The 141,265-nt window shown below is 42.2% G+C and overlaps 3 protein-coding genes across 3 annotated transcripts; 1 reads left to right on the top strand and 2 right to left on the bottom strand.

The window, feature by feature from the left end:
- Positions 1-39,261: 39,261 nt before the first annotated feature.
- On the bottom strand, positions 39,262-41,690 carry LOC110521721 (uncharacterized). The gene is made up of 2 exons (XM_021599524.3): positions 41,206-41,690; positions 39,262-40,729 (listed from the first exon to the last, which is right to left on the bottom strand). Exons 1-2 carry the CDS (start codon positions 41,390-41,392, stop codon positions 40,512-40,514), a joined length of 405 nt encoding a protein of 134 aa, XP_021455199.1. The 5' UTR covers positions 41,393-41,690; the 3' UTR covers positions 39,262-40,511.
- A 26,307-nt stretch (positions 41,691-67,997) lies between these two features.
- LOC110521720 (divergent protein kinase domain 1A) lies at positions 67,998-98,903 on the top strand. The gene is made up of 7 exons (XM_021599523.3): positions 67,998-68,156; positions 68,291-68,374; positions 93,342-93,476; positions 93,687-93,794; positions 96,899-97,075; positions 97,394-97,609; positions 97,843-98,903. The coding sequence occupies exons 1-7, from the start codon at positions 68,142-68,144 to the stop codon at positions 98,437-98,439; spliced, it is 1,332 nt and encodes a 443-aa protein (XP_021455198.1). The 5' UTR covers positions 67,998-68,141; the 3' UTR covers positions 98,440-98,903.
- A 9,019-nt stretch (positions 98,904-107,922) lies between these two features.
- On the bottom strand, positions 107,923-113,383 carry LOC110521719 (large ribosomal subunit protein uL18). Its single transcript, XM_021599522.3, has 8 exons — positions 113,302-113,383; positions 112,603-112,672; positions 112,334-112,449; positions 111,815-111,949; positions 110,955-111,157; positions 109,928-110,105; positions 108,442-108,530; positions 107,923-108,086 (listed from the first exon to the last, which is right to left on the bottom strand). The coding sequence occupies exons 1-8, from the start codon at positions 113,302-113,304 to the stop codon at positions 107,984-107,986; spliced, it is 897 nt and encodes a 298-aa protein (XP_021455197.1). The 5' UTR covers positions 113,305-113,383; the 3' UTR covers positions 107,923-107,983.
- Between the last annotated feature and the right edge of the window lie 27,882 nt (positions 113,384-141,265).

The following is a 141,265-nucleotide window of genomic DNA, read 5'->3' as shown; positions in this document are numbered from 1 at the left end:
CAAATTAATAAAAATGTAATAACTAAAATATAGTTGTTGCATAAGTATTCACTCCCTTTGTTTAGGCAAGCTGAAATGAGTTCAGAAGTCAAATTTGGCTCAAAAAATCACATAAGTTACATGGACTGATGACTCTGTGTGAAATAATAGGGGTTGACATGATTTTTGAATCTACCTCTTCCTCTGTCCCCCATACATACAACATCTGTAAGGTCCCTGAGTCAAGTAATGAATTTCACAGATTCAACTACAACGACCAGGGAGATTTTCAAAAGCCTCATAAAGAAGGGCAGTGATTGGTAGATGGGTAACAATAACACATCAGACATTGAATACATCTTTAAGCATGGTCAAGTACTGAATTATGCTGTGGATTATGCTAAACCACCCAGACACATCAAATATGCAGTTTTCCTTCTGAACACACTCCCCCCCAAACCCACTCCTCTCTTCATCATACTGAGCAGCACCGAAACCAAACCCTTACCTTACCCCTTACCCTAAACTGGGTTTGTATCCTAACCCCAATCCCTCCTTTAACCCAAACTGGTTTCATATCCAAATCCCAATCCCGCATTTTACCCTAAACTGGGATTGTATCCAAATCCCTCCCCTCCCTGTATACTGACACACCCCACTCTTTCCCTTCTTTGAGCCCACCCCTCTCTTTATTCATGTTTTGTTAAGTCTGATGTTTTGTTTTGACTCCTGTTTTGCTGTTTTTCCTTTTCATTCCTATAATTGTAAAGCGACTTTGGGTCCTTATTAGATTACTTGTAGTTTTTCATGTTGTCTGTCTGTAATTTTTTTGTAATGACTTGGTGCTGCCTATCTTGGCCAGGGCGCTCTTGAAAAAGAGATTGTAATCTCAATGGGCCCTTCCTGGTTAAATAAAGGTTAAATAAAATAAAAATTATTATTAAAGTAATACAGGAAAAAAAAGTGGGGGCCTAAATTCAAAGCCTTATGTTTGGGGCAAATCCAACACAACACTGAATAACTGCTTCCTTATTTTCAAGCATAGTGGTTGTGCATTTTCTATTTTTTATTTTATTTAACCTTTATTTAACTAGGCAAGTCATGGTATGGGTATATGACATTAGCAAAGACTGGTGAGTTTTTCAGGATAAAAGAAACGGGATGGAGCTGAGCACAGGCAAAATCCCAGAGGAAAACATGAGTCAGTCTGCTTTAAACCATACACTGGGAGAGGATTTCACCTTTCAGCAGGTCTATAACCTACAAAACAAAGCAAAATCTACACTGGAGTTGCTCACCAAGAAGACAGTGAATGTTTCTAAGTGGACAGTTTTCACTTAAATCTGCTTGAAAATCTATGGCAAGACTTGGAAATTGCTGTCTAGCCATGATCCCCAACACCTTGAACCTGAACCTGAATATTTTTTAAAAAGAATAATGGGCAAATATTGCACAATACAGGTGTGCAAAGCTCTTGTGAGATTTACCCAAGAAGACTCACAGCTGTAATCGCTGCCGAAGGTGTTTCTAACATATATTGACTCAGGGGGGTGAATACTTATCCAATCAAGGTACTGTATATTAGTGTTTCACTTTTCATTCATCTTAAAATACATTTCAGAATTTGTCTTCCATTTTGACATCAGAGTACCTTGCGTAAATTGTTAACAAGAAATGACAAATAAATCAATTTAATACCCCTTTCTAAGACGATTTGAAGAAATTCAACGGGGGTGTAACCTTTCTGTAGGCACTGTAGGTACAGTGCCTTGCGAAAGTATTCGGCCCCCTTGAACTTTGCGACCTTTTGCCAGATTTCAGGCTTCAAACATAAAGATATAAAACTGTATTTTTTTGTGAAGAATCAACAACAGGTGGGACACAATCATGAAGTGGAACGACATTTATTGGATATTTCAAACTTTTTTAACAAATCAAAAACTGAAAAATTGGGCGTGCAAAATTATTCAGCCCCCTTAAGTTAATACTTTGTAGCGCCACCTTTTGCTGCGATTACAGCTGTAAGTCGCTTGGGGTATGTCTCTATCAGTTTTGCACATCGAAAGACTGAAATTTTTTCCCATTCCTCCTTGCAAAACAGCTCGAGCTCAGTGAGGTTGGATGGAGAGCATTTGTGAACAGCAGTTTTCAGTTCTTTCCACAGATTCTCGATTGGATTCAGGTCTGGACTTTGACTTGGCCATTCTAACACCTGGATATGTTTATTTTTGAACCATTCCATTGTAGATTTTGCTTTATGTTTTGGATCATTGTCTTGTTGGAAGACAAATCTCCGTCCCAGTCTCAGGTCTTTTGCAGACTCCATCAGGTTTTCTTCCAGAATGGTCCTGTATTTGGCTCAAACCAAAAGCAGGCCCAAACCATGATGCTGCCACCACCATGTTTGACAGTGGGGATGGTGTGTTCAGCTGTGTTGCTTTTACGCCAAACATAACGTTTTGCATTGTTGCCAAAAAGTTCAATTTTGGTTTCATCTGACCAGAGCACCTTCTTCCACATGTTTGGTGTGTCTCCCAGGTGGCTTGTGGCAAACTTTAAACAACACTTTTTATGGATATCTTTAAGAAATGGCTTTCTTCTTGCCACTCTTCCATAAAGGCCAGATTTGTGCAATATCCCACTGATTGTTGTCCTATGGACAGAGTCTCCCACCTCAGCTGTAGATCTCTGCAGTTCATCCAGAGTGATCATGGGCCTCTTGGCTGCATCTCTGATCAGTCTTCTCCTTGTATGAGCTGAAAGTTTAGAGGGACGGCCAGGTCTTGGTAGATTTGCAGTGGTCTGATACTCCTTCCATTTCAATATTATCGCTTGCACAGTGCTCCTTGGGATGTTTAAAGCTTGGGAAATCTTTTTGTATCCAAATCCGGCTTTAAACTTCTTCACAACAGTATCTCGGACCTGCCTGGTGTGTTCCTTGTTCTTCATGATGCTCTCTGAGCTTTTAACGGACCTCTGAGACTATCACAGTGCAGGTGCATTTATACGGAGACTTGATTACACACAGGTGGATTGTATTTATCATCATTAGTCATTTAGGTCAACATTGGATCATTCAGAGATCCTTACTGAACTTCTGGAGAGAGTTTGCTGCACTGAAAGTAAAGGGGCTGAATAATTTAGCACGCCCAATTTTTCAGTTTTTGATTTGTTAAAAAAGTTTGAAATATCCAATAAATGTTGTTCCACTTCATGATTGTGTCTCACTTGTTGTTGATTCTTCACAAAAAAAAGGCAGTTTTATATATTTATGTTTGAAGCCTGAAATGTGGCAAAAGGTCCCAAAGTTCAAGGGGGCCGAATACTTTCGCAAGGCACTGTACATACCAGTCATACAGGTACACAGAACATTTATGTTACATGAAGTTCAAAAAAGTGTTTTTATCCTTATTTATGTAACTTTACAACTACTGTCACTGTATGATAAATTGCATTCATTCCATAATTCATTCTCACACCAATGGAGCACACGTCAAGATTATGACATTGCTATGTTATAAACATGTATTTATGTGTAATAAATTATGTTCTGAGTTGTCATTTTTATTATGGTGGTGTAGGTGGATGATGGCATGTTTTTTGCAAACAAAGTGGCATTTCAAACAATGTCAACAACTGCATAAATAACATAGATGTTGAACAAAATGGGTCTTGAGAGAATATCTCTCTAGAGAATAACTAAATTTCTGCTGCCATGAGATTGGTGCCTTTCTCTTCTCATTGTCACTGATATCAGGCATCATGCTGTACTCAAAGACGTTAAACCTATTGTGAGTGAAACTGCATTTTGTGGCACATTCATGTGAATCACTCATGAGTGAAATGTGATTTCCAAGTGTTTAAAAACATTGTCCTACCAAGAAGAGGTTTTAACTAGGTGGAACTTCCTTCCCAAGCCTTTACATATCAATTGTATTATTAATAAATCCTATGTGATCAATATGATCATTTCTCTGTATGTATTTTTCTATAAAACATTGGGCGCCTACTGGTACATGTGGTATAAACTGTGTAAATTGTAGTGATAGGGAAACTAAGCTTCCTGAAGCACTGAGGCATTCTATCCCATTGTGTCGAAAATAGGTTAATTATTTGAGGCTTTGATTAACAAAGTGTACACTAGTGGCACCTACCGGTCAAATGAATTTAGAGCAGCCAAATGATCATAGATGATGTCCCACACACAGTAGCACATGCGCAGAGTAGCTTTTTGTCTTCAACCGAAACCAATACCAAACCAATCAGGTGGTTGTTCGACAAAACTAAGCTTTGGACAACCTTGATTATGTGCTTCTGATAAAGTGATACAGGCATAAGCACAGTGCTTTGAAGTAAACTACTTAGTCATTTTGATGCATGCCTCGGAGCTTCGGTATCAAAGTTAACATCAATAGTTAATTGACGTCAATATTGCACCTATAACTCCCCCAGACAACAAAAAATGACAAAAAGTACAACTCGTCAAAATAGAAATCTTAAAAACCACCAGTAATTTTCATATTTTGAACTGTTTTAATCAAAATATCATCAAACATCATGAAAATATGGAATTCTTTACTGTCCAGGCCATTTAAGACTTGCTGCCACTTTAATTTGTCCTATAGGCATCTTCAACTGATTGGTGTACAATAACCACACATGAGTTTAATTGATACAGCATTCTCACTCATGGGTACAAATACAGTATAACCTCTTGCAAGGCAGGCCTCAAAATATGTTAATATGCCAGAAACAACAATACGAAGCCCCCACTAGTTAAACGTTTTTTTACACTCCAAAAATACAGTAAGGCACTATTATTCTGTGGGATGGAATTACAGTACCACTCAAAATACAGCAATACAACATTTTCCCACAACATTTTCACACAATGCACCATAATTTACAGTTTGCTGCAGTCAAATGTTTCAGGGTATTTTACTGTTCATAATACAAACAATTACTGTATAATTTACAGTTTTCCTTTACAGTGAAGAAAGTTAATTCCTTGTGTTTTTCCCTTATAGCCATGTAAACAGGATATATTTACATGTACCTTCCCCTGCATATGTTCATGTAGCCCTATGTACAAAAGTACAATCTTAATTCAATTATCAATTTCTCACAGCAGGGAAATAATCCTGCAGCAACATGAAATGTGAATTATTGTGTGGATTATAATTCATGGACGTTTTTGTAAGGGTTGATACCAGTTGAGGCTCCTCAGAGGAGGAAGGGGAGGACCATCCTAATCAGAGAATTTCATAAAAATAAAAATAGTGGAACATTGAAAAAGTTATTATACTTAAACTTTTTTAGATAAAACTATACTAAATATATTTACATGTCATCAAATAACTGATTAAAACACACTGTTTTACAATGGTCTACAGTAGCATCAACAACACCTTCTAGGCTAGCAACATTTTGTTGCTAGAGCACAGCTATTTTCCTAAGAGGCTCATGGTTCTCACGCCGTTCCATAATGTTACAGTAATTATGATTACTTCTGGAGGACATCCTCCAACCTATCAGAGCTCTTGCAGTATGAACTAACATCTTGTCCACCCAATCAAAGGATCAGAAAATGAATCTTGTACTAAAAGCAACCATTAAAGCTACAGTGGGGCAAAAAAGTATTTAGTCAGCCACCAATAAGTTCTCCCTCTTAAAAAGATGAGAGAGGCCTATAATGTTCATCATAGGTACACTTCAACTATGACAGACAAAATTAGAAAAAATAATCCAGATAATCACATTGTAGCATTTTTATTTAATTTATTTGCAAAATATGGTGGAAAATAAGTATTTGGTCAATAACAAAAGTTTATCTCAATACTTGTTATATACCCTTTGTTGGCAATGACAGAGGTCAAATGTTTTCTGTAAGTCTTCACAAGGTTTTCACACACTGTTGCTGGTATTTTGGACCATTCCTCCATGCAGATCTCCTCTAGAGCAATTATGTTTTTAGGCTGTTGCTGGGCAACACAGACTTTCAACTCGCTCCAAACATTTTCTATGGGTTTGCGATCTGGAGACTGGCTAGGCCACTCCAGGACCTTGACATGCTTCTCACTCCTTCGTTGCCGGGGCGGTATGTTTGGGATCATTGTCATGCTGAAAGACCCAGCCACGTTTCATCTTCAATGCCCTTGCTGATGGAAGGAGATTTTCACTCAAAATCTCACGAGACATGGCCCCATTCATTCTTTCCTTTACACGGATCAGTCGTCCTGGTCCCTTTGCAGAAAAACAGCCCCAAAGCATGATGTTTCCACCCCCATGCTTCACAGTAGGTATGGTGTTCACAGCATTCTTTGTCCTCCAAACACGACGAGTTGAGTTTTTACCAAAAAGTTATATTTTGGTTTCATCTGACCATATGACATTCTCCCAATTTCTTCTGGATCATCGAAATGCTCTCTAGCAAACTTCAGAAGGGCCTGGACATGCACTGGCTTAAGCAGGCGGACACGTTTGGCACTGCAGGATTTGAGTCCCTGGCGGCGTAGTGTGTTACTAATGGTAGGCTTTGTTACTTTGGTCCCAGCTCTCTGCAGGTCATTCACTAGGTCCCCCCCGTGTGGTTCTGGGATTTTCTTGTGATCATTTTGACCCCAAGGGGTGAGATCTTGTGTGGAGCCCCAGATCGAGGGAGATTATCAGTGGTCTTGTATGTCTTCCATTTCCTAATAATTACTCCCACAGTTGATTTCTTCAAACCAAGCTGCTTACCTATTGCAGATTCAGTCTTCCCAGCCTGGTGCAGGTCTACAATTTTGTTTCTGGTGTCCTTTGACAGCTCTTTGGTCTTGGCCATAGTGGAGTTTGGAGTGTGACTGTTTGAGGTTGTGGACAGGTGTCTTTTATACTGATAACAAGTTCAAACAGGTGCCATTAATACAGGTAACGAGTGGAGGACAGAGGAACCTCTTAAAGAAGAAGTTACAGGTCTGTGAGAGCCAGAAATCTTGCTTGTTTGTTATTGACCAAATACTTATTTTCCACCATAATTTGCAAATAAATTCATAAAAAATCCTACAATGTGATTATCTGGATTTTTTTTCTCATTTTGTCTGTCATAGTTGAAGTGTACCTATGATGAAAATTACAGGCCTCTCATCTTTTTAAGTGGGAGAACTTGCACAATTGGTGGCTGACTAAATACTTTTTTGCCCCACTGTAGCTAGCACTGCAGTGCATAAAGTGTGGTGAGTAGTTGACTCAAAGAGAGAGAAAGACAATAGTTGAAGAGTTTTGATCTGATGCCTTTCTTCAAAAATTAAGGAGAAGCAGCAGAGAGAGTGAGAGCTAGCGATATTTCATTGTATTTTTTTTATTCTTGGTTGTCTTTCCACTTACAGTGCCTTCAGAAAGTATTCATTCCCCTTGACTTATTCCACATTTTGTTGTGTTACAGCCTGAATTCAAAATGTATTAAATATGAGTTCTCACCCATCCACACACAATACCCCAAAATGACAAAGTGAAAACATATTTTTTGAAATGTTATCAAATCTATTGAAAATGAAATACTGAAATAACTCATTGACATAAGTATTCATACCCCTGAATCAAACATGTCACCTTTGGCACCGGTTACAGCTGTGAGTATTTCTGGGTAAGTCTCTAAGACCTTTGCACACCTGGAGTGTGGAATATTTGCACATTATTGTTTTTTAAATTCTTCAAACTCTGTCACGTTGATAGTTGATCATTGCTAGATAGCCATTTTCAAGCCTTGCCATCGATTTTCAAGCTGATTTAATGAATCAAAACTGTAACTAGGCTACTCAGGAATGTTCAATGTAATCTTGGTAAGCAACTCCAGTGTTTATTCTGCCTTGAATTTTAGTTTATTGTCCTGCTAAAAGGTGAATTTGTCTCCCAGTGTCTGTTGAAAGGCACACTGAACCATGATTTCCTCTAGAATTTTGCCTGTGCTCTATTCTGTTTCTTTTTATCAACTAAAAAAACTCCCTAGTCCTTGCTGATGACAAGTTGACACATAACATGATGCAGCCACCACCATTCCTGGAAACATGAAGAGTGTGTCGGATTTTCCCCAAACATAATGCTTTGTATACAGGAAACAAACAGTTATTTGCCACATTCTTTGCAGCTTTACTTTTGAATTATTGGAAACAGGATGTATATATTAGAATATTTTTATTCTGCACAGGCTTCCTTCTTTTACTCTGTCTTTTAGGTTAGTATTGTGGAGTAACAACAATGCTTTTGATCCATCCTCAGTTTTCTCCTATCACAGCCATTCAATTCTGTAACTGTTTTAAAGTCACCATTGGTGACCACGGTGAAATCCCTGAGCGGTTTCCTTCCTCTCTGGCAACTGAGTTAGGAAGTATGCCTTTATTTTTTTTAGTGAAGAGGTGTATTGATACATCCAAAGTAATTAATAACTTTACCATGCTCAAAGGGAAATTCAATGTCTATTTTTTTTACCCGTCTACTGTACCAATACGTTCCCTTCTTTATGAGGCATTGGAAAACCTCTCTAGTCTTTGTGGTTAAATCTGTGTTTGAAATTCACTGCTGGACTGGGGGACCTTACAGATAATTGTATGTGTGTGGTACAGAAATAAGGTAGTCATTCAAAATTATGTTACACACTATTATTGCAACTTATGTGACTTGTTGAGCAAATCTTTACACTCCAGAACTTATTTAGACTTGCCATAACAAAGGGGTTGAATACTTATTGACTCAAGACATTTTAGCCTTTCATTTTATATTAATTTGTAAGCATTTCTGCAAACATAATTCCACTTCGACACAGTCAGTGACACAAAATCTCAATTTAAAACATTTTATATTCAGGCTGTAACACAACAACATGTGGAAAAAGTCACAAGGTGTGAATACTTTCTGAATGCACAGTATTAGCTAATGCAGCTAATTTAGCCTACTCAACAACTTGACGATAACAGAGTGAAATGCTACTTATGCTAGCTAACTGGCTAAGGCTAGCCAACACTGCAACTCTTCCATGTCAAGTGAAGCTTTAGGTTTTATTAATTTATTGCCACCAGCCGGAGCCAACCTCTACGGGATCGGTGTCCCACCCATGGGACGGTTGAGCTAATGTCGGCTAATGCAATTAGCATGAGGTTGTAAGTAACAAGAACATTTCCCAGGACATAGACATGTCTTATATTAGCAGAAAGCTTAAATTCTTGTTAATTTAACTGCACTGTCCAATTTACAGTAGCTATTACAGTGAAATAATACCATGCTATTTTTTGAGGAGAGTGCACAATTTTGAACATGATAAGTTATTAATAAACAAATTAGGCACATTTGCGCCATCTTGATACAGAATTTTGAACAGAAATGCAATGGTTCATTGGATCAGTCTAAAACTTTGCACATACACTGCTGCCATCTAGTGGCCAACATCTAAATTGCACCTGGGCTGGAATAATACATTATGGCTTTTCTCTTGCATTTCAAAGATGGTACAAAAAAAATACAAAATAATTGTTTTTTTTCTTCTTTGTATTATCTGTTACCAGAGTTATTGTGTTATATTCTTCTACATTCCTTTTACATTTTCACAAACTTCTTAGTGTTCCTTTTCAAGTGGTACCAAGAACATGCATATCCTTGCTTCAGAGCCTGAGCTATAGGCAGTCAGATTTGGGTATGTCTTTTTATGCAAAAATTGAAAAAAGGCTCCGATCCTTAAGAGGTACGGAAGCAAAAGGGACGAAACAAGGAGGGACCTACCTGAATTTGTCTTATAGAAACTCTTGTTTTAGTTTGGACTAATGATTACACCCTAGATCAGTTAGATGCAGGCAAGAGTTTGCAAGGCGGTATTGAATGTGTAACTGTCAGTCACTTTGATTACTCCAAGTTGTTTCTCAACCTGTGCACCTATATTATAAACGTTCATTTGCAGGTTGAAGCAACCTCATGATGGGCATAGAGCAAATTCGAGCAAAGGGCAAATCAAATCTCCTGCAACAACAGGGTGATCAAATTAACATCCCACACTCAAAAGAATGCTGGGTTAAAAACAACCCAATTTGGGTAAGTATTGGATAGAACACACGTTAGGTCATTTTGACCCAGCCAGTTGGATCACATACTTACTTACTTACTGACTTTATTGTCCCCATGGGGACATTTTGTTGCAGTGTCATGTACATGTTTAAAGTGGCATTTAAATACCAAACAAAATTGACAATAAAACTTTCATAACAGTTACATACCAATATAAATATATTTTTTAATTGCCTGTTGGCCTTACTGAGTCGATAGGAACATTAGCCAGAGCTATTTAAGAGGGATATCACACCTGGCACAAATTATTCTCTAGTTCTGTTTTTCCTGCTGAGGGGTGCCCTATACCTGCACCCAGAGGGGAGCAGTTCAAACTCTGGGTACAGGTGGTGGCTTGGGTCTAAAATGATTTTGTGAGCCTTTTCCTGACCTCATCCAGGCCTGTCTGTTTGACTCCAAGTACCTTGCTTGCTGTGGTGATACTCCTTCTCAGCATATTTCTCTGGCTGACAGTGGCATTGCCAAACAAACAATACAAAAAGTTAAAATACTCTCAATGAAAGATTTGTAAAACAGAGTCACTATAGTAGAGTCTACATTAAAAGATCCCAGCTTTTTGAGAAAGCATTGTCTCTGTTGCCTCTTTTTGTAGATCAGGTCTGTACATTTACTCCACTGAAGCTTATTGTCCAAGAGGACACCCAGGTATTTGTATTGTTCTACAATCTCTATATTCTGACCTCTGATAGATATTGCAGATATTGCAGATATTGTAGGTGTTGTACGCTTCCTGAAGTCTATGCACATCTCTTTGGTCTTGTTGGTATTGAGGACCAAGTGTGATTCCTCACACCACTCTACAAAGCCATCTAGGACCGGGCCATGATGATCCTCGTCATCATGCAACAGGTTGATCAAGGCATTGTCATCAGCGAACTAAACAAGGTGTCTGTCAAGATGGGAACTAGTACAACTATTAGTGTACAAGATGTACAGGAATGGGGACAAAACACATCCCTGAGGAGAGCCTGTGAATGTATTGCGTATGTCCGACACGTGGGGACCTATTTTGACTCGCTGTGAGCGTTGGCTTAGGAAGTTCAACAGCCACAAAACCAGCCCCCCATCTAAGTCCCGAATGAGTCCCTGTGCCAGAATGTAGGGCTGGATTGTGTTGAAGGCAGAAGAAAAGTCAACAAACAGAACCCTAACATGGGATTTGGCATCCTCTAGATGTCTATAGACCATGTTAAGGAGGGTAAGAATGGCATCATCAAATCCTCTGCTAGGCTGATAGGCAAAAGGAAATGGGTTGAGAAGCCTCTGAGTGACGCTGAGAATATGACTTTTCACAAGATTCTCAAGGCATTCCATTACTAAGGCGACAACACAGTATGCCTTGTTCACACTGCGGGTGCTTTGGTGTGTTGCAGCAGCTACGAAGCTCCAATATAGCTTCTCACAGCAGCTACGAAGGCAGCAGCTATAAAGAGTAGGTCTGTGACAGGTAGCATGTCCAGTGAACAGGTCAGGTTTCCATAGCCGCAGGCAGAACAGTTGAAACTGGAACAGCAGCATGGCCAGGTGGAATGGGGACAGCAAGGAGTCATCATGCCAGGTAGTCCTGAGGCATGGTCCTAGGGCTCAGGTCCTCCGAGAGAGAGAAAGAAAGAAAAAGAGAAAGAGAGAATTAGAGAGAGCATACTTAAATTCACACAGGACACCGGATAAGACTGGAGAAATACTCCAGATATAACAGACTAACCCTAGCCCCCCCCCCCCCCCCCCCCCCCCCCCCCGACACATAAACTACTGCAGCATAAATACTGGAGGCTGAGACAGGAGGGGTCAGGAGACACTTTGGCCCCATCCGATGATACCCCGGACAGGGCCAAACAGGCAGGATATAACCCCACCCACTTTGCCAAAGCACAGCCCCCACACCACTAGAGGGATATCGTCAACCATCAACTTACCATCCTGAGACAAGGCTGAGTAAAGCCCACAAAGATCTCCGCCACGGCACAACCCAAGGGGGGGGCGCCAACCCAGACAGGAAGAGTGGGTTGAGTGGGTTGAGTCAGTGACCCCCCCTAGGGACTGCATGGAAGAGCACCAGTAGGCCAGTGACTCAGCCCCTGTAATAGGGTTAGAGGCAGAGAATCCCAGTGGAGAGAGGGGAACCGGCCAGGCAGAGACAGCAAGGGCTGTTCGTTGCTCCAGTGCCTTTCCGTTCACCTTCACACTCCTGGGCCAGACTACACTCAATCATAGGACCTACTGAAGAGATGAGTCTTCAATAAAGACTTAAAGGTTGAGACCGAGTCTGCGTCTCGCACATGGGTAGGCAGACCATTCCATAAAAATTGAGCTCTATAGGAGAAAGCCCTGCCTCCAGCTGTTTGCTTAGAAATTCAAAGGACAATTAGGAGGCCTGCGTCTCGTGACCGTAGCGTACGTGTAGGTATGTACGGCAGGACCAAATCGGAACAGATAGGTAGGAGCAAGCCCATGTAATTCTTGGTAGGTTAGCAGTAAAACCTTGAAAATCAACCAAGTCAGGTTTTTTTTTTCTTTTTTTTTACATTATTGTGAATGATAACAGTTCCACTCTCAATGCAAAAAAAATCTTTCTCTGGTTGAATATGATCTTTTACATGGGAAATATTGTCATTTGGATTTAAGGTTACAAATCCTTAAGAGTCGACTGACGCACCACACCCATGCATCAATCTGAGTAACGTAATACAAAAATCCTCATCAAAACCTGTTTAAGCTAGAGATATCCAGCAGAATATTTTTCAGGCATCATGCTGTGCTCAACTTCAATCCATCTTGGGAGAGGACGTGTGGTGTGCAGTCTCAATGTTCTTTCGCCACTCACCCGTCTATCTCTGTGATGCAGCTGCAGACACCAAGCAATAGGCCTATCATTTGGGGGATGATAACAATAGGGAAAGTACCTGCTCAAACTACTCAAAGACTTTAAACCTATTGTGAATGAAACTGAATGTTGAGGCACATTCATCTGAACTAACTCGTGAGACAAATGTGATTTCCAAGTGTTTCAAAAAAAAACATTGTCCTACCAAGCATACACTGAAGTTGTAACTAGGTGGAACTCATTCCTTTCTTTTACAATTAAACGGCAGCTTCTCAAGCCAAACACAATCAAACAAGCCCAAAGTCAACACGTAAAAGACATACAGGTAAGACAAGATTCCTTGTGTCTTGTGGGCCCAGTCCACACCCAACAATTATGAATAGCTGAAACTGAGAGCAATGTGTTTCCCAGACAAAGTGCATGAGTACACAGTTAGCGTTTTTTGTAATTTCATCAGTAACTTACAGTATTAATCAACCGAACTAGAGTGTATAAACTGAATACCGTAGATTACCAGTAGAATGCACAGTAAAATACCATACATTTGTTTTACAGCTCACTATAAGACCTTTCTGTAATTTCAACAGTAAAACACTATAGAATGCACAGTCAAATACTGTAAATGTGTTTTACAGTATTAATTATGGTTCATCGTGGGAAACATTGGCTCATTAACATATTTGAATGCGTGGTTTGGTCAAAGGCTATATTTGTTGCACCCATGAGTGAGAATGCTGTACCCCCACAAATACACTAATAGACTGTATTTTATCAGTTATGTTAACTCTGTCCTGAAGTGCTACATTAACTTATTTGTAAATTGCTGGCAGTAATTTACTGTAATTCCGAATATAGTACCAATACTGCAATTTTGGAGCACCAAAATATGTTTCTCTCTCATGAACATATTTTGAGGTGTGTCTTGTAAGAGGCTATATTTGTTGTCCCTGTTAAAATAAGTCCTGTACCTATTTATGTAATATGTAGTGGTAGGTCTCCAACAATTACATGTAAATAGGGGACAGATCAGAATGGAGGCAAGTTATCTTTATTACGCACAACACTGCGTGGTGGAGATTTCTGGGGTTGTGTACCTCTCTCTACTCTCTCTCTCTCTCTATCCTCTTCTTTGGATGGACCAGGAGGCAGCAACAGCAACAATGGCTTGACAGTGGCTGGCACTGTCTGGCTGGTCCAGCGGACAAGGCTGGGATCGCTGGAAAGTTAACAGTGGCTTGACTGTGGCCTGACCTGACTCCCCAGTCTACGGACCCCCCCAGCATCCAGAACCTGTCTGTGGTGGGGAGTAGAGTGTTGCCGAGGCGAGCCTTACTCCCTCTACCCTTAGCCTGCAGCCCTCCTCCGCTACCTTTATTTTTCAGGCCACCACCGACCAGACCAGGACCAGTTTACCTCAACCACCCAGAGGAAACCAACAGAAGGACAGACCAGACACCATCACCAGCCAAACCAGAGGCGCAGAGGAAGGACCACAGACACCAACCTACAACTGGAGCGAGGAGACCACAGGGGAGTGCCTCCATTGACCTCCAGGTCACAGGCTTCCAGGTATGTCTGCACGCTCTGAGGTTTGTCCTTCCTCCCCTGCAGGACCGGAGCAGACTAACAACCAGACCCAAAATCCACCAACCCCCACCTGAACGGTATGAACCCAGGAGTGATGCGCATCTACAACGCGGTGAGACTGACTCTGATCCCCAATGAGCAGGCTGCCGAGGACGGAGCCACCAGGGAGCAGCAGCTACAGCAGGAGAAGCAACATAATGAAACTCGATAACGGCACCGGAGGAGATGGCTGTCATTCTCCTAACCTTTTGTGTGTGTTTTTTCACGTTATTTGTCAATTATTTTGTACATAATGTTTCTGCCACTGTCTCTTATGACCAAAAAGAGTTTCAGGATATCAGAACAGCGATTACTCACCTCGTACTCGACGAAGATTTTTTCTTTAACGAGTCGGACGCGAAGGATTTACTTCAGACACCGGACAAGGCCCAAATCCATGTCATTCGCATGAAGAAGAGACGGAGATATAAAGGATGTAGGTCGGGCTGACTTGTAAGTAGCCGATGGAAAGATGGTAATCCGCCTCTATCATCCATCCTACTAGCCAATGTGCAATCATTGTATAATAAACTGGATGAGCTCTGATCAAGACTATACTACCAACGGGACATTAAAAACTGTAATATCTTATGTTTCATCGAGTCATGGCTGAACAACGTAATGGATAGCATACAGCTGGCTGGGTTTCCTGTGCATCGGCAAGATGGAACAGCTGCCTCCGGTAAGACAATGGTTGGTGGTCTGTGTCTATTTGTCAATAACAGCTGGTGCACGAAATCTGATATTAAGGAAGTCTCAAGGTTTTGCTCGCCTGAGGTAGAGTAGCTCATGATAAGCTGAAGACCACACTATTTACCAAGAGTTTTTATATTTTTCGTAGCTGTCTATTTACCACCACAAACCGATGCTGGCACTAAGACTGCACTGTATAAGGCCATAAGCAAACAAGAAATTGATCATCCAGAGGCGATGCTCCTAGTGGCTGGGGGCTTTAATGCAGGGAAACTTAAATACATTTTACCTCATTTCTACCAGCATGTTACATGTGCAACCAGAGGGAAAAAAAACACAGAGGTGCGTACAAAGCTCTCGCTAACCCTCCATTTGGCAAATCTGACCATAATTCTATCCTCCTGATTCCTGCTTACAAGCAAAAACTAACGCAGGAAGTACCAGTGACTCACTCAATATGGAATTGGTCAGATGCTAAGCTACAGGACTGTTCTGCTAGCACAGACTGGAATTTGTTCCGTGATTCTTCCGATGGCACTGAGGAGGCTTAACTACCCTATTTCCGCACTGAGTTAAAGGGTAGAGCTGCCGCTTTCAAGGAGCACAACTCTAACCCGGACCCTTAAAAGGAATCCTGCTATGCCCTAAGACGAACCATTGAACAAGCAAAGCGTCAATACAGGACTGAAATTTGAATCCTACGACACCGGCTCTGACACTCAGATGTGGCAGGGCTTGCAAACTATTATGGACTACAAAGGGAAGCACAGCCACGAGCTTCCCAGTGACACCAGCCTACCAGACAAGCTAAATGACTTCTATGCGCGCTTTGAGGCAAGCAACATTGAAACCGTGCTTCTACACCTGCATTGCTTGCTGTTTGGGGTTTTAGGCTGGGTTTCTGTACAGCACTTTGAGATATCAGCTGATGTACGAAGGGCTATATAAATAAATTTGATTTGATTTTGATTTGAAGCATGCATGAGAGCACCAGCTCTTCTAGACGACTCTCTGATTACGCTCTCCGTAGCTAATGTGAGTAAGACCTGGACTTCCTGATGGGCCGCCCCCAGGTGTTACGGGTCGGTAACATCATATCTGTCACTCTGATCTTCAACACGGGGGCCCCTCAGAGGTGCGTGCTCAGTCCCCTCCTGTACTCCCTGTTAACCTATGACTGCACGGCCAAGCACAACTCCAACACCATTATTAAGTTTGCCGATGACCATGTGTGTGAGGTGTATACTTTGTTTCAAGTAGATTTGTTAAGACTACCAAGAAACACTCAGTGTGACCCTGATGTAGCCCACTGCAGTAAAATGTTAGGCCTAAAGTGCAAGTGATATAAAACATCAAATATCAGTTGGTATGCTGTAATATATACTGATCAAAAATACTAATGCAATATGCAACAATTTCAAAGTTTTCTGAGCTACAGTTCATACGGAAATCAGTCAATTTCAATAAATCCATAAGGCCCTAATCTATGGATTTCACATGACTGGGAATACAGTTATGCATTTGTTGGTCACAGATACCTTTAAAAATAGTAGACGCGTGGATCAGAAAACCAGTTGGTTTCTGGTGTGACCACCATTTGCCTCATGCAGCGCAACACATCTGCTTCGCATAGAGTTGACCAGGCTGTTGATTGTGGCTTGTGGAATGTGGTCCCACTCCTCTTCAATGGCTATGCAAATCTGCTGGATATTGACGGGAACTGGAACACGCTGTCAATCCAGAGCATCCTAAACATGCTCAATGGGTGACATGTCTGGTGAGTATGCAGGCCATGGAAGAACTGGGACATTTTCAGCTTCCAGGAATTGTGTACAGATCATTGCGATGTGTGGCAGTGCATTATCATGCTGAAACATGAGGTAATGGTGGCGAATGAATGGCATGACAATAGGAACTCGACACGGTATCCCTGTGTATTCAATAGTGAATTGCATTAAAAATAAATTAGGCAATTGCTAATAGTGAATATTTAAATACATATATAGTTCCCTAACAATGAAATGTATATATGGAAGGGGGGGTATAGGTTTTGTCGTGCCCTCTTCACGACTGTCTTGGTGTGCTTGGACTATGTTAGTTTGTCGGTGATGTGGACACCAAGGAACTTGAGCTCTCAACCTGCTCCACTACAGCCCAGTCGATGAGAATGGGGGTGTGCTCTGTCCTATTTTTCCTGTAGTCCACAATCATCTCCTTTGTCTTCATCACACTGAGGAAGAGGTTGTTGTCGGCCAGGTCTCTGACCCTATAGGTTGTCTCATCATTGTCGGTGATCAGGCCTACCACTGCTGTGTCATTGGCAATCTTAATGATGGTGTTTGAGTCATGCCTGGCTGTGCAGTCATGAGGGAACAGGGAGTACAGGAGGGGACTGAGTACGCACCCCTGAGGGTCCCCCATGTTGAGGATCAGCGTAGTGGATGTGTTGTTACCCATCCTTACCACCTGGGGGATCCAGTTGCAGAGGGAGGTGATTATGCCCAGGGTCCTTAGCTTATTGATGAGCTTTGAGGGCACTATAGTGTTGAATGCTGCGCTGTAGTCAATGAATAGCATTCTCACATAGGTGTTCCTTTTGTCCAGGTGGGAAAGGGCAGTGTGGAATGCAATAGAGATAGCATCATCTGTGGATCTGTTGGGGCAGTATGCAAATTGGAGTAGGTCTAGGGTTTCTTGGAGAATGGTGTTGATGTGAGCCATGACCAGCCTTTCAAAGCACTTCATGGCTACAGATGTGAGTGCTAAGGGTCGGTGGTCATTTAGGCAGGTTACCTTAGGGTTCTTGGGCACAGGCACTATGGTGGTCTTCTTAAAACATGTTGGTATTACAGACTCAGACAGGGAGAGGTTAAAAATGTCAGTGAAGACACTTGCTAGTTGGTCAGCGCATGCTCGCAGTGCACATCCTGGTAATCCGTCTGGCCCTGTGGCCTTGTGGATGTTGACCTGTTTAAAGGTCTTACTCACATCGGCTGCGGAGAGCGTGATCACACATTCTTCCGGGAACAGCTGGTGCTCTCATGCATATTTCAGTGTTATTTGCCTCGAAGCGAGCATAGAAGTAGTTTAGCTCATCTGGTAGGCTCATGTCACTTGGCACTCTCGGCTGTGCTTCCCTTTGTAGTCTGTAATGGTTTGCAAGCCCTGCCACATCTGACGAGCGTCAGAGTCGTCTAGGTGAGCGTTTTCTTGTTTGCTTATGGAATACAGCTCATTCGATGCTTTCTTAGTGCCAGCCTCAGTCTGTGGTAGTATGTAAACTGCTACAAAAAATACAGATAGATAGTTCGATTGTGTGGTCTACAGCTTATCATGAGATTACCTCAGGCGAGCAATAGCTCGAGACTTCATTAGATATCGTGAACCAGCTGTTATTTACAAAAATACATAGTCCACCGCCCCTAGGTGAGTGTTTTCTTATGGCGGAATACAGCTCATTCAATGCTTTCTTAGTGCCAGCCTCAGTCTGTGGTGATATGTAAACAGCTACGAAAAATACAGATAGATAGTTAGATTGTGTAGTCTACAGCTTATCATGAGATACTCTACCTCAGAAGAACAATAGCTCGAGACTTCATTAGATATCGTGAACCAGCTGTTATTTACAAAAATACATAGTCCGCCACCCCTTGTCTTACCAGACGTCGTTGTTCTATCCTGTCGGTACAGTGTATAACCAGCCAGATGTATGTTGATAGTGTCGTAACTACGTGAAGCATAAGATATTACAGTTTTGAATATCCCGTTGGTAGTTTAACCTTCCATGTAGGTCATCAATTTTATTCTCCACTACTCCACTAGTAGTGATGTTATGTTTGATACCGGAGCTCCAAGACGTGTCAAAATCGCTAAGCAGCTCATTTCGAAGCAGTGTTTCGATGTGCATATTACTTTATCAGAAGTATGTCAACTGGACACCGTACTTACAAATATAGTTTGAATTTTGACCGTGTAGTTTTACCTGACCGGTAGCTTAGCAGGTAGAGTAGGGGACTATGGAAAATTCAGGGATGTGAATGAATGAAGTTGAATCCTGTTGAAGGCATAATATTTAGAAAATAATTTTATGTGAAACCACACTTTCTGCACTGTTGTTCAAATAATTTGCTTCGAAGCAGTGTACCGATGACTATATCACTTTATCAGAAGCACGTGATCAATGACATCCAAAGCTTCATTTTGGCGGAAAACCACCTGATTGGTTTGGTAGAAGACAAAAAGGCTACACTGCGCCCGCGCTATGGGGTGTGGGACGTCATCTATAATAATTTAGGTGCTGTAAATTATTTTGACCAGCAGGTGCCACTAGTGTACATTGCATTCATCAAAGCCTTGAGTAATGGGCTCCCGAGTTAATAAAGAAATACAAATACAGTGGGGCAAAAAAGTATTTAGTCAGCCACCAATTGTGCAAGTTCTCCCACTTAAAAAGATGAGAGAGGCCTGTAATTTTCATCATAGGTACACTTAAACTATGACAGACAAAATGAGAAAAGAAATCCAAAAAAGAGGGTTTTGCTAGTACAAGTCATGCGCATGGTCAGAATACTGTACCGGAGACAGTTCTATACTAACAATAATTAGTAGCCATAATCTATAGTTTAGTTTCATTCTTAGAGATGTACTGTATATGTTTCTACCACACTACTCTTCAACCTCTGAGGGCTCTAGGTAACTCGAGGAGGTGCCAAGATGGCGGCTTGAACAGACGTTTTTTTACTGAGCTCCGTACCAAACTTCAGAAAGATTGTGAAAAATAGTCATTACTATTTTTATTTGTTCAAGATATAAGACCTTTCCTGTGACTGGAATAATAATTGAATCATTTATTTCAGCATGTCCAAGCAAAGTCGTGACAAAAAAAGAAAGGAAGAAGTTAGCCGTTCTATTGCTAATCAACAAGAGAGAAACGTGCTTGTAATTTCATGCTTTCGAATGCTGTTGAAAATGACGAATTCCCCTCTTTACCGGTTACTCCATGCAAACGTCCACCCTCCAAAAAACCCAGCATGAACTCTGACATCGTGGCTACCCTCTCCTTACTCATCAACTCCAGGTGTGACGCCATTGAGAAAATGGTTGGTGCGAACACCATGGTTATTGAAGGCTTGAAAAAGACTGTGGAGTTTGCATGTGGTGAAATCAAGGATGTGAGAGTCGCAAAAGTTTTTTAAAAAAGGGTGGAAAGGGTGGAAAAGAATAACAATGTCTACCATAGACGTCTCACTGATCTGGAACAATACACAATCAAATGGAAACTGCGACTCTACGGCTTGCCAGAGGTGGAGAATGAAGATGCGCGAGGAGAGGCTATCCGCATCTGCCAAGAAGTTTTGCCTGCAGAGAAGAACAAAGTTGGTGATACCATCGAAGTTGTGCATCGCCTCGGCAAGAAGCAAGAGCAAAACAATTCAAGACCAAGGGGTATCATCATCCTCTTCACTGCCAGATTCTACAGGGATGCTGTCTGGAAAGCTGCTAGGAAGAACGCCTTCAATTTCTTAGTTTGTTCTTGTATGACCAGAAGACCTATTTTGTTTACAAACTTACGAAGAAGATTGAAAGCTGTATTTAATTTTTAGGTATATAGTAACTAAGATACTGTTTTAAAGGGCAAACAGGTCTGCTCTGACTTTACATGGTTATTGCTCTATTTAGTAATTAATACTTATTTCCAAAAAAGGTCTTAGGAACATTTATATGTAAAACATTTTTTATTCAATTATTTTATGATCAGTTTTCATATGCACTTTAAATAGTAGGTACCCTTTTATTTAAATTATTATTTGTTATTTTATTTCTCAGAATAGTTCCTGATTACACTAAAGAGGGTTTTTAGTCTCTCTTACTACAATAACCCTTGGTTTGGTCTTGAACATAATTTTCAGTTGAGTTGAATTTCAAAGCCGGATAACGTCTAGCTCAAAGGTTATGGAATAAGCTATTTTGACTTTAAATTGACTTAAATGGTGCCGATCTTGGTTCCTTATGGTTTACGTTCACTGCTCCCACGTCTTTGACTCATCCTACTACAGTTTATACTTTTATATAATCTTTGTTGTTTTGTCTTTGTCTATAGTTTCTCTTAATGCTAGGGGGTTACGAAACAATGTGAAGCGCAAGGCCTTATTTTCATTTGCTAAACAATTTCAAACAGATTTTTGCTTCTTTCAAGAGTCTCACTCAATTTCGGCTGATGCCAACTTCTGGAGGTCACAGTGGGGCAACAATATTTGGCTTTCCCATGGATCTGAACGCTCCGCTGGTGTCACTACAATGAAAAATACCTTTGCCGGTAATATTCTACACTTGGAATGTGATCCCTTTGGTCACTTTATTTGTCTTGTGATCAGTTACAATGACATTACGCTCATTACTGTAAACTTCTACAACACCAAACAAGAGAATGATGAGTTGCTTGAATCTATAGAGAAACATATACTTCATTGGTTATCTAAATTTCCCAATTCGTTATTATTGATTGGAGGGGACTTTAACATTACTAGAGATACTTCAACTGATAGATCGCCCCTAGGTAGACCAACCAATCAGAATTTGGGTTTAATACTTTTTATGAAAAAGTTTGACAGATCATTCACTTGGAGTAACAAAACAGGTTCCAGACAATCCAGAATAGATTTTTGGCTTATATCCAAATGTATTGATAGTGAGTGTGTTACTACAAATATTTGTACTACTCCCCTCACAGACCATAGGGCTATTTACATTGATATCAAAATATTTACCCCTGATACTAACCTTGGTAGAGCATCCTACTGGAAGCTAAGTAGCTCATTATTAAATAATGATATAGTTAAATTTGAGGTCAAAGATCTGCTCTCACACTTTTGGGAAAGGGCTTGTGAAGAAAAGTCTTATTGCAAGAACTGGGAGCTCTTGTATTTGAGGTGTCCAAATACCTTAGAAAATATGGTAGTAATCTTGCTAAAACCAGAAGAGCTGAGGAGGAAAAGGTGATCATTAAGATAACTTCCCTTTCTCAGAGGTCCCCAGCCGACCTCTCGGGGGAGGAGAAGATGGAACTAATTGAGTTACAAAATTAACTGGATAATATATATAGATTAAAAGCAGAAGGAGCCTTTATTAGATCTAGGAAAAATGGATTGAGAAGGGAGAACAGAATTCATCCTACTTCTTTAGACTTGAGAAATTTCACTCTAAAAATAACTGTCCATAAGTTAAACATTGATGGTGTTATTACAGATGACCAAAAATTAATCTCTAAATACTGTAGCAATTTTTACAGAAAATTGTATAGCTCTACGTACTGTCAGGAATCCACAGATGTGTTTTTTAACTCACTGAATAATGTTCACTTTATCAGTGATATAGAATCTAAACAGTGTGATGAACCCATCAAAGTTGAAGAGATTATAGAGTCTATCAAATATCGAAAGAACAATAAATCACCAGGTGTTGATGGAATTATATCAGAAGTTTACAAATTATTTTCTGAACAAGTAGCTCCCTTTCTATTTGAAGTCTTTTTAGAGAGTATTAAAAACAATGTTCTCCCTCCTGCAATGAGTCAGGGGTTAATAACACTGATACCTAAGCCTAAAATACAAGTGCTGCTCATCGATAACTGGCGTCCAATTTGTCTTCTTAATAATGACTATAAGATATTATCCTTACTACTTGCAAAAATAATTAAAGAAGTCCTGGATGCAATCATTGATGAAACACAGTCTGGCTTCATGAGAAACAGACATATTTCTAACAATGCCAGACTAGTATTAGACCTACTTGACTACTCAGACCTAATAACTGAGGATAGCTTCATATTATTTTTAGATTTTTATAAAGCATTTGACACAGTAGAGCATCAGTTTCTCTTCCACTCCCTTGAGAGACTTGGCTTTGGGGAGTTTTTCTGTAAGGCTAATAAGCCTCTCGATGCAAATGGTAACAGCTCTATCAAATTGACATATGGCACCTCACCTAGATTTGAGTTAAAGAGAGGAATTAGGCAAGGTTGTCCTATCTCTCCGTGCCTGTTTTTATTAATCACCCAACTTCTTGCAAATTCTTTAAATAATAGTCCTGTACAAGGTATTTCCATAGCTGGTAAAGAAATTATTATAAGCCAGCTGGTTGATGATACTACACTTTTTCTGAAAGACGCTAACCAAATCCCCATATCGATCAATGTGATACAATCCTTTTCCAAAGCGTCTGGTCTATATCTTAACATTAATAAATGTGAACTCATAGCTGTCAAAGATTGTGTGACACCTTCATATTTTGGTATTCCAGTAAAAGAAGAACTTACATATTTAGGCATAACCATTACAAAGGATCAGAAGTCTAGAGGCTTACTAAATTTTAACCCTCTTATTAAAAAACCCCAGAAAAAGCTAAATCAATGGCTACAGAGGGACTTATCTTTAAAAGGTAGTCCTAATAAACAAGGCCAAAGGTGTCTCTAGACTAACATATGGTGCTCTATCTTTATATCTTGACAGTAAAATAAGATAGACCAGATGCTTTTCAACTTTCTTTGGAGAAACTGTACCCATTACATTAGGAAAACAGTTGTAATGAACACTTATGAGAATGGTGGACTGAATATTCTGGACTTTACTACTTTAAATAATAATTTTAAGATCAATTGGATAAAACAATTCCTAAGAAGACCCACTTCTATCTGGAATGTTATTCCTCATCATGTCTTCTCTACTTTTGGTGGCCTTAACTTCATGTTGTTTTGCAATTGTAATATTGACAAAGTTCCAGTGAAACTTTCTGCTTTTCATCAGCAGGTTGTCTTGCCATGGTCCTTCATTTATAAACACAATTTTTCTCCAGACAGATATTATATATGGAATAATCGGGATATATTGTATAAAAATAATTCTTTGTTTTTAGAATATTGGTTCCGAAATAATATCCTATTGGTGAGCCAACTGGTAAATGCAGAGGGTCTTTTACTCAGTTATAAGGAATTCTTATATTCTTAAGGTTTTGCAATTGTTTTAGATGCCATTCCCTCAGGTGTTGCTATGTTATTCAGGAACGTGTCAAGACCTGACCCTCAGAGCCTACCTTCTGTTGACCCTGTTGACTCATCAGTAGGAAAGATTTGTTTCTCTTTTGGTCCATTCAACAACAGAGCGATACGAACCTCGTTTCAGCAGGATGTTGTATCTATACCTTATGTCATGCCTTATTCGAATGGATTTATTGATAATATCTGTTGGAAAAAAGTTTGGATGTTGCCACACACATACAGTACCTACTTGTTTAACAAAATTAATGAAGTTTACTTTAAAATATTCATAAATATTATCCTGCCAACCACTATATGAAGAAGTTTAAGGAAAACATCAACTCAAATTGCTCCTTTTTTAATGACCACCCAGAAACAGTGTTGCATCTTTTTTGGCATTGTATGCATGTAAGAAAACTGTGGCAAGACATTAGTAGGTTTATAATTGAACACATTTATGAAGATTTTACACTATTGTGGAAAGATGAACTGTTTGGATTCTTTACATAGAATAGAAATAAGACGAAACATTTTTATGTAATTAATTTAATTATTATTTTGGCCAAATTTCATATACACATTTTCTTACCCTACAAAAAGAAATTGAACTGTAATTTAAGACGGTTAAATGCTCTACTAACAAAAAAGCTGTTAGAAATGTAAGTATATGTATGTCCCTTAAGGTCCTTGTGTAATTGTAATGTGATATTGTACCCACTAGCTCGATTGTCCATTGTTTGTAATCTATGTATGCTTGTGTTCCCTCATGTGCTTTATGTATTGATTTGTTGTTAATAAAAATAAAAAATAAAAATAAATAAGGCTCTGGGTACCTCATTCTGATGCAGCCGTCTGAGTGTGTTCAACTCCAATCTGAGTGAGACCACTGTATCCTAGAGCCTGGCCTCTGTCTAGGAAGCCTGCTCATCCATCCTCCCTGCTCCTCCTCTACGCGCCTGGCATGGCTCTCATATCACAGACCATACAACAGAAACAGGTACAGTACCATTATGCACCGCATTCAGGACCATTTACAGGAAGTACTACAATATACAAGTATCACTGACTTTAGCGTGCTCAAAAACGGAATTATATCACATAGCATTCACTGTAAATGTAGCACAGCACACAAGCACTGTTTGAATTATATCATGCTACTGATGTGCTCTTAGGTGAGAGACCGTAAGAGTGTGTTGTGAATAGGCCATCAGATTGGGTCAAACCATTTCACGGCATAACTGAACACTTTCCTCCAGCTGTATTGCCAGGCTCTCACAGTGGCTACGCATCTCCTGGAGCTTCTCTCTACACATCAAGAGCTGCTGGACCTGGACTAGATTCCTGATGGCCAAACACACACACCCAAACATACACACATGGACAAATAGCTACAGTACACACCGAAAGATAATAAAATGAGATGCCCATTTTGACAAAAGCTATGTGGATGCTATGTCAGCACTCAGAATTAGACACGGATGTCGACTGCCGAGGCAACATCTTTAGACCAACCTGTCAAAACTTAAACCCTTGGTAAACATGTTTTTGTTGAGTGATTACAGTACTGTAAAGACAAGCTAGACACATGATTTATGGAATACCCATCATCCATTGTTTAATTGAAACTTTTTTTGGGCTGTTCAATAATCATAATTGCAGCATAACTCTAAAAACTGACTTAGCAACAGCATTTATCATACTAATGAAAAGCATTATGTTCCTTTACCCAACCATACCACATAGTAGCACAAATACTCCATTGTACATACGCCTGTAACAAAGGAACATTCCATGCCACAGTTGAGGTTAAGGATTTTTGGCCACTCTTATAAAAGAGTTATAAAAGTCAGCTGAGGTGACTATTATGTAAGACATGAGGAAGATGTATGAGATGATAGCTGGGCCCAGAGTAGCAGACAGACCAATGAATTAGTGGTGAACGTTCCAGTGTGTTGTGTGTGAAAGCAGAGTACTAGAGTGTGTGTGTGTGTGTGCGTGTGTTTTTGAGTGTGTGTGTGTGTAAATGTGGTCAGGTTGTGTGTTTGTGATACTGCTTTAATGTGCAGTGTTAGATAATAAGCCTATCATTATGTTAAACTGAGCAAAGTATTCTCCCACTCCCATCTCTCTGAGAACCACAAGGACAAACCTCCTTCTGTACACTCCTGATGTGGGCGTTGACAAAGATGTTACATGGGAACGCTGAGTTTGATGGTGCGATAAATGTGTTGAAACTAATTACTCCCCCCAGGGAATCCGGTTAGAACACCCATGAGACTACAGAGATTGTACTGTTTTTCCCTCTCAGAGATTCTATGCACATTCTATGCACATCTCTATGTGAGTTTAATTAAGTAAAACGTTTTTTTTTGTACAATTTAAGTCTCTTTTTTTTACTGTGCATTTTATAAAAGTGCAGACTCAGAGCTTCAAAATTGTATATCATACATTGTAGTTGGAGTTTACATTGGAAAGTTACGCTGTTTTGGACATTGATAAACTTGTAAAACCAGTAGAATAAAAGCCCTTGACAGATTTTGCTGAAATGGGGTTTACGCCTATAGTTCACACCCTTTTAAGCCTTAAAGAATTTACATGTAAATGCATGTGAGTCAGCATGGCATTGTCCTCCAGAATTTAGTCCCTATACAAAGCAAAATTGTGATCAGAATTATAACACCCACAGTGTTAAATTGAACACTTTCTTAATAATTATGTGACCCACCGAAATCAAAGTGTTGAGAAACTAACACAGCAAGAGTATTGAGTCCTTAATACTATGGGTGTTGCAAATTCCAACTTAAATTAACACAGTATTAGAGCTGATGCTGTTACAGTTTCTCAGTGTTAGGTGATTAACACCTTTGGTGTTAAAGTAACTCGTTTTGGGGTGTTTTAAAACTGTAGGGTGTAAAGCCTTATTTGCATATTTATTTCCTTTCCTTATTTCCAGTACCACCCATGCCTGTGTTTGCTAGTGACCGAGTTGTCCCATTCAATGGCTTTCAACACTGTAGTCTTCTCAGAGTGAGTGCCTAAGTGAATATTTAAATAAATGAATGTCTTTCTGACAGTTCATTACTTTGTTTGACAATGCCACACTTCAACAGCCTAGTTTAACCATAACACTAAGGTCTGAAAATGCTGGTTTGCTGGCCACAACAGCAAGTCATATTATGATGGCATGCAAAGTATTATTTAAATCCTATTGGAATCCAGACAGAGTTAGGAAGCCCGAACAACTGGAACTTTTATTCACCCACAATCTGTAGTTAGAATGACTGCCAAGGTAGGAAGGAATGATATAGGAGGGTCAACAACCTGAACTTTTAATCACCCATAATCTGCAGTTAGACTGACTGCCAAGATAGGAGAGACTGATAAATGAGACTACCTAACCCACATAAACTGGCATAACCATCTCAATAACGAGTGAAATATGTCCAACCACCTATAGATTGTATTTGTTTAGCCAAATGTATGCTACAGTGAGGGGGAAAAGTATTTGATCCCCTGCTGATTTTGTACGTTTGCCCACTGACAAAGAAATTATCAGTCTATAATTTTAATGGTAGGTTTATTTGAACAGTGAGAGACAGAATAACAACAACAAAATCCAGAAAAACGCATGTCAAAAATGTTATAAATTGATTTGCATTTTAATGAGGGAGATAAGTATATGACCCCCTCTCAATCAGAAAGATTTCTGGCTCACAGGTGTATTTTATACAGGTAACAAGCTGATATTGGGAGCACACTCTTAAAGGGAGTGCTCCTAATCTAATTTTGTTACCTGTATAAAAGACACCTGTCCACAGAAGCAATCAATCAATCAGATTCCAAACTCTCCACCATGGCCAAGACCAAAGAGCTCTCCAAGGATGTCAGGGACAAGATTCTAGACCTACACAAGTCTGGAATGGGCTACAAGACCATCGCCAAGCAGCTTGGTGAGAAGGTGACAACAGTTGGTGCGATTATTCGCAAATGGAAGAAACACAAAAGAACTGTCAATCTCCCTCGGCTTGGGGCTCCATGCAAGATCTCACCTCGTGGAGTTGCAATGATCATGAGATTGGTGAGGAATCAGCCCAGAACTACACGGGAGGATCTTGTCAATGATCTCAAGGCAGCTGGGACCATAGTCACCAAGAAAACAATTGGTAACACACTACGCCGTGGAGGACTGAAATCCTGCAGCGCCCGCAAGGTCCCCCTGCTCAAGAAAACACATATACATGCCCGTCTGAAGTTTGCCAAAGAACATCTGAATGATTCAGAGGACAACTGGGTGAAATTGTTGTGGTCAGATGAGACCAAAATGGAGCTCTTTGGCATCAACTCAACTCGACGTGTTTAGAGGAGGAGGAATGCTGCCTATGACCCCAAGAACACCATCCCCACCGTCAAACATGGAGGTGGAAACATTATCCTTTGGGGGTGTTTTTCTGCTAAGGGGACAGGACAACTTCACCGTATCAAAGGGACGATGGACGGGGCCATGTACCGTCAAATCTTGGGTGAGAACCTCCTTCCCTCAGCCAGGGCATTTAAAATGGGTCGTAGATGGGTATTCCAGCATGACAATGGCCCAAAACACACGGCCTAGGCAACAAATGAGTGGCTCAAGAAGAATTACATTAAGGTCCTGGAGTGGCCTAGCCAGTCTCCCGTCCTTAATCCCGTAGAAAATCTGTGGAGGGAGCTGAAGGTTCGAGTTGCCAAACGTCAGCCTCCAAGTCTGCAAAGAGGAGTGGGACGAAATCCCTCCTGAGATATGTGCAAACCTTGTGGCCAACTACAAGAAACGTCTGACCTCTGTGATTGCCAACAAGGGTTTTGCCACCAAGTACTAAGTCATGTTTTGCAGATTGGTCAAAGACATATTTCCCTCATTAAAATACAAAAATCAATTTATAACATTTTTGACATGTGTTTTTCTGGATTTTGTTGTTGTTATTCTGTCTCTCACTGTTCAAATAAACCTACCATTAAAATTATAGACTGATCATTTCTTTGTCAGTGGGCAAACGTACAAAATCAGCAGGGGATCAAATACTTTTCCCCCTCTCTGTATTTATCTTTGTGTAATATAAGATCAGTTAAATCAATCAATGCAGAAACATAAATGTAAAAAAAACTATTCTAAAAAGCAACTTGCAACAAAGTATGCTTGGAAATATGGTAATGCAGCTCCTCCCATGTCTTTTTCACTCGGAGTTAAACGGAAATTAACTCAACACAGTCAAGTAACAACAGCACCGCTTGGTTAACACTGTAGTTATTCACCACAGGTGGTCTCAATTTCAATTCCCTGGTGTTAATCACACTCAGATATAACACTCACATCCTACTCAGTGAATTTCATCAAATAAAAATGGTGAAACATTTTTTAGTTTTTTCATTTTTAGATAAAACCATACAAAATATATTCACGTCACCATGAACTGACATGTTATCCACCATATCCATACAAGCTTGCCACTGAAAGTCCAACAACCTTCTTAAGGAGGGCTGGTTCTGACAGAGATAAATGGCGAACGGCACTCACACGTATACATGCATGATTTCTTACTTCAAATGGGTGGCGGTCGTGTGCAAAGTATATGATAAATGTGAGAATAGTTCTAAAATGTATCAATGATAAGTGTCCCTTTTTTGTGTCAGTCCGCTAGGGACCTTTGTCTCATGTATTAAGTGTGAATGTTTATTCTGTGTTATTATTTAGTTAGCTAGTAAATAAATATTTAAACCAATTTGTGTAGCACTGAAACATGAGTAAGGCTGGGGTTTTTGCAAATCCAAGAAGGGTACGACTGTTCAGAATGATGATATGATACGAGGTAATGATTAATAAGATGACTGTTTAGTGATGTAATAGATATGTATCTTATAGAGTTTAATAGGGGAGATGGTAACTTTTTAAACAACCTCTTCCGTGGTGCCCCAAATCCTAATGAGTTAATTGTTACATGATTCATTTAAGCGGGTAACATTTAAACATAGTTGATTTGTCAGGCATATGTGTATAGGTGGCAGGGAAGTCAGGCGCAGGAGAGTCAAACGGAGTGTAAAATGGAGTCTTTTAATAATGTCATAAAAACATGCTCCATAATACTAAACAGGAAAAGAACATAAACAAATATGGGTACGAAGACCCGTCGCGCACCTATACAACAAAAACACTACACTGACAATAAACAATCTCTGACAAAGACATGAGGGGAAACAGAGGGTTAAATACACAACAGGTAATGAATGGGATTGAAAACAGGTGTGTGGGAAGACAAGACAAAACCAATGGAAAATGAAAAATGGATCGATTATGGCTAGAAGACCGGTGACGTCGAACGCCGAGCACCGCCCGAACAAGGAGAGGCAACGACTTCGGCAGAAGTCGTGACATGATTAAATAACGAACCGTAGTCAGATTAATGAAAGTAAAGTCATGACAGTTGGTAGGGCAATTTTTTCACAAAGTGTAATGAATTCACACTTCAGAAAAGAAGGCTGATACACAGCCAATACAGTATGCGGCATGCTCCTCTAACATTTGTCTGTGGATCGCCATATTGAAGAAAAAGAAGCCTGTGACGTGCCAGACCAATCAGGACTCATCTCTCGGCATGTCCAGCCCCGCCATTATCTCAGCCAATCATTGCAAGCCAGGAAGGATCCTGTCTTTCTCCCTACATAGCTTAATGTGTTGTGATATCTGTTATGAATGTTTTGTAAATGTTTGTTTTTTAAAATTGTATAACTGCCTTAATTTTGCTGGACCCCAGCAAGAGTAGCTGCTGCCTCGGCAGGAGCTAATGGGGATCTATAATAAATACAAATACAAATAGCTCAATGCTTTCTCCTCGGCTAAACTAGGCTTGTCATTTAACATTTTTATTCATATTTACAGATCACATCTGAGTTTGTAATTAATACACATCAAAGTTCACCAGTGGTGGAAAAAGTACCCAATTTTCATACTGGAGTAAAAGTAAAGATTCCTTAATAGAAAATGACTCAAGTAAAAGTGAAAGTCACCCAGTAAAATCCTACTTGAGTAAAAGTCTAAAGGTATTTGGTTTCAAATATAATTAAGTATCAAAATTAAATATAATTGCTCAAATATATTTAAATATCAAAAGTAAAAGTATAAATCATTTCAAATTCCTTATATTAAGCAAAACAGACCATTTTCATCACCATTTTCTTGTTTTTTCTATCTATTTACGGATAGCCAACACTAATATACAAACGAAGCATGTGTGTTTAGGGAGTCCGCCAGATCAGAGGCAATAGGGATGACCAAGGATGTTCTCTTGATAAGTGCGTGAATTTGGACATTTTCCTGTCCTGCTTGGCATTCAAAATGTAGCGAGCAAAAAGTACATTATTTCCTTTAAGAACATTGTGAAGTAAAAGTTGTGGAAAATATAAATAGTAAAGTACAGATACCCCCAAAAAACAAATTACGTAGTACTTTAAAGTATTTTTTACTTATTTTCTTTACACCACTGAAGTTCACATGTTCAAGAATGCTATTCTACAGAGCCCCTTAGGGATCATGGTGAGGAGAGAAAAAAAAAGTTGTATGTTTTTCTTTTATTCTTACCGTCTGATTATTTTTATTAATTCCCTCAGTTTTTTTTAAACTACACCAGACTCCTTGTGGATTTGTGTAGCCTCTAGGTCTAAAAAACACATTCTCCTTAAGAAGGTTAACATGACGGTCCCACTTGGCGATAACATATTGCAGCCTCAATGGAAGTCTATTTAGTTAATTACATGCTTCAAATAGCGATGATCACTGACCATTCAATAGCTTATTTCCAGTTTCAGGATTTTCATATGCCTCCAAATCATAAGGTCAAATAATAGGTAACGGGCATGCAAAATCCCTCAATTAAGCGAAGTCATTTCAATAGCCTGAAATGCCAAGCGGCTCCCCAACAGTCATAAGTGAATGATGCATGTTTACAATGCAACCAAATAAGCTCAAACTCAGATTCGTTCCATTGTTTTTTTAAAATGTTAAAGATATGGCTGACTACTGCCCCCTTTGGAGCAATTGCGTGCCCATAGTAAACTGAATTTTTTTTTTGTCAAAAATTGCTAATATATGCATATAATAATTATTATTGGATAGAAAACACTCTAAAGCTTCTAAACCCATTGGAATTATGTCTGTAAGTATAGCATAACTCACAGGGCAGGCATTCTTCCAAACTAGTTTTGTGGTCATGAAAGTTGGAGCAACTTTGACGTCATCGCCCCCACCCTTCCCAACCACTTATGGATCTGGGGACACTTTCTATGTCTTCCACTAGATGTCCTCATTCTGTAGAGCGTTTAATCGTTCAAATCCCGCGAGAATTGGCCCTATGGGAGTGATTTGAGTAAGTGCCGCGAGAAAAAACCTGTGCGTTAGGGTGCGAATTGGTCCCAGCCATTCCTTTGTTCCAGTACTCAGAAGAAGGACAAACAATGACCGGTTGAATTGAAAATTGTTTTGTATGTCTATAACATCCTAAAGCTTGGTTTTGCACTTAGTTTGACCTGTTTAGTCGACATATAATATGTAATTTTGAAGTTTTGATGCGCAACTTTTCCGGACCAGAGGACATTTTGGGTGCATTTCAGCTGATGTTATTAGCAGTAGCTAATACAAAGACGCAAGACTTGAAACCAAACGATGTATTGGTTAAGTATGAACCTTTCCAGAACATTCTGAACGAAGACCATCGAAGGTAAGGGAATATTTATGCTGAAATCTGTGTTTCTGTTGACTCCAACATTACGGAGAAATGTAGCTTATATCTGAGCGCCGTCTCAGAATATTGAATAGTGTGCGATTTCTGTAACGTTAAAAATAAATGTAACAAAGCGATTGCATAAAGAAGCAGTGTATCTTTCTAACTATATGTAGAACATGTATATTTAGTCAAAGTTTATGATGTCTATTTACGTTATCTTGCGGTGCTACCTACATTTTCTGCGGACATTTTTGAGTATTTTCTGAACATGAATTCAATGTAAATTGACATTTATGGATATAAATGGCATATTATTGAAAAAAAAAAATTACTGTGTAACATGTCCTATTACTGTCATCTGATGAAGATTTTCAAAAGGTTAGTGAATTATTTATTTTTTAATCCTGCTTTTGTAATTTTATATTTTCTGGGACAAAATGGCTGCCTCTTGTCTTGGTTTCGGTGGTGGTCTAATATAAATATGTGGTGTGTTTTCGCCGTAAAACATTTTTAAAAATCTGACATGCTGGGTAGATGAACAAGGTGTTTATCTTTCATTTGAGCTATTGGACTTGTTAATGTGTGGAGGTTAAATATTTCTAAGAATATATTTGCGTTCCATGCGGCACGGTTAGAGCTGAACGGGGGGGGGGGGGGGGGGTGGCGTCAAGAACACGGTTCAGTTATTTATGCTGGGTACTGGGTTATTGAGATATCGCATCTGCAGAGTCTCCATCAACCGGATGTTAAAACCTGTTGCGACTCTAGGGGCAGTATTTTTATTTGGGGGAAAAAAACATTCCAGTTATAAACAGGATATTTTGTCAGGACAAGATGCTAGAATATGCATATAATTGACAGCTTAGGATAGAAAACACTCTAACGTTTCCAAAACTGTAAAGATATTGTCTGTGAGTATAACAGAACTGATGTTGCAGGCGAAAGCCTGAGAAAAATCCAATTCGGAAGTGCCCCATATTTTGAAAGCGCTGCGTTCCAATGAATCCCTATTGAGCTGTGAATGTGCTATCAACCAGCTTACGCGTTCTACGTATTCCCCAAGGTGTCTACAGCATTGTGACGTAGTTTTACGCATTTATGTTGAAGTAAGTGGTCACCTGATGGCTCCCAGGGTGACTCTCGCATAAAATACAGAGGTAGCCATTACTCCAATCGGTCCTACTGAAAAACGAATTGTCCCGACGGATATATTATGGATTGATTATAAACAACATTTGCCATGTTTCTGTCGATATTATGGAGCTAATTCTGAATATTTTTCGCCGTTTCGTGACTGCAATTTCCGGGCGATTTCTCAGCCAAGCGTGAAGAACAAACAGAGCTATTTCGCCTACAAAAATAATATTTTTGGAAAAAATGAACATTGGCTATCTAACTGGGAGTCTCGTGAGTGAAAACATCCGAAGCTCATCAAAGGTAAACGATTTAATTTGATTGCTTTTCTGATTTCCGTGACCAAGTTACCTGCTGCTAGCTGGACAAAATGCTATGCTAGGCTATCGATAAACTTACACAAATGCTTGTCTAGCTTTGGCTGTAAAGCATATTTTGAAAATCTGAGATGACAGGGTGATTAACAAAAGGCTAAGCTGTGTCTCAATATATTTCATGTGTGATTTTTATGAATAGGAATATTTTCTAGGGATATTTATGTCCGTTGCGTTATGCTAATTAGTGTCAGGCTGTGATTACGCTCCCGCATGCGGGATGGGGAGTCAGTAAGGTTTTCAAGTTAAATGGAAAGAGAGCCTTTGACGCGACTTCCAATATTGGAAGTTAACAAGGCCACACGCTTTTTTGTGACTCACTTTTTTAGGGGGGGTTTACAGGTAAAAAAAAAAAAGTTTAAAAAAGGAATGCATACAAAGATAACCTCAACCATTCCCCACACAATTACACCACCACCACCAGCCTGTACCGTTGACACCAGGCAGGATGGGGCCATGGACCAACAAGTTTTGCTTTCCCGAGATGCCATTCTGCTCCATTATTTGCCTGTTTGGTTCTTGCCATTCTCCTTCGACCTCTCAATCAATGAGTTGTTTCCAGTGCCCTATGATGAAATTCCATTGGGTCTTTGAGACAAATAAGCCTTCCAACAGAGCCATGCAGTCACTAGTGGAGGATGATGTGATTTCCCACTTACTATGTAAAGAGCATTGAACGACTGGAAAAGCATGATTGTCACGTTCTGACCTTTATTTCCTTTGTTTTGTATTTATTTAGTATGGTCAGGGTGTGAGTTGGGTGGGCAGTCTATGTTTGTTTTTCTAGGTTTTGGGTATTTCTATGTTTCGGCCTAGTATGGTTCTCAATCAGAGGCAGGTGTCAGTAGTTGTCTCTGATTGAGAATCATACTTAGGTAGCCTGGGTTTCACTGGGTGTTTGTGGGTGATTGTTCCTGTCTCTGTGTTTGCACCAGATAGGACTGTTTAGGTTTTTGCACATTTATTGTTTTGTTAGTTATTTCATGTCTAGTTTCTTTATTAAAGAACATGAATAACCACCACGCTGCATTTTGGTCCGCTTCTCCTTCACCACAGGAAAACCCTTACAGAATCACCCACCACAACAGGACCAAGGGGCGTGGTAACGGGCAACAGCAACAGCGGCGCAAAGAGGAATGGACTTGGGACTATGTATTGGACGGCAAGGGTTGCTACACATGGGAGGAGATCCTGGCGGGAAAGGATCGCCTTCCATGAGAACAGGTGGAGGCAGCTAGGAGAACAGAGGCAGCCGGAGAGAGGAGCCGGCGATATGAGGGAACACGGCTGGCAAGGAAGCCCGAGAGGCAGCCCCAAACATTTCTTGGGGGGGGGCACACAGGAAGTGTGGCGAAGCCAGGTAGGAGACCTGCGCCAACTTCCTGTGCTTACCGGGGGGCGAGAGAGACGGGGCAGGCACCGTGTTATGCTGTGGAGCGCACGGTGTCCCCAGTGCGGGTGCATAGCCCGGTGCGGTACATACCAGCAGTATTGGCCGGGCTAGAGTGAGCATTGAGCCAAGTGCCATGAAGCCGGCTCTACGCATCTGGTCCCCAGTGCGTCTCCTTGGGCCGGCTTACATGGCACCAGCCTTGCACACGGTGTCCCCGGTTCGCCTGCATAGCCCAGTGCGGGCTATTCCACCTCGCCGCTCTGGCAGGGCGACCGGGAGCATTCAACCGGGTAAGGTTGGGCAGGCTCGGTGCTCAAGAGCTCCAGTGCGCCTGCATGGTCCGGTCTATCCGGTACCACCTCCACGCACCAGCCCTCCGGTGGCAGCCCCCCGCACCAGGCTGTCTCTCCGTCTCATCCCTACAGGTGCTCCCGCCTGTCCAGCGCTGCCGGAGCCTTCCTCCTCTCCAGCGCAGCCGGAGTCTCCCGCCTGTTCGGCGCTACCAGAGCTCCCGCCCCTCAGTCCAGAGGCGCCAGAGCCCCTCATTCCAGAGGCACCAGAGCTCCTTAGTCCAGCGCTGCCAGAGCCTTCCTCTCCAGCGTTGCCGGAGCTTCCCGTCTGCCCAGCGCCGCCTGAGGCACCCGTCTGCCCAGCGCCGCCTGAGGCACCCGTCTGCCCAGCGCCGCCTGAGGCACCCGTCTGCCCAGCGCCGCCTGAGGCACCCGTCTGCCCAGCGCCGCCTGAGGCACCCGTCTGCCCAGCGCCGCCTGAGGCACCCGTCTGCCCAGCGCCGCCTGAGGCACCCGTCTGCCCAGCGCCGCCTGAGGCACCCGTCTGCCCAGCGCCGCCTGAGGCACCCGTCTGCCCAGCGCCGCCTGAGGCACCCGTCTGCCCAGCGCCGCCTGAGGCACCCGTCTGCCCAGCGCCGCCTGAGGCACCCGTCTGCCCAGCGCCGCCTGAGGCACCCGTCTGCCCAGCGCCGCCTGAGGCACCCGTCTGCCCAGCGCCGCCTGAGGCACCCGTCTGCCCAGCGCCGCCTGAGGCACCCGTCTGCCCAGCGCCGCCTGAGGCACCCGTCTGCCCAGCGGCGCCAGAGCCCCTCGTCAGCCCAGAGGCGCCAGAGCCCCTCGTCAGCCCAGAGGCGCCAGAGCAGCCGCCCCTCTGTCCCGAGCAGCCGCCCCTCTGTCCCGAGCAGCCGCCCCTCTGTCCCGAGCAGCCGCCCCTCTGTCCCGAGCAGCCACACCTCTGTCCCGAGCTGCCCCTCTGTCCAGTGGGGTCATTGAGAGGGGTTGCCATGGTTAGAGAGCCACGGAGGCGGACAATGAGGCGGACTAAGACAATAGTGAAGTGGGGTCCGCGTCCCGCGCCATTCTCTGATTGAGAATCATACTTAGGTAGCCTGGGTTTCACTGTGTGTTTGTGGGTGATTGTTCCTGTCTCTGTGTTTGCACCAGATAGGACTGTTTAGGTTTTCGCACATTTATTGTTTTGTTAGTTATTTCATGTCTAGTTCCTTTATTAAAGAACATGAATAACCACCACGCTGCATTTTGGTCCGCTTCTCCTTCACCACAGGAAAACCCTTACAATGATATACTGTACATAAAGCTAACATAACCCTAACTTTAAAGTAGTGTTGCACGTACACCGAAACTTCGGTACTCTTTCAATACTAAAACATCAAACGGTTCAGTACTAAAATTGAGGTTAAAAAAAACAAAAAAAAACCATTTAATGATATTGAAGTAAAAAAATGCCTAGTGATTGAACAGAGCAGTAGCTGAGTTTATCTGTCTGGATCAAGTGCCATTCTGTGACTGGATAATATGCCTTCTTTTTGATATCAAGTATCGTGATGGTATCCAGTATCGTGATACTAAACCTGGTATCGGTGTCAAATTCAATATTCTGGTATCGTGACAACACTACTTTGTGTGATATACTTAAGCAATAAGGCCCGAGGGATTGCGTTATATGGCCAATATACTACGGCTGGGGCTGTTCTTAGGCGCAACGCAGAGTACCTGGACACAGCCCATAGACATGGTATATTGGCCATACATCATCACAAACCCCCGAGGTGACTTATTGCTATTATAAACTGGTTACCAACGTATTAAGAGCAGTAAAAATAAATGTTTTATCAGACAATCAGCATTCAGGGCTCGAACCACTGTTTATAAATAACCCTAACCAATTATTTTTAGCCATACATTCACTGTCCTCCAGCATGGAGACACACTAACTGCACCTTCTGCGGGTCTTCTTTTCCCAGCAGTTTGTTTCTGTATCAACTCCAGCCTCTCACTCGGAAACGCCACCTGACAGACACATGCAAACTCTTCGAACCCACTAGACTACACTAGATCCACTAACCACACAACTTGCACAGGTCATGAACAAGGATTGGTTTGTCACTGCTAAGACCCTTTGAGTTTGTGGAACTTTTGACTGTTATAGTTTACATAAGTTTAGTAAATAAGAATATACATATTTCAACTATCAGAACCATGTTGCATGTGATGCTGATTGACCGAAAAGGGCTATTTCCGATCATTAGCAAGTGATGTGATGAGATGTGATGAGATGAGATGTGATGTAGTCAACCTGGTTGGTCCAGGACCCCCTGTTGGAGACTGAGTTTACGCTGCATTTCCTGAGAGTGACTCTCTACTACAGCTTCTACAGCTTCTAACTTACTGAGCTACAGAAATAATCACAATCAACATATGCTCAAATGATGTGTTCACATGGGAAACTATAGTGAGTAATCATTTATTATCTTTGAATAAATAATAAACCAGGTATGAAATGTGTGTGTTGCTCTGCTGCACCCGAAGGGCTTTTAGTTGAGGCAGGCAGGCAGGCAGTAGGGGCCAAAAGTGTTGATCAACAGAGAATAGCCAATAGCTTTCTAGCATGTGATGCTGTCTGTGTGGGGGAAAACATTGCTACATCTAGTCTGATCACATCTTTGCCATGGGGCTAAGAGTTAGAACATGAGTGCTGCTTCAGAGACAATCAGCTGACACTCACCTGAGGGAACAGGAAAACAGGCAGACGCTGCATGCTGAATGGCACCATTTCCCCTATATATTGTACTACTTTGGATCAAGGCCCATAGGGCTTTGGTCAAAGTAGTACACTATATACACGGAATAGGGAGCCATTTGGGACACAGAAAGACAATCCTTGCTGCTGTTAGAAACACTGGAACCATTCATGTAGCAACGATGCTACCCTGCAGTTTGAGGGAAAGTACATAGAATGTACCAAACAACACCATAAATGGATATAACCTCGTTCAGAACCTGGTTGTGATACAACACTACCTGTATGGTATAGACAAAAATGAGTCAGTGAAAACATCATGTTTACATTTTAATTCACATGTAATACATTGCAGACTGCTGCTTTTGCAGGTAGCTTCCATAGCTCTCTGCAGTGTACTCAAAGTAACTGTGGTAAGATAGCTGATAATACAATAGTTTCCATAGCAACTTGTCCAGTTCAGTGGTCACATCCATGTGACAAGACACAGAAACAGAAGAGGTTGCCAAGTCACCCATTTATAATCTGTCTGACAAAAAAAAAAGAATGAATGTGCGTCTTTCATCTTATAATACAAGTAGTGCTACATCTTGGCTGAACTTACATCTTGGCACTAAAATAGTTTCAATTGAAACAGGGACTGCTTAATTTCAGCATGGAAAATCCCCCAATAAAACAGACATGATACTAGCTGTTTTCTTTTCATACTGTATGAATAGGAACTGGAGGGCAGGCAAGAATGTAATGAGGTCACTGATACTTGACCTTATAAAAAAAATAGCACAAGTTCAACTTTGTTACACCATATTCATGGGCTGCTGCTGTTTCACAGAATGTGCGTTTGAAACAGCACCAACAGACACCCCAGAACCAGTTTCACTGACCACTGCCTCCAAGTGACATATGACAATGGGGGGGGGGGGGGGGGGGGGCAGTGTTGTTTATCAGCCATCATTGGTCTCAGAGAAGTTCAGTTTTGTCACCTGGAAAATGTATTTATTTACATAGTAACCTTTGACAACCCTTGACAATACAACACCACTAGCAACACAGTGATGCACAAGTTTATCTCAATTTAAGACAAGTTAAAAACAGTTAACTACAGTTATATTTTTTGCTTCTTTCCCGTTGGATTGTAGCACAGTTTTTATTCGGTAATTGACATTCTGGTCTGGCTCTGAGTTTCCACACAACACGGACAGGAAATACAGTGCTGTGAATAGGAGCTAACATAATACAAGTGTTTATCAATCCCTAACAACAACCAAGTCACAAAAGCAGTTTGTGGGAAGTGAAAACGGAGTAAAAACAAAGTAGATAAGCATTTCCAAAGATTTGGGAGTATTACAAACTGTAAAGAGGCAATATACATTTGTTACAGTTTTAAAAAGTATTTGGATTCAGCTTTGTCGTCAAAATTGAGGTGTTCTGGCCCCATTGGTGAAAAAGAATGAAGCAGGTACCAAGAGAGGCCAAAGTACCAAGAACCAAGTGGTTGTGGGCATAGGAGAAGACTGAAGGAGCCTCTGCCCCTGCACATTGGGCCAGAACCATTGGGGTTGTTGGCTCACCTCATCCCTGCTTGCAGTTTCTCCATGTCAACTTTGCGCTGCTCTGCGTTAGCCTGTGAGCGTCTCAGCCTGTCTCGCAGCTCCTGCAGGTGATCCAGTGTGTCCACCAGCTCTCCCTTCACAGTCTTCATCTGGCTCTCCAGCAGCTGGGTGCGGTGCAGGGAGTTCCTCCTGTCTCTCCTGGTGAAACGCACCTTATCCTCCAGGTCCTGGACTGCACCGGACAAGGCCCAGAGAAGAACAAGATCAGAAACAGTCACTTCAAGGGAGAGTTAACATTTTGAGCCAGTTTCCTGGACCCAGATTAAGCTTAGTCTTTGAGTAAAATCTGACATGCATTTTAGTCCAGAACTAGGCTTAATCTCTGTGCCTTGGAAACCAACCCCTTAAGACACAGACATTCAGAGAGAAAACAAATCTAAGAGATGCTAAAATACACATGGAGAGCATCAGTCCAGAACAAAGAAAGTACTCAGAAGAATCATTTGATGACATGATTTCATGCTAAAATATACACTTTAAAAGTAGATACGGTCTATAAAATCAAGGGCACATGCACTATCATATTAACTACATTTGAATGACTTAAATCCTTGAACGACAGTTTATCCATAGCACTAAAACCATGAAGTGCTCGTGCAGTTCAGAGAAGAGACTGAAGTCAATTAGCGTAAGGATATTGATACAGACCCATGTCGTCCCGGGTGTCCCGTCCTTTACTTTCCGTTCCAGGCTCAGGCTTCTTGTCCAGCTTTCCTCTGGTCTCGGCTAGCATCTTCTCCATCTTGGAGAGCTGGAAGGCCTTTGTGACGCTGTCTCTCCGTATACGCAGCATCTGCTGCTCTCGCTCACTCAGCTCACCCTGAACCTTATTCATGTCCTCCGTTGACTGCCTACAGGTCAGGAGAACAGACGAACCCTGGCTCTCAACAGGGGCTTACGGCTGCTAGACACGCTACGTCTGTAAATGGTCACCCTAAAGTCGTTTGCACTGATTACGATACTTGACAACACAAAAGGTAGAAGGACTTTGGGATGTCTAGAGAAGTCAGTCACATACAAGTACACAATATTCTGCGTGTACTGGTTCCCTGGTCTGGATTGAAAATCTCTAAGCTATTCCTTCTACTGGATGTAGTGTTTGTCCTGCTCCTGAGTGCTCCAGCTGATCTTTTGGGGCTGGGCTATCTAGGCCTCTTATATACCCCCAACAAATAGCAGAAAACAGCCTCCAAACAACTAACACTGAGTACAGAGCGTTATAATCAGACAAGTCATAAGACTGGCTTCACCAAGCCCTGCAGCTAACTGACATTATACACTCGACCAGCCGAGACATTAGGCTCAATGTTGAAGGAGAACATTTAACTCAGTACAAGTCTATTTAGACAAATATAACACTTGAATATGCCAGGGTCACAGTAACTCAGCAGGGTCACAGTAACTCAGCAGGGTCACAGTAACTCAGGGAGTTAAACTGGCCATATCAAATCCATTCCCAGCAACTAAAAGAGGCCTAATAACACATCCACCCAACACCAACTAATGGAGCACTCTAATAACTATCGATTAAAGGACCGAAATGTCGCTGGTTCAAATACCAGAGCCGACAAGGTGAAACATTTGCCGATGTGCCCTTGAACAAGACACTTAACCCTAATTTGCTCCAGGGGCACTGTACTACTATGGCTGACCCTGTAAAACAGATTTCACTGCACCTTTCCTGTGTATGTTACAGTAAAAAACATTCTGTAAAAACAAACAGCTGATATGACACAACTACATAATAATGTCCAAACCAATGTTAGAATGCCCATCATATTCTGTTGTCTTTCATAATAAAGTATTGTATGTTGTCAAGACCAGCATCTTTACAAAGACATCTAGTTTAATTAATCAAACCCATTATGGGACTAAACCTAACCATTCTTATATTTTATTTTATTTATTTTAATTTCACATTTATTTAACCAGGTAGGCTAGTTGAGAACAAGTTCTCATTTGCAAGTGCGACCTGGCCAAGATAAAGCATAGCAATTCGACACATACAACAACACAGAGTTACACATGGAATAAACAAAACGTACAGTCAATAATGCAGTAGAGAGAAGGGGGAAAAAAAGTATATATACAGTGAGTGCAAATGAAGTAGGTTAAGGCAATAAATAGGCCATGGTGGCGAAGTAATTACAATATAGCAATTAAACACTGGAATGGTAGATGTGCAGAAGATGAGTGTGCAAGTAGAGATACTGGGGTGCAAAGGAGCAAGATAAATAAATAAATAAATACTGTATGGGGATGAGATAGGTAGATAGATGGGCTGTTTACAGATGGGCTATGTACAGGTGCAGTGATCTGTGAGCTGCTCTGACAGCTGATGCTTAAAGCTAGTGAGGGAGATATGAGTCTCCAGCTTCAGAGATGTTTGCAGTTCGTTCCAGTCATTGGCAGCAGAGAACTGGAAGGAAAGATGACCAAAGGAGGAATTGGCTTTGGGGGTGACCAGTGAGATATACCTGCTGGAGCACGTGCTACGAGTGGGTGGAATTACATTCTATAAAGACTATCCGTCTAAAGCTCCCTCCGCTATTTCTTACTGCAGGCATACAGGTGTTTGACTTTGCCTCATTTAACTTTTTTCCCACCCATTTTTCCTCCCAATTCCAATTACAATCTTGTTTCAACTCCTTAAAGGGCTCTGGAGAGGTAAAGGTTGAGTCATGCTTCCTCAAAACATGACCCACCAAACTGCACTCCTTAACACCAGCCAGCTTAACTCGGAAGCCAGCTGCACCAATGTGTTGGAGGAAACACTGTTCGACTGATGACCGAAGTCAGCCTGCAGGCGCCCCGGCCCGCCCCAAGGAGTCACTAGAGTGCAATGAGCCAAGTAAAGCCCCTCAAGCCAAACCCTTCCCTAAGCCGGACGACGCTGGGCCAATTGTGCGCCGCCCTATGGGACTCCCGGTCATGGCCGGTTGTGACACAGCCTGAGATCGAAACCAGGTCTGTAATGATGCCTCAAGCACTGCGATGCAGTGCCTTAGACTGCTGCGCCACTCGGGAGGCCCACCTAATTTCACTTCAAAATCACCGGACTGTTGCAATCAGTAGCTAGCTTTTTTAGTACAAGACAGACTTATCACTTGGCGATGATGGAAGTCAGACGTTGATAGAACTTCTACCCACCGACTCCTGAATGGAGGTTTACTGCTGGGTCTAGGAATTGGAAAAAAAACTATACTTTACATTCTATCTATTATTGTTATTACAGTATCATATAATTTTCAAGAACCTCAACATGCAGCCTCATATCAGTAGTGAATGTAAGTGATACATTCAATAGCAGTCGTTTGCATGCAGTTATAACACGCGGGAAATAAACCAGGTTCTCCCACGAGAGCAATCAACGTCTTAGACCAACAGAAAAATCCTCTTGGGCTGAGGGCAGACACTGGTTTTGAAGTTCGCAGGTGGGGCTACCTCATCACATGACCGACTCATGTCTGCTACAATCACCCCCCCCCCCCCCCCCCTGAACCCCTCCTCCATGAGAAACCACCCCACGTTGGGCACCAATGTAACGTGCAGAATATGATCCTGGGTCTCCCACAGGAGCAACCAACGTCTTAGACTGTTATACCAATAGGAAATTCCCTCTTGGGCTGAGGGCAGACACTGGTTTTGAAGTTTGCAGGCGGGGCTACCTCATCATGGGACCATGAACGCTACACAGTGTTGTGCAGTGTTTAGCAGTACCGTAGCGTAGAGCCGAGTACAGTACAGAGAGTTAAAACTAGTCTCACTCTGCTGTCTCCTCTTCAGCATTTTGGAGGCTAGTGCCTTCTATTTCTCCAGGTCCTACTCCAAGTGGCCCACCTGAAGAAACACACACACACGCACACACACACACTGAACGGAACCCCCTCACCTCATCTCCAAAACTAGCATGATATAACATTGTCTGGTAAACTGTACATTAGAACAAATAGTTCCTTTTTACCCACTATACTATAGTCTTAGAAAAAATAGTTCCAAAAGGGTTCTTTGTGGAGGGATTGAGTTCTACCTATAACTTTTTTCATCCTTGAAAACTGAGTGTCAGCTAGCATGCTAGCAGATTCCCATAGTCTTCCAGGCATTGTGCTAATGCTAGTCAGTATTGTCTCGCGAAACTACCTATACACAGTGGACACAGAGACATAAAAATGGTATCCACAAGTTAATCTGACTCTGAGGAAGTAAAGGGTCTCATAGCCAAAATCCTGAAGTATCCGTAATGATGGCACGAACGGAGATCACGACTAGCTTTGAAGCAACTCTGCAGTATTTTGTTTGTTTGAGTACTATTTTTTAAGTTATTAGATCAGGAATTGTTGTGTGTCATTAGATACAGCCAGGAAGAACTATTGGATATTAGAGCGGCGGTAACTCACCAGAACGTCTAGCATTACGACCAGGATTCCGACTTCTCTGGAGCGGATTCTTTGTTTGCTCTCCCCAGAGCAATTTAACTTATTCCAGAGGCTGACCCAAAACAACAGAGAAGAGGTACTCGAGGGGTCTTCTGGTCCGAATTAGGAAGCGTGCACACCACCCACCGCACCCAAGTATTTTACTCGCTGATGTCCAATTTCTGGATAATGAAATTGATGAGCACAAGGCGAGAGTTGCTTTTCAGAGAGACACCAGGGATTGTAACATACTCTGCTTCATGGAAACATGGCTCTCTCGAGATATACTGTCTGACCCTGTAAAGCCAGTTGGGTTCTCAGTACATCGTGCCGACAGGAACAAACATCTCTCCGGGAAGCAGAAGGGTGGAGGTATATGTTTTATGATAAACAACGTATGGTGTAACTGTGATTACATACAGTAACTCAAGTCCTTCTGTTCACCCGACCTAGAATATCTCACAATCAAATGCCAACCATACTATCTCCCAAGAGAATTTTCGGCAATAATAGCCACAGCGGATACCACGGCGGCCCTCAAAGAACTTCACTGGTCTTTATGCAAACTGGAAACTACATATCCTGAGGCTGCATATATTGTAGCTGGGGATTTTAACAAAGAAAATTTGAGGAAAAAGCTCCAGAAATTCTATCAACATATTGATTGTTGTACTCACGCTGCTAAAACCCTTGATCATTGCTATACTACCTTCCAGAATGCATATAAGGCCCTCCTCCACCCTCCGTTCGGCAAATCGGACCACGATTCCACCTTGCTCCTCCCCTCCTATAGGCAGAAACTCAAACAAGAACCACCCATGGTGCTACACCACTGACTGTTAAACAGCCAGCTCCAGCACATCAGAGGCTGCTGCCTGTAGACATAGATTAGGAATCACTGGCCACTTTAAGGAAATGAAACTCTAACCATTTTAAAAATGTCTCCGTAGCTTGCATTACTCATCTCATGTGTAAACTGTACTCTATACTATTCTACGGTATATTAGTCGCTTTAAATTGTTTGTAAATATTGCATCACCCATCTCATATGTATATACTGTACTCTATACTATGCCACTGTATCTTAGTCCAATGCCACTCTGACATATATCTATATATTCTTAATCCATTCCTTACTTAGATTTACATGTACAGTGCCTTGCGAAAGTATTCGGCCCCCTTGAACTTTGCGACCTTTTGCCACATTTCAGGCTTCAAACATAAAGATATAAAACTGTATGTTTTTGTGAAGAATCAACAACAAGTGGGACACAATCATGAAGTGGAACGACATTTATTGGATATTTCAAACTTTTTTAACAAATCAAAAACTGAAAAATTGGGCGTGAAATTGTTGAGGGTGAAAAATTCAGCAGTGTTGCTGTTCTTGACACAAACCGGTGGCCTGGCACCTACTACCATAACCTGTTCAAAGGCAACAAAATGTTTTTGTCTTTCCCATTCACCCTCTGAATGGAACAAATACTGTACACAATCCATTGTCTCCTCCCCTTAAATCCACTTCAATCTGTGTAAATTAACAAGCGACATCAATAAGTGATCATAGCTTTCACCTGGACTCACCTGGTCAGTCTGTCATGGAAAGAGCAGGTGTCCTTGTATTGTATTGTCATAAAGAGCTTCATTTTAAAGGATAATAAGGCTGGTGGAACTGTTAATTGAGGGTTCTAGGAAGAACCCATCACAGAGGGTTCTAGGCATAACCTGTTATAGAGAGTTCTAGGTAGAACCATTTACAGGGGGTTCTATGAAGAACCCTCTGCAAAGGGTTCTATCTAGAACCAAAAAGGGTTTCCCTATAGGGACAAACTGAAAAACCCTACATGGTTCTACTTAGCACCTTTTTTTCTAAGAGTGTAGTCACCCCCTGAAAGCCTGAGGTAATCAATTTAAAAAAAAATAGTATCCGTCTAAACAACGAAGCTCTTCAAAACATTCATAAACAGTATGCGCAGCAAGCATGCAGTCAGTTATTAACAGATATGAGGACTATTTTAATAACCCTTCTCTGCCCTTAGTGCAAGTTCAGGCCAGCCCACAAAAGCAGGCTTTGTCGACAAAGAACAGTACCAGTTAAAGCTATTTGATGAACACAAGCTCTGGCAGAACCTGGAGCTCTGGCACACCAGAGAGCTGCTCTTCAATTCTGACTGCAGAGCATCCACCTGAGAACAACTCAACAAGCATAAGAGCTGCCTGTTGAACCTTCTTCTGAACCATATTGCTTACACCTATCCAATACTCAGATATATACAAGCTCCTAGGGGGTAGGGCCTAGGGGTTGATTTGGGATTCAGGGAGTGTCTTCTTCACTGAGGTTTTATTGGTTGGAAAGAGCAAACAAAATGGTGACTTACCACCACCAACTGAAAAGGTGGACAGTGCCTGTTGGGGTGTCTCTAGCTAGTCTACACCCCTATACTTTCCCAGTTTGAATATTTTCTAGTCCTATTTTCTGTCCCCCACAGATGCAAAATACATTGTGTGATGACTATTGTACAGGAAATGAATGAAGAAACTATTCAGATCTTAATGACGTTATACCTCTTTGGCTCGTGTCTCCAGCTCACTCTCTCATAGCGTCCCTTCACTCCCTGTATCTGCTGCACACAGCTACTCAACTCATCCGTCTCCAAAAACCTCACCTTCAACAGGGCAGAAAAAAAGGAAAAAAGCCTGCTCTAACTAGCAATTATGATGAGAAATGAAAAGATCACATGTTATTATGGCATAATTGAGTTGACTGAGAGAGATGAGAAAATGCACAAGGAGTTAAGTAAGTGTTCCTTGGTGGTAGACTCTGTAGCCTGCACTCAGAGCTCTTAAGGCCTCCTGGTCTTGTTTGTCTCTCGTCTTGCTCTCCTAAGAGATTGACATGATTGGGGCAGGGGTTAGTGCACTAGCCATGGATATGTTAAGCCTGTGCTGGGCCTCCTGTCTCTCACGCTGGGTTGAAGAGAAGGTTCTCTCCAACTCCGCTATCTGGGAGTGTTTCTGCTTCATAATATATGCCATTTTATCCAAAGCGACAATCATGTGTGCATTCCTTTCACGTATGGATGGTCCCGGGAATCTAATCCACTACCCTAGCCTTATGAGCGCCGTGCTCTACCAACTGAGCTACAAAGGACCACTTCAAAGATATCTTCAACTGTACAGGACAGGCAGAAATGAATCACAAGAAACGGGCAGGAAACACATGTATGACAGGACTGTAGTATGCACACAAGCACCTTTGCAGGCGGCCAAACATCGATGTTAACATAAGATCAGATGTGCGTAATGTTTATGGTATTGCTTATTGGAACTTTGGGTGAATCCTTATGAACAGTAAAGGGAACTGAAGCCATGAATCCTCTCACCATTTAGATTTGATCCTCTAGCTCCTTAGATTGCTCCGATCCAGCTCTCTGAGACTCCAACGCCTATGGGTGTCCCTCTTATTAAAGTCCAGAGTAGTTTTAAAGTGCTGGAGACTGCTGCTCTTCTCCTATGTTTCAAAACATATAGTTAGTCAACTAACTAGTCAACCTGAACTTATCATAGCCTATGTGTGAATATGAAATAGGAACTGGGTCTGTCTAAATCGAAAGTCGGCATCATGGTGGATTGAGACAGACCCGTGTGTTAGTGAAAGCATATGTGTGCGTGTGTTGTGGTTTGGTCTTCTCTACAGTCTGTGAAAATGCTCCATTTATTCTTCTCTGTAGCTGCCAGACATTATTCATCAATAACTAAAATACAACTCATTCACCACTAGAGGACAGACATCAGTCACACATACAGTACTGAAACAAGTCATATTTTGTTTCAGGCACTAGTTTAAGGCCTGATAACTCACTGTGAGTGACCCTAATTCTTCCTGGTATGTGACACTGTGTAACTCCTTTGAGATGCAGCCATTTTCCTTGATTTGAGACCACTTATAATGGAAACAGTGGTACAGTATACTATTCATGTGTCCATCCTTACCCCTCTCTCCAGCTGGTTGATGCGTACAGTCCTCTCCTGCAGCTGTGTGTGTAGTTTCTGTAGCTGGTATTCTGTCTGGGTGGTGTTGCAGGATACAAAGATACTTTGCGTACTTCATGTGTACCCACAATGTTACATGACGGAATACAAGGAAGGGGGACATTTTTTAGTTAATCTACTCTCCTATATGCATGGCCTAGAGATGGAAAAATAAAGATGTGCTATATATAGACTACAATAGGATGTGTAGACAGTAAACTAGGGAAATACCCTGGCTTGAGTTTGGGGGACATCACACGGTGGCACAGGAGCTGGCAGACAAGGCTTAGCACAGAGTGATCCCCCACCGCTTTATAACAAATAGTTAAGTCTGTTTTACAGACCGTAACAGTATAGTAAAGTTGTATGGCCAACTTTGCATGGAACAGTCTTATATTCAGTTATATGCTGAGTTAGCAATAAGCAGGTTGCACTTTGGTTGCATGGGGAACATTCAGAATACAACATTTAAAGAGGTTCTCATGTGAGAGTATGGAGCTCACCCCTAAGACACAGCAGGCTGAGGATGGCCTCTCGGGATGCTAGTTCAGCCTGGCTCTGCAGTGCTGATCTTTGACACTGCTCCGGTCGCTGCTCCTGGCTGGTAGTAAGGTGGTGTAGGTCCAAGCTCTCCTTCCTCAACACCTCTATGTCCTTCCCAACTCTCCTCCTGTCACTCAGTCTTTTCTCCAGTTCCACAGCCCCGGACAGAGGCCTCTTCCAGAAGAGAACGCAAGGTGATTCTCTACACTCGTCGCCTCTGCTTTAATCCTTCAACTGGCTGGTAAAGGGAGAGAGCAAGTTGATTCCTAACTACTATTGTTACTATACACGGAGTATACAAAACATAAAGCACATAGACTGACCAGGTGAAAGCTATGATCCTATAACATGAACGCTGGGAGTCGGGAAGCAAGTTCAGGGGGTGTATTTAATAAATAATTGAACATAGAACAAAACAAGAAACACGGGTAGCGTACAGAAATAAACAGAAATAATAACGCCTCGGGATAGAACCAAAGGGAGTGACATACAGTTGAAGTCAGAAGTTTACATACACCTTAGCCAAATACATTTAAACTCAGTTTTTCACAATTCCTGACATTTAATCCTAGTAAAAATTCCCTGTCTTAGGTCAGTTAGGATCACCACTTTATTTTAAGAAAGTGAAATGCTCAGAATAAATGTAGAGAGAATTATTTAATATTTTATTTCTTTCATCACATTCCCAGTGGGTCAGAAGTTTAAATAATAATTATTTGGTAGCATTGCCTTTAAATTGTTTAACTTGGGTCAAACGTTTCGGGTAGCCTTCCACCAGCTTCCCACGATAAATTGGGTGAATTTTGGCCAATTCCTCCTGACAGAGCTGGTGTAACTGAGTCTGGTTTGTAGGCCTCCTTGCTCACACATGCTTTTTCAGTTCTGCCCCCAAATGTTCTATAGGTTTGAGGTTAGGGTTTTGTGATGGCCACTCCAATACCTTGACTTTGTTGTCCTTAAGCAATTTTGTCACAACTTTGGAAGTACGCTTGGGGTCATTGTCCATTTGGAAGATCCATTTGCGACCAAGCTTTAACTTCCTGACCGATGTCTTGAGATGTTGCTTCAATACTATATCCACAATTCCCCCCCTCATAATGCCATCTATTTTGTGAAGGGCACCAGTCCCTCCTGCAGCAAAGCACCCCCCACAACATGATGCTGCAATCCTCGTGCTTCACGGTTGGGATGATGTTCTTCAGCTTACAAGCCTCCCCCTTTTTCCTCCAAACATAACGATGGTCATTATGACCAAATTTCAACAAAAACGATGGTCATTATGAACACATTTTGACAAAAAGTATGATCTTTGTCCCCATGTGCAGTTGCAAACCATAGTCTGGCTTTTTTATGGCGGTTTTAGAGCAGTGGCTTCTTCCTTGCTGAGCGGCCTTTCATGTTATGTCGATATAGGACTAATTTTACTGTGGATATAGACACTTTTGTACCCGTTTCCTCCAGCATCTTCACAAGGTCCTTTGCTGTTGTTCTGGGATTGATTTGCACTTTTCGCACCAAAGTATGTCTCTAGGAGACAGAACGCGTCTCCTTCCTGAGCGGTATGACGGCTGCGTGGTTCCATGGTGTTTATACTTGCGTACTATTGTTTGTACAGATGAACGTGGTACCTTCAGGCATTTGGAAATTGCTCCGAAGGATGATCCAGACTTGTGGAGGTCTAAAACAAAATTCTGAGGTCTTGGCTGATTTCTTTTGATTTTCCCATGATGTCAAGCAAAGAGGCACTGAGTTTGAAGGTAGGCCTTGAAATACATCCACAGGTACACCTCCAATTGACACAAATGATGTCAATTAGCCTATCAGAACCTTCTAAATTCATGACATCATTTTATGGAATTTTCCAACATGTTTAAAGGCACTATCAACTTAGTGTATGGCTGTAATAAACGTATCACTAGTCACTTTAAACAATGCCACTTTATATAATGTTTACATACCCTACATTACTCATCTCATATATATATATACACTGTACTCTATTCCAATCTACTGCATCTTACCTATGCCGCTCGGCCGTCACTCATCCATCTATTTATATGTACATATTCTTATTCATTCCTTTACACTTGTGTGTATAAGGTAGTTGTTGTGAAATTGATAGATTTTACTGCACGGTCGGAACTAGAAGCACAAGCATTTCTCTACACTGCTAACCATGTGCATGTGACCAATAAAATTTGATTTGATGTAAATGTCTGACCCACTGGAATTGTGATACAGTGAATTATAAGTGAAATTATCTGTCTGCAAACAATTGTTGGAAAAAATTACTTTTGTCATGCAAAAAGTAGATATCCTAACTGACTTGCCAAAACTATAGTTTTTTAACAAGAAATTTGTGGAGCGGTTGAAAAACGAGTTATAATATCACCAACCTAAGTGTATGTAAACGTCCGACTTCAACTGTATATAGGGAAGGTAATCAGGCAGGTGTTTGAGTCCAGGTGAGTCTGATGAGGCGCGTAAGAATGAGCAGCCTGACGACCTTGAGCGTCGGAGAGGGAGTATACGTGACAGAACCCCCTCTCTGACGCATGACTCCAGCTGCAGGACGCCAAACAGAGGGACGCTCGGCCCGATCACGTTGGCTGACGTGCGGGAGCCTGACAAGCTGGCTGAGACATTCCCAGTTGTGGCACTCGAACCCGATGTCACCTACACAAATAAATGTAAATAATAACTCCCGGGTGGTCCCCTTCTGTAACATAAACGCTGGGAGTCAGGAAGCAAGTTTAGGGGGTGTATTTAATAAATAAATGAACCTAGCCCAAAACAAGAAACACGGGTAGCGTACAGATATGAACAGAAACAATAACACCTACGGAAAGAACGAAAGGGAGGGACATGTATATGGAAGGTAATCAGGCAGGTGATTGAGTCCAGGTGAGTCGTTATGCGCATCATGGTGACAGGTGTGCGTAATAATGAGCAGCCTGACTACCTCGAGTGCTGGAGAGGGAGTACACGAGACAGATCCCTTATTGATGTCACTTGTTAAATCCACTTCAATCAGTGTAGATGAAGGGGAGGAGACATGTTACAGAAGGATATTTAAGCCTTGACACATTGATTGTGTATTTGTGCCATTCCGAGGGTGAATGGGTAAGACAAAAGATTTACATTGAACAAAAATATAAAACGCAACATGCAACAACTTCAAGAGTTTCAGTTCATATAAGGAAATCAGTCAATTGAAAATAATTAATTAGGCCCTAATCTATGGATTTCACATGACTGGTGTAGTGGAAATTATTTTATAGGGACACTTGAAGTCAATCTTAAATTAATCATTGTTTATTGTCAGCGCACTGGAGAGGTTCCAAAAAACTCAATGAAGTAGTTACCTTAGTTCCCTTATATACTGACAAGTTATATTTGCATGACTCAGCTTATTCATCATTCAGAATTAATGTTTGGTTCATAACATGTGACAGACCAATATCTCACGAGGCTTCTTATCTAAGCTGACACCTTGAAACAGAGATGTCCCTTTCTCTCAACAAGCTTCTGGGCGTACTGCCAAATTGCAGATACTGATAGTGAGGATTCATTCAATCAGTCACTTGAATGGACACAGATTGTTTTATAGAAAAGCACAGAACACAGAAATTGGTTATTAGAAAAGTACAAACATAAAATGTCCACATTCCCTCCTCTTATCACTTGTGTGATAATAATCATTACATTTTAATGTAATTATTTTGATTTTAGCTTCTATATCATAATATTCTATACTCCTAATAAAGTAAGGGAAATCAACACAGAAAAAAAAGACACTTAATTTCAAGCCCTTCATTCTGTAATTAGTATGGAAATACTATCAACATAATACACAGCATGTTAAATAGCACAATTTAGATTTAAAAAATAATTTTAAAAACCACACACTGCAGCCCCTTTGGCAATTTGGGATCCCCATCTTCCAAACAGGGATCCCAACCAAGTTGCAGGCATCCACTCTGGTTGTGGGGAATTATTCTTAGCAACAGCGGCAATGTATTCGGTGAGATCAGTCATATTAGAAGAGGGATCTGGGACAAAAGAACAACATTCGCCAATGATTGCACAAGTGCTCCCTTGACCTGCCAAAAGAAAGTCAAGGGCCTCTTTGTTTCACAGAGCCAATTTACGCAATTATTTTAGCATTGCCAATTTTCTCTTAAGTCTCTAGAGATCTCCCGAATTTGGTCTAGGGCATATGCATATTGACTTTCACAGGGAAGAGAGAGAACACATGTTATAACAGTTTCACACCAACCTTGATAAGAATGAGATTGGGACCAAGTTAGCCAAAGCTACAATCGAGTGACTCTCCTCACTAAATTTAGGGGCATAGCTCTGTCTCTAGAAGCCTCGCCTTTCCAATTCATAATTAGAACTATTGATAAATTATTCAACCCAAATTTAGAACAACAAAACCAACGCGAAGCACTAAGGACTATCACTTTAATTTAAGACCCTCAACTTAACACACACTGATACTGGCAGAATGTACATTTACATACAGTATATTAATCTGATCATTTCTATCAAGAACTTTTCTCATCACTTGTGGTAATGACAGATTGGTATACCAATGCATTCTTAGTCTATATTACCATACATTTCACAGTGTGCATACATCCACAATCAACCGGATATCCAAAATGGTTTATTTGGGGTAAGCCTAAATCAATTACGGGCACGGTTATTACGGGCACCTCCCTCCCTCCCGGGACTTATCCTTCTGCCGTTTCCTCATGTTCTTCTTCAGATAGTGTTTCAGGACGTCCTTTTAATGGCACAAGTTAAAAATGGATGAAATGGATGATAATGTCTCACCTGAGCCGCCACTGTCCATTTCCTACCAGTACACCGGCAAGTTTGGATGGGATGTCTCTCCATGCTCACTCCATGTGGACTCATGTCGCACTCCTGAAAAGACATGAGAGAAAATACATTTGATAGCTTTGTTGTTGTGTACAGGATGCTAGCTCGGACTCAGGTCTCACGGTAGAAGTGGTGAAGGACCATACTGAACACCATTTTTGCCATTGCTTCAGCCGCTAAGAGGGGGTTAAAGTTCACACTGTTCTTGGTCAAAATATCCCTTCCATGCATCTAGACACCATCTGTGGTCACCTTCACCATAACCGAGAGAGAGGACAGACCAGAACAACAGTTTGGTTTGGGGCATATCTGATTCAGGAAATCCAGACAAATGATTTACTGCATGACAAATTATTACTACTACCACCAATATTCTTAATACAGATTTCTAAAACAAATGTCAAAGAGAACAACACACAGTTGAAACCATTTTTTTTCTCCCAAATTGGCTTATACTCCCCCATCGTCTAGGAGATCTCACTGCAGAGTTTCAGGTCAGGGAGTTAGAGAGCTAATCCTTAGGGAGAAATCCCAACCATCCAGCAGACCCAATCGGGTGAGATTTGTTATTGAAGCAAGACAAAAACGTATCACTTGATGTGGGTGAAAACTTCAACCCATTTGGAGTAACTGTTCACCATTACCAACATAATACCCCGTACCGCTAGCGGAACCCCTCGCCAAACAGCCAATGAAATCAACAAATTCAATCAACAGAAATCTCATATTTAAAATTTCTCAAACATGCAAGTATTAGACACTTTTTTAAAGATAAAATTATCCTTAATCCAACCACAGTGTCCGATTTCAAAAAAGCTTTTAGGCGAAAGCAGAACATATCATTATGTTAGGTCAGCAACTAGTCACAGAAAGCATACAGCGATTTTCCAACCAAAGAGAGGAGTCACAAAAATTAATCACTAACCTTTGATATTCTTCATCAGATGACACTCCCGGGACAACATGTTACACAATACATGTATGTTTTGTTCGATCAAGTTCATATTTATATCCAAAAACCTCAGTTTACATTTGGCTTTGCCTCCAAAACATCCTGTGAATTTGCACAGAGCCACATTTATTTACAGAAATACTCATAATAAACATTGATAAAAGATACAAGTGTTATTTACAGATTTAAAGATATACAGCAACCGCTGTGTCAGAATTTTTTGTTAACTTTACGGACAAAGCAAACCATGCAATAATCTGAGTACAGCGATCGGAGACCAAAACAACCCAAAAAGATATCCGCCATTTTGGAGTCAACATAAGTCAGAAATAGCATTATAAATATTCACTTACCTTTGATGATCTTCATCAGAATGCACTCCCAGGAATCCCAGTTCCACAATAAATGTTTGATTTGTTCCATAAAGTCCATCATTTATGTCCAAATAACTCCTTTTGGTTCGCGCGATCAGTACACAATCTAAACTCACGACGCGCGGGCAGGTCCAGGCAAAAGTTCAGACGAAAAGTCATATTACAGTCCGTAGAAACATGTCAAACGAAGTATAGAATCAATCTTTAGGATGATTTTGTGGTTCAATTTGTCTGGTTACTCATTAATTTAATATCTAATTGTTTGGGAAATCAACAAAAACTCCATCAGGAGTACAATAAATTGTAGCCTTAATCATGTTCAACATTCATTGGTTCTATTTATAATTTTATTGGTTAGGGGTAAGTCAAGTCCTGTACAATGCTTTAACCTTTTCATACATCAAATGATCCATGACCCACTCTGAACATTGCTCAGAATCATTTTTACACCACTTATGTATGTCTACGTGTGGGTGTGAAAGTTGTATATTATTATATATTTTTCTATTGTTATTTCATCAGATCTCTAGTAATCATTATTCTCAATATTATGTTACTTTATCTCTAGTAACCCATTATACATTTATGGTACATCACAAATCCCTCCTCTACACTAGTGTCCTATTCATACAGGGGTTTAAATATTCACTCTAGTGATCTATTTATACAGGGGTTTAAACATTCATTCTAGTGTTCTATTTATAGAGGGGTTTAAATATTCACTCTAGTATTCTATTTATACAGGGATTTACATATTCACTCTAGTGTTCTATTTATAGAGGGGATTTAAATATTAACTCCAGTGATCTATTTATACAGTGGTTTAAATATTCAGTCTAGTGTTCAATTTAACAGCATATTCGGGAATAATACTCTCTTCTTTCATATCTCCATACAGAATCCCTTTATAATGTTTTAAATCTTTAGGTTTTCACCTCCACACCGCAGCAACGATCACAGCGCAGCATCCCGAGAGGTACACATCTCTTTCATATCGAGGAAATCAATGTCTGGGGCATGTTACCCTCTCAAATATTTCAATGGCTTCTCCTGTAAGTGCTCACTACCTGTAGCTCGATGGGCAGTGGTGGACAGAACCCTAGATAACGTTATAGGTTGAAAAACTCAAATCACACAGAACTGGTTGGGGTATTCATTATTTTTCCTATATAACTATACGTAGGTATTCACACCCACACAACTCCATGTGCATATATGCACCATATGTATATTCAACGGTTTTAGCCTCCCAGACCACATAGACAATTCAGAAACCCTGTAGACCGCTGCTTCCAATAGATATAAAACTCCACCGTGTTCAATGACACCACATGCTATTATTAGTAGTCCCAGACTACGATGGGTGGTGGTGGATGGAACCCCTAAATAACGTTATAGATGGAAAAACTTAGCTCACATAGAAATGGAAAACTCAGCTCACATTCACACTGGAGCTGGTCCCCTGACAGCTCTCATTCACTCAGTGCGTTATAGCTAAATTTCAATCTCTTATTTTCAAAATTCAATCATCTTGTTATCCATATTTCTTAATATCCAAATTTCAATCAATCTTAATAGTAATCATTTAAATCAATTCCTTATCCAGGTTTCAATCAGCTTAATATGTCATATCTCCCAATCACACAACTTTCACATCCCATATTCACTTAGTACTATTCCCAAACACACTCGGTAATCTCCCTTATTACTCCATGTGCATCTTCAACAATTCTCTGTCGTTACTTCCTATGCATCTTCACTTTACATATAGAATAGCACCTAGTGCACTTTATGCTATTCTCTACCAGTGGCTTCAGACCACATAGACACTTCTCTTATAAATTCCTACAGACAGCCGTCAGCGGGGCATGGTACTGTTACTTGCTCTAGTCTTCTCTATAAAACTAGCTATAGCTTTATTTCATGTCATATGTATCTTCAACAGTTCCTCTATAGTCTCTACAGTCACCATAGTCCCTACAGCATCCATAGTCCCTACAGCATCCATAGTATAATTTGTTCATATAGTCATAAATTCTGTGGTCTCTACAGACTCTATAGTCTTGTCACTTTCCATACATATAGAATAACACCTTGTGCTATTACTTAAACTTCTTAGGGCTGCAATCCCGTTAACGGGATTGATATGACAACAGCCAGTGAAAGTGCAGAGCGCCAAATTCAAACAACAGAAATCTCATAATTAAAAATCCTCAAACATACATGTATTTTATACCATTGTAAAGGTAATCTTGTTGTTAATCCCACCAAAGTGTCCGATTTCAAATAGACTTTACAGCAAAAGCACCACAAATGATTATGTTAGGTCACTGCCAAGTCACAGAAAAATTCTGCCATTTTTCCAGCCAAAGACTCATAGGACTTTTTGTTTTGTTCGATAAAGTGCATAGTTATATTAAAAAAATCTCAGTATACATTGGCGCGTTATGTTCACTAGTTCCAAAAACATCCGGTGATATTGCAGAGAGACAAATCATTTTACAGAAATACTCATTATAAATGTTGATGAAAATACAATTGTTAGACATGGAAATATGGATACACTTCTCCTTAACGCAACCGCTGTGTCAGATTTCAAAAAAGCTTTACGGAAAAAGCAAAAAATGCAATAATCTGAGAACGGCGCTCAGAAAACAAAGAGATATCTGCCATGTTGGAGTCAATAGAAATAACATTATAAATATTCACTTACCTTTGATGATCTTCATCAGAATGCACTCCCAGGAATCCCAGTTCCACATTAAATGTTTAATTTGTTCGATAATGTCCATCATTTATGTCCAAAGAGCTACTTTTGTTAGCACGTTTGGTAAGCAAATCCAAAGTCATGAAGCGCGTTCACTAGTTGCAGACGAAATGTCAAAAAGTTCCGTTACTGTCCGTAGTAACATGTCAAACGATGTATGGAATCAATCTTTAGGATGTTTTTAACATTAAACTTCAATAATATTCCAACCGGAGAATTCCTTTGTTTTCAGAAAAGTAAAGGAACGGGAGATACCTCTCATGTGAAATGTGCGTGACCAGCGCGTGACTGCTTGCAGACGTCTGACTCATTCCTCTCTCATTCAGTCCCACTTCACAGTAGAATCATCAAACAAGTTTCTAAAGACGGTTGACATCTAGTGGAAGCCTTATGAAGTGCAACATAACCAATATCCCACTGTGTATTCAATAGGGGCTGGGTTGAAAATCGACCAACCTCAGATTTCCAACTTCCTGTTTGGATTTCTTCTCAGGTTTTTGCCTGCCATATGAGTTATGTTATACTCAGACATCATTCAAACAGTTTTAGAAACTTCAGAGTGTTTTCTATCCAATACTAATAATAATATGCATATATTAGCAACTGGGACTGAGGAGCAGGCAGTCTACTCTGGGCACCTTTTCATCCAAGCTACTCAATACTGCCCCTGCAGCCATAAGAAGTTAGGACTAGTGGTACCCTCTATACATATCTTTGTTAAGTTTTATTATATATTTAGATTTTTTTATACAAATTCATTTAAAATTGACTTACCGAAATCAGTTGCCGTCCCTCAATTGTTCATGGATGATGGGTCTCCTCCTGGGCAGCTCACAGTAAAGGTCTGGCCTGGGTGGGTCTCGTCGTCTTTTGGTCAGATGAGAATTTCCCTCACGCTCCTTAAAATGTGCCACCAATTTTCCTCACAGACCCCAACTGGAAAGCTCCGCAGGCAGAATCAATCATCCTGTTCATTGACGCCAAATTGTTGTGGAAATGAATTTATAGAGATACAGGAACTCAATCTTAAATTAATCATTGTTTATTGTCAGCCCGCTGGAGAGGTTCCAACAAACTCAATGCACCAAGTACAAATGTCGATTAGGAGCTCTAACGGGGCAGTCCCGTTAGTTCCTTATATACTTAGTTACAGTGGGGCAAAAAAGTATTTAGTCAGCCACCAATTGTTCAAGTTCTCCCACTTAAAAAGATGAGAGGCCTGCAATTTTCATCATAGGTACACTTCAACTATGACAGACAAAATGAGAAGAAAAAAAATCCAGAAAATCACATTGTAGGATTTTTTATGAATTTATTTGCAAATTATGGTGGAAAATAAGGATTTGGTCAATAACAAAAGTTTATCTCAATACTTTGTTATATACCCTTTGTTAGCAATGACAGAGGTCAAACGTTTTCTGTAAGTCTTCACAAGGTTTTCACACACTGTTGCTGGTATTTTGGCCCATTCCCCAATGCAGATCTCCTCTAGAGCAGTGATGTTTTGGAGCTGTTGCTGGGCAACACGGACTTTCAACTCCCTCCAAAGATTTTCTATGGGGTTGAGATCTGGAGACTGGCTAGGCCACTCCAGGACCTTGAAATGCTTCTTACGAAGCCACTCCTTCGTTGCCCGGGCGGTGTGTTTGGGATCATTGTCATGCTGAAAGACCCAGCCACGTTTCATCTTCAATGCCCTTGCTGATGGAAGGAGGTTTTCACTCAAAATATCACGATACATGGCCCCATTCATTCTTTCCTTTACACGGATCAGTCGTCCTGGTCCCTTTGCAGAAAAATAGCCCCAAAGCATGATGTTTCCACCCCCATGCTTCACAGTAGGTACAGTGTTCTTTGGATGAAACTCAGCATTCTTTTTCCTCCAAACACGACGAGTTGAGTTTTTACCAAAAAGTTATATTTTGGTTTCATCTGACCATGACATTCTCCCAATCTTCTTCTGGATCATCCAAATGCTCTCTAGCAAACTTCAGACGGGCCTGGACATGTACTGGCTTAAGCTGGGGGACACGTCTGGCACTGCAGGATTTGAGTCCCTGGCGGCGTAGTGTGTTACTGATGGTAGGCTTTGTTACTTTGGTCCCAGCTCTCTGCAGGTCATTCACTAGGTCCCCCCGTGTGGATCTGGGATTTTTGCTCACCGTTCTTGTGATCATTTTGACCCCACGGGGTGAGATCTTGCGTGGAGCCCCAGATTGAGGGAGATTATCAGTGGTCTTGTATGTCTTCCATTTCCTAATAATTGCTCCTACAGTTGATTTCTTCAAACCAAGCTGCTTACCTATTGCAGATTCAGTCTTCCCAGCCTGGTGCAGGTCTACAATTTTGTTTCTGGTGTCCTTTGACAGCTCTTTGGTCTTGGCCATAGTGGAGTTTGGAGTGTGACTGTTTGAGGTTGAGGACAGGTGTCTTTTACACTGATAACAAGTTCAAACAGGTGCCATTAATACAGGTAACGAGTGGAGGACAGAGGAGCCTCTTAAAGAAGAAGTTACAGGTCTGTGAGAGCCAGAAATCTTGCTTGTTTGTAGGTGACCAAATACTTATTTTCCACCATAATTTGCAAATAAATTCATTACAAATCCTACAATGTGGAATTGTACAATTTTCTGGATTTTTTTTCTTCTCATTTTGTCTGTCATAGTTGAAGTGTACCTATGATGAAAATTACAGGCCTCTCTCATCTTTTTAAGTGGGAGAACTTGCACAATTGGTGGCTGACTAAATACTTTTTTGCCCCACTGTATATTTGCATGATTTAGCTTATTCATCATTCATAATTAATATTTGCTTCCTTCATGTGATGACCAATACTGGGTCATGCATGTGACAGACCAATACCTCACTAGGCTTCTTCTCTCTAAGCTGAGACCTTGAAACGGAGATATCCCTTTGTCTAAACAAGATTCTGGGCTTACTGCCAAATTGCAGATACTGATAGTGAGGATTCGTTCAATCAGTCACTTGCATGAACACAGAAATTGGTTAATAGAAAAGCACAAACAAAAATGTCCATCACACAAATACAGATGCCTTTAAAATAAAAAAAACACCAACTGGAACACGCAGTCGTACATGTCGATCCACAGCATCCCAAACATGCTCAATGGGTGACATACATGTCTGGTGAATATGTGGGCCATGGAAGAATTGGGACAATTTCAGCTTCCAGAAATTGTGTACAGATCCTTGGGACATGGGGCTGTGCATTATCAAGCTGAAACATGAGGTGATGGCGTCGGATGAAAGGCATGACAATGGGCCTCAGGATCTCACCACGGTGTGCATTCAAATTGCAATCGATAAAGTGCAATTGTATTCGTTGTCCATAGCTTATGCCTGCCCATACCATAACCCCACCGCCACTATGGGTCACTCTGTTCACAACGTTGACGTCAGCAATCCGCCACATGACGCCATACACGCTGTCTGCCATCTGCCCGGTACAGTTGAAACCAGGATGCATCCGTGAAGAGCACACTTCTTCAGCATGCCAGTGGCCATCAAAGGTGAGCATTTGCTGAACTGCAGTCAGATCAAGACCCTGGTGAGAACAACGAGCATGCAGATGACCTTCCATGAGACGGTTTCTGACAGTTTGTGCAGAAATTCTTTGATTGTGGGTTTGCACAGTTTCATCAGCTGTCTGTGTGGCTGATCTCAGACTATCCCGCAGGTGAAGAAGCCGGATGTTGAGGTCCTGGCTAGCGTGGTTACATGTTGTCTGGGGCTGTGTGAGCAGTTGGGACGTACTGCCAAATTCTCTAAACCAACATTGACTTGTGGTAGAGAAATTAACAATTATCTGGCAACAGCTCTGGTAGACATTCCTGCATTCAGCATGCCAATTGCACACTCCCTTAAAACTTTAGATATCTGTGGCATTGTACATTTTAGAGTGGCCTTTTATTGTCCCCAGTATAACGTTGCTGGGTTTTTCACGCTCAACAGTTTCCCGTGTGCATCAACAATGGTCCACCACCCAAAAGAATCAACATGGGTCAGCATTCCCATGGAACGCTTTCGACACCTTGTTGAGTCCAAGCCCTGACGAATTGAGGCTGATCTGAGGGCAAAAGTGAAAGGGTGCAACTCAACATTAGGAAGGTGTTCTTAATGTTTTGGACACTGTATTGCGGGGAATTATTAATGATTTACACAATGAAACAATGAGAGTGCAAGAATTGGCAGCAGTCAGTGCGCTTTCATGGAGAAAGGTGCCTAGTTACAGTTCCTCCTAAGGACATGATTGCCATTGGGAAAAGAGGGTGTGCTATCAGCTGATAACATCCACAGTTTTTATATGACTAAAGTCATACCATGACAGCTGTGATGGTAACAGGTAGTTTTGGTTCAATTTTATACATCCCGACAGATAATTTGTTCATTTGACCTGGTGGGATTTTTTTGTGTCTGTAAAATTAATTATGCAAGAAATGGCGGTGGAAATGCTTTTGTGCGGAAATATTGATTTCTATAACCATCATATTGAAGTAAACTTGGAGTCAAGCGATGACATGGTATGTGTTCCTCCGACTACGACTTGGTAAACCGTGCAGTTTATTAGGCTACAGATGAAATAAATGATGATCAAAGTGCGATAAATATCGAGAGTCTTATTCTGGTGACATGGTGATCGATGCCGTTTGGACAAATAAAAACACTTGCTCTTATCCATCATCTCATCATGTAGACTAGCCTACCCGCACTGTATCTGCGAGCTGTTGGCTAGAGGGCATGTGCCAAGACCAGAGTAGGAACATTTGCTATTTAACTCAGCAGTTGTGACAAAAACAAAATACGCTGGAAACACACTGAACCTTCTGTTTTTATTTGGTACATGAAAACTCAAGCGAAAAAGTACATTTTGTATGCACTACGCCGTCACACACTGATTTCAATCTGCAACAAGTCCGTTTGGTGGAAACACACCACTGGTGGGACAACGCACATATATTTTAGAATATTGGCATGAAATTTTGATGGAAACCTAGCTATTGATGTAAATCTGCTAGTTTAGCTAGCTCAATTTAGTTCCATAACTTGGTTTCCATTCAATTTGTAACACATTTTCATGCCAATATTCTAAAGTCTGCATAAAACAACATGCACATTTTCCCAACAGAGATGCGTTTGTATCAAAACAGACTTTCTGCAGATAAAAGGCTTTGCGTGATGACGTAGTGGACATAAAAATTACTTTTGCGGTTGAATTGACATGTACCGAATACAGGTTAGATGGATTTCCATCGCATTTTCAGCTCTACTGATGGTTTTGTCACAAAAACTGTTGCGTTATATAGTAAACTCTGGTCTTGGTACATGCGCTCTAGCCAACAGCTCGCACATACAGTGGGGGTAGACAACCTACATTATGAGTTTATTATGGATAAGAGCGATATTATTTGTATTTCTCAAACGGCAGCCAAGCATCGATCATCATGTCAACAGAATAATATCCTCCATATTTATTGGAAAGGCACATCAAGCTCATCACCTTGTACATTTATCAGCTGTGAAGTTCATAATTGATTTAAACTGTCGCCAAATAGAGCCCCACAGTGGAGGTGTCATAATACCCTTAAAACCTAGCAGTCAAACAGGGAAATGTGTCCAATCACTTTTCCACCAGTTATTTTTCCCATAGCCCTTATTTTAAGTGTTTGTAAAATTCCCTATGGGAAAAATTACTGGTGGAAAAACGATTGGAACCATTTCCTTGTTTGACCGCAAGGTTTTATTGGTATTATGACTCATATTGTGGTACCCAATAACTACATGGTTTCCCCAAGTCGTAGTGGGAGGACCACACAACATATCATTGCCTGACTCCAAGTTTACTTTGATATGATGGTTATTCTATCAATATTTGCACATAAAGGCGTTTCCGCCGCCATTTGTCGCATAATTAATTTTATATACATAAAAAGATCCCACTGTGTCGAACGAACAAATTGTCTACATATATAAAATTGTACAGGCATTTCATGTTTCCATCAGCCCAGTCGTGACTTTTTCCACACATCAATAATTAATCTGCATGAAATGGTTGGATGGAAACGTGATTTATGATTGTGATTTAACTCGCTATCTTTCTGCTGCACGTATCAGCCAACCAGACCCAATATTGATGATTATGTAGGCTAAATCAAGTGTTATCAAATGTAATGCTGCTGTGGCCGTACTGTTTATATACAGTACATTTGGAAAGTAGTCAGACCAAATCAAATCAAATGTATTTGTCACATACACATGGTTAGCAGATGTTAATGCGAGTGTAGCGAAATGCTTGTGCTTCTAGTTCCGACAATGCAGTAATAACCTACGAGTAATCTAACCTAACAATTCCAAAACTACTACCTTATACACACAAGTGTAAAGGCATAAAGAATATGTACATAAAGATATATGAATGAGTGATTGTACAGAATGGCATAGGCAAGATGCAGTAGATGGTATCGAGTACAGTATATACATATGAGATGAGTAATGTAGGGTATGTAAACAAAGTGGCATAGTTTAAAGTGGCTAGTGATACATGTATTACATAAAGATGCAGTAGATGATAGAGTACAGTATATACATATACAGTGCCTTGCGAAAGTATTCGGCCCCCTTGAACTTTGCGACCTTTTGCCACATTTCAGGCTTCAAACATAAAGATATAAAACTGTATTTTTTTGTGAAGAATCAACAACAAGTGGGACACAATCATGAAGTGGAACGGCATTTATTGGATATTTCAAACTTTTTTAACAAATCAAAAACTGAAAAATTGGGCGGTAGTCGTTTAGCTCAGTTACCTTAGCTTTCTTGGGAACAGGAACAATGGTGGCCCTCTTGAAGCATGTGGGAACAGCAGACTGGGATAAGGATTGATTGTATATGTCCGTAAACACACCAGCCAGCTGGTCTGCGCATGCTCTGAGGGCGCGGCTGGAGATGCCGTCTGGGCCTGCAGCCTTGTGAGGGTTAACACGTTTAAATGTTTTACTCACATCGGCTGCAGTGAAAGAGAGTCCGTATGTTTTGGTAGCCGGCCGTGTCAGTGGCACTGTATTGTCTTCAAAGCGGGTAAAAAAGTTATTTAGTCTGCCTGGGAGCAAGACATCCTGGTCCGTGACGGGGCTGGTTTTCTTTTTGTAATCTGTGATTGACTGTAGACCCTGCCACATACCTCTTGTGTCTGAGCCGTTGAATTGCGACTCTACTTTGTCTCTATACTGACGCTTAGCTTGTTTGATTGCCTTGCGGAGGGACCATGACTTTTTGTTACGTCACAGCCTTATTCTTAAATAAAATACATTATTTTTTACCCTCATCAATCTACACATAATACCCCATAATGACAAAACGAAAACAGGTTTTTAGAAAACGTTGCACCAAAAAATTATAAACTGAAATACCTTCAGACCCTTTGCTATGAGACTGGATTGTGTCGAGGCACAGATCTGGGGAAGGGTACCAAAAAATTTCTGCAGCATTGAAGGTCCCCAAGAACACAGTGGCATCCTTTAATCTTAAATTGAAGAAGTTTGGATTCATCAAGACTCTTCCTAGAGCTGGCCACCCGGCCAAACTGAGCAATCGGGGGAGAAGGTCCTTGGTCAGGGAAGTGACCAAAAACCTGATGGTAACTCTGACAGAGCTCCAGATGTAATTTGTGGAGATGGGAGAACCTTCCAGAAGGATAACCATCTCTGCAGCACTCCACCAATCAGGCCTTTATGGTAGAGTGGCCAGACGGAAGCCACTACTCAGTAAAAAGGTACATGACAGCCCGCTTGGAATTTGCCATAAGGTACCTAAAGGACTCAGGCCATGAGAAACAAGATTCTCTGGTCTGATGAAACCAAGATTGAACTCTTTGGCCTAAATGCCAAGTGTCACATCTGGAAGAAACCTGGCACCATCCCTACAATGAAGCATGGTGGTGGCAGTATCATGCTGTGGGAATGTTTTTCAGATGCAGGGACTGGGAGACTAGTCAGGATCGAAGGAACGATGAATGAAGCAAAGTACAGAGAGATCCTTGAAAAAAACCTGTTCCAGAGCGCTCAAGACCTCAGGACTGGGGCAAAGGTTCACCTTCCAACAGGACAACAACCCTAAGCACACAGGCAAGACAACGCAGGAGTGGCTTCAAGACAAGTCTCTGAATGTCCTTGAGTGGCCCAGCCAGGAGTCCAGACTTGAACCATCTCTGGAGAGACCTGAAAATAGATGTACAGCGAAGCTCCCCATCCAATCTGACAGAATTTGAGAGAATCTGCAGAGAATGGGAGAAACTCCCCAAATACAGGCGTGCCAAGCTTGTAGCATCATACCCAAAAAGAGTCGAGCTTTAATCACTGCCAAAGGTGCTTCAACAAAGTACTGTGCAAAGGGTCTGAATAGTTATGCAAATGTAATAGTTCATTTTTTTGTATGTATACATTTTCTTAAAACCTGTTTTTGCTTTGTCATTATGGGTTATTGTGTGTAGATTTATCAGTGGGAAACAATTTAATCAATTTTAGAATAAGGCTGTAAAGTAACAAAATATGGAAAAAGTCCTTCCACAAGATATTAACCCGACACAAATCTAGGGTTGCTACCAAGCCGGCTGGTCCTTCATTCTATTGGTCCGGTTGCTAGAGAAGTGACCCAGTTGTTCAGGTTTTTTTTGTTCTCCGTCTATGGATGCGACCCAGTCGTTCGTTCTAAATGTTCCATTTTCATACTGGCTGGCAACATTCTTTTTGCTTGCTAGCTAGCCAACTATGTCTAATTTACAGTCACGTCAAAAAGTGCAGCCAGAACATCAGCTGCATTTAAATTTGTTTAAGTTGTTTTACAGAGACACTTATTTGAATGCATCCATAACAATGAGGCATAGAATGTGTGCTCACTCGTCAGGACACTGTTGTTCAGAGGAGCTAGCCAACAACACCGCTAACACAGTCGCTTCAAACTGTAGCTGGAAAGACTGCAAACTATCTGCACTTTGTTTCGTTTTGACGCCGGCGGATTCATGATTGACTGGCTGAGAAACGCTTTTATCCTGTAAATTTAGATTATTTGCTAGGGGGCAGTTGATTAGTTTGGCTACTTCATAGATGTATGTACTGCTCTTACCTGTTTGGTCAATGGACATTGTGGAGTTTGACATAATCAAGTCTAAATAACATCCGTGTGAACAGTCGATGACCAAGCTCACCTGCCACTCACTTCACACTTCTAAGGGGTTGTGTTGTTTACAACATGAAAGGGGTGCAGGGTTCTGTGTTCTGGTTGTTTGACGTAAAGTAACAGAACGCGCGTGTTACTTTAACTTTTTAAACAATTTTGTCTGGGTTCTCCACGACTCACTATTTAAATGCTGAATTTCAGGTATATGTGGTAGTCTACCGAACAACAGCCTTTTGCTAACATTTGTGACAGTACTGCAATTGTATGCACCATTATCAATGAGCCCTTTTCCCATACAATCCCCTCCCACTCTGTCTAACCGTGTACCAAGACAACTGCGGCGCGCTGATAGCGTTCACGTGGATGCTGTTTGCAGCATCAGAGGCGCACTTCCCAAGACCTAGTTTATTTGACCGGGGATGATACATGATTTGGTAAAACGGACTATTATTTGTTAAGCACTGTGGTTAATTATTGCTACACCAGAAGGCAGAATAATTGTGCAGAATATACGATAATATGTACATATTTGTTCGCTTCTTATGGGGTTTTCTTTTTCCTCCGGCAGGTTAGTGGTGTGAGATGTTCATTATTTGCCATGGCAAGAGGTCTGTTTTCATGGGTCTGGCTGAGGAAGCCTATCTACATACAGGTAAGCCAATGGAAAATCTTTCCTATACTTTCGCGAGGATGGACCATCACCTATTCACTATTGGACGGTTGATTTATTCATGATACAGTATGGCACTTTCAACATTATATTTATATTTTGGACACAATTGAATGTACATTCATTTGCAATATTTACATTTTGGTAGACTATACTTTGTGGCTTTATATTATTGTCATTGCCATCATTAATGCTTGTGTGGTTGTTGCATCTGATACAAATGTTTCCTTTAAATGAAGTATCATCATCATCATTGATCATATTTGCAATATGGCACTTAATGCTTTGTGGTGCCCAAGAGCAGCAGTCATTGGTCAAATTCAGTAGGCTACTCACCGTTGCTGTAGCAACAGGGCTGATCATCCAGTGTTCACACAGGACAGGACACAAGGTTTTTTTTCCTCCCATGAATGCATTCAATCGTTGGTTCTTCTAGCTAAAAATATGTTTTGCTATCTTAGGTTGTAAGCCCTCTTATTTGCATTGTCCGAGTATGAGCTCCTGGTGCTGCTCTCGCTCATATTTACCTCCCATCAAAAATACTGTCTTTATGTTATACTCAACCCCATTCCATTTACAGTGCACTACTTTGACCAGAGCCCTATACTTTGACCAGGGCCCAAAGGGCTCTGGTCAAAAATATTGCATTATAGGGAATAGGGTGCCATTTGGGACACATTCAATATGAGTATTAGGTCAACTTGCTACAGGCCTACAGGCCTATAATAACTGGTCAATGGTTTGCACATTTTTACAATTCTAGACAAATTCAGTAGATGATCTTAACTGTACAAGCAAACTAAGAATCATGACTAATTTACATATTCTTGGATTTCCCTTACCCCCCCAAAGTTAGGCACATTTTTCTCACAAGTTACTCGAGACCATGCAGGAGATCCAACCTTTACAAGGCAGATGGTGTTTTCTGCAAATTACAGAGCCCAAGCCTTATGTTGTTTATTTACATATGGTTCATGTTTGTAGTTATTTCCCCCCCAGTGATTAATGTATTTCTGTTAAATAGCACCCTGGTATTTTATTCCATAGCCTGAAACCCTGGCTTTATCATCTTATCTGTCTGCTGAGCTGTTCAGCCAGGAGTCCCACTGTGAGCTGCATTTGTTTTGCTCTCTGTGTGTGTGTGCGTGCTTGCGTGCGGCGTGTGTGCGTCTGCCACCTCAGTCTCATGGACCGTTTTCTAGGCCATTTTGCTTCTTCCTAATGAGGGCATAGATTGACTGGAACAGCTTCACTCGCCGGTTGGTAACTCCATAGGAAAAGCGATTTTCATTCAAACGTATATAAAACCCCAAGCAGGCATGTTGAATTCTTACTAGGATATATCGATTCCTTGTAATTATGTTTATCTATGCACCTCACCGTTTAATAAATGCGCTCCCCAGTATCCTACAGAATTTCCAAGAATGTCACAAATAATTTAATCTCAGCAACCCGGAACCAATGTAAACGGCCGCGAGTGATTACAAATCATTCAACAAATCCTTAGCATTCAAATGATTGCCTATGGTTGAGTCTGTTGTCTGACTTACTCCTCATAATAGTATCAGACATTGCATTGCATGCCACTGAAGTTATCACCGTCATCCTGCTGTACATTTCACCTCCACATAGGCTACACACTGTGGAAGGCCATGGTTGTCAGGATCCAGATAGCTCAGTGGTCCAGCCAAGTATTCCTAAAACTGCTCCATGGAGCCTGTCTGTCTGCCAGGAGACAGGGGTAATCCTGCCATGCTGGCTCCAGTTTACTGTGCTCAGTCATCCAGATCTGATATCCAATGCTCCTTGAGTCCTTGACGCTCAGAGTTAGACTCTGGGAATGACGCATAGGCTGCGTTCCAAATGGCGAAGTGGATATCACCGAACACGTAGCCCTGGCTGCGTGTCTCCTGTGATTTGTCACCTATCTGGCACAGTGTGAACGTGTGATCAGGCACTGCTCTATTTTTGTACGGCTATTAGGAATTAAAACAACAGATGCCCATTGCCCACCCACCAGTTTTATCCCTATGGAGTAAGAGAGAACCAGGTCTGATATACCCTTGTGGCCCGAGCCTACATGAATATGATTGAGGAACTGTCAGTATGAAAGTTTAAACGTTAAATGGATGGGTATATAAATAGGACATAGACGAAGGCACAAGACAACAAACATTAGAGAGGGTTATGATCATGACATTTGATGTTGGCACAGTTTAACAGTACTAACTAAAACACACGTACACAAGACAGAGAAAATGGTTCAAAATGCTAAATTGCCTGTTTTTGGAAGAATTTGGGTTACCAACACATTAGTCAGTTCTTCAATTGCAGTTGAACTCAAAGAGATGTGGGGGAGGTTTAAGGAAGAGCTGTCTGTCACGTCTAATCTTTCCACTGCTCTCTCTCCTCAGGGGAACACCTGCGTGCTCCCATTTCTCAATCTGCTCTTCTTTCCATTCTCTGCAGTGCATGACTCTATCAGCATTTGTTCACGAACCAATACAATGTCTGGGGTCTAAGCTTTTCCAGGTGGACTTGGTGGGAGCCTAAAGAAATCAATATTACTTAAGATGCAACATTTTGCTGTTATGACAACTATTTTGCTATATTCTGTGCATGCATGCTTGTGAGTGTTTGCGTGCCTGTGTGCCTGCGTGAGAGATGAAGAGAGAGCTAGTATGTGTATTATAGCATGCATGTACTGTATGTGAGAAGACTGTAACGTACATATTCCATGTTCGTGGCCTGTTGAACCAACTACTCAGTATGTAAGTGAAAAGTGAACAACTGGCCGAAAACCTGTCGCATTGTTGAGTCAGTTTGCGGATGGGGGTGTGTCCGCATCCAGGAGGGGGTGATGGGGTCTTTCTTATTGCCTGCTGTCTGTCTCGGACTGGGATGAGTCAGATCACCCAGGCAGTGCATAGCTCCTTCACACAGCACCGACAGAGAGAGTGTTACATCTCCCAGAGCCTGCACCGTGCACACCGAGACTGTGTGATTCCCAAATGGAACCGTATCCCCTATATAGTGCAGTGCTTTGACGAGAGAGAGTCCATCCAGTACAAGTCAAGGGTTTTTCCTTTTCTTTAATTTTTTAAGTGTTAAACAAATCAAAATATATTTTAGATTCTTCAAAGTAGCCACCCTTTGCCTTGATGACAGCTTAGCCCACTCTTGGCATTCTCTCAACCAGCTTCACCTGAAATGCTTTTCCAACATTTATTTGGGCTGCAATTTCAGAGGCTGGTAACTCTAATGAACTTATCCTCTGGAGCAGAGGTAACTCTGGGCCTTCCTTTCCTGTGGTGGTCCTCATAAGAGCCAGTTTCATCATAGCGCTTGATGGTTTTTGTGACTGCACATTTTCCGTATTGACTGACCTTCAAGGGTTTTACCAAATAGGGCTATCTTCTGTATACCACCCCTACCTTGTCACAACACAACTGATTGGCTCAAATGCATTAAGAAGTAAAGAAATTCCACAAATTAACTTTTAACAAGGCACACCTGTTAATTGAAATGCATGCCAGCTGGTTGAGAGAATTCCAAGAGTGTGCAAAGCTGTCATCAAGGCAAAGGGTGGCTACTTTAAAGAATCTAAAATCTAAAATATTTTTTGATTTGTTTAACACTTTATTGGTTACTACATGATTCCATATGGTTTATTTCACAGTTTTGATGTCTTCACTATTATTCTACAATGTAGAAAATTGTAAAATAAAGAAAAACCCTTGAATCAGTAGGTGTGTCCAAACCTTTGACTGGTACTGTATATACTGTGTTCTATTCTACTGTATTTTAGTCAATGCCACTCCGACATTGCTCGTCCTAATATTTATATATTTCTTTATTCCATTATTTTACTTTTAGATTTGTATTGTTGTGATTTGTTAGATATTACTGCACCGTTGGAGCTAGGAACACAAGCATTTAGCTTATTACACCCGCAATAACATCTGCTAAATATGTGTATGTGACCAATAACATTTGATTTGATAAACCCCAAGGCCCAATGTAATGCATGAAAGTCAGTATTTAAAGGACAAACAGCGTTCCAAAAGGCACCCTACTCCCTATAAAGTGTATTTTTTTGACCAGGGACAGTTAATGCACGATACAAGGGAATGGAGAGCCATTTGGGATGCACACTTGCTCTTTCCCCACTAGCAGTCTATGGGATCCTGTATAGGAGAGAGAAATGCATCATCAGAGTTGAAATGATAGCCCTCAAAACAGTGAGTTTTAAAGGCCAACCACATACAGTTGAAGTCGGAAGTTTACATACACCTTAGTCAAATACAATTAAACTCAGTTTTTCACAATTCCTGAAATTTTATCCTAGTAAAAATGAATTGTCTTAGTTCAGTTAGGATCACTACTTTATTTTAAGAATGTGAAATATCAGAATAATAGTAGAGAGAATTATTTATTTAAGCTTTTAATTTTTTCATCACATTCCCAGTGGGTCAGAAATTGACATACACTCAATTAGTATTTGGTAGGATTGCCTTTAAATTGTTTAACTTGGGTCAAACATTTCGGGTGGCCTTCCACAAGCCTCCCTCAATAAGTTGGGTGAATTTTGTCCCATTCCTCCTGCCAGAGCTGGTGTAACTGAGTCAGGTTTGTAGGCCTCATTGCTCGCACACGCTTTTTCAGTTCTGCCCCCAAATCTTCTATAGGATTGAGGTCAGGGCTTTGTGATGCCCACTCCAATAATTTGACTTTGTTATCCTTAAGCCATTTTGCCACAACTTTGGAAGTATGCTTGGGGTCATTGTCCATTTGGAAGACCCAATTGCGACCAAGCTTTAACTTCCTGACTGATGTCTTGAGATGTTGCTTCAATAATGCCATTATCGATCTACTGAGACCATTTATAGAGACCATGTATAATCATTATTAATCAGGAAGGAAGTGTTAAAAAAAAGACAATAACAATTTAGAGTGTGTCAGAAAGATACACACTCAGTGTACAAACATTAGGAACACCTGCTCTTTCCAAGACATAGACTGACCAGGTGAATCCAGGTGAAAGCTATGATCCCTTATTGATGTCACTTGTTAAATCCACTTCAATTGGTGTAGATTACAGGGAAGAGACAGGTTACAGAAGGATTTTTAAGCTTGAAGTAAATTCCAATTAAATCAAATTTTATTGGTCACATACACATGGTTAGCAGATGTTTTTGTGAGTGTAGCGAAATGCTTGTAGTTTAGACATTGGTTGTGTGTGTGTGCCATTCAGAGGGTGAATGGGCAAGACAAAAGATTTAAGTGACTTTGAATGGGGTACGGTAGTAGGTGCCAGGTTTGAGTGTGTCAAGAAATGCACCGCTACTGGGTTTTTCCACGCTCAACAGTTTCCTGTGTGTATCAAGAATGGTCTACCACCCAAAAGAAATCCAGCCAACTTGACACAACTGTGGAAAGCATTGGAGTCAACATGGGCCAGCATCCCTGTGGAATGCTTTCAACACCTTGTAGAGTCCATGCCCTGACGATTTGAGGGCAAAGGGGGGTTCAACTAAATATGTGGAAGGTGTTCCTAATGTTTTTTACACTCAGTGTAGATTGTACAGTACTGTAACTGTCTCTCTGTACCTAACCATGTGTTACCACGGAGAGCCATTGGGTTGTTGATTACTAAAGTAAGTATTCCAATTCCAAATTCTATGGGTAGAACACTCTGAGGATGTGCAAAAGACAGAGAAGATTGTTCCGTAGATATGGGGTCAAATTAAATTATATAATTGATTCAATGCTGGCTCATACAGAATACATAGATAATCTATCTCTCCCCTCATTCTATGGCCCTCTTCACCTCTGTCCAGTGATTTATTGTTCTCTCTGTCACAATGGTAAAGTAATCTGCGAAGAATGAGTCACCTGGCCTGTTCTCACAGATGGTAGCTTGACTAAAACAAACAGAGATGCAAGACCAACAGAGACTGGGAACATGGAGGAAGTCCTCTGAGTCTCCTCCCTCCCTGGTCTGTCACTGGCTACATCCCAAATGACAACCTATTCCCTATATAGTGCACCTATTCCTTATATAGCCCTATGGGCCCTGGTCAAAAGTAGTGCACTGGGCTCTGGTCAAAATATGTGCACTATATAGGGAATAGGGTGCCATTTTGGCCTGTATTCATGGATGCCAAGGGATGCCAGGCTTCCCCAACTAAATTTACCAAGAAAAAAACATTTCAAATAATTCATCTTTTGTCTCTCTGTGTTTCATAATTTCCCTTCAATTCGCAAAAAGCTGAATGTATCTCAGTGGAGAAAGCAGCCAAGTGAGCGAACCAGCGCCCCTTTCTCTCTGTATGTGTAGGCCATCTATCTGATGCTGTCTGGTCCAAAAGAGTATGACATTGTTGCTGCCTGTAGCATTGAATACAGGGGAAGCCAAACAGTGTTGAGCTCAACTGTGAATGGTCCTGGTGTACTTAAAAAAAAGTGTCAAGGGAAGCAAGTTTGGATTTGACTTCCTCCCGATCACATCGCATCGAGAGCATACTTGTTGTGTGTCTCATTGAGTTGTTTTCTTCCGGTGGCTAGCTAAAACTGTCCCTTTCCTAAATTAGCCATGGGAGGGAGATAGGCATTTGGACTTGTGGTTTTAGGCTACATAATTCTCCGTAATCGCCAACGATTTTATCCAACCATAAATTCATACATTGTTCCCCTGGCCTGAGAGGATGGAAGTTCAATATGTAGCTAAATATAGAAGGCTAATGATTAACCTCAGTGTCCCTATACCGGGATGGTTGTTGCTAACTTGCGCTTATGTGACTAGAATGACGTTGTAAGTAACAGACAACTTTTCAGGACATAGACGTGTCTTATATGGGCAGAAAGCTTAAATTATTGTTAATCTAACTGCACTGTCCAATTTACAGTAGCTATTGCAGTGAAAAAATACAATGCTATTGTTTGAGGAGAGTGCAACAACAACAAAACGTATCACTCCAGCTGGTTTGATACATTTTATGATATTTACTCGTCTGTGCATGTTCAAATATGATCTAGATCAGGGCCAACTAAACTGGGGCTCAATATTCCCAGGCCCGCGATGATGATTCGTTTGGCCTGCCCCCCCCCCCCCCCCCCCAAAAATATATATTTTTAGTTTAAGAAGTGGGGTCTCAACTTACTGTTGAGAGACTGCATAGTACACGGTTCCCCAACTGGCATTCCATGGGCCGAATTTGGCCCGCGGGTGGTTTTATTTGGGCCCCTAAGTTTTCTGAGCTAAAATTAATTGTATATCAAAAATCATATGAACATGGCATACATAAGCCATGGCAACATGTGTAGAACTGCAGGAATTTGCATTTAAACTGCACAACGCTATTGAGGCGTGTCACGCCCTGGCCATAGAGAGGCTTTTTATTCTCTATTCTCTATTTTGGTTAGGCCAGGGTGTGACTAGGGTGGGCATTCTATGTCCTTTTTTCTATGTTTTGTATTTCTATGTCTTGGCCTGGTATGGTTCTCAATCAGGGACAGCTGTCTATCGCTGTCTCTGATTGAGAACCATACTTAGGTACCCTTTTCCCCCACCTGTTTTGTGGGAAGTTAACTTTGACTTTGTTCAGGGCACATCGCCCAAAGCTTCACGTTTTGGTTTTGTTCTTTGTTTTGTCTGCGTCTTTTTTAATAAAGAGAAAATGTATGCTTACCATGCATGGTCCAGTCCTTCAGCCAGCCGTGACAAGGCACATATCAAGTTATAAAAAATCTAATTTTTATTGGCCACCTACACATATTTTGCAGATGTTATCGCAAATGCAGCAAAATGCCTGTGTTCCTAGCTCCAACAATGCAGTAATACATGCAAATCCCAAAAAAGGAACTAAGAAATTAGAAATATCAGATTGAGGTTTTAAAGCTCCTTTTCTTGCAATTCTATACATTTTGCTTTGTCTAATGGGTATTCATGTGATAATTGAGTGACTCAAACATCACAACAAAGTCTATGGTCTAAAAAACCTAGCAAAAAAATGTTAGCTTACATGGGCAAGTTGATAAGGATATTTCAGACAAGTTATAAATAGTTCTCTCAGGTATGCAGTGACTGACATGACAAGAAAACTGATGATGCCCTATCCAAATTTTGAAATTGCACATTGTGGATTCTACTATTACAACTGTCAAAAGTAAGTTGGAAGACGGACTGAGTTCCTTTAAAAAATATATATATATATATATATATATATGGGGCTAGAGGAGGCGCATCCCACTGTTTGTGAACCGCTGCATTCCAATATTGATTTTGACAGACCATTTACATGTCTGGAAGTGTTCCAAAAGGATTTTGTTCATTCACTCAGCAGTGATTGCACGTTTATTTCTCTTGCTTGGTTAAAATACAATAGTCTAAAACCTCTGATTGGTTGAAAACAGACTCATTTAATCACGAAGTAAACCATGTAAGCAAGCATTACATTTTCTTTTGACTGCACGCTGCTGAGACATACCATTGTGATATGTTATGTTTCGTATGATATGTATCGATTTGTGCATGTTCATAATCCATTTTGCATATGTTACAAATTACAATTCATATGATGTTACAAATTGCAATTCGTGTGATATTTTACGAATTTCAATTCGTACAATATGTTGTGAATTTCCAATATCCATGATATGTTACACATTCCAATTTGTTGTGACTAACGTTAGCTAGGCTAGGGGTTAAGGTTAGGTGAAGGGGTTAAGGTTTGGGTTAATGTTAAAGGGTTAAGGTTAGGTTTAGGGGAAGGGTTAGCTAGCATGCTAAGTAGTTGCAAAGGAGCAAAAAAGTAGTAAGTAGTTGCAAAGTTGGTAATTAGCTCAAATGCCCATCCTTCCACCCCGACCAACCACCCTTGAGTAACCTTCTGTCTTATGCAACCATACCAAACCTAACATAGGATACTAATTTCAGTGTCTCGGATTTACATTTACTATGTTACGCCTAGTGTATGAGACCAGGCTGGCACACAGCAAGTTGTGATTTTTCCCTGGTGCACCCTGTTTTACCACCGGACTACTTTTTACTTGTGGATGATGACTTCAGAAATGTAACTTGACATTGTGTTGATCAGTCTGCACAAATTTGGATTATAAGAATGTCAAGATGGCAGGAGAGAGAGCATATGCCAGAGCCAGGGCTGTTACATGACCATATTACCTCTACACCGGTGGTCACGAGTCATGACCGCAGTCAAATTCCACTCTGACCTTTTAATCACGGTGTCCCTGGCTTAATGTCCCTGGCTTCTCCAAGTTCTGATGCTGCTGATGGTCATTAGTAGCCTACCAAACTTGCTAACTGCCTGGTGCTCAGCACTCTATTGTCCCTCTAATCACTCTGACATGAATGCAAATATAAACAAAAATCTTCATGAGCTCATGTTGCGCAACATTTCTATAGGCTATGCAATTGCGTGATGGCGTCTATTAAAGAGAGGACGATCCCATCAGCTAGGCCTACTATATTTATTCCTCAACTTTCCCACTAATAAGCACACTGCTTTGCTTTACAACAGAAGTATAGCCTATCTGGCTGGCATGAAAATGAACCACAGGAAAAGCATCCTCCATTCGCTATTTAAGTGCATAGATGACATGTCTTTTTTCCCCGGCTGCCCCTGTTCCGAGACAGGTAAATGATAATGGTCCATTCTAAATCAAAACTCATTTCACACATATATTATTTAGTATGTGTAAAAGATAAGATTAAATTAAGAATAGTCTGATGGGTGACAATATTAGTATTAATGAATGACATTATCACTTGTGAATGATTTCCTGCATGTGCAGTAAGGCAAGAAACAGCGCTTGTATTATTATAATATATTTTTTTGTATAGTCACACACCTCATGTAGCCTAGTCCTTTATAATAAAGCATTACATGCATAATCACATTTGCGGTCACTTTGGAGAATGGTGTTTTCCATCTAATTGATTGCATTTTGGAACATTCACACTGCTGTGTGCTCATTGCTGTGCTCATAATGTAGAGAAATAAACTAATAGTTTATCAACATTTTAAGCTGAACGTTCTGTTTTGTTGCATCAATCTCTTTGGTGTTTTTTGGGGGAATATTTCTTTCTCGCACAGAATAGGTCCAGTTTTGTACTATGGGGGACAGTATATTGACAAAAGCTAGTGTTTTTGCTGTTTATTAGAAATACTCATCTTGTTGGCTGACGAAAAGTAAATGTGGACAGTTCCAGCATCTTCAATATGAGCCACGGAATTCGATAAGAAGCCGATGTTTCTGTCTTCATGTGTAGCCTACTGAGAGCTGAGATGCCTGTGAGAAGGACCCAATCACGTGACCGGCATTAGCTAATAAGAATTGAGATATCTGAGAGAGCCATGTGAGTGAGAGGTGCTTTAGAGCAAGGCGATTGGCAACAGGGAGAAGATAATTATAATTATTATATTCAGCCCAAGGGCACTGTGAGGTAAATTTTATGTTTATGTATCAAATCAATGCTATTTTTATGTTTATGTATCAAATCAATGCTACTTTCTAATAACTAATTAGATAGGATCAAACAGGTGACTGACTGATTGGGTATGGAGGAATCCTAACAATCACTGATCCTCAACTTGGCAGTAAGCCCAGAATATTGCTATGGGAACAACCGAGGTACCTCCGTTTCAAGGTCTCAACTTGGAGAGAGAAGGCCTTGTGAGGTATTGGTCAGTCACATGTGCGAGCCACTGGTAGTGATGAATTAATTATGTTAAATCATGCAAATATAACTTGCCTGTGTATAGCCGTATAGAAGACAACTGCAGGGACCACACCAGTAGAGTTTCTGATGGACCTGTATGGTGTGCAGAGTTTGTAACCTCTCCAGCTTGCTGATAATAAATAGGGAATCATTTTAAGATTGGCTTTAGGTGTCCCTGGTGTTGAATTTCCACCACAGCACAATGGCCACTGGCATGGATTTTTTTCAGTGGTGTAAAATACTTAAGTAAAAATACTTTAAAGTACTACTTAAGTAGTCTTTTGGGGTATCTGTAGTTTACTTTACTATTTTTACTTTACTACATTTTACTCCATACATTTTACTTGATACCCAAAAGTACTCGTTAAGTACTCATTATGCTTAGCAGGACAGAAAAATAGTCAAATTCACGCACTTATCAACCGAACATCACGGTCATCTCTTCTGCCTCTGATCTGGCAGACTCACTAAACACACATGCTTACTTTGTAAATGATGTCTGAATGTTGGAGTGTGCCCCTGGCTTTCCGTAAATAAATAAAAAACAATAAAATGGTGCCATCTGGTTTGCTTAATATAAGGAATTTGAAATGATTTATACTTATGTATATTTTTAACCAAATACTTTGACTTTTACTCAAGTATAATTTTACTGGGTTACTTTTACTTTTACTTGAGTCATTTTCTATTAAGGTATTTTTTACTTTGACTTAAGTACGACAGTTAAGTCTGACAGTACTTTTTCCACCACTGGATTTTTTAGGGGGCATTATGGCCACACAAGGGGGATGCCGCCTGGAAATTCGAGGCATTGTTGTCAAATTGAGAATGAGAGACTGGGTGGCGCAGTGGTTAAGGGCGCTGTACTGCAGCGCCAGCTGTGCCATCAGAGTCCCTGGGTTCGTGCCCAGGCTCTGTTGTAACCGGCCGCGACTGGGAGGTCCGTGGGGCGACGCACAATTGGCCTAGCGTCGCCCGGGTTAGGGAGGGCTTGGTCGGTAGGGGTGTCCTTGTCTCATCGCGCACCAGCGACTCCTGTGGCGGGCTGGGCGCAGTGTGCGCTAACCAAGGTGGCCAGGTGCACAGTGTTTCCTCCGACGCATTGGTGCGGCTGGCTTCCGGGTTGGATGCGCGCTGTGTTAAGAAGCAGTGCGGCTTGGTTGGGTTGTGTAGCGGAGGACGCATGACTTTCAACCTTTGTCTCTCCCGAGCCCGTACGGGAGTTGTAGCGATGAGACAAGATAGTAGCTACTACAACAATTGGATACCACGAAATTGGAGAGAAAAAGGGGTAAAATTCACACAAAAAAAAAGAGAATGAGAGACTGATGAAGTGTGCAGCCTGCATAAAAAGAAAGAGCTCAGGCTCATGGAACTTTTTTCAAATCATCATTAGAGTCGCATCATGCAGTGTTCATGTTTTTGTTGTTCACACAATGTTCGCGGGTCGCGGGTCTGATGGACCCACAACATTATTGGGTTTTTAAAACAATACAGCGATAAAAATGTACATACAATTTCCGTACATCTCACTCATTCATATACAGTATATATATATATATATATAGTTACAGCAGGCCAGAGTAGGAGAATCAGACACACACACGCAACAACATCACTCACACTTACTTGGGATATGTTGCCTCCTCTGGAATTGAGGTCTTACCAATGCCTTGCCCAGCTCCTCAAGAAAGAGCCGTCTCCTCTGAAGCTTTCTTCTGTTTTAATCTGGGTTCAACGCCATCCAGATGACAAACGCGTTGTATGCCGAGATGTCCAAGATGTTGAAGAGTATCACAAGTGGCCAGCGTAGGGTTCTTATTTTGCAGCTGTAGCCAGTCATTATCTTGTCTAAATTGTCCATCGCTCTTTTTGTGGCATTGTAATCCATTGTGATTTCTGGTTTTGATGTTCCTGGCCACAGATTCTTCCATCCCTATGCAGCATACTCATGAGTACCACATTTTTGTCTGGAACTAGAGACGTGTCGGCCGTGAACACAAACTTAGATTTATTGATAGGCCTGTTCCGTGTACTCAACAGCTGAGGTGGGAGCTCTGGCTTGTTCTTTTGTACTGTTCCTACCATCGTCAGCTTCCTCTTGAGAAGCTCCTGTCCCAGCTTGTGCAAATTTAAAAAGTTATCGCATGTGATGTTGTGGCCACGGAGTCCCTGTGTCACGTCCCGGACAACCCGCATCCCTTGGTTCTTCTCAGGGGCTCCTCCATCTGGCTTCCCCGTATACACTTGCAAGATCCACACATATTGTGAAACAGCATCACAGGCAGTCCAGATCTTGATTCTATATTTTGCGGGTTTAGACGGTATATGCTGCCTGAAGGGGCAGAGGCCCCTAAATGGCATAAGCTGCTCATCAACAGTTACATTGGGCCCAGGGTTGTAATACAGGGGAAGGTGGTCCACCAACCTGATTCCAGCTTGTCTTTCTGCCGCCGAGCTTGTCTGGTGTCTACAGAAGCGGATAATCCTGAAAGTAATGTGGAAGTTCTCCAGATACATTGTTGCACTGAAAAGTTATCTACCAGTTTCTGCATCCCACAGGGATTCTGTGGATTCCCCAGGATCTGAAAACACCAGCAAAGATAAGAACCCCAAAGTATGCAGGTTAATGCGTTTGGTCCATCTCCTTCCATCTCTCTCACAAAACACACCTTCCCTCCGCCATTTTGCCACAACTTTGGAAGTATGCTTGTGGTCATTGTCCATTTGAAAGACCCATTTGCGGCCAAGCTTTAACTTCCTGACTGGTGTCTTGAGATGTTGCTTCAATATATCCACATGCCTCATGATGCTATTTTGTGAAGTGCACCTGTCCCTCCTGCAGCAAAGCACCCCCACAACATGATGCTGCCACCCCCATGCTTCACGGTTGGGATGGTGTTCTTTGACTTGCAAGCCTCCCCCTTTTTCCTCCAAACATAACGATGGTCATTATGGCCAAACAGTTCTATTTTTGTTTCACCAGACCAGAGGACATTTCTCCAAAGTGTACGATCTTTGTCCCCATGTTCAGATGCAAACCGTAGTCTGGCATTTTTATGGCGGTTTTGGAACTGTGGCTTCTTCCTTGCTGAGCGGCCTTTCAGGTTATGTCGATATAGGACTCGTTTTAATGTGGATATAGATACTTGTGTACCTGTTTCCTCCAGCATCTTCACAAGGTATTTTGCTGTTGTTCTGGGATTGATTTGCACTTTTCTCACCAAAGTATGTTCATCTCTAGGAGACAGAATGCGTCTCCTTCCTGAGCGGTATGACAACTGCGTGGTCCCATGGTGTTTATACTTGCGTGCTATTGTTTGTACAGATAAACATGGTATCTTCAGGCATTTGGAAATAGCTCTCAAGGATGATCTAGCCTTGTGGAGGTCTACAACTTTTTTTCTGAGGTCTTCTTCTGATTTTCCCATGATGTCAAGCAAAGAGGCCCTGAGTTTGAAGGTAGGCCTTGAAATACATCCACAGGTACACCTCCAGTTGACTCAAATGATGTCAATTAGCCTATCAGAAGCTTCTAAAGCCATTACATAATTTTCTGGAATTTTCCAAGCTGTTTAAAGGCACAGTCAACTTAGTGTATGTAAACTTCTGACCCACTGGAATTGTGATACAGTGAATTATTGTAACGGTTTTCTTCGTGAGAAGGAGAGTCGGACCAAAATGCGGCGTGTAGATTACGATCCATGTTTATTGACTATAGCAACACGAATCTAAATACAAACAGTGCAAAATAATAAACGTAATGAAAACCGAAACAGCCTAAACTGGTGCAAACTAACACTAAGGACACAAAGGACAATCACCCACGACAAACTCAAAGAATATGGCTGCCTAAATATGGTTCCCAATCAGAGACAACGATAAACACCTGCCTCTGATTGAGAACCACTTCAGACAGCCATAGACTTAGCTAGAACACCCCACTAGCTACAATCCCCATAAATACACACCACATACAAAAACCCATGCCACACCCTGGCCTGACCAAATAAATAAAGATAAACACAAAATACTTTGACCAGGGTGTGTGAGAACCCCCCCCCCCTAAGGTGCGGACTCCCGAACGCACCTCAAAACAATAGGGAGGGTCCGGGTGGGCGTCTGTCCATGGTGGCGGCTCCGGCGCGGGACGTGGACCCCACTCAATCAATGTCTTAGTCCCTTCTCCTCACGTCCCTGGATAGTCCACCCTCGCCGCCGACCATGGCCTAGTAGTCCTCACCCAGAACCCCACTGGACTGAGGAGCAGATCGGGACTGAGGGGCAGCTCGGGACTGAGGCAGCTCGGGACTGAGGGGAAGCTCAGGAGTGAGAGGAAGCTCAGGAGTGAGAGGAAGCTCAGGAGTGAGAGGAAGCTCAGGCAGGTTGATGAATCTACCTGGCTGGCTGGTGGTTTCGGCAGATCCTGGCTGACTGGCAGATCTGGAAGAGTCTGGTCGACTGGCAGATCTGGAAGAGTCTGGTCGACTGGCAGATCTGGAAGAGTCTGGTCGACTGGCAGATCTGGAAGAGTCTGGTCGACTGGCAGATCTGGAAGAGTCTGGTCGACTGGCAGATCTGGAAGAGTCTGGTCGACTGGCAGATCTGGAAGAGTCTGGTTGACTGGCAGATCTGGAAGAGTCTGGTCGACTGGCAGATCTGGAAGAGTCTGGTCGACTGGCAGATCTGGAAGAGTCTGGTCGACTGGCAGATCTGGAAGAGTCTGGTCGACTGGCAGATCTGGAAGAGTCTGGTCGACTGGCAGATCTGGAAGAGTCTGGTCGACTGGCAGATCTGGAAGAGTCTGGTCGACTGGCAGATCTGGAAGAGTCTGGTCGACTGGCAGCTCTGGAAGAGTCTGGTCGACTGGCAGCTCTGGAAGAGTCTGGTCGACTGGCAGCTCTGGCTGCTCCATGCTGACTGGCTGCTCCATGATGACTGGTAGCTCTGGCTGCTCCATGCTGACTGGCTGCTCCATGCTGACTGGCAGCTCTGGCTGCTCCATGCTGACTGGCTGCTCCATGCTGACTGGCAGCTCTGGCTGCTCCATGCTGACTGGCTGCTCCATGCTGACTGGCTGCTCCATGCTGACTGGCGGCCCTGGCTGCTCCATGCTGACTGGCGGCCCTGGCTGCTCCATGCTGACTGGCGGCCCTGGCTGCTCCATGCTGACTGGCGGCCCTGGCTGCTCCATGCTGACTGGCGGCCCTGGCTGCTCCATGCTAACTGGCAGCTCTGGCGGCTCCTTGCAGACTGGCAGCTCTGGCGGCTCCTTGCAGACTGGCAGCTTTGGCGGCATCCTGCAGACAGGCAGCTCTGGCGGCTCCTTGCAGACTGGCAGCTCCATGCAGACTGGCAGCTCTATGCAGACTGGCAGCTCCTTGCAGACTGGCAGCTCCTTGCAGACTGGCAGCTCCTTGCAGACTGGCAGCTCTGGCGGCTCCTTGCAGACTGGCAGCTTTGGCGGCATCCTGCAGACAGGCAGCTCTGGCGGCTCCTTGCAGACTGGCAGCTCCATGCAGACTGGCAGCTCTATGCAGACTGGCAGCTCCTTGCAGACTGGCAGCTCCTTGCAGACTGGCAGCTCCTTGCAGACTGGCAGCTCCTTGCTAACTGGCAGCTCTAAGCTAACTGGCAGCTCTATGCTAACTGGCAGCTCTATGCTAACTGGCAGCTCTATGCTAACTGGCAGCTCTATGCTAACTGGCAGTTCTGAACAGGCGGGAGACTCCGGCAGCGCTGTAGAGAAGGAAGGCTCTAACAGCGCTAAACAGGCGGGAGACTCCGACAGCGCTGGAGAGGAGGAGGGCTCCGACAGCGCTGGACAGGCGAGGCGCACTGTAGGCTACTTAATGTTAGATCCCTTACTTCAAAGGCAATTATAGTCAATGAACTAATCACTGATCATAATCTTGATGTGATTGGCCTGACTGAAACATGGCTTAAGCCTGAAGAATTTACTGTGTTAAATGAGGCCTCACCTCCTGGCTACACTAGTGACCATATCCCCCGTGCATCCCGCAAAGGCGGAGGTGTTGCTAACATTTACGATAGCAAATTTCAATTTACAAAAAAAAAAATGACGTTTTCGTCTTTTGAGCTTCTAGTCATGAAATCTATGCAGCCTACTCAATCACTTTTTATAGCTACTGTTTACAGGCCTCCTGGGCCATATACAGCGTTCCTCACTGAGTTCCCTGAATTCCTATCGGACCTTGTAGTCATAGCGGATAATATTCTAATCTTTGGTGACTTTAATATTCACATGGAAAAGTCCACAGACCCACTCCAAAAGGCTTTCGGAGCCATCATCGACTCAGTGGGTTTTGTCCAACATGTCTCTGGACCCACTCACTGTCACAGTCATACGCTGGACCTAGTTTTGTCCCATGGAATAAATGTTGTGGATCTTAATGTTTTTCCTCATAATCCTGGACTATCGGACCACCATTTTATTACGTTTGCAATTGCAACAAATAATCTGCTCAGACCCCAACCAAGGATCATCAAAAGTCGTGCTATAAATTCACAGACAACACAAAGATTCCTTGATGTCCTTCCAGATTCCCTCTGTCTACCCAAGGACGCCAGAGGACAAAAATTAGTTAACCACCTAACTGAGGAACTCAACTTAACCTTGCGCAATACCCTAGATGCAGTTGCACCCCTAAAAACTAAAAACATTTCTCATAAGAAACTAGCTCCCTGGTACACAGAAAATACCCGAGCTCTGAAGCAAGCTTCCAGAAAATTGGAACGGAAATGGCGACACACCAAACTGGAAGTCTTCCGACTAGCTTGGAAAGACAGTACTGTGCAGTACCGAAGAGCCCTTACTGCTGCTCGATCATCCTATTTTTCTAACTTAATTGAGGAAAATAAGAACAATCCAAAATTCCTTTTTGATACTGTCGCAAAGCTAACTAAAAAGCAGCATTCCCCAAGAGAGGATGACTTTCACTTTAGCAGTGATAAATTCATGAACTTCTTTGAGGAAAAGATTATGATTATTAGAAAGCAAATTACGGACTCTTCCTTAAATCTGCGTATTCCTTCAAAGCTCAGTTGTCCTGAGTCTGCACAACTCTGCCAGGACCTAGGATCAAGAGAGACACTCAAGTGTTTTAGTACTATATCTCTTGACACAATGATGAAAATAATCATGGCCTCTAAACCTTCAAGCTGCATACTGGACCCTATTCCAACTAAACTACTGAAAGAGCTGCTTCCTGTGCTTGGCCCTCCTATGTTGAACATAATAAACGGCTCTCTATCCACCGGATGTGTACCAAACTCACTAAAAGTGGCAGTAATAAAGCCTCTCTTGAAAAAGCCAAACCTTGACCCAGAAAATATAAAAAACTATCGGCCTATATCGAATCTTCCATTCCTCTCAAAAATTTTAGAAAAGGCTGTTGCGCAACAACTCACTGCCTTCCTGAAGACAAACAATGTATACGAAATGCTTCAGTCTGGTTTTAGACCCCATCATAGCACTGAGACGGCACTTGTGAAGGTGGTAAATGACATTTTAATGGCATCGGACCGAGGCTCTGCATCTGTCCTCGTGCTCCTAGACCTTAGTGCTGCTTTTGATACCATCGATCACCACATTCTTTTGGAGAGATTGGAAACCCAAATTGGTCTACACGGACAAGTTCTGGCCTGGTTTAGATCTTATCTGTCGGAAAGATATCAGTTTGTCTCTGTGAATGGTCTGTCCTCTGACAAATCAACTGTAAATTTCGGTGTTCCTCAAGGTTCCGTTTTAGGACCACTATTGTTTTCACTATATATTTTACCTCTTGGGGATGTTATTCGAAAACATAATGTTAACTTTCACTGCTATGCGGATGACACACAGCTGTACATTTCAATTAAACATGGTGAAGCCCCAAAATTGCCCTTGCTAGAAGAATGTGTTTCAGACATAAGGAAGTGGATGGCTGCAAACTTTCTACTTTTAAACTCGGACAAAACAGAGATGCTTGTTCTAGGTCCCAAGAAACAAAGAGATCTTCTGTTGAATCTGACAATTAATCTTAATGGTTGTACAGTCGTCTCAAATAAAACTGTGAAGGACCTCGGCGTTACTCTGGACCCTGATCTCTCTTTTGAAGAACATATCAAGACCATTTCAAGGACAGCTTTTTTCCATCTACGTAACATTGCAAAAATCAGGAACTTTCTGTCCAAAAATGATGCAGAAAAATGAATCCATGCTTTTGTCACTTCCAGGTTAGACTACTGCAATGCTCTACTCTCCGGCTACCCGGATAAAGCACTAAATAAACTTCAGTTAGTGCTAAATACGGCTGCTAGAATCCTGACTAGAACCAAAAAATTTGATCATATTACTCCAGTGCTAGCCTCTCTACACTGGCTTCCTGTCAAAGCAAGGGCTGATTTCAAGGTTTTACTGCTAACCTACAAAGCATTACATGGGCTTGCTCCTATCTATCTCTGTGATTTGGTCCTGCCGTACATACCTACACGTACGTTACGGTCACAAGACGCAGGCCTCCTAATTGTCCCTAGAATTTTTAAGCAAACAGCTGGAGGCAGGGCTTTCTCCTATAGAGCTCCATTTTTATGGAACGGTCTGCCTACCCATGTCAGAGACGCAAACTCGGTCTCAACCTTTAAGTCTCTACTGAAGACTCATCTCTTCAGTGGGTCATATGATTGAGTGTAGTCTGGCCCAGGAGTGGGAGGGTGAACGGAAAGGCTCTGGAGCAACGAACCACCCTTGCTGTCTCTGCCTGGCCGGTTCCCCTCTTTCCACTGGGATTCTCTGCCTCTAACCCTATTACAGGGGCTGAGTCACTGGCTTTACTGGGGCTCTCTCATGCCGTCCCTGGAGGGGGTGCGTCACCTGAGTGGGTTGAGTCACTGATGTGGTCATCCTGTCTGGGTTGGCGCCCCCCCCCCCCCCCCCTTAAGTTGTGCCGTGGCGGAGGTCTTTGTGGGCTATACTCAGCCTTGTCTCAGGATGGTATGTTGGTGGTTGAAGATATCCCTCTAGTGGTGTGGGGGCTGTGCTTTGGCAAAGTGGGTGGGGTTATATCCTTCCTGTTTGGCCCTGTCCGGGGGTGTCCTCGGAGTGGGCCACAGTGTCTCCTGACCCCTCCTGTCTCAGCCTCCAGTATTTATGCTGCAGTAGTTTATGTGTCGGGGGGCTAGGGTCAGTTTGTTATATCTGGAGTACTTCTCCTGTCCTATTCGGTGTCCTGTGTGAATCTAAGTGTGCGTTCTCTAATTCTCTCCTTCTCTCTTTCTCTCTCTCGGAGGACCTGAGCCCTAGGACCATGCCCCAGGACTACCTGACATGATGACTCCTTGCTGTCCCCAGTCCACCTGGCTGTGCTGCTGCTCCAGTTTCAACTGTTCTGCCTTATTATTATTCAACCATGCTGATCATTTATGAACATTGAACATCTTGGCCATGTTCTGTTATAATCTCCACCCGGCACAGCCAGAAGAGGACTGGCCATCCCACATATGCTCTCTCTAATTCTCTCTTTCTTTCTCTCTCTCGGAGGACCTGAGCCCTAGGACCATGCCCCAGGAATACCTGACATGATGACTCTTTGCTGTCCCCAGTCCACCTGACTGTGCTGCTGCTCCAGTTTCAACTATTCTGCCTTATTATTATTCGACCATGCTGGTCATTTATGAACATTTGAACATCTTGACCATGTTTTGTTATAATCTCCACCCGGCACAGCCAGAAGAGGACTGGCCACCCCACATAGCCTGGTTCCTCTCTAGGTTTCTTCCTAGGTTTTGGCCTTTCTAGGGAGTTTTTCCTAGCCACCGTGCTTCTTCACCTGCATTGCTTGCTGTTTGGGGTTTTAGGCTGGGTTTCTGTACAGCACTTTGAGATATCAGCTGATGTACGAAGGGCTATATAAAAATAAATTTGATTGATTTGAAATTTGATAGGCCTGATGCGTGGTGCTGGCACTGGTGGTACTGGGCCGAGGACACGCACAGGAAGCCTGGTGCGGGGAGCTGCTACCGGAGGGCTGGGGTGTGGAGGTGGTACTGGAAAAACCGGACCGTGCAGGCGCACTGGAGCTCTTGAGCACCGAGCCTGCCCAACCTTACCTGGTTGAATGCTCACGGTCGCCCTGCCAGTGCGGCGAGGTGGAATAGCCCGCACTGGACTATGCAGGCGAACCGGAGACACCGAGCGCAAGGCTGGTGCCATGTAAACCGGCCCAAGGAGACGCACTGGGGACCAGCTGCGTAGAGCCGGCTTCATGGCATTAGGCTCGACGCTCAATCTAGCCCGGCAGACACACGGAGCTGGAATATACCGCACCGGGTGCATAGCCCGCACTGGAGACACGTGCGCACCACTGCATAACACGGTGCCTGTCCGGTCTCTCTAGCCCCCCGGTAAGCACAGGGAGTCTGCCCAGGTCTCCTACCTGGCATAGCCATACTCCCTGTTAGCCCCCCCCCCAAGAAATTTTTGGGGCTGCCTCTCAGGCTTCCATCCGCGTCGCCGTGCTGGAGAAACTCCCTGTCTCTCCCTCCAGCTCCTCTCTGCTTTCACCGCCTCCATTCTACGGTAACCTTCCTCGCACTGCTCCAGCGAATCCCAGGCGGGCTCCGGCACTCTCCCTGGGTCGGCCGCCCACCTGTCGATCTCCTCCCAAGTAGTATACTCCATACTGTACTCCTCCTTGGGCTGTTCCTGTTGTTTCTTCTCCCGCTGCACCTTAGTGCAGCTACACTCCCCTGGCTTAGCCCAGGGTCCTCTCCCGTCGAGGATTTCCTCCCATGTCCAGAAATCCTTATTGCGCTTCTCCTCGCGCTGCTCCTGCCTGTTGACACGCTGCTTGGTCCGTTGGTGGTGGGTGATTCTGTAACGGTTTTCTTCGTGAGAAGGAGAGTCGGACCAAAATGCGGCGTGTAGATTACGATCCATGTTTATTGACTATATATATATATGCGGCGTGTAGATTACGATCCATGTTTATTGACTATAGCAACACGAATCTAAATACAAACAGTGCAAAATAATAAACGTAATGAAAACCGAAACAGCCTAAACTGGTGCAAACTAACACTAAGGACACAAAGGACAATCACCCACGACAAACTCAAAGAATATGGCTGCCTAAATATGGTTCCCAATCAGAGACAACGATAAACACCTGCCTCTGATTGAGAACCACTTCAGACAGCCATAGACTTAGCTAGAACACCCCACTAGCTACAATCCCCATAAATACACACCACATACAAAAACCCATGCCACACCCTGGCCTGACCAAATAAATAAAGATAAACACAAAATACTTTGACCAGGGTGTGACAATTATAAATGAAATAATTTGTCTGTATACAATTGTTGGTAAAATTACTTGTGTCATGCAGAAAGTAGATGTCCTAAATGACTTGCCAAAACTGTAGTTTGTTAACAAGAAATTTGTGGAGTGGTTGAATAACGAGTTGTAATGACTCCAACCTAAGTGTATGTAAACTTCCGACTTCAACTGTACATAGGGCAACAGTCTCTAGGGTGCAGGGTAGAGTACCGGGTGGTAGCCGTCTGGTAACACTGGCTATGGTTCATGGCAGGGTACTGGTGACCATTAAACAGTCCTTATTAGCCTTATGAACATAGAAGATTGGTTGCAGGTTCTATACTAGAATGGTAAAATGTAATACATATTTTAATACAGGTAATCAGAATGTGTTGCTCGGTGTCAAGTTATATATATAGATCAGATGAAGAGGAGGACGGCCGTGACAGAATCACCCACCAACCAAGGACCAAGCGGCGTGGTAGAAAACAGCGACGACAGCAGCAGCAGCAGCGGCAGCAACAACAACAGCGGCCGGCTTCACAGGACTACACAACTTGGGAGGAGATAGACAGATGGGCCATCGACCCAGGGAGAGTGCCGGAGCCCGCCTGGGATTCGATGGAGCAGTGCAAGGAAGGTTACAGGAGAATGAGGTTGGCGAAGGCAGCACGGCAGTGCGACAGGTACGAGAGACAGCCCCAAAAATTTTTTGGGGGGGGGCACACGAGGGGTGGAGCTAAGCCAGGTAGCAGACCTGCGCTCACTCCTCGTGCTTATTATAAGCAGCAAGATACTGGGCAGGCACCGTGTTATGCGGTTAAGCGCACGGTGTCGCCAGTACGTGTCCATAGCCCGGTGCGCTATAGGACAGCCCCCCGAGAGTGTCATGCGAGTGTGGGCATCGAGCCAGGGCGTATGGTGCCTGCTCAGCGGGTCTGGTCGCCGGTACGCAGTTTTGGCCCAGGGTATCCTGCGCCGGCTCTGCGTGCTGTGTCTCCGGGGCGCTGGGAGGGTGCAGTGCGTCCTCTGCCCGCGCTCCGCTCGTGCCGGGCGAATGTGGGAATGGAGCCTAAGGGAGAGGTGCGTGTAGTAAGCACTAGATCTCCCGTGCTTACCCACAGCCCGGTTCAACCTGTGCCTGCACTCTGGAGGGTCCGGGCTAGAGTGGTTATCCAGCCTGGGGAAGTGGTGCCAAGGTTGCGCACCAGAGCTCCAGTGCTCCCCCACAGCCCGGTCCTTCAGGTGCCTCCTCTTAACCCCAAGCCTCCTGAAGGTCTTCCCAGTCTGGTGGTTCCTGTGGCAGCCCCACGCACCAGGCTGTTTCTCTGTCTCCTCCCTGCAGGGGGTCCCGCCTGTCCGGCGCCTCTGCCGGAGTCTCCCGCCTGTCCGGCGCCTCTGCCGGAGTCTCCCGCCTGTCCGGCGCCTCTGCCGGAGTCTCCCGCCTGTCCGGCGCCTCTGCCGGAGTCTCCCGCCTGTCCGGCGCCTCTGCCGGAGTCTCCCGCCTGTCCGGCGCCTCTGCCGGAGCCTCCCGCCTGTCCGGCGCCTCTGCCGGAGCCTCCCGCCTGTCCGGCGCCTCTGCCGGAGCCTCCCGCCTGTCCGGCGCCTCTGCCGGAGCCTCCCGCCTGTCCGGCGCCTCTGCCGGAGCCTCCCGCCTGTCCGGCGCCTCTGCCGGAGCCTCCCGCCTGTCCGGCGCCGCTGCCGGAGCCTCCCGCCTGCCCGGCGCCGCTGCCGGAGCCCCCCGCCTGTCCGGCGCCGCTGCCGGAGCCCCTTTGCCCAGAGCCCCTCTGTCCCGAGCAGCTGCCCCTCTGTCCCGAGCAGCTGCCCCTCTGTCCCGAGCAGCTGCCTCTCTGTCCCGAGCAGCTGTCTCTCTGTCCCGAGCAGCTGTCCCTCTGTCCCGAGCTGCCCCTCTGTCCAGTGGGGTCATTGAGAGGGGTGGTCATGCTGAGTAAGCCACGGAGGCGGACAATAAGGCGGACTAAGACAATGATGAGGTGGGGTCCGCGTCCCGCGCCAGAGCCGCCACCGCGGACAGACGCCCACCCAGACCCTCCCCTATAGGTCAAGGTTTTGCGGCCGGAGTCCGCACCTTTGGGGGGGGGTACTGTCACGTTCTGACCTTTATTTCTGTTTTGTATTTATGTAGTATGGTCAGGGCGTGAGTTGGGTGGGCAGTCTATGTTTGTTTTTCTATGTTTTGGGGCAGTTCTATGTTTTCGGCCTAGTATGGTTCTCAATCAGAGGCAGGTGTCATTAGTTGTCTCTGATTGAGAATCATACTTAGGTAGCCTGGGTTGCACTGTTTGTTTGTGGGTGATTGTCTATGTTAGTGGCTTGTGTCAGCACAGGTCTCATTTTGTAGCTTCACGGTCGTATTTGGTTTATTGTTTTCGTTACTCTTTTGCATAGTGTTCAGTCTTTCTTTATTAAAGATTCACCATGGACACTTACCACGCTGCGTATTGGTCCTCAGATCCATCTCGCCTCTCCTCTTCAGATGAAGAGGAGGACGGCCGTGACAATATATATGGCTAAGTGTAATTTTATGATTACTTTGAAAAAAAGCTATTGTTTCAACAGCGCCTATTGTTTACCTTTTATATTTCTAAATAAATAATGTCTATTTGTTCAGTACGAAGGCCATCACTCAGATTATATTTTGTCCCACCGAACCCAAAAGTGTGAGCACCCCTGATCTAGATGCTGTTAACGTTTGTCTTCAGTCTTACTGTATCTGGGTCATGTTCAGTTGTATTATCATAAGATAATCACCCTAACTTCAAATAGGAATGTATTCAGATCATGATCTTATTATGTGATGAAGGTCATCACAGCTCTCTCTCCCCCTTCTCTCTCCTTTCTCTTTCTCCCCCCCTTCCCCCAGGCCCGATTCTCTTACCTGCACATGAAGTATATGTTCTTCTCGTGGCTGGCAGTGTTTGTGGGTAGCTGGGTGGTGTATGTGGAGTACTCATCCTACTCAGAGCTGTGCCGTGGACAAGCATGCAAGAATGCCATAGTAAGTTCTCTATTTCCTTATATGAAATTAGTAAATTGATAGAGCCACCTACTGGTTAAAAAAAGACTCATCCTTCAAATACAATATTCCATTGTCAGCTTCTATATTGTGTTGAAACCATCCTGCGAGTTACTATACAAAACAAACACTTTCTGTGTGTCTATTAGTTAGTTACCGTATTCAAACCCACACCATATCTATCTATTTCAGTGTGACAAGTACAGGAAAGGATTGATCGACGGCTCGGCCTGCACCAGCCTGTGTGAGAAAGACACGCTGTACCTGGGGAAGTGTCTCTCATCCAAGCCTAACAACCAGGTCAGATCTGCCTCTGATCCTTTGTCTGTTCCGGCACTAGCTGATATTAGTTCTATGGTAAATCTCAAACGTCTTTCTGTGATTTATCACGTCCTCTCTCCTCGCCTCCTTTCCCAAATGAGAGGGAAGGAGAAAATCTGAGGATCTTCTCCTCCAATCCACATGCATCTCCTCACTTCTTTCTGACATTGGGGAGGTGGTGAGGAGAGAGGACACGAGGAATCAATAAATTACCTTTAAGATTCACCCCTATTGTTTAGCACTACAGGGCCAATTGCAACCATCTATGGTCAGCAGATTATCGACAGCTGATCTCTCATCAAGGATCAGACCTTTTTTTTTAAAATGTTCACCTAAAATGACATACCCAAATCTAACTGCCTGTAGCTCAGGACCTGAAGCAAGGATATACATATTATTGATACCATTTGAAAGGAAACACTTTGAAGTTTGTGGAAATGTGAAATTAATGTAGGAGAATAACACATTAGATCTAGTAAAAGATAATCCAAACAAACAACACTTGTTTTCATTTTTTTTAAATCCTCTTTGAAATACAAGAGAAAAGCTATTAAATCACATTGGAGTTTGGGCGCAATTTAGAGTTTGGCCACAAGATTGCAGCAGTGTATGTGCAACATTTCATACTGATCCAATGAAGCATTGCATTACTGCACAAAAGTTTGTATGATGTCTGCCCAAATGTGCCAAATTGGTCAATTGATACATTTTCAAGTACATAACTATAGAGAACATACAACAATTATATGGTAATACAAAATTTAAGTTTACACACTCCCAGGAATGTCATAAATTATGGATAATTAGCTTCTCTACAGAAAAGACAGTAACCTTCATACATCTAGATGGCCGTGGGAGTGGGGCCAGACACAGCAGTGGTTCAAACTGTAGAACCAGGTTCCTCCATTTGATTATAAAAATCTAACGAAACTATGCTACATTTTATCTCTGGGACCCTCAGGATGACCTATCAGAGCAAGATTACTGAATGTAAGTACATTATTTACCTTCAGAGGTGAATGTATCAAACCAGTTGCCGTGATAAAAGTTTGTTGTTGTGCACTCTCAAACAATAGCATTGTATTTTTCACAGTAATAGCTACTTGGACCCTTCAGTTAGATTAACACAAATTTGAGCTTTCTGGCCATATAATACATGTCTGTGTCCTGGAAAGTTGGCTGGAACAACACCATTCTATTCACATTAGTGCACGTTAGCAACAACCATCCCGGTATAGAGACACTGATCCCGTAAAGGTTAAAAATCACCCACACAGCTGATCTCAATTGCAAACATCAATGGCCACCGATTTACCGCTCCACAACGCGGATGTCAGTGTTATCTTTTAGTCCCATAGAGAATGATAGAGGCCTCTAGTGGCCTAAAGGTCGTATTAGCATGGGCAGCGCCATTGAGGGCATCCACCATTTTAATGTAGTCAACTGGGTGGGACTTCCAACTTCATTGGCTGATCCCCCCTGGTGACCGTGTTGGAGTTATGTCCACCCGGTACAACAGGAGGGATGAGCCAATCGTTTAGGAAAAAAATGGACTACTTCAAAATGAAGAATGCCTCTGGCAGTGCCCATGCTGTCACAGACGCTAAAATGGTACCACGGCTCAAGAGAAGACCCAGAGGCAGGCAGTTTCGAGGTAACAAAAGTTTATTACAATAACAGGGATGCAGGCAAACAACAGGTCAAGGGCAGGCACAGGTCAGTAATCCAGAACAGAGTCCAAAAGATACAGAATGTTAGGCAGGCTTAGGCTAGGCAGAGTTCAGTAATCCAAGGCGGTGTCACAAGGTACAGAACGGCAGGCAGTATCAGGGTCAGGGCAGGCAGAATGGTCAAAACTGGAACTAGAGAAAAACAGGAGAATGGGGGAAACCGCTGGTAGGCTTGACAAGACGAACTGGCAACAGACAAGCGGAGAACACAACTCTAAATACCCTGGGGAAGATGGGCGACACCTGGAGGGGGGTGGAGACGAGCACAAAGACAGGTGAAACAGATCAGGGTGTGACAAATGCCACAGATACAAAAATCAGTCCTCTATTTAGCTATGTGTTTAGTCCTGAATGCAACCAAAACATTTAAGATGATTTCGCCCTCTGGTGGGTATTATCATCGTAACAATTTAATCCTAAAGTTGATTTATCTATTTGATAATCATTCCGTACAACTGAAAAAGTATTTCATTTATTTGTTTACCATGGCAAATCTACTATGGCAATATAGCCTCCCCTACACATTTTATGGATGGAAAAATCATGGTGCAGGATACATCTTTCATTTCCAATTTATGAAATCTATTAATGATTTGATTGTCTTAATAAAATATGGCAATTTCTGTTCGAGGGGAAAAGCAAATATTCCTTAACTGTAGGCTACAAATTGGACATATGGAAGGAAGTAAATCATGATTGAATTGTGGGACATTTTTTAAACAATTTGACAATCATTAATTACAATTGAAATAAAGGATTTCCTTGTTTATCTTGCCACAGCAGTGCCTTAGACTGCTGCGCCACTCGGGAGGCCCTTACTGTGACAATCCTACACATTTTATGTTTCCAACATATGTAATCCATTCATTACGATTTGTCTTTAAAAAATATAGTTATTTCTTATCAAGACCATGGGTCGGAAATATCCCTGCGCTGTCCATATTTGTGTAACTAAATCAAGTCAGTCGTGATGGGTTATAAAATCTATAACTTTTATCAAATTATATGTGTGCCATTTTAAAGTTATTTAAAATGGCACACATATACTATTTTGCAATTTGAGGTGATAGGTTTGAATGAAGTATAGGCCTACAACTCCTATATTCTTATAATAAGTATTTTATATTTATCAGCCTTACGGTTTCAGATGCTCCTGATAGGTTGTTATTTAATTGGGGGCGGGAATAAAGAATCTAGACAATGAGAGTTACAGCTTTTAAAGAATTTAAAGAAAACCAGCACTAACACAGTGCTCCATGGGAAGTTCTGCATCTTCCTTGCTATCCACCCAGAGTGACTCTGTGTCTGATAACAAACACCAGCCTGTTGTGGCTCTGTGTGCGTCTCTCTCAGGTGTACTCTGGTGGCTGGGGGGACCTGGAGGGGGTGGTTAAGTGCCAGATGGAGGAGGTTCCTCGTTATGACCCGGGAGCTGAGATGGAGCACAGGAAGGAGGCTTCGCCCTTCAACAAGCCCACCAAGGGAACCTCTGTGGAGAAGTTCAAAGCGATAGTCCTCAGCCACCTAAAGGTCAGAGCACTGTCATCTCATCCCAGTGTGATTCATTAGCCTTCCTGCTTTTCCACTTTATAAATGGTTTCATGTCGGCAACACTTATTTGAAGGCTAGTAACATAGGGACTTCATAACACATTCATAATTCATACATACTGCCTTCATAATCAGGGCTTCATGGCCGCAAGTTGATAGTTTCGTTACATCACAGTATTCACATTCATGTAACTTATTGCAACCTTTGTACGTGTGTTATGACTTAAGTGTCTAGTGTGTTCATTAATGCAGTTCTGTTATGAAGGTATCTCTTACCCTTATTCCTCTTCCTCTCCAGACCAAGGTGGGTGAACAGGCCAACCTTCAAGACCTGGTGAGCCTGGTTCTTTTCGTGGCCGACTACAATAAAGACGGCCTCATCTCCCTACCCGAGGCCCGTTCCATGTGGGCCCTGCTCCAGCTCAATGAGTTCCTTCTAGCGGTGGTCCTGCAGGACAGGGAGCATGCCCCCAGGCTCCTGGGCTTCTGTGGGGACCTGTACGTGATGGAGAAGGTAATCCAATAGGAACACCCATTTATGGATTCTAATAATGTTTTTGGGATAAAAATGTTCTCACACAACACAAAAATGAACACTAACAAATGGATTCCAATCATGAGCTTATTTATGTGATGAAAGTCATCACAGCTCTCTCCCTCCTTCTTCTCCTCACCCTCCTTCTTATACCCCGTCTCTCTCGCTCCCTCTCTACCCCTCTTTCTCTGTACCTGTATGTGATGGAGAAGGTGCCCTACGCTCCCCTGTACGGCATCAGCCTGCCATGGGTAGTGGAGCTGTGGATACCCGCGGGGTTACGACGCAGCATGGACCAGTGGTTCACGCCCTCCTGGCCCCGCAAGGCCAAGATCTCCATTGGCCTCTTGGAGCTTGTAGAGGACGTCTTCCACGGCACCTTTGGCTCCTTCCTCATGTGTGACGTGAGTGCAGCCGACTTTGGCTACAACGACCGCCACGACCTGAAGGTGATGGACGCTCGTCACATCGTCCCTGAGGCCACTTTCCAGGAAGCCATGAGGGAGCGGCGGTGCAACGTGGACGAGGACTGTCTGTACGGGACCGACTGTCGCACTTCCTGTGACCTCACCAAGCACCGGTGTACGCCAGAGGTGACACGGCCCAACCTGGCCAAGGCGTGCAGCTCGCTGAAGGAATATCTCCTGCGTGGGGCGCCGTCTGACATTCAGGATGAGCTGGAGAAACAGCTGTATGCTTGTATAGCGTTGAAGGGCTCGGCGGAGCAAATGGAGATGGAACACTCGCTTATACTGAACAACCTGAAGACCTTGTTGTGGAAGAAAATATCGCACACCAAGGACTCCTAATGAGGCGAAAATATAGGTACTGTACATCCCGACTTTCCACCCTTCTCCCAAAGTGTGCACTAGAACACTCCCGGTCATGTATTTGAAAGCATTGGTTGGAAACAAGTTTTCGTCATTGTAAATCCAGTACGGAGAGTGGTTAAAAGGGTGGAGAATCAGTACACATATGAGCACTACCGCTGCCTCTCTGTTAAACCGTCTGGTTTCACAATGCCTCAGAACTGGACTTGACTGGGAGTCTATGGCAGGAGTGGATGAAACAACCGCTGGTTTTAATTGGCAATTCTGTCTCTCACCATCTAGTATAACCCTTAGAACCTTCCCCTACTTTGTGGACTTGTGGAGTTCAAAGTGCAAGTAGCGCAAATGATTTAAACAAGTGAGAGAGTTTGGAAAATGTGCATGTACTCATCTAGAAATACACTGCTCAAAAAAATAAAGGGAACACTAAAATAATACATCCTAGATCTGAATGAATGAAATATTCTTATTAAATACTTTTTTCTTTACATAGTTGAATGTGCTGACAACAAAATCACACAAATTATCAATGGCAATCAAATTTATCAACCCATGGAGGTCTGGATTTGGAGTCACACTCAAAATCAAAGTGGAAAACCACACTACAGGCTGATCCAACTTTGATGTAATGTCCTTTAAACAAGTCAAAATGAGGCTCAGTAGTGTGTGTGGCCTCCACGTGGCTGTATGACCTCCCTACAACACCTGGGCATGCTCCTGATGAGGTGGCGGATGGTCTCCTGAGGGATCTCCTCCCGGACCTGGACTAAAGCATCCGCCAACTCCTGGACAGTCTGTGGTGCAACGTGGCGTTGGTGGATGGAGCGAGACATGATGTCCCAGATGTGCTCAATTGGATTCAGGTCTGGGGAACGGGCGGGCCAGTCCATAGCATCAATGCCTTCCTCTTGCAGGAACTGCTGACACACTCCAGCCACATGAGGTCTAGCATTGTCTTGCAGTAGGAGGAACCCAGGGCCAACCACACCAACATATGGTCTCACAAGGGGTCTGAGGATCTCATCTCGGTACCTAATGGCAGTCAGGCTACCTCTGGCGAGCACATGGAGGGCTGTGCGGCCCCCCAAAGAAATGCCACCCCACACCATGACTGACCCACTGACAAACCGGTCATGCTGGAGGATGTTGCAGGCAGCAGAACGTTCTCCACGGCGTCTCCTGACTGTCACGTCTGTCACATGTGCCTGGTGTGAACCTGCTTTCATCTGTGAAGAGCACAGGGCACCAGTGGCGAATTTGCCAATCTTGGTGTTCTCTGGCAAATGCCAAACGTCCTGCACGGTGTTGGGCTGTAAGCACAACCCCCACCTGTCAGGCCCTCATACCACCCTCATGGAGTCTGTTTCTGACCGTTTGAGCAGACACATGCACATTTGTGGCCTGCTGGAGGTCATTTTGCAGGGCTCTGGCAGTGCTCCTCCTTGCACAAAGGCGGAGGAAGCGGTCCTGCTGCTGGGTTGTTGCCCTCCTACGGCCTCCTCCACGTCTCCTGATATACTGGCCTGTCTCCTGGTAGCGCCTCCATGCTCTGGACACTACGCTGACAGACACAGCAAACCTTCTTGCCACATCTAGCATTGATGTGCCATCCTGGATGAGCTGTACTACCTGAGCCACTTGTGTGGGTTGTAGACTCCGTGTCATGCTACCACTAGAGTGAAAGCACCGTGTAGTTTTCACATATTAACTTTATATTTCTGAACTCAGAATAAGTTGAGCATCCCAAAAATAATATGATCAATGTGATAGAACATTTATTTTAATTTGGCGATTTTCACCAAGTCCCATCTAATAGAGCTCCACAGTGGAGGTGTCATAATACCCATAAATCCTTGCGGTCAAACAGAGAAATGGTTCCAATTGTTTTGACATCACTCATTTTTCCCATAGGGGATTTTAGAAACACTTCAAAATAAGGGCTGTGTTTCGTGATAACCATATAAATCTCTCTCGAACAAGGTGACTTTTATCAATATATTCGGCTGTATTTACACTAGGCTACCTGGGGCAGCAGTAATTGGAAGGTTGCTGGATAAAATACCAGAGCTGGCAAGGTAAAACTTTATCATTCTGCCCCCGAGCAAGGCAGTTAACCCACTGTTCCCCGGGCGTCGAATACACGGATGTCGTTTATGGCAGCCCCCTGCACTTCTCTGATTCAGAGGGGTTGGGTTAAATGTGGAAGACACATTTCAGTTGAAGGCATTCAGTTGTATAACTGACTAGGTATCCCCCTTTCTCTTCCCTTTCAGATTCTAAAATGCTAATTAGCATCAATGTAGACATCAAATTTTATTGGTCACATGCACATGGTTAGCAGATGTTATTTCGAGTGTAGCGAAATGCTTGTGCTTCTAGTTCCGACAGGGCAGCAATATCTAACATGTAATCTAACAATTCAACAACTACCTAATACATACAAATCTAAGTAAAGGAATTGAATAAGAATATATACATATACATATATGGTTGTACAATCATGGAGTGGCATAGGCAAGATGCAATAGATGGTATAAAATACAGTATATACATATGAGATGAGTTATGCAAGATATGTAAACGTTATTAAAATGGCATTATTAAAGTGACTAGTGGTCCATTTATTAAAGTGGCCAATGATTTCAAGCCTGTATGTAGGCAGCAGCTTGTCTGTGTTAGTGATGGCTGTTTAACAGTCTGATGGCCTTGAAGAAGCTGTTTTCAGTCTCTCGGTCCCAGCTTTGATGCACCCGTACTGAACTCGCCTTCTGGATGGTAGCGGGGTGAACAGGTAGTGTCTCGGGTGGTTGTTGTCCTTTGATCTTTTTGGCCATCCTGTGACATCGGGTGCTGTAGGTGTCCTGGAGGGCAGGTAGTTTGCCCCCGGTGATGTGTTGAGCACGCACCCTTGTGGGGGATCAGCGAAGTGGAGGTGTTATTTCCTATCTTCACCACCCATCAGGAAGTCCAGGACCCAATTGCACAGGGCAGGGTTGAGACTCAGGGCCTCAAGCTTAATGATGAGCTTGGAGGGTACTATGGTGTTGAATGCTGAGCTCTAGACAATGAACAGCATTCTTACATAGGTATTCCTCTTGTCCAGATGGGATAGAGCAGTGGGCAGTGTGATGGCGATTGCATCGTCTGTGGACCTATTGGGGTGGTAAACAAATGGAAGTGGGTCTAAGGCAGGGGTGGGCCGACTTTTTTGGCTCGAGGGCCACATCGGGATTTTGAAATTCAACAGAGGGCCACATTTTTGGGGGGGACCAATTGTTTGTTAAAATCAATTAGCCATCGCAGTGCTAGCTGTGCCACCAGAGACTCTGGGTTCGCGCCCAGGCTCTGTCACAGCCGGCCGCGACCGGGAGGTCCATGGGGCGACGCACAATTGGCCTAGCGTCGTCCGGGTTAGGGAGGGTTTGGCCGGTAGGGATATCCTTGTCTCATCGTGCACTAGCAACTCCTGTAGCTGCCGGGCGCAGTGCACGCCAACCAGGTCGCCAGGTGCACAGTGTTTCCTCCGACACATTGGTGCGGCTGGCTTCCGGGTTGGATGTGCGCTGTCTTTAGAAGCAGCGCGGCTTGGTTGGGTTGTGTTTCGGAGGACGCATGGCTTTCGACCTTCGTCTCTCCCGAGCCCGTACGGGAGTTGTAGCGATGAGAAAAGATAGGAACTACTAATTTTTGGGGAGAAAAGGGGGTCTTTTTTTTTTGTTTAAACACAAAAAATAATACTTTAAAAAAATCAATTAGCGGTGGCCTCCCAAGTGGCAAAGCGGTCTACGGTGCTTGAGGTGTCACTACAGACCTTGGTTCGATCCCGGGCTGTGTCCCAGATGGCCGTGACCAGATGGCCCATGAGGTGGCGCACAATTGGCCCAGCGTCGTCCAGGTTAGGGGAGGATTTGGCAGGCCGAGATTTCCTTGTCCCATCGTGCTCTAGTAACTCCTGTGGCGGGCCGGGCGCATGCATGCTGACACGGGCGAAATGTGTATGGTGTTTCCTCTGACACATTGGTGTGGTTGGCTTCCGGCTTAGGCCAGCATTGTGTCAAGAAGCAGTGTGGCTTGGCTGGGTCGTGTTTCAGAGGACGCACGGCTCTCGACCTTCGCCTTTTCCGAGTCGGTATGGGAGTTGCAGCCATGGGACAAGACTGTAACTATCAATTGGACACCATGAAATTGGGGAGAAAAAAATCGAGACATTCATAAAAAATATATATATAATATGTCTCGTGGGCTGGCTTGAAGTGCCCGGCGTGCTGGATACGGCTTGCAGGCTGTGCTTTCCCCCCCCCTTGGTCTAGGGTGACAGGTAAGGTGCAGGTGATATGATCCTTGACTCTTAAAGCACTTCATGATGACAGAAGGGAGTGTCCCCACAAGCCATCTTGAAGCATGTGGGGACAGCAGACTGGGATAGGGAGAGATTGAATATGTCCATAAACACACCAATTAGCTGGTCTGTGCATGCTCTAAGGACGCGGCTAGTGATGACGTCTGGGCCGGCAGCCTTGTGAAGGTTAACGCGTTTAAATGTCTTAGTCACGTTGGCCACGGAGAAGGAGATTCCACAGTCCTTGATAGTGGGCCGCGTCGGTGGCACTGTATTATCCTCAAAGCGGGCAAAGAAGGTGTTTAGTTTGTCTGGAAGCAAGATGTCGGTGTCTGTGACGTGGCTGGTTTTCCTTTTGTAGTCTGTGATTGTCTGTAGACCCAGCCACATACGTCTCATGTCTGAGCCGTAGAATTGCGACCACTTTGTCTCTATACTGACATTTCGCTTGTTTGATTGCCTTGCCGAGGAAATAACTACACTGTTTGTATTCAGCCATATTCCCTGTCACCTTTCCATGGTTAAAAGGGGTGGTTCGCGCTTTCAGTTTTGCGCGAATGCCACCATCTTTCCACTTTTTCTGGTTAGGGTAGGTTTTAATAGTCACAGTAGGTACAACATCCCCAATACACTTCCTGAAAAACTCACTCACTAAATCAGCGTATACGTCAATATTATTCTCTGAAGCTACCTGGAACATGTCCCAGTCTGTGTGATCAAAACAATCTTAAAGCGTGGATTCCAAATGGTCAGACCAGCGTTGAATAGCCCTTAGCAAGGGGAAATCCTGTTTGAGTTTCTGCCTATAGAAAGGGAGGAGCAAATTGGAGTCGTGGTCAGATTTGCCGAATGGAGGGCGATGTATGCATTGGGGAAGTTAGAGTAGTAGTGATCCAGTGTTTTTCCAGTGCGAGTGCTACAGTCAATATGCTAATAGAATTTAGGTAGCCTTGTTCTCACATTTGCTTTGTTAAAATCCCCAGTTACAATAAATGCAGCCTCAAGATATATGGTTTCCAGTTTGCATAAAGTCCAGTAAAGTTCCTTGAGGGCCGTCGTGGTATCGACTTGAGGGGGGATATACACGGCTGTGACCGAGGAGAATTCTCTTGGGAGATAATACGGTTGGCATTTGATTGTGAGGAATTCTAGGTCAGGTGAACAAAAGGACTTGAGTTCCTGTATGTTGTTATGATTACACCATGAGATGTTAATCATGTAACATACACCCCTGCCCTTTTTCTTCTAGGTGGCTGTACCGACTCCAACAGCATATCCCAAGAGACACATTTTCAGTTAAACAGAGTATGTTACAATCCCTGATGTCTCTCTGGAAAGCAACCCTTGCCCTTATCCAGAGACTGGACATTAGCGAGTAATATACTCGGAAGCTGTGGGTGGTGTGCGCGCCTCCGAAGTCTGACCAGAAGACCACTCCGTCTGCCTTGCCTCTTCTCCAGTGGCGTTGTTTTGGGTCAGCCTCTGGAATCAGTTCAAATACCCTGGGTGGTTCGGCGAAAGGATCCGCATTGGGAAAGGGGTATTCCTGATCGTAGTGCTGGTAAATTGACGTCTCGCTGATATCCAATAGTTCTTCCCGGCTGTATGTTAAAACACTTGAGATTTTTTGGGCTAACAAGGTAAGAAATAATACATAAAAAAACTAAATACTGCAAAGTTTCCTAAGGACTAGAAGCGAGGCAGCCCCCCCTGTCGGCGCCATTACTAGTTAATCATGCAAAACTACAAATCCCTGCAAGCTCCTGAACCTCTCTAGCTGACACCTTTGCAAACAGGTGGTCTCAATAAAAACTTGCACAACACAGTTCACAGTGTTGTCAATTTAAAGAAATGTAGCTAATTTATGAATTACTACATTTAGGTAACATTAAATGGTTAATCCAGAGATTCTTACCTTTGTCTCGATTCGGGAGTAATTGGAACCATTTCCCTGTTTGACTGCTGGGTTTTATGGGTATTAGGGCTGTGGTAGTCTATGCAGTTGTAACAGGCTCGCTCCCTGTCCCGCCTCGATTTTAACCACACCCCTTTTCAACTCCCAATTTGTTGAACAATGTTACCAGAACAGATAAAACGATGAGCCAGATGTTTCACCGGATGTAAAAATCTGAAGCATCCGGTTGACCTTTCCACTCTCCACCAAATATGGTGAAGAGAGGAAGCCCAGTGGCCGGCAGAGCGATAAGATGGAGCGAGAGATTTTGACCGACATTCTGCTCATTTTCTCATCAATGGAACATTTGATCTCAATACAGTTGGTTAATCAAACTGTGACTGTCAGGTATAAACAATTATTTACAATCGAGGGGGAGGGGGTAATTTTAGCATTTTCTCTTCATGTGTATAATGTTTAGATTAGATTTTATTAGATTTACTGTACATTTCTAGAAAACAATGTCATTGTCAACTTCTCCCTCAGCATCTTTATTTACATCAGCATTGACGTTTAACATTTATGGAAGTTGGTCAAATTTTGAATTTGAATTTTGACAATCATATTTTCTAGAATCCAAAGGCATGATAAATGTGCACATTAAAGACCCAGTGCAGTCAAATGTGATTATCCTGTGTTTTATACACTACCGGTCAAAAGTTGACACACCTACTCATTCAAAGGTTTTTCTTTATTTTACTATTTTCTACACTGTACTATTAAATAACACACATGGAATCCTTTAGTGACCAAAAAAGTGTCAAACAAATCTAAATATATTTTAGATCCTTCAAAGTAGCCACCCTTTTGCCTTGATGACAGCTTTGCACACTCTTGGCATTCTCTCAACCAGCTTCATGAGGAATGCTTTTCCAACAACCTTGAAGGAGTTCTCACATAAACTGAGCACTTGTTGGCTGCTTTTCCTTCACTCTGTGGTCCAACTCATCCCAAACCATTTCAATTGGGTTGAGGTTGGGTGATTGTGGAAGCCAGGTCATCTGAGGCAGCACTCCATAACACTCCTTCTTGGTCAGATAGCCATTACACATTCTGAAGGTGTGTTTTGGGTCATTGTCCTGTTGAAAAACAAATTGTAGTCCCACTAAGTGCAAACCAGATGGGATGACATATCGCTGCAGAATGCTGTGGTAGCCATCCTGGTTCAGTGTGCCACGAATTCTAAATAAATCAATGTCACCAGCAAAGCACCCCCACACCATCACACACCCTCCATGTTTCACGGTGGAAACCACACATGCAGAGATCATCCGTTCATCTACTACGCATCTCATAAAGACATGGCGGTTGGAACCAAAAGTCTCAAATTTGGGCTCATCAGACCAAAGGACAGATTTCCACTGGTCTATTGTCCATTGCTCGTGTTTCTTGGCTCAAGCTAGTCTCTTATTATTGGTGTCCTTTAGTAGTGTTTTTTTTGCAGCTATTCGACTATGAAGGCCTGATTCACGCAGTTTCCTCTGAACAGTTGTTGAGATATGTCTGTTAATTGAACTCCGTGAAGTATTTATTTGGGCTGCAATCTGAGGTGCAGTTCACTCTAATGAACTTATCCTGTGCAGCAGAGGTAACTCTGGGTCTTCCTTTCCTGTGGCGGTCCTCATGAGAGCCAGTTTCATCATAGCTCTTGATGGTTTTTGTGACTGCACTTGAAGAAATTTCCTGATTGACTGACCTTCATGTCTTAAAGTAATGATGGACTGTCATTTGTCTTTGCTTATTTGAGCTGTTCTTGCCATAATATGGACTTGGTCTTTTACCAAGTAGGGCTATCTTCTGTATACCACCCCTAACTCTTCACAACACAATTGATTGGCTCAAGAAGGAAAGAAATTCCAAATTAACAAGGCACATTAATTTAAATGCATTCCAGGTGACTACCCCATGAAGCTGGTTGGGAGAATGCCACTTAAAATGAGTACTGGAGCCTATTTCAGTCCAAGTAAAGCACTGACAATGGATTAGTTAAAATAGACCAATAACAGATAGTTTTCCCCTCCCCACTCAGACTCCCAGACCATCCTAGCAAAATTTTTAGCTTGAGAATTTGCAGCTAAGAAGCTATTGTTGTCTTTTTGACTGAAAACAATCATAGTAAGGTTACACAGAAATGATTTGATAGTGAGATAAAAATGGCTACATTCGCCTTCAATATAAATCAAATCTCTTTCATTGCAAGCCCCCAGAGACCCTTTAGATCTGATGAGGTTAATATCAACCAATATATGATTTAATTCCTAAACCAGTAGGCCCAGGGTTATGAACACATGTTCATGGTCTATGGCAGGGGTATTGAAATCCGAGATGTCTGGAGAACCAGAGGAAGGCGTATGGAACGCCGTTTGGAACATAAAGCACATGGTCAAAACGCAATATTTTTTTTAGTGCTACGTAGGTGCGGGCACTAAATTAATACATGCTTTATGACCCAAACGGCATTCCATAAATTGCGCCTGTCACACGCATCTGCCCTCTCATTGGCTAGAATGAACACGCCTGCTTTGGACCGTTGAGGTCTTGCATTGCCATTGTTAGAGCGTTCAATCGAATAGATTGTCAATGTAGATAAGTAGGGCAAACAGCAGTCCCAGGTCAAAAACGGTCCCCAAATCGAAGGGACGAATGAAAAGCGGCAGTGGAACTGGTGACGAGATCCATATTTGAACACCACAAACAATTCAATTTAAACGGCAAAGTTCATGGCATAGTTGCTGGATAATAGCCAAAGTATTTGTATTTTTTAAACTCTGCAGCATGACAAAGTGTAGAATTGCAGTTTATTTGCTTTAAAACAGCAACATTCTCTCCGATGCCAAGAGATGTACCTTTAAAATGTTCCTTCTCAGGGCCCTAGACTTGGTTCGTTCGGCCATCCACATTCTGATTGAAGGGAACCCTAATGAATTTGCTATCACAAAAGGCGTCTCCGGCCTAAAAAAGAAGCTCGAGAACCCTAATATATATTTTAGGGTTCTCAATGTAACTTTCAAGTTACCCATACTGTTTTAAAAGTGGTTGAGATTGTATAGAATATATATATTCTATACAATCTCAACCACTTTTAAAACAGTATGGGTAACTTGAAAGTCATTTTTATACTTTCATCGAAGCGTCTATAAATAAACATGCACAAATAACAGAGGCTGCATTCTTTTCCAATATATTTATTATAACAAAGCATTGTTGCTCCATCATTTAGACCAGAGAGTTTAGCTGTCGGCAGCCTCCTGTTCCTGAGCCCGGAGGAAGCTGGCCTTCTTCTGGGCAACGCGGTCTTTCCTCTGGGCCAGAGAGAGCTTGGCACGGTTCCACCTGGTGACCAAACAGGGAGGATAGATTTCAGAATTACATGTTAACAATTCGATTTTTACAGTGTCAGGAAATATGAAGGGGGTGGCTGTCACATCAGTGAACTGCTTTAAAATACTGAAGGAAAATGACTAGGGGGGGGGTTATAATTTGATTTCCATTCAGTAAGTAAACAATGTCAAAGGTAGAGTGGAAACGGAATTTGTTTACTTCCAGAATTAAATAGAATTGACACTGATTAGGTTCGTGATCATCTAGGCAAGTTTGCTATCAGGTTATAGATGTATAACATGAATAGCAACAATGCAGTGGCACTGCATTTCCAATAGAAAATAGCCAAAACTGCTCATCAACTCACCTCTTCTTCTTGACTTCTTTCTTAGGTTTCTTTTCATGGACTGGGTTCTCACGAATGCCAGCGTGTGCCTTTTTGTACATTTCCTCAACCTGCAGGACAAGTGTGGCAAACAAATTAGTATAATGTGGGTAAATGCCAATTCCAGCAATCAAATACACACAACCGTAAAGGCTCCTACTGAATAGCCAAAAATCTACTTCCCATTTTTAATACTAAACCATGCAAGTTTAACTCAGTATAGTTTATACTCTACCCTTAGTTTAAATATTTATACATCCAAATGATAGAAATGAGGTGATGACATTTTGTATTTTCAGTTGCATTTTTATTCTAGCACATGTATGACAAACTAATGAACTGTGCTGCTCTCAGCCCCGTCTTGAAACGTTGATTACATCAACCTGGGCAAATGAAGGACCAACTACAATTCGCTCAGCATCAAATGTTTCATCATCAAGCAGCACAGTTCCTACTCTGAAATCCAAATCGACCGCTAGTCACTTCTGTAGATCAGAGAGCAGTGGATAGTTGGGAGCAATATGGTGACAGTTTAAGTAAACGCTTAACCCCAAACCAGGGACCAACTCGCTGTTGGTGCACTCAGTTGTCACACGTGGCTGACAACACCAAGGGCAACTTCCAAAGTGATGAGGATTAAATTGACCCATTACTTCAGGACACACCTGACTTGAATTATGCAATTCATGTTCCACGTTTAAATAAAACAAGCATTCAATTCAAATTAACACATTTCTCCTGTTATTTTACATTCAAATTTTTATTTGGTGGGCACTTCATTTGATAGGCTTGTCAAGCCTCGAAAAAGGCCGGCCATGCATGTAACATAATTAGGCACACCCCATTCCTTCACATGAAATTGCACAAACTCCAAACATCTCAGTGAGTGTTGGCATAGGACTTTGCTCTCAACCTGGCAGCCTTGCTGGCTTTGTTGAAGCCACCATTGGAGGCTCATGTTGGCCCCTACAATTACTCCTCCCTTTGGGACACTTTTGCATATGGCAGAGGCCCCCCGTAAATGGAGAGCCGAGGGGAAGGGAACTGTTTTGGGATTCAGCATAACATTCCCTTCAGAATTTATTTGTGGAGAAGCTGATATGACCCCCCAGTATGCTTACAAGCATGAGGTCTAACAATTTAACAGAACAGTAGTTACTACCCACTCAGGTTCAGTGAAAACCAGATACCATCTAGCAGTGGTGTGAAGCAGTTTCCCAACTCCAGTCCTTAAGTACCGCTAACACACGTTCCTGTTGTAGCCCCAAACAAGCACAGCTGATTCAATTTGTCAACTAATCAAGCCTTCAGTTGAATCAGGAGTTTGTCCGATTGCTAAAACAAAATGTGTACTGTCGGGGGTACTGGGGTTCAGAAACACTTGTGTAAGGGAACTAATAGAGCCAGGTATTGGCAGGAATCTCCCCATTCATCACCACAATGGGTTCAGGGTGAACTTTGAACTTACCTTGTCAGGGACAACGCCATTCTTGATGAAGCGGGAGAACTGCTTCTTGTACGCATCCTCATCTTCCTCCATCAGGTAGCTCATATACTCTGACACATTGACGCCCATGATGTGCTTGCGGTGAACCTCCGCATTGAACTCTTTGCTCTCAGCATCATACCCAGGAAAGCGCTTAGTGCTGGGGGGGCAAACAACAATATCAGACTGAAAGAGGCTATCGAACAACCAGGCTCATTCAATATTATCAATGGCGCTTTTCCTGAAGATTGTCAGCACCAAGGCCGAATAGTTCCACTAAAGCCATATAAAAATGACTTCTTGCAGAATTCCAAGGAAATAACCACACTTAGACATTGGCACAATTGCATCTTTCCTATTACGGCGTAAAAGCATGGGCATCTCCATTTTGAGGTAGTCAATTTACCTTTTACTGAGTTGGCAAACAAACCGAAAGGGTGCACACTGCCACCTAGAATGTGTTGTTTGAACAGGTAAAAAGCTAAGGTTGCCAATTTACTGCCACCTGCAGTTATAGAACGTTTCCTCACAAGTATAATTCCTCACGGATCCCTCCTGGTGATGGAATTGTGTGATCCTTCCTTAACCCATAGGAAGTCAAAAGCCCTCAATGGCACTACCCATGCTAATACAGACACTAGAGCCCTCAATCTCTGTGCATTTAACACATTTGGATGGTAAACCAATGAATCATATTGCTCTGAGCAACATCTTGAAACAGGACATTTTACATCAAAAATGAAGGAACTTCAATTTGCTCAGTCTTGAGTGTATCAAACAAAATATCGATCCTGATAACTTCCCGAAATACTAGCCTGGTCACAGATCTGTTTGTGATGTACATAAAAATGGCACAAACCAACCTGGGACCTGTGGCAGTATGCATCAAGAGTAAAAACACTAATCTATGATCAGTTTTGCCTTTTAAAATCACAATGAATAAGATTATGGACAGCACATGTACTCCTGGCTACAGCAATGTGTTCCTAACGCACAGAAGTGTAATTACCTGTGAGGGATGGACAGGCCTCCATCCACAGCCCCCTTCAGGGCCCCGAACACCTTGTTGCCAGTGCTGGTTCTGGCGAGCCCTGCATCTAGATAGCAGGTGAACGCACCTGGCTGACCATCAATACTCTCTACGTTGAACTCATCTCCAGTCACCTCTACCTGGCCCTCGTACACCTTGTCCAGGCCAAACTTGTTCAGCAGCTAGAGTGGAAAGACAAAAGGGATTAGAGAAATCTGTTGTATTATTAAAACAAGCTGACTACATGGTTTCTTGCTGAGCGAAAACTCTACCACAGGTGGCTAAAGAGGCAAGGCACCCACTCATGTCGCAGTCATAAGTCCATTTTAAACAAATCTGCTGCACTGACAAACCACAAAGTAAATACAAAAGCTGATTCTGAAGCAACACATTAAACAAGTGAAAATAAAACTGACAGACTGCTTTTTGACTGACCAACTGCCAATTGTTTACAGTGAGAAAACAGAAGAAAAGCAGGGTCGCCTTCAAAAGGATTGTTTGATAATTCAGATTTAGAACAGACATGCTTCTTTCTCTCATGTCTTACACAAAATCATGTAATCTCTAATACACAACAATTTTGTGCAAGCGAGAACACAACTCAGTTCTTTCAATAGCTTAGCAATTTGAGCACAAACTGTTCATACAGCATCCATCATACTTCAAGGCATTGAAGACTAAATGAGGTTTGAGGAAAGGGTACTCAAGTGAAATTATGACTTTTCACAAACTCCAACAGGGTAGAAACATAGAATACGCATTAGCTAATAAGACCCAGTCCTGAAAACTAAAGCAGCCGCCATCAGGTCAAAGTGGAGGTATATGAGAGCTAATCTTACCCTGCGGGCCAGCAGCAGACCAGTGCAGTAGGCTGCTGCGTAGTTAGTTAGTCCTACGGCGATCCCGTACTTGGGTAGCTCGTGGGAGTAGGCGGCGCACACGATCATGTCCCCCTCAATCTTGGCGTAGGCAATCTAGAGCAAATACACAAGCAAGCATGAGAAAATCAAGGCATAATCGCATGGCCCATCAGTCAATCCCTCATGGCATGGGACATTTCCCATTACCTCCTTGATCATTGTTACCACATGGGTCATGTGGGAATGATAGGGACAATATAGCTGAAGTTGAGACTGCCGGTCCAACTGGACTAAAGCATAGTACTCAGGTGGCAACAGAGTTGTGGGTTTGACTAACATGGGCCACATTAATAATTGTCAAAAATAAAATGTTTAGGCTAAAAGCTCCTGCTAAATTATTAGCTACGTATCTGGGATTGGAGAAGGAGTATGTGGCCATAAGTTCTTTGTCCATTGTGGTAATTCCAGCTATATTTTCTCATGTGAATCCCATCTTACCTGGCAGACGATATCCCGGTTGGAGAAGCGGACGATCATCCTGTACTTGGGTGTGTTGTACTTGTTCTTATCTTGGATGACCAGGCGCTTACGGGCAAAGTAGTCGGTCTTTCCCTCTAAGCACAACAAGGATACCCAAGTCAGTCAGGTGGCGGTGCATCAGTGGAATGAATATGGTCTTTAGTGTGAAATTAAAGATCAAGACAGTCATGGAATTTTCAAGTTTAGACTCTTTCTACTTGAATCTTAAGTCCTAAAACCAGTCTTACCTCTCCTCCTCCTGAATTTGACCTGGTATCTCTTGAAGTACGACTTATTCTTCACCACTTTCACAAAACCCTATGGGAGAAGACAGTTTAGCTTATTTTTTATTTAAATAGTTAAGTTCAGAAGACATTCTTATTTACAATGACGGCCTACCGGGGCAGAGTGGGTTAACTGCCTTGTTCAGGGGAAGAACGACAGATTTTTACCTTGTCAGGTCGAGGATTCGAGCAAGCAACCTTTCGCTTACTGACCCAACGCTCTAACCACTAGCCTACCTGCCGCCCAAGGTAGCTTGCATGTGTCAACTAGCCAGCTACTTGTCAACACACGACGTATCCCTAACATTACACATGCTGCACTTAAAGTATACTTTGTGGCCAAAGCGATCAGACATTATGTTGCACTGAATATTGGGCCTGTCATCGCTGATAGTAACAGCTAACTAGCCTAACAATGTTAGCCAGCCGTGCCTTTGCAGTAACACATAGGTAAGAATATCTCCACAGCGCTACAAGAAACATTAAATCGTGAAGGCGGCCATTAGGCCACGTTTGATAGACCCCGGTGAACAGTAGCCGGGCAGCCGGACAGAATCCATCTTCATCCAAGGAGTTTCAAAACCATAAAAACATGTGATTGCAGACAACACACGTTGATGTCTAACACATGTATGTAGGAATGTATTTTGGCAATTTACTAACCATTTTGCAGCCTTTTCTGTCTCCTTAGCCAGGAGCCTGGAGTCAAAGACTGGGGATTTCACTCCGCTGCACTAGAAAAAAGGAAGTTTGCAATGCGCATGTTCCGTAAATAGCGCGTCGCCGGATGTAGAAGAAAATTAGGGAAAATTCTGCACTGCCCTCTACTGTACAAAACGAACAACGACAAGACCAGCTGATAAAATGGCTCAAACAAGAAAGAGTACGTGATCAAAAATTTGTATCACTATGTGATTTTTCTTTGTGGGGTTGTAATAAACCTTCCTACAACACAAATGACATCATTTTGTGACTGTACCATGCTGTGTGTGCATGTCTTCAGAAAGTATTCACACCCCTTGACTTTTTGGGCATTTTGTTGTGTTAAAACGTGGGATTAAATGGATTTCAATGTATTTTTTTTGCCAACGATCTACACAAAATACTACTCTTAGTTGAAGAAACATTTTAACATTTGTAAAATATAAATATCTTGATTAGATAAGTATTCAACCCCCTGAGTCAATACATGTGAGAATCACATTTGGAAGTGATTACAGCTATGAGTCTTTCTGGGTAAGTCTCTAAGAGCTTTCCACACCTGGATTGTGCAAAATTGGCCCATTATTGTTAAAAAAAATAATTCAAGCTCTATCAAATTGGTTGTTGATCATCGCTAGACAACCACTTTCAGGTCTTGCCATAGATTTTCAAGCAGATTTAAGTCAAAATTGTAACTCTACCACTCAGGAACTTCTTAGTAAGCAACTCCATTGTAGATTTTGCCATTTGTTTTAGGTAATTGTCCTGCTGAAAGATGAAATCATCTCCCAGTGTGGTGGAAAGCAGACTGAACCAGGTTTTCCTGTAGGATTTTGCCTGTGCTCAGCTCCATTCCATTTATTTTTTATCCTGAAAACCTCCCCCGTCCTTAACGATTACAAGCATAACCATAACATGATGCAGCCACCACTATGCTTGGAAATATGAAGAGTGGTACTCAGTAATGTGTTGTATTGGATTTGCCCCAAACATAACACTTTGTATTCAGGACAAAAGGTTAATTGCTTTGCCACATTTTTTGCAGTATTACTTTAGTGTGTTGTTGCAAACAGGATGCAAATATTCTTAACAAGCTTCCTTCTTTTCATTCTGTCAATTTGGTTAGTATTGTGGAGTAACTACAATGTTGTTGAACCATCCTCAGTTTTTTCCTATCACAGCCATTAAACTCCGTACCTGTTTTAAAGTCACCATTGGCCTCATGGTGAAATCCCTGAGCGAGTTCCTTCCTCTCCAGCACCTGTGTTAGGAAGGATGCCTGTATCTTTAAAGTGCCTAGGTGTATTGATACACCATCCAAAGTGTAATTAATAACTTCATCGTGCTCAAAGGGATATACATTTTAAAAAATGTACCCATCTACCAATAAGTGCTCTTCTTTGTGAGGCATCCAAAAACCTCCCTGGTCTATGTGGTTGAATCTGTGTTTGAAATTCACTGCTCGTCTGAGGGGCCTTATAGATAATTGTATGTGTGGGGTACAGAGATGAGGGAGTCATTCAAAAATCATGTTAAACACTCTTATTGCACATAGAGTGAGTCCATGCAACTTATTATGTGAATTGTTAAGCAAATATTTACTCCTGAACTTATTTAGGCTTACCATAACAAAGGGGTTGAATACTTATTGACTTAAGACATTTCAGCTTTTCATTTTTAACCAATTTTAAATTCAGGCTGTAACGTAACAAAATGTGGAAAAAGTCAAGGGGTGTGAATACTTTCTAATGGCACAATTTACTGAATTTTGTTTTCCTTATTGTAAGGTATCTACGTTTTGAGATAGGAACATTTTAATAAACCCAAAGGGTTTTTGTACAGAACATACAAGTGTCGTCAAATGGGTGTTTTTTCTGTTATAGTATGTGGTTTGTACTGTATCTATTGTCAGTCCATAACAGACATACTGTGCATGTATGGCGTAGGCAAGAGTCATACGTCAGACATTTTTTTTTAGGACAGACAAGGGTGTGGCTAACATAAGAAATATGATATTTATGTAAGTACTTCCACGTAAAACCAGAAAAGTTTGTTTGATGACATTTTGTTCAAGTGTGGATCAAAAAAAGTCAGCTCTGCCATTCACCTCATTCTCACCTGTCTTAGAAAAGGCTTAAGTGCTTCTTTAGTCTGAGCTGGACAGCTGATCGTGAACCTTTATATTGACATTTTCTGATTGACATTGTCTCTCTGTCACCCACTCTGAGTGTGGGATGTTTGCTGTGATCTACTCCGGGCAGCAAAATTCCAAAACGTCCTGTGGAATTGATACTGTTGTCAGAGACAGTTAGCCTCAGGTGAGTTTGTGCTGTAGTGATTGGCTTCCAGTTCTTTGTAGTTACTCTTGACTTTAGTAGACTACAGCTAATAGGAACATACTGTTTTACAGAGCAAATATATGTTAAGAAAACTTTTTATGAGATTAAAACTGATACAGAATTATCCAATGGGTCTACTATATTATCTGATAGTGTTTTAGCTTGTGTGCTGATAAGAAATGGCTGACATGAACTTGCATCATTTTTCAAAAACCTATAGGGCTAGCTAATGGAGTTTATGAAGAGGCCAAAAAGCTAACGAAGTTTATGTAGCTAAGTGTAGGGCAATACAATAAACAGTAGATAGCAGTAGTGTACTATTTTTTTCAGTTGTTAGGTTTTTGAGGTCGACTGACGTGACGCATGCTCTGTACAGTGGATGTAAACATTGGAGCTGCCCTTTTGTTGGCACGAGCGGGCTGTGGATTTGTGTAGGCTACACGTATTCGGCTCGATGGGCTGGACGGTGGAGCTGTTGCCTGGTGGTGAAATCAGCTAGCGGCAGCTAACAAGCAAACTAACACTCGGCATTAAATAAAATCTGAAACCTGGCTGTTGAACTCCTTACAGTTCAATTGCGCAAGACTGTGCAGTTGTACTTTGGTCCATGGAAAGTTCATATTGATCTCTGAGGATTGAAAAGGCTTCCAGGCAAGGTAAGTACGGTTCCGTTTTTTTTTGTGAGAGCAAGGAGCTGTTGCTAGCTAACGTTAATAGTTGTCAAGCTACTTTTCCTCTCCAGCCGGATAGGTTTCATGTTAGCTAGCTAGCTACAGTGTTTGGAAATAGTCTGGAGTTAATCATGCGTCTGGTACTGTAGGTCGCTTGAGACGGTTCTGTAATTCAGTTAGCTTTTTATGTCACTAAATAACGTTAGTTAGCTAACTTGCTGGCTAATCATGTAAACTGCATTAGCTAACTGGTTAGCTACCTAGCGTAGCTAACTAACTAGCAACTTCCATAGCTAATAAGCTGTTTGTTCATGAACTCATAATACATCGCTAGTTAGCTAAACTGCATGCAAACTATTTCCTGTAGCCAGCCAAGGAACTTCAGAAAGTAACGGTTACGTATGTGGACAGCAAACAAAACTCACACCTCATCAGATACTTCAAACAACACCCGTTATAAACACTTCAGTTACTGTTGCTTGTTACATGTTGTTACTGTAGCTAGTTACATTTGTAGTCACAATGGTTGAAGGAGAACCGTTTTTTTGCTTATCGTTTTAAGTTACTTTCAAGATAGCTGATGTAGTTTTAAATTAATCTGTTTCAAGTCCAGCACCAGTCAGTTTCCAGGTGAGTTCTTCAAATGAACAGTACCTGGCTGATCTGATCCGTTTACTTACAGCTGCACTAGGTTCGGACGAGCCCAATATTGGACGAAAGGAGCCTAACATTACTCCTTAGTCCAAGGACCTTGCATGTTCTGTTTAAAGGGCGAATTGACTCTGGAAGCTATAACAGCCAAATACTCCATCTAAACGTGAATTGATTCTGAATTGCGGTACTGTTCTATAAACATAAATCCCTCTACTCCGTCCAGGTTTCAATCAATCAAGGCAGGAAAGCCATTTTTTTTGTGCTACAGAAACATTGCTAACCAAACAACAGTGCTAGGTGCCTGGGTACATGAATTAAAGGGTAACTACACACACACACACAAAAAATCCTAGGTTTTTCCCAGACCTCAAAAGTGGTCTCCTAGTGGTTTTTAATTAAGTGTTCTTATGGACTTAACATCATATTTTGTTATTGTTCTATTAGTTTGACTTTAAAAAACATTAAAAAGGGGTGAAATCTGAAACCTGTGAATTGCTGAGTTGACAGCTTCATTTATCTGTTTCCATAGTAGACCTACAATTAGCCTACTTGCAGTACAGATTGTGTAAAAGTATTGCTTCTATCCCAACCTGGGATAGAGCCAGGGACCCTCTGAACACATCCACAACTGAAGCAGTCTTTGTAGAGCTAGTAAAACAACCACTTCAATGTCTCAGACCGAGTGACATCACCGATTGAAACACTACTAGCGCACACTGCTAACTAGTTAGCCCTTTCACACCAGTTAGCCTGATTGTGTGAAAGATCAATATGGGATCAATATGTCACTGTTTGTCATCTTTCACATAAGGCGCCTTTCTTATTTATTCATATTTTTTATTAACCAATCCACCCCACCCCCCCTCTTCGGGGGACACATATCTTGTTTGTTTTTTACAGCATTTATTCTACATATACAGTTGAAGTCGGAAGTTTACATACACCTTAGCCAACTACATTTCAACTCAGTATTTCACAATTCCTGACATTTAATCCTAGTAAAAATTCCCTGTCTTAGGTCAGTTAGGATCACCACTTTATTTTAAGAATGTGAAATGTCAGAATTATAGTCGAGAGTGATTTATTTAAGCTTTTATTTCTTTCATCATTCCCAGTGTGTCAGAAGTTTACATACACTCAATTGGTATTTGGTAGCATTGTCTTTAAATTGTTTAACTTGGGTCAAATGTTTTGGGTAGCCTTCCACAAGCTTTCCACAATAAGTTGAGTCAAATTTGGCCCATTCCTCCTGACAGAGCTGGTGTAAAGGAGTCAGGTTTGTAGGCCTCCTTGCTCACACACGCTTCCACCCCTGTGCTTCATGGTTGGGGTGGTGTTCTTCGGCTTGTCGATATAGGACTCGTTTTACTGTGGATATAGATACTTTTGTACCTGTTTCCTCCAGCTGTTCTGGGATTGATTTGAACTTTTGGCACCAAAGGACGTTCATCTCTAGGAGACAGAACGCGTCTCCTTCCTGAGCGGTATGACGGCTGCATGGTCCCATGGTGTTTATATTTGCATGCTATTGTTTGTACAGGTGAATGTGGTACTTTCAGGTGTTTGGAAATTGCTTCCAAGGATGAACCAGACTTGTGGAAGTCTACAATTTTGTTATTCTGTGGTCTTGGCTGATTTCTTTTGATTTTCCCATGATGTCAAGCAAAGAGGCATTGAGCTTGAAGGTAGGCCTTGAAATACATCCACAGGTATGTCAATTAGCCTATCAGAAGCTTCTAAAGCCATGACACAATTTTCTGGAATTTTCCAAGCTGTTTAAAGGCACAGTGACCCACTGGAATTGTGATACAGTGAATTATAAGTGAAATAATCTGTCTAAACAATTGTTGGAAAAATTACTTGAGTCGTGCACAAAGTAGCTCTCCTAACCGACTTGCCAAAACTATAGTTTGTTATCAAGAAATTTGTGGAGTGGTTGAAAAGCGAGTTTTAATGACTCCAACCTAAGTGTATGTAAACTACATACATTTTACATACATGGTACTTTTATATAAAACAATCACATAACAATAATACATTACCAAACATAAGCTCTTTAATCCCAACCCTAAACCGCTCACGGCCCATCCCACCTATCGCTATAGACCATCCTCGTTTGGTTTCCATGTGCCAAATTTTTCAAATGTACTGTGTTGTTTTACATACATTTTTTACATTTTCTAATTATATAATATCCACAGATTGTGAGCTAAAGATAAACCTTTCTTACAAGTATTATTATATTATTTATTGACTGACTATGGCTTTCCAAATCACCCAACACTGCTATTTGTAAGGTTAATTTTAAGTGCATGTTGCGATTTTATTTAAACATTTTATAAACTGTTCCTGGACCTGTGACCAGAAACAAGCTACATAGGGGCAATACCAGAATATATGATCTAGTTATTCTGTTTCTTCACAGCAAAATCTATATATATATATATATAAATAAAATCTCAGCTCTTTAGATTTTGCTTATATATATATATATAATTATGTTAGTGGCAAGAATTGTGTATATAATAATTTAAATGGAAAGACTCAGTGTTGAATCAAGTCTAGTTTTTTGTACCAGTTCATTAACCATGTGCCATAGAATCAGTACTTTGAAAATCTCTTCCCATCTATTTTGCAACCTGTATGACGCAGCTGTCAACATTTTTGTCCTCAAATGAAACTGGTGTATCTATCTCTATTCATGCCAATTATTTTAAGCCAATTTGTATATTTAATATATGGCAGGCAAACAAGTTCCCTACCTTCTCCTTTTTCCACTTGCCTCCATTTTTGTGGTAATGCTGCAGTTGGTTTTAAGGTTGGCTTGTTTAGAAATCAAAAAGATTAAAAACAAGTGTCAATGTATGCGATGACTAGTTTTTTCTTAAGTCCGTAATCTGGATACCTATACAGTCTCATTGAAGATCTTGATCACTTTTCTAGCCTAGCTGGACTAAAACCTAATTATGACAAGTATACCATATTACGTATTGGATTGTTTAAAAGACAATGTCAAATCAAATTTTATTTGTCACATACACATGGTTAGCAGATGTTAATGCGAGTGTAGCGAAATGCTTGTGCTTCTAGTTCCGACAATGCAGTAATAACAAGTAATCTAACTAACAATTCCAAAACTACTGTCTTGTACACAGTGTAAGGGGATAAAGAATATGTACATAAGGATATATGAATGAGTGATGGTACAGAGCAGCATAGGCAAGATACAGTAGATGGTATCGAGTACAGTATGTACAAATGAGATGAGTATGTAAACAAAGTGGCATAGTTTAAAGTGGCTAGTGATACATGTATTACATAAGGATACAGTCGATGATATAGAGTACAGTATATACGTATGCATATGAGATGAATCATGTAGGGTAAGTTAACACTACCTTGTAGTTTACCAATAAAATGGGCGGATGGTGAAGTAGACATACCTGGTATTCACATCTCAAAAATATAAGGTTCACTCATACATAAATTATACGTAAACCCTAAATGGATAGGGATTTTCACTTTTTGATAAATAGCGTGCCCAATTTCAACTTCCTGCTACTCATCCCCAGAATATAAGATATGCATATTATTTGGATAGAAAACACTGAAGTTTCTAAAACTGTTTGAATCATGTCTGTGAGTATAACATAACTTATGTAGCAGGCAAAACCCTGAGGACAAATCATTCAGAATTTTTTTGAGGTCACTGTCTATTCAATGAGTTTTCATTGGGAAACTAGATTTCTAAGGGACTTGTTTGCAGTTCCTTCCGCTTCCACTGGATGTCACCAGTCTTTAGAAATTGGTTCAGGTTATTCCTTTGTGTAATGAAGTAGTACGGCCATCTTGAATGACTGTCACGTTATGTGTACTGTTTGAGAGTTGCGCAAGACCAGAAAGGTTGCGTTAGTTTGTTGTCTTCCTGTATTGAACACAGATAGTCCCGTATACAATTTGATCGATTATTAACGTTTAAAAATACCTACAGTTGTATTACAAAAGTAGTTTGAAATGTTTTGCAAAGTCACTACAAAATATCTCAAAAGTTACCTGTAAACATTGCGCAAATTGGAAGCTGTGTTTTTCTGGATCAAACGCGCCAAGTAAATGGACATTTTGGATATATATCGACTGAATTAATCGAACAAAAGGACCATTTGTGATGTTTATGGGACATATTGGAGTGCCAACAAAAGAAGCTCGTCAAAGGTAAGGCATGATTTATATTTTATTTCTGCGTTTTGTGTAGCGCCTGCAGGGTTGAAATATGCTTTCTCTCTTTGTTTACTGTTGTGCTATCATCAGATAATAGCATCTTATGCTTTCGCCAAAAAGCCTTTTTGAAATCTGACATGTTGGCTGGATTCACAACAAGTGTAGCTTTAATTTGGTATATTCAATGTGTGATTTCAAAGTTGAATTTTTATAGTAATTTATTTGAATTTGGCGCTCTGCATTTTCACTGGGTGTTGGCCAGGTGGGACGCTACCGTCCCACATATCCCAGAGAGGTTAACCGATGTTATTGCGGGTGTAGTGAAATGCTTGTGCTTCTAGTTCTGACAGTGCAGTAATATCTAACAAATTAAACAACATATACCCAATACACACATCTAAGTATGAATGAATTAAGACTATGTACATATGGACGAGCGATGGCATAGCGGAACGGACTAAGATACAGTAGAATAGTTTTGAAAAACAGTATATACATATGAGATGAGTAATGCAAGATATCTAAGCATTAAGTGAATGAGATACCGTAAAATAGTATAGAAAACAGTATATACACATGAGATGAGTAATGCCAGATATGTAAACATTAAGTGACTAAGATACCATAGAATACAGTATATAAATGAGATGTGTGTGTGTATATATATATATATATATATATATATGTGTATATATATATATATATATATATATGTAAACATTATTAAAGTGACTAGTGTTCCATTCCTTAAAGTGACCAGTGATTCCTAGTCTATGCATATAAGCAGCAGCCTTTCTATGTTAGTGATGGCTGTTTAACAGTCTGATGGCCTTGAGATAGAAGCTGTTTTTCAGTCTCTCTGCCCCAGCTTTGATGCATCTGTACTGACTTTGCCTTCTGGATGATAGCGGGGTGAACATGAACAGGTGGTTGTTGTCCTTTGATCTTTTTGGCCTTAGTGTGACATCGGGAGCTGTAGGTGTCCTGGAGGGCGAGTAGTTTGCCCCCGGTGATGCGTTGGTTGGACCGCACCACCCTCTGGAGAGCCTTGTGGTTGCGTGCTGTGCAGTTGCCCTACCACACGGTTATATAGCCTGACAGAATGCTTTAAATTGTTCATCTGTAAAAATGTACAGACAAAATCTATTTGGTCTCCTGAGGTTGAAGAGGCTCTGTTGCGCCTTCATCACCGCGCTGTCTGTGTGGGTGGCCCATTGTGGGGCCCCAGTGTTGAGGATCAGCGGAGTGGAGGTGATGTTTCCTACCTGGGGGCCCAGTTGCACAGGGTGGGGGTAGGACCCAGGGCCTCGAGCTTAATGATGAGTTTGGAGGGTACTATGGTGTTGAATGCTGAGCTATAGTCACTAAACAGCATTCTTACATAAGTATTTCTCTTGTCCAGATGGGATAGGGCAGTGTGATGGCAATTGCATCGTCTGTGGAACTATTGGAGCGGTAAGAAAATTGAAGTGGGTCTAGGGTGACAGGTAAGGTGGAGGTGATATAATCCTTTACTAGTCTCTCAAAGCATGATTACAGCACTGAGTTCTACAGAGCGATAGTCATTAAATCCAGTTACCTTTGTTTTCTTGGGTACAGGAACAATGGTGGCCATCTTGAAGCATGTGGGGACAGCAGACTTTGATAGGGAGATTGAATATGCCCGTAAACACACCAGCCAGCTGGTCTGCGGATGCTCTGAGGAGACGGCTAGGGATGCCGTCTGGACTAGAGGTCGACCGATTAATCGACATTGGCCGATTTAATTAGGGCCGATTTCAAGTTTTCATATCAATCGGTAATCAGCATTTTTGGATGCCGATGACATTGCACTCCACGAGGAGACTGCGTGGCAGGCTGACCACCTGTTACGCGAATGCAGCAAGGAGCCAAGGTAAGTTGCTAGCTAGCATTAAACTTATAAAAAACAATCAATCTTCACATAATCACCAGTTAACTACACATGGTTGATATTACTAGTTTAACTAGCTTGTCCTGCGTTGCAATCAATGCGGTGCCTGTTCATTTATCATCGAATCACACCCTAATTTACCAAACGGGTGATGATTTAACAAGCACATTCGTGAAAAAAGCATTGTCGTTGCACCAATGTACCTAACCATAAACATCAATGCCTTTCTTAAAATCAATACACAAGGATATTTTTTTTAAACGTGCATATTTAGAAATTCATGTTAGCAGGCAATATTAACTAGGGAAATTGTCACTTCTCTTGCGTTCTGTGCAAGCAGAATCGGGGTATATGCAGCAGTTTCGGCCGCCTGGCTCGTTGCGAACTGTGTGAAGACCATTTTTTCCTAACAAAGACCGTAAGTAATTTGCCAGAATTGTACAGAATTATGACGTAACATTGAAGGTTGTGCAATGTAACAGCAATATTTAGACTTATGGATGCCACCCGTTCGATAAAATACGGAACGGTTCTGTATTTCACTGAAATAATAAATGTTTTGTTTTCTAAATTATAGTTTCCGGATTTGACCATATTACTGACCAAAGGCTCATATTTCTGTGTTTAGTATATTATAATTGAGTCTACGATTTGATAGAGCGGTGGTAGGCAGCAGCAGGCTTATAAGCATTCATTCAAACAGCACTTTCCTGCGCTTGCCAGCAGCTCTTCGCAATGCTTGAAGCACAGCGCTGTTTATGACTTCAAGCCTAGCAAACTCCGGAGATTAGGCTGGCAATACTAAATTGCCTATAAGAACATCCAGAAGTCAAAGGTATATGAAATACAAATGGTATAGAGAGAAATAGTCCTATAATAACTACAACCTAAAATTCTTAACTGGGTATATTGACGAACTGGGAATATTGAACCACCAGCTTTCATATGAATTTAAACGTTAGCTTTTTTTTACATGGCACATATTGCACTTTTACTTTCTTCTCCAACACTGTTTTTGCATTATTTAAACCAAATTAAACGTGTTTCATTATTTATTTGAGACAATGTATTTATGTATTACATAAAGTTAAAATAAGTGTTCATTCAGTATTGTTGTAATTGTCATTATTACAAATATATGTAAAAAGTGGCCGATTTAAAAAAAATATTATATATATATTTTTTAAATTATTATTATTTTTTAAAGAAATTGGTATCTGCTTTTTTTGGTCCTCCAATAATCGGTTATGGCGTTGAAAAATCATAATCTTTCGACCTCTTGTCTGGACCGGCAGCCTTGCAAGGGTTAACATGTTTCAATGTTTGACTCACGTCGGCCACGGAGGAGAGCCCACAGCCCTTGGTATAGCAGGCCGTGTCGGTGGCACTGTGTTAACCTCAAAGCGTGCAAAGAATGTGTTTAGCCTTTCCGGAAGCAAAACGTTGGCCTCGGTGACGTGGCTGGTTTTCCTTTTGTAGTCCGTGATTGTCTGTAGTCTCGTGTTTTAGCCGTTGAATTGTGACTCCACTTTGTCTATACTGAAGTATAGAGTTGATATAGTGAGAGCTCAATAATTCTGAGTTGGGGCTTGCCTTATCTAGCCCAACGTTGTTACATTTCCTTAATCCACCATAAATGTCTCAATGTGTCGAACCTAACCAATATCTACAGGATGAGGTGGCCAAATATCCTGTTCTCTTGTGAGTACTAAGAACTGTTTGTTCTTAGAATAGAGGTTAAGGAGATACTTTTTTGAAACGGAGATACCTCGTTCCGAACATGCAAGTTTCAGAGTACAGAGGGTGGGGGCAAGAACACAAGACCCGTGGTGGATTAGGCACAGAGTTGGGTGAAAACAGCAATTTACGCAACCAGAGTACAGGATTGTACATACCTATAATTTAAAGTAATGCTAATATACATTTTTTGCCCCCACACGCCGGCTCTGCTGTGTCTTAATATACACAGCAATGCTGTCCGACCCTAGTGCAGCTGTAAGCAAGCGGGTTAGATCTGCTGGCTACTGGCTGACAAACTCCTGTCATTGGCTGAGAGAGAGAACAATAGCTAACGTTTGCCGCCTACAGTACAACCATCCAGTTCTTTGACTGTTATTTCTCACTGTACACAATGTAGGTAGGGCCAGCCGAGGGCATAGATTTTCCGTTCTCCTCCTCTTAGGTTGTTTACTTTTCATTGAAAGTAAGCACACCAAGGACTTTTCATCATAGGATGAAATCCCTGCTGAAATGTTTCCATAAACCCCACCATTTCCATCTGATCCTTGGAAGTAATCATCATCTAGCTGCACTCTCACTGTGCAGGAATCCTCCTCAACCCGAACCCAGCTCTATGGCTCCGTCCCAAATAGCACCCTATTCCCTATATTATGGTACACGATTTTTGACCCCAGAGCCTTATGCCAAAAGTAGTGTACTATAGGGAATAGGGTGCCATTTGGAATGCAGAAGTGTTGAAGATCCCCTTTCAACTTCATCCACTTAACTGCTGATCCAGGTGTGCAGTCATCTGTTGCTATAATGGGTGTTGGCTAGTAATGCTGTAGCTAGCTGACACTCACATTTCTCTTTCTCTTCCTGTACCATGAACAACTTCAGACTAAAAATGGCTCCCTATTATCTTAGACCTACCTAGCCTAGTTGATAACACTAGGAAACTACTGCCTTAGCACTGGACTCCTCATAGGCACACCTGTTTTAGACATTTGCGCTTTGTAATAGAGTCACATGCCGGGTCTGCTCTTCCGTCTCACAGTCCTGGCCAGACATTCCTGCCATGTAACCTCTTGGTGTTTTCTTGGATCGTTTGTTGGCTAGGAGGAGAAGTGTGACTTCAGATTCGAATCACACCACTGAGAGAGACTGGGCTTGTGGAGGACTGGCTTGTCTGTACTTGCCCTCTGTCAGACACTTTGGTGGTTTTTATGACAGAGCGCTTCCCCTTCATAATTGTCTAACCATATAGAGTAGACTACAGGTATGGCAGGCTCCACGTGAATCCTATGGAGTGATTTAGCAGGGCAACATTCCACCACCTGCCCATTCAGTTTCTGTGGCATTTTTATTTGCTTAAGAACATCATAGTGTGTGGATATTTGTTGTCATAAAACCAGTTGAGTCACCACCATTGATAATGTATTCAGTGCTGTGTGTATTTGTATGTGTTTCTTGAAAGTTGTAAGGAGGTGCCCTCTTCCACGGTGTCAACATGGGAATACTGTTGTAGGCCACATGTAAATGATCTAGCCTAGGTTTTCCATTTGAGTCCCAGCTAACCGTATAACGCTTATTGCATTGTCCATTGAGGAAAGACGCTCAAGAAGGCCATTGATAATGCTGAATGTACACTGCACCAATCTGAGATGTCTTCTGTGTGTGAACTGAAAAGCCTTTATTCTCACGCCTGACAGACTGTGTGCCCTTTCTGGCAGCCCTCCTTTCTCATAGTCTCTCAGACAACAGCAAATGGAATGTATGTTCTTGTTCTCTGAAGGTGGCCCACATTAACATTCTGTTTTCTAATCTCCCTGCTGTGCCATGCTGTGATTTGAGTTCTTATCGTGTGGAGAGAATGTTTATGTGCAGGTGCAAGATAAATCATATTCCAGTTCTGTTGCTGATGCAATTGTACTTTTCTCACCCAGAAGTGACAGCAATGGATTAAAAGATTTGATTTTCCTCATGCCTACATATTGGAAAAAAAGTTACCATAATTCACAGGATATAACAAATTAGGAAAATAGTCTAATTGATAGCTGGATTTGGCTTATCCTAGTTGAGTTAGTCATGCTACATTTCCCGGGGTTTGTCTATTCAGCTGCACTGCACTGAGATGCATTGCTCTTGACTGCTGCTGGCCTTGGTGAGTTTCAGTTTGCTGATCTCACCGGCAACGCTGTTTTGCTAAGAAGCACTTTTATTCAGACTTCACAATCTTGCCTTGCTGTGCCTTTCATTAGCCATGCAGAATGCTTCTCTCGCTGCATCCAAAATGGCACCCTATTCCCTAAATAGTGCAATACTTTTGACCTGAGCCCCATGGGCCCTGGTCAAAAGTAGTGCACTATATAGGGAATAGGGTGCCATTTGGGATGCAACCCCCCATTCATTCACCACTCTGTTCCTTGGCTTAACAAAAGAGAGAATGATTATAGACTGCACCCAACCAGGATTTATGTAGGGGGGACCCAGACTAGGCATAGGCCTAGCTGCTGAGAAGAATGTCAGTATGGGTAGCCTACCACCTGTGCACTAGTAGAAACCCTTTCATCAGGTTTTTAACCACATAGGCTTAAGGCGTCAGCATGCTTCAGTTCTGCTGCCACCAAACGGAATGAGTGTGCTCACATACTCCCTTAAAAGACCTTCGCTTGAAAAACGATAAAGCCGCAATAGTCCTTTTTGAGTTGTCCTTTTTGAGACGCCAAAGCCTGTATACACTCCCTCAAAATAGTCATAATTAATCTAAGAAACTCATGAAATCTATCGTTAATTTTGAGGGTTTTACCGGAGAGATCTTAGTCGGTCAATTTTACATCTAATTAAGTTTGGTGCAGTAATTTTAAGTGAAAATAAAAAATGTGCATGACAAGTCCTCTCTCATTCATCTCATAACAAAGACTTTATTGAAGAATCCCTACTGTTGACCAATCACGGACGAAAGGGCATGGGCTGCGGCTCCCTCACCGAAGTCCGAAACGAACAGAAACGTCACAATATATGGACTAACTGTACCAAACTATTTAGGCTGGGAAGCATGCAGACGCCTTTACTCCTGGAGTAGGTCCTGTGCCCGAGTGAGTTGCCTGCTAGAAGAATAGGCCTACTCCTCTTTTTGTGACAGGTCTATAGATTTTAGACAGTAAATCTTACATAATCTCAGTGGACCAGTTGTTCCTAGTATTAAAACACTGTATGCGAGATCATGTTCTAATTGTGTTCCCCTCCGCTGTTATGTCCCAGTGCACAGACACACCTCCACGACAGTCAGAATGTTTTTGATTTAGGTGCTCAGCAGAGAGACATAAGGGTGAGGTTCTCGCTGTACAGTACTACAATATGTGTTTGTTCACCCGGCACAAACGATCTGAAGCATTAATCCCTGGAACAGGCTGCTCTCTCTCTCTCTCATCTTCCTTCCCTTTCTATGTCAATCTCAGAGTAATCTTTTCTCCTACCGGTTAGTTCTGCCTGGCATAACACATTGGGGATGTGTTGAGGGAGCTTATCTTGCACCCTTGCATCCCCCTCTTGGCTCCCAGAGGGAGGCTGCCTCTTCTAACACTCTGTCCAAAATGGCACTCTATTCCCTACATAGTGAACTCTTTTGACCATAGCCCCATTGGCCTCTGGTCAAAAGCAGTGCACTAATTGTGTAGGGAATAGGGTGCCATTTTGGACAGAGTGTTAGAAGACCCTGGCTGGGTTCAAATAAAATGTTATTTGTCACATGCTTTGTAAAGAACAGGTGTAGACTAACAGTGAAATGCATATTTACGGGTCCTTCCCAACAATGCAACAATTGAGGTAGATATGTCCATATAGGTAGGGTTAAAGTGACTAAGCAACAGAATAGATAACCAGTAACCAGTAACATCAGCGAATGTCAGTGTTTTCCAACCTTGGTCCTCGCGTACCCCCAACAGTACACGTTTTTATTGTAACCCTGGACAAGCACACCTGCACTGAGTTGAATAAGGTGTGTTGTGAAGGACTACAACAAAACTGTACTGTTGGGGGTACTCGAGAAGCAGGGTTGGGCAACACTGGCGTATCTGATGAGTCAAGATTTAGTGCAAAAAAGGTCAATGCGGATAGTCCGGGTAGCTAGTTGTTAGCTAATTAGCAGTCTTACACGGAACCCAAACCGGCTGCGCACGTGCGCCATCGTGCATGAATTTATTTTGTCCCCCTACACCAAACGCGATCACGACACGCAGGTTAAAATATCAAAACTAATTCTGAACCAATGACATTAATTTGGGGACAGGTCGAAAAGCATTAAACATGTATGGCAATTTAGCTAGTTAGCTTGCACTTGCTAGCTAATTTGTCCAATTTAGCTAGCTTGCTGTTACTAGCTAATTTGTCCTGGGATATAAACATTGAGTTGTTATTTTACCTGAAATGCACAAGGTCCTCTACTCCAACCCCATCAAAGTTGCCAATCCCTAGACATACTCATTTTAAAGCCACTGATAAGGATAGGAATTGCCAGGGACCTCACCGTACGATATTATCACTATACTTAGGTGCCGATTCTATATGTATTGCGATTCGATACTGTGATTTTATTGCGTTTTGATATTCCAAACATATTGCTCACTATATGTCTGTTGCAGAGAGATGAGACAGCAAGATGGAGAACAAGCTATAGAATGAAAAATAATGGTGTTCTAGCGCACGAACAGCCAGCTTGCGCTTTTTACATATTGATACTTGGATTCAAAGTATTAGTATAATTTTGTCCCAAAAAATAATAGCGTGTTTGTTTTGTAACTGTGTAAAAAAAGAGGTTTCTCTCCCCATCACTACTTACAAAACTATCTTGACCCATGAATTTCACACATGCTTGTATTTTTGAACATAAGAGTAATGAATCTAGTTTCCTGCAAGGTCAGAAGGGAGATTTAAAATATATATATTTTAGGCAGGTCAGGGATAGGGTGTAGCACTAAAAACAGTGGTGGTCGGTCTTGTTTCCTGTTTTTCAGTGCAAGGCAGGATAGAGGGCCTAGTACCGAGCTGGCACTACTGTACTGACTGGTCAGCTAAAATAACTATTTCTGTCTACTAGACTAGAGCCTGAGGGCTGTTTTAGACTAATTGTACAGTGGAGTTCACAAGCCTTTTAGCCAAGTCTAAAGTATCAGATGGCCAAGGAGAATGCCAGCCACATTGACTAATTTTCATCCCACAGAGAGAAGCAACATGTCAGAGCAAAGTCTGGTGACAGACCTTGGTGTCAGGTGTGGGTCACAGCTAGCACTGGCTTCCTGTTTTTAGACTGGAGAGGGACTCAACACTTGCCCAAAACTTTTGCCCCAGAGATAGTGTTTTCCTTGATGTCCAAAAAGCTAAATTTTAGTCTCATCTGACCAGAGTACCTTCTTCCATATGTTTGGGGAGTCTCCCACATGCCTTTTGGCAAACACCAAACGTGCTTATTTTTTTCTTTAAGCAATAGCTTTTTTCTGGGCACTCTTCCATAAAGCCCAGCTCTGGAGTGTACGACTTAGTGGTCCCATGGACAGATACTCTGATCTCCGCTGTGGGGTTTTGCAGCTCCTTCCGGGTTGTCTTTGGTCTCTTTGTTGCCTTTCTGATTAATGCCCTCCTTGCCTGGTCTGTGAGTTTTGGTGGGCGGCCCTCTCTTGGCAGGTTTGTTGTGGTGCCATATTCTTTCAATTGTTTTATAATGGAGTTAATGGTGCTCCGTGAGACATTCAGTTTCATAACCCAATCCTGATCTATACTTCTCACAACTTTGCCCTGACCTGTTTGGAGAGCTCCTTGGTCTTCACAGTGCGTGCTGCTTGCTTGGTAGTGCACCTTGCTTAGTGGTGTTGCAGACTCTGGATCCTTACAGAACAGGTGTATGTTTACTGAGATCATGTGACACTTAGATTGCACACAGGTGGACTTTATTTAACTAATTATGTGACTTCTGAAGGGAATTGGTTGCACCAGATCTTATTTAGGGGCTTCATAGCAAAGAGGGTGAATACATATGCGCACACCATTTTTCTGTGTTGTTTTTTAAAATATTTTTTTGAAACAGTTTTTTTTACTAAAACCTATTTGGACTATTTATGTCCATTTCATGAAATCCAAATAAAAATATATTTAAAGTACAGGTTGTAATGCAACAAAATAGAAAAACGCCAATGGAGGTGAATACTTTTGCAAGGCACTGTATGTGACGGAGCTCCAGCTCTATATCCTTCCTCATTAAGCGACATCAAAATGCATGAGGTGTAGGTGAATGTCTGCTCGGCTTCAGCTCGGCTCTGGCCTTCTCAGAACGCAGCAAATTGCCTCTACATAAATGATGGAGGTGGTCAGGGAAGAAAAGGAGTATGTAGGGATGTTAACCGTTCATCAGTTAGCCACCGAAAATACATTTGACCAGTCATGCATGTCGGTCTAGAGGTTAATTTTCATAATTTTGTGAAATTAAATTGGCGCACATATATTTTCGTTAGTCATCATGCATTTTATATTCCACGCGCACAGCATACAGAGCCTCGTTTGAGAAGCGGAACGGTTGACGGCGCGAGAGTAGCTCCGCAAAAAGTCTGTGGGGTACTGGAGTGGAACCTGCTTTTGTAAACTGTCATTGCGCAACAATTCTAAATGCAATTGCATGTTAACTTTGGCGACGGTTAATTTGAGCTATTTTCATTTCTCAATTTGTAATTAAAGCACGCCTCCAATTCGGATGCATCGGCTATAGCCTGTCTGTCTACCTGTGACTATCAGCGCGTCACCCACCACGTTGCAATGTGAGTTTGAGGTTGTCTAGTTATTTGAAACCTGAATGTTTTACTTCACTTCAAATAATGAGACGTCTTACCTTGCTTCAGTGTAGCCTGGCGAAAATCCATCCATAGAAACGTGGAGGCAATTATTTAATAAAGACTTCCTCATGCCATTAACCAGCTTTTAATCACCTGTTCTATTGGTTTTCATAACTTTTATTTCGTTGTCCAGAAGGCAATCCTCATATTAGCAACCTATCATAATTGTTGCTATTCGATTCCCCTTAGAGATGTTTTACAATTTTATTTTATTTCTGTCACAAATGCTCGCATTAGGTGCACTGTTTGAGAATTGCATTTTGGGCGAATGTTTTGGATATTACGTTTAATTAGCTGCTTCATTACAGGAGTTGCATGTTCAATAATAGGTGATAGCCCTTCGACTGTAAGACGATAGACTTGCTATTGTTGCATGTTTCCATTTTAAGCTGTAAATGAAAAAATGTCCGCTCCTTGTATGCATCAGAGAGGAAGAGACGTTTACATGTGAGTCATTCAGCAGATGCTCTTATCCAGAGCTATTTACAGTAGTGAATGTACACGTTTTCATTCGTACTGGTCCCCTGTGGGAATCGAGCCCACAACCCTGGCGTTGCAAGTGCCATGCTCTACCAACTGAGCCACACGGGACCCAGAAGCGAGAGGTTTCAATCTCGCCAAAATAATCACAATGGCTCAAAATCGTAAACTTGTCACCTGCCTTCCCGCCTTGGGACGACTCCTATTGTTGGGGCAGAAACATAAGCATTTCGTCATTACAGATACAGATCTCTGATAGCATTTTCTGTTAGTCAAGTCATTTTACAATTTAGATTATAATTTTTTTTACAGTAAATTGAGGTTAGCCTTTTTTTGTAGATTTTTTTTAGAGATGTCAGTCTGGCCTCCTTACTACTGCGGATCAAAATGACAGGATATGGTTAGTGTCAAAACGTGACTCTATGCTCCCAGAGGTGTAATACAACTTTGTCAATCTCATTGTGGCTGAATGTCCGCCTACGTATACAATTAACCTCTATTTGAGTCACTTGACAGTCAAATTTGCGTAACTCCCTAGAATGGGACCCTCCACAGCACTAGGTAGAAACTTGTTGCAGTGCAGCTGGGGATTGTAGGCATCTTCTCTCCAGAGGAACAGCTGTCTGTATTTTCATTCCAGCAGAATGGTAACAGCAGCTGCTTTTGATACCTTTTGTGTCATGGGATAGGGTAGAGCCATGGGCTTTATTTTAATGTTATATATATATGAGAGAGAGAGGGATGCCGACTAATTAGTTGTTCTAAACACAACAATATTAGACTTAAAGCTAGTGGAAACTGAGTACAGTAGCTTTCGCTGTGTCTGTCTGTGTCTCTGTCTGTGTCTCTCTGTATCTGTCTCTGTGTGTCTGTATGTCTGTATATGTCTGTGTCTCTCTGTCTTCGTCTCTCTGTCTGTGTGTTTGTCTCTTTTCTGTGCGTGCGTCTGTCTGTCTCTTTCTGCGTCTGTCTGTCTCTTTCTGCGTCTGTCTGTCTCTTTCTGCGTCTGTCTGTCTCTTTCTGCGTCTGTCTGTCTCTTTCTGCGTCTGTCTGTCTCTTTCTGCGTCTATCTGTGTGTGTCTGTCTCTCTTTCTGTGTGTGTCTTTCTGTGTGTGTCTGTCTCTTTCTGTGTGTGTGTGTGTGTGTCTGTCTGCCTGTCTCTGTCTGTCTGTGTGTTCATGCGTGCATACATTTTGAGTATCTCAGGAGGAGGAACAGCACTTTGACCCTGCCTGCCTTGAGTGTGATCAGCATATGACTCTGCAAAGTACCTTAAGACACACAGCGAATCTGCTTTGAGACTATTGTTCAGAAAACTGGAGACAAACTTTGTCTCAATTCCCTGGAGTGTTACTGATCTTGTCTTTTCTGCCTGAAGTTCTTATCTAATGTTGGGCGTTTTCTCAAACCTGTTTTCCTTTTTGTTGATACTGACTGGATTTCTGCATTGATTGTAAAAACCTTTGGAATAGTAACACTCTTGACAGGTAGGAGTATCTGAGAAGATTTTAATAGTGTCATTTATTTTTATAACTGGGTCATTCCACCCCCAAAAAGCCCAAGAAAGAGGATTTTGACACCCACCATCTCAGATTGTTCTGAAGTCGTTTCTGTAGTTAGTAACAGATACGATTAGCATTCCTGAAACAGACAAAACATCTTCAGATTCACAGGGAATACATTACGTGGTATGGAGAAGCAAATCTACAGCTTCATACTACTTGTCAAACATAGGGAACTGATACTTTACAGTTGTTATGGTTTGTGGAGGGATCCGTGGGTGGCTTTTGATTTTTTTTGTTGTTGGTATTCCTTCATGTCTTACTCATTGGTAGGAAGAGTGCAAATCAGATGTTGGGTCCTACATTTATTTAATATTATCTGAATCCTGTAGACCTAAATCAAATTGGCCAATTTGAGTGTAGTTCTCCAAGATCAAATAAGGAATGCCAATCTCACCTGTTTCTAACTACAGAAACTATTTCAAAACATTCTGAGATGGTGGGTGTCATGGCTTACTGTATTGACATGGACCGACTATGCTTCCTTGGTTCCATACTGTATAGTGTGCGATAGCCAACTTCTGTCGTTGTCAAGCCGAAGGCTACATAGATGGTGTTAAAAAGCACACTGCTGTGCTCCGAGCACGCAAATTGGAGCATGGGAGGGTCGGCGTGTGAGTCCAAATCAAAGTTTGCGAAATCGAGAGCACTTCTTCAATGTGTACTCCGTTTGTACATATTTTGAAGCGTGCATCGACGTAAGCTTCAACAAAGTATGCAAAGAAATATGACACAACCACGTAAAGAACGTTTCTTGAAATCGAAGGTGTCCGTTATTTGAGTTGAAGTGACAGAAAATACTCTCCGACTGCGAGATGATATGTTGCCTAGTCACATCTCATATGTTGCCTGACTACAGTATTTTATCTTGATACATTAATAAATACATGCTGCGGTAATTTTGGCATTGTTACCTGCCTATAATACCCACTGTAGTTGTTTTGTATGTTGTAAGTCAATAGGGCTAGCTACTACTGTTAGCTAACTAGCCAGATAGCCAAGAATAATTGTTAGCTTGCTACCCACAAAGAATTGACATCTACCTGAGAAAATATTGTTTTTAAGTCATTTTGCCGGTTATAGTATTTGGTTAGCTACATTATTACAGTTCACATATAGCTAGCTGATAGTTATTAAGTAAAATGTTTGCTTTGTCTATATCTTGTTTCATCTCTCTTGCCATTGTCCTGGCTAGAAGAAGCAAGGTTCAGTGAAAGGGTAAGTCAATAGGGCTAGCTAGCTAGCCACAAAGAATTGTTAGCTAGCTACCCATGAAGAATTGACAACTACCTTGCATAACATTAGTTTTCGATCATTTTGGGCTGTTTAACTAACGAGCTAGATTACGATTCGCTTAAGCTCAGCAAAAAAAGAAACATCTCATCTTCAGGACCCTGTCATTCAAAGATAATTTGTAAAAATCCAATTAACTTCACAGTTCTTCATCGTTAAGGAGGCATGAGGACTGCAGATGTGGCCAGGTCAATACATTGCAATGTCCGTACTGTGAGATTCCTAAGACCGCACTACAGGGAGCTGATCGTCCTCGCAGTGGCAAACCACGTGTAACAACGCCTACACAGGATCGGTACACCCAAACATTTGGGGGCAGAACTGCAAAAGCATGTGCGAGCAAGGAGGCCTACAAACCTGACTCAGTTACTCCAGCTCTGTCAGGAGGAATGGGCAAACATTCACCCAACTTATTGTGGGAAACTTGTGGAAGGCTACCCAAAATATTTGACCCAAGTTAAACAATTTAAAGGCAATGCTACCAAATGCTAAATGTGTATGTAAACTGCAGACCCACTGGGAATGTGATGAAAGAAGTAAAAGCTGAAATAAATCATTCTCTCTACTATTATTCAGACATTTCACATTCTTAAAATAAAGTGGTGATCCTAACTGACCTAAGAGCGGGGCGGCAATGTAGCCTAGTGGTTAGAGCATTGGACAAGTAACCGAAAGGTTACAAGTTTGAATCCCCGAGCTGACAAGGTTCAAATCTGTTGTTCTGCCCCTGAACAAGGCAGTTAACCCACTGTTCCTAGGCCGTCATTGAAAATAAGAATTTGTTCTTAACTGACTTGCCTAGTTAATAAATAAAGGTTTAGATTTTTACTGGGGTTAAATGTCAGGAATTGTGATAAACTGAGTTTAAATGTATTTGGCTAAGGTGTAAACTTCGGACTTCAACTGTACATATGCATACACACAATATATGTGTGTATGTGTATATATGTGTGTGTATATATATATGTGTGTGTGTGTGTATATATATAGATATACATACATACATACATACATACATACATACATACATACATACATACATACATACATACATACATACATACATACATACATACAGTGGGGCAAATAAGTATTTAGTCAGCCACCAATTGTGCAAGTTCTCCCACTTAAAAAGATGAGAGGCCTGTAATTTTCATCATAGGTACACTTCAACTATGAGAGACAAAATGAGGGGGAAAAAATCCAGAAAATCACATTGTAGGATTTTTAATGAATTTATTTGCAAAGTATGATGGAAAATAAGTATTTGGTCAATAACAAAAGTTTATCACAATACTTTGTTATATACCCTTTGTTGGCAATGACAGAGGTCAAACGTTTTCTGTAAGTCTTCACACACTGTTGCTGGTATTTTGGCCCATTCCTCCATGCAAATCTCCTCTAGAGCAGTGATGTTTTGGGGCTGTTGCTGGGCAACATGGACTTTCAACTACCTCCAAATATATTTTCTATGGGGTTGAGATCTGGAGACTGGCTAGGCCACTCCAGGACCTTGAAATGCTTCTTACGAAGCCACTCCTTCGTTGCCCGGGCGGTGTGTTTGGAGTCATTGTCATGCTGAAAGACCCAGCCACGTTTCATCTTCAATGCCCTTGCTGATTGAAGGAGGTTTTCACTCAAAGTCTCACGATACATGGCCCCACTCATTCTTTCCTTTACACGGATCAGTCATCCTGGTCCCTTTGCAGAAAAACATCCCCAAAGCATGATGTTTCCACCCCCATGCTTCACAGTAGGTATGGTGTTCTTTGGATGCAACTCAGCATTCTTTGTCCTCCAAACACAACAAGTTGAGTTTTTACCAAGAAGTTATATTTTGGTTTCATCTGACCATATGACATTCTCCCAATCTTATTCTGGATCATCCAAATGCTCTCTAGCAAACTTCAGATGGGCCTGGACATGTAATGGCTTAAGCAGGGGGACACGTCTGAGTAGGTGAACTGTAGGTGAACTGATGATCTCTGCATGTGTGGTTCCCACCGTGAAGCATGGAGGTGTGGTGGTGCTTTGCTGGTGACGTAGTCTGGGATTTATTTAGAATTCAAGGCACACTTAACCAGCATGGCCACCACAGCGATACACTATCCCACCTGTTTAAAAAAATATATTTAATTTATTTAACCTTTTATTTAACCTGGTAGGCTAGTTGAGAACAAGTTCTCATTTACAACTGCGATAAAGCAAAGCAGTTCGACACATACAACAACACAGTTATTTTTTAATATATACAGTGTATGCAAATTAGGTAAGATAAGGGAGGTTAGGGCAATAAGTAGGCCATGGTGGGGAAGTAATTACAATATAGCAATTAAACACTGGAATGTGCAGAAGATGAATGTGAAAGTAGAGATACTGGGGTGCAAAGGAGCAAGATAAATACGTACAGTGGGGATGAGGTAGTTGGATGGGCTATTTACAGATGGGCTGTGTACAGGTGCAGTGATCTGTGAGCTGCTCTGACAGCTGGTGCTTAAAGCTAGTGAGGGAGATATGAGTCTCCAGCTTCAGTGATTTTTGCAGTTCGTTCCAGTCATTGGCAGCAGAGAACTGGAAGGAAAGGCGGCCAAAGGAGAAATTGGCTTTGGGTTTGACCAGTGAGATATACCTGCTGTGGCACGTGCTACGGGTGAGTGCTGCTATGGTGACCAGTGAGCTGAGATAATGTAGATGGTTTGCGCTTAGTGGGAATATCATTTGTTTTTCAACAGGTCAGTGACCCAAAACACCTCCAGTCTGTGTAATTTGAAATGTTTTAAATGTAAAATGTATTTAACTAGGCAAGTCAGTTAAGAAAAGATTCACGGCTTACCGGGGATCAGTGGGTTGTTCATGGGAAGAACAACAGATTTGTACCTTGTCAGCTCGGGGATTCAATCCAGCAACCTTTCGGTTACTGGCCCAACGCTCTAAACACTAGGCTACCTGCCGCCCCAAATGGCTATTTGACCACGAAGGAGAATGATGGAGTGCTGCATCAGATGATGGCCTCCATAATCCCCCGACCTCAACCCATCTGAGATGAGTTGGACCACAGAGTGAAGGGAAAGCAGTTTCAAGTGCCTAGCTAATGTGGGAACTCCTCTAAGACTGTTGGAAAAGCATTCCAGGTGAAGCTGGTTGAGTGAATGCCAAGAGTGTGCAAAGCTGTCATCAAGGCAAATGGTGGCTACTTTCAGGAATCTCAAATATAAATATATTTTTAATGAACATGTTTTTGGTTACTACATGATTCCATATGTGTTATTTCATAGTTTTGATGTTTTCACTATTATTGTACAATGTAAATAATTGTTTAAAAAAAAATTTAGTAGGTGTGTCCAAACTTTTGACTGGTTTCATTAATTCATTCGGAACGCCTTCCTAATATTGAGTTGCACCCCCAGGGCAGCAGGGTAGAGTACCGGGTGGTAGCTGGCTAGTAACAGTGACTAAAGTTCAGGGCAGGGTACTGGGCGTATGCTTGCTAGTGGTGACTGTACAACAGTCTGATGGCCTGTAAGGTATTTTGCCCCTTTCTAATTTCCTCTATTTTTGCATATTTTTGATACTGAATGTTATCAGACCTTCAACCAAACCTGGTATTAGTTAAAGGGAACCTGGATTTACAAATAACACACACAAAGATTACATGGGTTCCATTTTTATTCCTGGCGAAAACCAAACACTGTATTCTACAGTAAGAACCTCATACCAACGGTCAAGTATGGTGGTGGTTCTGTGATGTTTTGGGAATGCTTTGCTGCCTCAGGACCTGGATGACTTGTCTTAATAGAAGGAACCATGAAATATGCTTTGTATAAGAGAATTCTACAGGAGAATGTCAGGCCATCTGTCTGTGAGCTGAAGCACAGCTGGGTCATGCAGCAAGACGATGATCAAAAACACAATCAAGTCTACCTGAAAATGGCTAAAAAGCAACCCATTTGAAGTTTTGGAATGGCCTCGTCAAAGTCCAGACCTAATCCCAATTGAAATGTTGCGGCAGGACATAAAACGAGCAGTAAATGCTTGAAAGCCTTAAAATTGTTGGGTGTAAGTGAGCAATTACTTTTTCACACATGGGCATTGGGTTTTGCATAAATTAGTTTATTCAGTTAATGAGATAAGAATGTAATTGTTATTTGTTCACTAATCTAATATTAGTTTTTGTTATTATCAAAAAAATATCAGAAAGTAGAGAATTAGAAAGGGCTTTGATGGTCTCCGAGGTGGTTACCATACTAGGGGTTGCAAACCCATGTGGGGACGACTGATATGAAAACGTGGTCCCGGGAGAATTTCCAAAATCCTGAGAAATAATAAATTATATATATCAGCAAAAGTTGAAACGTCCTCTCACTGTCAATTGTGTTTATTTTCAGCAAACTTAACATGTGTATGAACATAAGATTCAATAATTGAGACATAAACTGAACAGGTGCTACAGACGTGACTAACAGAAATTGAATAATGTGTCCCTGAACAAGAAGGTGGTCAAAATCAAAAGTAACAGTCAGTATCTGTTGTGGCCATCAGCTGCATTAAGTACTGCAGTGCATCTCTTCCTCATGGACTGCACCAGATTTTCCAGTTCTTGCTGTGAGATGTTACCCCACTCTTCCACCAATTTAGTGGAATTAAATTGGCGCGTGTACAGTATATTAGTTTGTCACACGTACAGCATATAGAGCCTTTGAGTGGAAAATCAGCTACTGCTGCAGCATCTTGTGGTGCTTTCAAGACAACTGGGAACTTAGAACAAATACAAGCTCAAATCAGGACTTCAGTGATCTTCAGGTCAGAAAGTCGTAGCTCAAGAACAGCGGTTCCCAACCTCTTTTGTTTACTGTACCACCAACTGAATTTTGCTCTGCCCGGAGTGCCCCCTCGTGTCTTTTACCAGTAGGCCTATGGTCTCATAAGTCTTCTCAAGTACCCCCTGTGTATAGTCCAAGTACCCTCAGGGGTCCTAGTACCCCTGGTTGGGAATCACCGCTCTAGAAAGACGCCGGTGTTTGCAAGTTTTTGAAATTCCGAGTTGGATGACTGTTTTTTTCCCCCCAGTTGTCTTGAACACACTGAAGTCGGAGGTTTCCGAGTTCCCAGTTGTTTTGAATAAGCAGCATCAAACCTTCAAACCTTAAATTGCTTCAAAGTAGCCTATTAGATCTTATCTCTTTCTACATTTCTAAAGGATATTTTCATCACATGAAACTACTTGCATGTGTATTGCCCTTTTGACAACTGTTTTCCCGCTTAAATGCATTATGGAATGAACATTCACACGCAGCCTACTGCCTTGTGTGCATTTCTGTGCTAATAATGTGAATAAATAATAGTTTTAACATTTTAAAGCTAAATGTTCTGATCTGTTGCATCATTCATTGCTTTTTAATAGTTTTTTTTTAATGTATCCTAGGCCTACTGGTTGTATGAATTTGGGATCTATCGTCCCAGAGTCTGTTTTGGAATAGCCTCTTTCTTTCTCGACAAGCTGACCAATAGAGTAGCCTAAACGTTTCTATAATAGTAGATTTACATAGGCTAGTGATTTTGCTGTTTGTTACTCGTCTTGTTGGCCGAGGAAAAGTAAACGTGGGCAGTTATTCTAACAGCTTCAAAGTGCACTTCAGAATTCGGTAAGAAAGACTGCACATCGTTGCATCCTCGACTTGAATGTTCTGTTAATATAAATAACCATATTCTAAATGTTATTTCTGTCATTCTGAGAATCGTGGGTGGATGCCCTAATGAGGTTGCACACCCAATGCATGTGGGTCCGTTAAATTATTCAAATGTAAATTCAAATGTTGCAGGTCAAATGTCCGCCGCCACATTTTCCTAACGGAAACCCTGCCTCACCACCTGAGGGCTGCCCGGCATGGAGTCCAGGATCCAGATGCAGATGGAGGTGTTCAGTCCCAGGGTCCTTAGCTTAGTGATGAGCTTGGAGGGCACTATGGGTTTGAACTCTGAGCTGTAGTCAATGAACAGCATTCTCATATAGGTGTTCCTTTTGTCCAGGTGGTAAAGGGCAGTGTGGAGTGCAATAGAGATTGCATCATCTGTGGATCTGTTGGGGTGAAATGGAGTGGGTCCAGGGTTTTTGGGATGATGGTGTTGATGAGCCATGACCAGCCTTTGAAAGCATTTCATGGCAACAGATGTGAGTGCTATGGGGCGGTAGTCAATT

Source organism: Oncorhynchus mykiss, chromosome 4 (genome assembly GCF_057628025.1).
Source record: "Oncorhynchus mykiss isolate SJ-2025 chromosome 4, ASM5762802v1, whole genome shotgun sequence".
NCBI classification, from domain to species: domain Eukaryota; kingdom Metazoa; phylum Chordata; class Actinopteri; order Salmoniformes; family Salmonidae; genus Oncorhynchus; species Oncorhynchus mykiss.
This window is presented reverse-complemented; position numbering and strand designations above follow the sequence as displayed.

Coding starts and splice junctions, on each gene's coding strand:
- LOC110521720 (XM_021599523.3), top strand. Junction 68,375..93,341: donor GGAAGCCTATCTACATACAG/GTAAGCCAATGG, acceptor CCCTTCCCCCAG/GCCCGATTCTCTTACCTGCA. Junction 97,610..97,842: donor ACCTGTACGTGATGGAGAAG/GTAATCCAATAG, acceptor GTGATGGAGAAG/GTGCCCTACGCTCCCCTGTA.
- LOC110521721 (XM_021599524.3), bottom strand. CDS start 41,392: ATGAATAAGGTTCAGGGTGAGCTGAGTGAGCGAGAGCAGCAGATGCTG. Junction 40,730..41,205: donor GGACACCCGGGACGACATGG/GTCTGTATCAAT, acceptor TGTCCGGTGCAG/TCCAGGACCTGGAGGATAAG.
- LOC110521719 (XM_021599522.3), bottom strand. Junction 111,158..111,814: donor GTCTGCTGCTGGCCCGCAGG/GTAAGATTAGCT, acceptor TTTCCACTCTAG/CTGCTGAACAAGTTTGGCCT. Junction 110,106..110,954: donor GGCCTGTCCATCCCTCACAG/GTAATTACACTT, acceptor TTGCCCCCCCAG/CACTAAGCGCTTTCCTGGGT.